The sequence below is a fragment of the Capricornis sumatraensis genome, chromosome 1 (genome assembly GCF_032405125.1).
Source record: "Capricornis sumatraensis isolate serow.1 chromosome 1, serow.2, whole genome shotgun sequence".
Lineage (NCBI taxonomy): Eukaryota > Metazoa > Chordata > Mammalia > Artiodactyla > Bovidae > Capricornis > Capricornis sumatraensis.
The window spans coordinates 258479391-258585987 of record NC_091069.1 but is presented as its reverse complement, the minus strand read 5'-3'; the positions used below and the strand labels follow the sequence as shown (position 1 = coordinate 258585987).

The 106597-nt window shown below is 44.9% G+C and overlaps 2 protein-coding genes across 7 annotated transcripts; one reads left to right on the top strand and one right to left on the bottom strand.

The window, feature by feature from the left end:
* Positions 1-1450: 1450 nt before the first annotated feature.
* BTD (biotinidase) lies at positions 1451-61300 on the bottom strand. Of its 3 annotated transcripts, none has more exons than XM_068971187.1 (4): positions 61165-61300; positions 22433-22703; positions 16661-16810; positions 1451-2882 (listed from the first exon to the last, which is right to left on the bottom strand). In XM_068971187.1, exons 2-4 carry the CDS (start codon positions 22685-22687, stop codon positions 1710-1712), a joined length of 1578 nt encoding a protein of 525 aa, XP_068827288.1. In that variant the 5' UTR covers positions 22688-22703; positions 61165-61300; the 3' UTR covers positions 1451-1709. The 3 variants fall into 3 exon arrangements, with proteins under 3 accessions (XP_068827288.1, XP_068827378.1, XP_068827202.1); XM_068971277.1 differs by lacking the exon at positions 61165-61300 and adding an exon at positions 60965-61062; XM_068971101.1 differs by lacking the exon at positions 61165-61300 and adding an exon at positions 57955-58016.
* On the top strand, positions 61172-106381 carry HACL1 (2-hydroxyacyl-CoA lyase 1). Of its 4 annotated transcripts, XR_011144824.1 has the most exons (18): positions 61172-61323; positions 61512-61616; positions 63807-63847; positions 68902-68982; positions 70386-70458; positions 72388-72465; positions 73279-73373; positions 75203-75315; positions 76685-76820; positions 82001-82106; positions 83843-83926; positions 84855-84956; positions 89241-89395; positions 90392-90550; positions 91623-91730; positions 92633-92819; positions 102460-102594; positions 105434-106381. XR_011144824.1 is itself a non-coding variant. In XM_068970941.1 (17 exons), the coding sequence occupies exons 1-17, from the start codon at positions 61234-61236 to the stop codon at positions 105464-105466; spliced, it is 1746 nt and encodes a 581-aa protein (XP_068827042.1). In that variant the 5' UTR covers positions 61172-61233; the 3' UTR covers positions 105467-106381. The 4 variants fall into 4 exon arrangements, 2 of the variants coding, with proteins under 2 accessions (XP_068827042.1, XP_068826958.1); XR_011144827.1 differs by lacking the exon at positions 72388-72465; XM_068970941.1 differs by lacking the exon at positions 102460-102594.
* The last annotated feature ends 216 nt before the right edge of the window (positions 106382-106597 follow it).

Genomic DNA, 106597 nt, shown 5'->3' with positions numbered 1-106597 from the left:
GCTGGTCTGAATCATCTCGGCAGGAAGCAAGATGTGCATTTCTGAGATGATTTCTACTTCCCTGGGGCGGCGGCCGTGGCCACATCCGGAGCTGCGTGGCGCCGCCAGCTCACCCTTCCCGGGTCTGCGCCAGCATCTGGTGGGAGAGGTCCCCGTTCCGTTCCAGGGGGACCTCCCGGGTTTCCTCGGGAATCCTGATTTGTGTCTGCAAATTCCCTGAAGGCCGGCCTGATTCATTCCAGGCCTTTGCAGGCAGGCAGTGAGTCAGTGGGTCTTCGCTTCTTTCCCACGTGAATGATTCAACACACATTCCATGCATAAGAAAATGGGCACAACAAGGTCAAATAAACAGGCGAGGTCTGTGTGGGGAAGTGTAAGCCAGGAGGCCAAGAAAGCAACGGCCAGTCTGACTCTAGGATCTGTGCTCTTTCTTATCCTGCCTGAGAGCCAGAGAAGGGTCCGGAAGGCCACACTGGGAGATGGGCAAAGAATCTCATTTTTTACTTTGTGTAATTCTAATAACAATTAATTATATATTATATATATATATGCACATACTGCTTTAAAACACCTAATTTATAATGGAGATGAAACTAGCTATACCTTGAAAAGGCAAATCACAGAAAGCTAACTATCCATTTTCTTTAAAAAAAAAAAAAAAACCTATCCATTCTCCACTTTAAAAATGATCTGAGATAATTACTAGGCAGAGAGTCAAAACAACTTGGAAATGTTGGACACAAGAAGTACCGAAACCAGCGGCCTGAAAACGGCCTTCACACACTGAATACGATCCTGCTTCCGCAGTTCACTCTGTGGGAGGTCCTGCTCTGTCTGTGGTGGGCTCTCCAAAGACACCTGTCCAGTGACTGGATGAAGTCTGTGTGCGCCAGCCCCAGGCCGCTCCGACCACCTGTCTGCAAGGAGAAGGCCCTAAACTCACAGCATCGCTCCATCCCTCACAGCTGGGCAGCCAGAAGGCGCTTGCCCAGAGCCAGCGTGATTTATTGACGTGCCTGGAATCCCTAGATGAGACACGCTGTGCCCAGGAACCCTATTACTCATCTGTTCCCGTCGCTGCCCTCTCCTCGGCACTTTTTCCAGCCTCTCTCTCTCCGGGGCACAGCCCTCTTTCTTTCCAGTTATGCTGAGTCCTGCCTGACACATTCCGATCACTGGCAGAAAGGCAAGTTTGAGAAAAGCTTCCCCTCTGGTTTTAAAAGCTGCCTCAGGCTCCACATTGCTGAGGCTGCTGGTGGCCGTGGCGTGATTGGTCCGAATTCTGGTCCCCACGGCAGCCATTCTGAGATGGCTTTTGCTTTGAGTGTTCTTACCCTCGATAAGGTCTGAGGCTTGTGAAATACCCATGTATCCTGGGTGTCACTTGATCAACAACAAGGAAAAACACACACAACACACAGCACTAGCCGTCCTGTGGACATGTGAAATATAAACTGACGTTTATTTTTGTTTGAGCTCTTAAAACAGCTGTGTGGCGAGAGATCTGCTGCAGGAAGAAATGGCTTGAAAAATAGAAACGAGAGCACAAAATACCAGAAAATATCTCACTAATTTCCACCTAAGAGGGAAAGACCCTGGCACAGCCTGTCTCCCTGCCTCCTCCCATGCCTCCCAGATGGGCTCTCGGGCAGAGGTGGTCCCACTGCTGTGAGCTTCAGCCTGTGCCAGTGTGTGTATGAGAAGGACCCCTAGTCCTTCTCATACAAACGCCCGTAGAGAGCTGCTGTCACCAGCCCAGAGGACAGTCCCCTCTTCTTCAGGAAATAGTGATCACTCTCCCAGCCCAGCTGGTCAGGGGTTTCCAGCGTCATCCCCGAGGTCAGAAGCATTGGAAAGATATAAGAAGTACTGAAGTTCCCCCACAGGTGAAACTCAAACATCCCCGTGGCCTCTGTGATCTCCTGCCCACACGTGTCAAAGCCAAGACCCCCACACTTGACCAGGGCACAGACTTGGACATAGTAGGTGCCGTGCACGGTGTGAAGACCATCGAAGACCCCCAACGCATACAGCTCCTGCGACACCCTGGGCCTCTGGTAAAGCAAATGACAGCAGAGGCCGTTTGCACAGACGTGGAGGTGGCCTTCCCTCCCCCACACGGGAACCAGGGTGAAATTGTCATACATCATCTCAGAGTTAAACGTGGGAGAGGCATTCGTGGTTGATTTGGGGGCTCCGTCACAATGGACGTCCTGGGCATCCTTCTCTGAGTAGGGATCCCCTGCCAAGAGTTCTAAAAACTTCCTATGGGATGGGTCCATTTTCCCTGTGGCGTTCCCTGTACTGACGAGACCCGGTGGATTTTTGGCTACCTCGGCAATTATGAGGTGACCTTCAGGGCTTTCCATGTTGTGGTGCCAAAAGGACTTCAGAGGGGCATGTATGCCACTTCCCGTCATCCCCAGAGATGGGTGGTGGATGTTCGCAGCCAGAAGGTTGATGCCAAAGGCGATGGCGAAACCTCTCTGAATCTGAATGGCTGCCAAGAGTGGGAGCTGGTTCATCCAGGCAGTCGGATACACAACGTGCTTCACCTCAGAGTCTCTGAGGAGCCTGACAGCAGGGTCAAAGAACAATATGTCAAAGCAAGTGAAGATGCCGAACTTGCCAGCAAAGGGGGTGTCGAAGACTACGTGGTCCACCTCCAGAGGGGTATCGAACGCGGCCTCAAAATAGAGGTTATGTTTGCGGTAGCGGTCAACCAGGGTTCCGTTACTGCTGAACACAATGTTTGTGTTAAACTGGTATCTGCCGTCACTCGGGCACCCTGGGTCACTGCTATGACAAGGCTGCTTTGTCCCAAGATTGGCCACCAGGAACATCTCTCCCTTCATAGCCATACAGCTCAGGCGCTGGAGGACCTGGGGGGAAATAAAAGTGTGAACAAAGGAAGGTTAAGCCCTGCCTCCTTCTTGTAATTTTAGAATAGTACCTGTATTATGTCCATAATATATAAACAGCTGTCATAAATCAATAAGAAAAAAGTAACCACCACTGAAAGCACGCAGAGAATACGAACAAGCGGCTTACAGACAAGCAAATGAACAAACGGCCGACGAACGCCTGAGGAGACGCTCAGTCTCTTTAGTAGGAAGGACACACAAATTAATACGATAATGAGGTGTCATTTCTCACCTCCATAAGACTGGCAAAAATTAAAAAGACTGTTCTATCTCTCACTGACCAAAGGATGGGCAAACAGGTACTTGTGTGCTATTCCTGGGGATACAAAGTGCAACAAAGTCCTTTAAAGGGAAAACAGTGTTCTTGAAAAAATTATTTTAAAAGTGTTTATCCTGGGGGGGGTCCAATCAATGTGGCAGAATAGGGGGATGTGGAGCTCACCTCCTCCCACAAACACATCAAAATACACCTCCATCTGGAATAATTCTCACAAAATACCTGCTGAATGCTGGCAGACCATCTCAAACACCCAAAATCGTAAGAGAAATCTCCACATACCAGGTAGAACAAAAGAAAAAAAAGCGGGGGTGGGGGTGGATTGGGATGGGACTTGCACCCCTGAGAAGTAGCTGTGAAAGAGGAAAGGGTCCCGCACTCTGAGAAGCCCCTTCACCAACGGGGAGCTCAGTCCAAGACAGAAAGGGAGCTTCAGGGGCTCAGAGGCGAGCCGAGCCACCAGCCCGGGGCAGACAGAGCAGAGAGGCCTGCACGGACGGTCCAGCCACCAGCCTGGGGCAGACAGAGCAGAGAGCCCTACACGGACAGTCCAGCCACCAGCCTGGGAAGACAGAGCAAAGAGCCCTACACGGACAGTCCAGCCACCAGCCTGCGCTAGAGACATACATCCACCGATGTCTGCAGTGGGGCTGGGTGCTGAAACTCAGGCTTCAGAGGACAGCCCGAGGGGCAGGACTGTGGTGGGCTGCACGCAGACAGCCTGAGGGGGCTGGAGCATGGTGAAGGGGCAGGGGTGCATGCGGAAGAAGGCTGGGCCTGCCACAGAAGTGAAGAGCCTTTGTTAACAAGCATGCAAGGCAAGGGTGGGCCTGCCACAGGAGCCTCAGTCTTGGCACGCTCATGGAGGGCCTGCACTGCCATCAAAACCCTGCTGTTCATGCACACAGCCCAAACAGAGGGGTGGGTCCACCACAGCAGCCTCTGTCTCCATGAGTGCTGATGACAGCGCTGCCTCTGTGGTTCTGCGGGAGCACCCGTGGGTTGCCCGTGTGCAGAGACAGGAATCCGAGCCCTCCACCCGCCACTGTGCGGGGTCACCCCACCACTGCTGGCTCTGTGAGCTCAGTGCCCCTGGGACATCCCAGTGGGCAGCTCCCGGGCCTGGGACAGGTCCGGCCTTAGCGGCCGTACGCTTGTGGGGACACGCACACGGGGGCCGGGCAGGGTGCGGCTTGCTTCCACAGGTCCACAGCAGGTCCAGGTGTGTGACCACTGTGCTCGGGATGCCCGACTTCAGCGAAGCTGCGCTGGCCTTGTGAGAATGCCACCCGAGGGACACCAGGGCAGGCTGCCTGTGTTCCCGTGGTTGAGAAGTGGCCAAGAGCAGAAGGCTTTGTACGCCTGCGTGACAGGTGACGGGTGACACCACAGAGCACACTCAGGGAGGACGGCGCTGGCAGAGGACACTTAGTGGCTCTCTCCCAGCAGGAGTGCTCCACCCCCACCTCAGCTCCCCGGCTCCCTCGCACCCCAGCTCAGAAATGGGTCTGGGGGCTTCTGCTCCAACAGTTCGGGAGCAGATCTGGCCCCCAGTGGGCAGTGACAACCACTGAGCAAAGAGGAGGCCCTGCTCCACGTCCAGCGCAGGCTCTGGCCACCACGACGCCTGTCATACCTCCTATCCAGGGGATAATGACCAATATAGACCGAGGGAAGAACAGCAGACGTCTATACCAAAGACAGCCCTCGCACCAAAAATACCAAACCCGCACAGGCTACCCAGGGAGGCTGCCCCATAAAGCTAGACTAGACCTCCAAGACCACAGCAGATCACTGTTTCTCCTAAACTCACAAAGCAAGAGAATTATAAGTCAAATACAGCAGAGGAACCATTCCCAATTAAAAGATCAAGAGAATTCCTCTGAAAGAACAAACAATGAACAGCCCTCATTAGCCTAATATCCACTGGATTCAGGAAGGAGATAATGAAAACACTGAAGGAATTAAGAAGAGCGACTGATAAAAATGCAGATTACCATAAAAAGGAGCTAGAAGCTATAAAGAGGAGCCAAGAAAAATTAGGAAACTCACTTGTCCAGACAAAAGCTGAGCTAAAGGCAATGAATAGCAGATTAAATAACGCAGAAGAATGAATGAGTACCTGGAAGACAGAATAATGGAAATCACCCAATCAGAAGGGCAGACAGAAAGTCAAATAAAAAGAAAAAAAAATGAAAGCAATGTAAGGGTCTAGGGGATAATACGGGCTTCCTAGGCAGTGCTAGTGGTAAAGAGCAATGTAGGAGACACAAGAACCATGGGTCTGATCCCTGGTTGAGAGGATCCCCTGGAGGAGGGCATGGCAACCCACCCCAGTATTCCTGCCTGGAGGCGCCCATGGATGGAGGAGCCTGGTGGGCTACAGTCCACAGCGTTGCAAAGAGTGGGACACGCCTGAGCGACTGAGCACACGTGTACACATGGGATAATATAATGTGTGCCAATCTAAGCATGATAGAGACTCCAGAGGGAGGAGAAAGACAAAATGGGACCAAAAGTTTCTTTGAAGAAATTATGGCTGAAAACTTCCCAAAACAAAAGAAAGAAACGAATGCCAGATATAGGAAGCAGAGAGAGTCCCAAACAAGGTGAACGGAAACAGACCTGCACCAAGACATTCTATAATTAAAATGACAAAAGTCAAAGTCAAAGAGAGGATTCTAAAGGCAGCAAAAGAAAAACAGAATCAACTACAAGGGAACCTCCTAAGGCTATCAGCTGATTTCTCTACAGAAATGGGCTTCCCTGGTGGCTCAGAGGGTAAAGCGTCTGCCTGCCATGCTGGAGGCCTGGGTTCAATCCCTGGGTCAGGAAGACCCCCTGGAGAAGAAAATGGCAACCCACTCCAGTATTCTTGCCTGGAAAATCTGATAGATGGAGAAGCCTGGTGGGCTACAGTCCGTGGGGTTGCAAAGAGTCTGACACAAGTGAGCAACTTCCGTTTCTTTCTTTCTTTCTCTACAAAAAAGTTGCAGGCCAGAAGGGAGCAGTAAGATACACTCATAGAAGAGTCTTAAGAGTTTTTAAAAGTCTTAAAAGGGAAAAATCTGCACTTCCCTGGTGGCTCAGCTGGTAAAAAATGTGCCTGCAATGTGGGAGACCTGGGTTTGATCTCTGGGTTGGGAAGATCGCCTGGAAAAGGGAACGTTTACCCACTCCAGTATTCTGGCCTGGAGAATTCCACGGACTTCAGTCCACGGGGTCGCAAAGAGTCAGATACAACTGGGCTACTTTCACTTTCACTTTTCACAGGATAGTCTACCCAGCAAGATTATCATTTAGAATAGAAGGAGAGAGAAATAATTTCTCAGACAAGCAAAAAACTAAGAGAATACAGCAATACTAAACCTACCCTAAAGGAAATATTGAAAGGTCTTCTCTAGATAGAAAAGAAGCAAGAATCTACGGAAAAGACAAAATCACAACTGGAAAGTAAATCACTTCAATAAACTATCATACAGGTTTTTTTTTAAAAAAATCAAAAATTTTGTGAAGGCAATGAACAGCAAAAGAATAAACATGAAGATGTAAAAGAGGACATGAAAATCATAAAATGTTGGGGAGGAGAGTAAGAAAAAGTAGATATTTTTTCTCTGAATGTGCTTCAGCCCATGTGACTATAAGTCTAATGCAAGCAGATGTAGGGAGGGGTTAACATACTTGAAAAACAGGGTGACCACAAATCAAAAACACACAACAGATTCACAGGAAAACAAAAGGAGAACGTAAGTATAGCACAAAAAGAAAATCATCAAATCACAAAAGAAGGAGAAAAAGGAACAAAAAGGAAATTAAAAGGTCAACTAGAAAACGAAGTCTACGATGGCAATGAATACATATCTCTCAATAATTACCTTAAACGTCAATGGACTGAATGCTCCAATCAAAAGAAAGGGTTGCAGATTGAGTTAAACAAAAATAGTGCTTACAATATGCTGCCTACTAGAGACTCATTTTGGGCTTCCCTGGTGGCTCAGAGGTTAAAGCATCTGCCTCCAATGTGGGAGACCTGGGTTTGATCCCTGGGTCAGGAAGATCCCCTGGAGAAGGAAATGGCAACCCACTCCAGTATTCTTGCCTGGAGAATCCCATGGACGGAGGAGCCTGGTGGGCGACAGCCCACAGGGTCACAAAGAGTCGGACACGACTGAGCGACTTCACTTCACTAGGGACTCATTTTAGGAGGAAGGACATATACAGATTGAAAGTGGGGGGTGGGGACTTGCCTGGTGGTCCAGTGGCTAAGACTCCTCGCTCCCAATGCAGGAGCCCCAGGTTCCATCCCTGGTCAGGGAACTAGATCCTGCATGCTGTAACTAAGACCCAGCACAGCCAAATAAAGATAAGTTTAAAAAAAAAAAACAACTGAGGGGATGGCAAAATATATTTTATGCGTATGGAAATGACAAGAAAATGAGGGTCACAATATTCTTAGCAGACAAAATAGATTTTAAAACAAGGACCATAAAGAAAGATAAAGAAGGACACTATATAATGAGAAAACAATCAGTGCAAGAAGAGGATATTGCACTCGTCAACATGCACGCACCCAATATAGGATCACCCAAATGCATAAAACAAATGCAGACGTAACGGGAGAGACTGACAGGAACGCAATAGTAGCGGCATACTAACATCCCCCTCACATCAGTGACAGGTCTTCCAGACAGAAAATCAAGGCACAGAGATCCTAAATGATACAATAGAACAGTTAAACTTAATTGATATTTTTAGGACCTTACATTAAAAAAAAATTCTTTTCAAGTGCACATTGAACATTCTCTAGGATTGACCACATACTAGGGCACAAAATAAGCCTTAAGAAATGTAAGAAGACATAAATTATTTCAAGCGTCTTTTCTGACCACAACGGCATGAGATTAGAAATCAACCACAGAAAAAGAAACGAGAAAAAAAATGGTTACGTGGAGACTAAACAACATGCTATCAAAAACCAAAGGGTCAATCAATTATGAAATCAAAGAAGAATCTTAAAAATACCTTGAAGCAAATGACAATGAAAACACAGCCATACAAAACCTGCAGGATGCAGAAAAGCAGTCCTTAGAGGGACGCTCACAGTGATACTGGCCTTCCTCAGAAACCAAGAACAAGCTCAAATAAACAATCTGACTCATTACCTAAAAGAATGAGAAAAAGAACAAACAACACCTAAAGTCAGAGGCCCCCCTGGTGGCTCAGGGATAGAGAGGTCACCTGCCAGTGCAGGAGACACGGGTTCCAGCCCTGGTTCACAGAGGACCCCACATCCGTGGAGCAACTGGGCCTGTGGGCCACAACGATTAACCTGCACTCCAGAGCCCAGGAACTGCAACTACTGAGCCACGTGCCACAGCTGCTGAAGGCTGCACGCCCTAGAGCCCAGGCTCCGCAGTCAGAGCCGCTGCAGGGAGGATCCTGCACACTGCGGTCAGAGAGGAGCCCCTGTTCACTATGGCCAGAGAAAACCCACAGCAGCGGGACCCAGCACAGCCAGAAACAAAGAAATAGGATGCTATATATATGCCCTAAAGGCATTAGAAGGAAGGAAGTAATAAAGATGAGACAGGAAATAAATAAAGATTAAAACAACAACAGAAAAAAATCAATAATACCAAGAGCTGGTCTTTTGAAAGGCTGAACAAAATCAACAAATCTCTAGCCAACCTCAACAAAAACAAGAGAGAGAGAAAGAGAGAGAGGACCCCAAATAAACAAAAGAAGGGAAAAGAAGAGATAACAACTGATACCACAGAAATAGACCGGGAGAAAATACTATGAGCAATTATGTGCTAACAATCTAGACAACTTAGATGAAACGGAAAAGTTTCTAGAAACACACAGCCCACCACAACTGAAGCTAGAAGAAAAAGACAGTTTGAACAGACCGATGACAACGAGTGAAATATAATCTATAATTTAAAAAAATAACCTTTCTACAAACAAAAGTCCAGGACCAGACGGTTTCACTGGAGAATTCTACCAAACGCGCAAAGAATAACTTATACTGACTCTCCCCAAGTTATTCTGAAAGACCAAAGAGGAGGGGCCACTCCCGAAGACACTCTAGGAAGCCAGCATCACCCTGATACTAAAACCAAAGACGCTGCCAAAAAAGAAAAGTACAGGCCAATGTCTCTGATGAATATAGATGGAAAAATTCTCAACAAAGTATTAGAAGCTGAATCCAGCAGCACATAAAAAAGATCATATGCCACAACTGGGCTATTCATCCTAGGGTCACAACCCAGGGTCACAAGGATGGTTCAGTGTACGCAAATCAACATGTGATACGTCACACCACCCAGAAGCAAAAACCACACGATCATCTTGACAGACGCAGAAAGAGCTTTTTGATAAAATTCAACATCTGTTCATGAAAAAAAAAAAAAAACAACCTCTCACCCAAGTAGAGATGAGAGAGAGGGAACATATCTCAACATAATAGAAGCTACTTATGACAAACCCACAGCCGATAGAACACTCAATGGTGACAAGCTGAAAGCCTTCCTGCTAAAATCTGGAACAAGACAAAAATGCCCACTCTCACCACTTGAATTCAACATAGTATTGGAAAGCCCTAGTCACAGCAATGACAAGGGAAAAAAAAAAAAAAAGGCATCCAAACTGGAAGGTAAGAGGTAAAACTGTCATTATACGCAGATGACATGATACTGTATACTGGAGTGGGCAGCCATTCTCTTCTCCCAGGGATCTCTCTGACCCAGGAATCCAACCCAGGTCTCTTGCATTGCAGGCAGATTCTTTACCTCTGAGCCACCAGGGAAGCCCAATACCATATTTTTAAAAAACCCCTAAAGATCCACACAAAAGCTACTAGAACTGATAAACAACTTCAGTCTGGAGCAGGATACAAGATTAATGTGCAGAAATCAGTTGCATTTCTCTACACTGAAAATAAATTATCAAAAAGGAAATGTAAAAAAAAAAATCTTAAAATTGTTTCAATAAAATAAAAATACTTAGGGATAAACCTGACCAAGGAGGTCAGGAAAGACTTATATATTGAGAATTACAAAACATTAAGAAAGAAAACTAGAGATGATTTAAAGAAATGGAAAGATATTCCATGCTCTTAGACTGGAAGAATTAATTTTGTTAAAATGGCCATACTACCCAAAGCAATCTACAGATTTAATGTGATCCCTATCAAACTATTCACATTTTTCACAGAACTTGGACAGATAACCCTAAAACTTATATAGAACCATAAAAGACCCAGAATTGCCAAAGTGATACTGAAGAAAAAGAATAAAGCAGGAGGCATAACCCTCCCACACTTTAGACAAGACTACAAAGCTACAGTAATTAAAACAGTGTGGTCTTAGCACAAAAATAAACATGGATCAGCGGAACAGAAGAGAGAGCCCAGAAATAAACCCACATACCTATTGTCAACTAACCTTCGAAAGAGGAGGCAAGAATATACAACAGAGAAAAGCCAGTCTCTTTAGGAAGCAGTGTTGGGGAAGTCAAACAGCCACATGTAAGTAAATCAATGACCTTCACACCATATACAAAGTAAACTCAAAATGGCTTAAAGACTTAAATATAAGTCATGACACCATAACCTCCTAACGTAGGCAGAACATTTCCTGACATGAATTGTACCAATGCTTCTTAGGTCAGTCTCCCAGGCTGAGGGAAAAAAACGCAAAGTCAAACAAATGGGACCTAATCAAACAGCTTTTCTACAGCCAAGGACACAATACACAAAGTCAGCCTATGGACCAGGAAAAAATATCGCAAATGATGTGACAGCCGATGGTTCAATTTCCAAAATATACAAACAGCTCATACAATGGAACGGCAACAAAAACACCATTGAAAAATGGCCAGAAGACCTAAATAGACGTTTCTCCAAAGAACACACATACAGATGGCCAACAGGCACAGGAAAAGACGTTCAACATTGCTAGTTATTAGAGAAAGGCAAATCAAAACTACAATGAAGCGATGCCTCGCTCCAGTCAGAATGGTCATCATTAAAAAGTCTACAAATAACAATTGCTGGAGAGGGTATGGAGAAAGGAGAACGCTCCGACACTGGGTGGGAATGTAAATTGGTGTGGCCACTGTGGGAAACGTATGGTGTTCATTTCAGTTCAGTTCAGTCACTCAGTCGTGTCCGACTCTTTGTGACCCCATGAATCGCAGCACGCCAGGCCTCCCTGTCCATCACCAACTCCTGGAATTCACTCAGACTCACGTCCATTGAGTCCGTGATGCCATCCAGCCATCTCATCCTGGGTCGTCCCCTTCTCCTCCTGCCCTCAATCCCTCCCAGCATCAGAGTCTTTTCCAATGAGTCAACTCTTCGCATGAGGTGGCCAAAGTACTGGAGTTTCAGCTTTAGCATCATCCCTTCCAAAGAAATCCCAGGGCTGATCTCCTTCAGAATGGACTGGTTGGATCTCCTTGCGGTCCAAGGGACTCTCAAGAGTCTTCTCCAACACCACAGTTCAAAAGCATCAATTCTTCGGTGCTCAGCCTTCTTCACAGTCCAACTCTCACATCCATACATGACCACAGGAAAAACCATAGCCTTGACTAGACAGACCTTAGTCAGCAAAGGAATGTCTCTGCTTTTGATATGCTACCTAGGTTGGTCATAACTTTTCTTCCAAGGAGTAAGCATCTTTTAATTTCATGGCAGCAGTCACCATCTGCAGTGATTTTGGAGCCCAAAAAAATAAAGTCTGACAGTTTCCACTGTTTCCCCATCTATTTCCCATGAAGTGATGGGACTGGATGCCATGATCTTCGTTTTCTGAATGTTGAGCTTTAAGCCAACTTTTTCACTCTCCTCTTTCACTTTCATCAAGAGGCTTTTTAGCTCCTCTTCACTTTCTGCCATAAGGGTGGTGTCATCTGCATATCTGAGGTGTTTGATATTTCTCCCAGCAATCTTGATTCCAGCTTGTGTTTCTTCCAGTCCAGCGTTTCTCATGATGTACTCTGCATAGAAGTTAAATAAGCAGGGTGACAATATACAGCCTTGATGGACTCCTTTTCCTATTTGGAACCAGTCTGTTGTTCCATGTCCAGTTCTAACTGTTCCTTCCTGACCTGCATACAGATTTCTCAAGAGGCAGGTTAGGTGGTCTGGTATTCCCATCTCTTTCAGAATTTTCCACAGGTTATTGTGATCCACACAGTCAAAGGCTTTGGCATAGTCAATAAAGCAGAAATAGATGTTTTTCTGGAACTCTCTTGCTTTTTCAATGATCCAGTGGATGTTGGCAATTTGATCTCTGGTTCCTCTGCCTTTTCTAAAACCAGCTTGAACATCAGGGAGTTCATGGTTCACATATTGCTGAAGCCTGGCTTGGAGAACTTTGAGCATTACTTTACTAGCATGTGAGGTGAGTGCAATTGTGCGGTAGTTTGAGCATTCTTTGGCATTGCCTTTCTTTGGGATTGGAATGAAAACTGACCTTTTCCAGTCCTGTGGCCACTGCTGAGTTTCCAAATTTGCTGGCATATTGAGTGCACCACTTTCACAGCATCATCTTTCAGGATTTGAAACAGCTCAACTGGAACGCCATCACCTCTACTAGCTTTGTTTGTAGTGATGCTTTCTAAGGCCCACTTGACTTCACATTCCAAGATGTCTGGCTCTAGCTGAGTGATCACATCATCATGATTATCTGGGTCGTGAAGATCTTTTTTGTACAGTTCTTCCATGTATTCTTGCCACCTCTTCTTAATATCTTCTGCTTCTGTTAGGTCCGTACCATTTCTGTTCTTTATCGAGCCCATCTTTGCATGAAATGTTCCCTTGGTATCTCTGATTTTCTTAAAGAGATCTCTAGTCTTTCCCATTCTGTTCTTTTCCTCTATTTCTTTGCATTGATTGCTGAAGAAGGCTTTCTTATCTCTTCTTGCTATTCTTTGGAACTCTGCATTCAGATGCTTATATCTTTCCTTTTCTCCTTTGCTTTTTGCCTCTCTTCTTTTCACAGCTATTTGTAAGGCCTCCCCAGACAGCCATTTTGCTTTTTTGCATGACAGAATGTGGTCCATTGGAGAAGGGAATGGCAAGCCACTTCAGTATTCTTACCTTGAGAACCCCATGACCAGTAGGAAAAGGCAGAATGATAGGATACTGAAAGAGGAACTCCCCAGGTCAGTAGGTGCCCAATATGCTGTTGGAGATCAGTGGAGAAATAACTCCAGAAAGAATGAAGGCATGGAGCCAAAGCAAAAGCAATACCCAGTTGTGGATGTAACTGGTGATAGAAGCAAGATCCGATGATGTAAAGAGCAATATTGCACTGGAACCTGGAATGTCAGGTCCATGAATCAAGGCAAATTGGAAGTGGTCAAACAAGAGATGGTAAGGGTGAACGTCGACATTTTCGGAATCAGCGAACTAAAATGGACTGGAATGGGTGAATTTAACTCAGATGACCATTGTATCTACTACTGCAGGCAGGAATCCCTCAGAAGAAATGGAGTAGCCATCATGGTCAACAAAAGAGTCCGAAATGCAGTACTTGGATGCAATCTCAAAAACGACAGAATGATCTCTGTTCGTCTCGAAGGCAAACCATTCAGTATCACAGTTATCCAAGTCTATGCCCCAATCAGTAACACTGAAGAAACTGAAGTTGAATGGTTTTATGAAGACCTACAAGACCTTTTAGAACTAACACCCCAAAAAGATGTCCTTTTCATTATAGGGGACTGGAATGCAAAAGTAGGAAGTCAAGAAACACCTGGAGTAACAGGCAGATTTGGCCTTGGAATGCAGAATGAAGCAGGGCAAAGACTAATAGAGTTTTGCCAAGAAAATGCACTGATCATAGCAAACACCCTCTTCCAACAACACAAGAGAAGACTCTACACATGGACATCACCAGATGGTCAACACCGAAATCAGATTGATTATATTCTTTGCAGCCAAAGATGGAGACGCTCTATACAGTCAACAAAAAGACCGGGAGCTGACTGTGGCTCAGATCATGAACTCCTTATTACCAAATTCAGGCTTAAATTGAAGAAAATAGGGAAAACCGCTAGACCATTCAGATATGACCTAAATCAAATCCCTTATCATTATACAGTAGAAGCGAGAAATAGACTTAAGGGCCTAGATCTGATAGATAGAGTGCCTGATGAACTATGGAATGAGGTTCGTGACATTGTACAGGAGACAGGGATCAAGACCATCCCCATGGAAAAAAACGTATGGAGGTTCCTCAAAAAACCAAAGGGATTTCCCTGGTGGCCCAGTGGTTAAGACTCTGCCTTGCAATGCAGGGAATGTGGGTGTGATCGCTGGTTGAGGCACTAGGATTCCACAGGCCACAGAGCAACTAAGCCCGCGAATAGTGTGCCATGACTAGTGAGCCCGCGAGCGGCAGCTAGAGAGTCTCTGTGCTGCAAGGAAAGGTCCCGCCGGACACAACAAAGATCCCACATGTGGCAACCAAGACCCAGCACAGCCGGATGACCCAGCAAGCCCACTCCTGGGCATGTACCTGGAGAAGACTAATCCCGAAAGATACACGCTCCCCGACGTTCACAGCAGCACTACTCACAGTAGCCAAGACACGGAAGCAACCTAAGCGCCCATTGACTGACAACAGGATAAAGAAGATGTGGGACGCATACCCAGTGGGATGTTACTCAGCCATGAGAATGGAGTAACGCCGTGTAACACGGCAGGGACGGACACAAGAGACGATCAGAGGAAATGAGGTGAGTCAGAAAGAGAAAGACAAGTGCCACGCGCTATCACTTTGATGTGGAATGTAAAATAGGACACAAACGAACTTATCTCTGAAACAGGGCTTCTCGGGTGGCTCAGAGGGAAAAGCGGGAGACCTGGGTTCAATCCCCAGGTCGGGAAGGTCCCCTGGAGAAGGAAATGGCAACACACTTCAGTGTTCTTGCCTGGAAAATCCCACGGATGGAGGAGCCTGGTAGGCTACAGTCCATGGGGTCACAAAGAGTCGGACACGACTGAGCAACTTCACTGGACGAAACAGAAACAGACTCGCGGATACAAAGGACGGACTTGCAGCGGCCGGGGCGGTGGGGTGCGGGCTGCGGGAAAGGTGGACTGGGAGTGTGAGGGTAGCAGGTGCAAACTGCTGTCTATAAAACAGACAGACGAGATCCTACTGTATAGCTCCGGGAACCATACTCGATATCCTGTGATAAACCGAAATGAGGAAGAACATAAAAGACAGTGTATGTGTAAATGAACGACTTTGCTGTACAGCAGAAATTAGCACATGGTTTTCCGGTGGTCATGTATGGATGTGAGAGTTGGACTGTGAAGAAAGCTGAGCGCCGAAGAATTGATGCTTTTGAACTGTGGTGTTGGAGAAGACTCTTGAGAGTTCCTTGGACTGCAAGGAGATCCAGCCAGTCCATTCTGCAGGAGATCAGTCCTGGGTGTTCTTTGGAAGGAATGATGCTAAAGCTGAAACTCCAGTACTTTGGCCACCTCATGCGAAGAGTTGACTCACTGGAAAAGACTCTGATGCTGGGAGGGACTGCGGGCAGGAGGAGAAGGGGACGACAGAGGATGAGATGGCTGGATGGCATCACCGACTCGATGGACGTGAGTTTGAGTGAACTCTGGGAGTTGGTGATGGACAGGGAGGCCTGGCGTCCTGCGATTCATGGGGTTGCAAAGAGTCGGACACTGAGCGACTGAACTGAACTGAACTCAACTGTACATCAATGAAAAAACTTTTTAAAATAAAAATGACATCAGTATCTGCTGGATGCATAGACAAGAATATATTAATAGTTGGAGGTGCATCCAATCATTTATAGTTTTCTCTAGAAATCAGGGTAGGATGGGGGATAGGGTGTGCTGAAGTGGACTTTAATTTTTTTCATTTTTACAATAATTTTATTTATTGACTTTTGGTTGTGCCGGGTCTTTGTCCCTGGGAGGCCTTCTCTCCAGCCGCAGTGAGTGGGGGCTACTCTCTCTCTCTGGCGGCAGTGTCAGGCTTCTCGTTGCAGGGGCTTGGGGGCTTGGCCTTCGGTAGCCACGGTCCCCAGGCTCCGGAGTGTAGGCTCGGGAGCGCTGGCTCACAGGCGGAGCCGCTCCACAGCACATGGGGTCTTTCTGGACTGAGATGGAGCCTGCGTCTCCTGCAGCTGGATCCTTCACCACTGAGCCACCGGGGAAGCCCCGCTTTTTAAACTTCTGTTTGATCTGTTGTCCCAGCATATATTCATGCATTCCTTGGTGATTGAAAACCAGAATGAGCCTCAGGTGAGTAAAGGCCTCGTAGTGGCGGACGTTCTCTAACTGTGGGGCACAGGGAGCTTGGGCTTGGTTTTCAGGATCCGGAGGGCTCTGCACGTCCTGGCTCCTGGCCCCTGGCCTGGCCCAGCTCTGTGTGCCTCCTGCCCCCTTAGGAGGGAAGCCAGGCCCCTCACTTACCTCCGTGTCATTGAAGCGGTGGGGCTCCAGGCACGGGTTCCACCTGACTGAGTGGGGAGACGGCATGAAGTCCAAGAACGGGTAAATGGATGTCCTTGTAAAGTTGAATCCGTGGATACCGTCTTCTGGAAACACTATGATCTGTGCACCCTGTAAGTCAAAACATCACAGGACAGTCTGTCAGCAGATGCTGGGAAGCAGCCCGCATTGTCCGACAGCCGTCCCACAGCTGCTCGGAACCGGGACCGGAGGGCCGGGGATCTGAGCCTTGAGGGGAACGGCTCCCTGGGTCTGACTCTGAGGGAACCAGGGACGAGCCTGGGGCTGGTCGGGGCGGAGGGGACGGGTGAGCCTGGCTGGAGGGGGCGGGGTTAGGAGCCGGGGGCGGTGCCCTGGGGGCTGCCGTGGGAACTACAGCAGGCCCTGAACGCCGAGCTCGACACACGCGCCACCGGCAGTCCAGTGGCTTTCGGCCTTCACTGCGCTTCTCCGTCAGGCAGGGGAGCTTCTGAAAACACACTGGCTGTTCCGGGGTGATCCGGCGGCCCGTGCCCAGAGTCTGCTTCTGTCGGCTGTGAGCGGGGTCCCAGGGACAGAGCTTGTCTACAGGGCCCCGCGTGACTCTAACGTGCAGCAGAGGTGGGGCCGCCCTGGGCTGGGGGGTCAGGGTCGAGCTGATTTCAGCATAGGAACCAGGACTGGGCTCTAACTTGCGTGTCTCTCCCTGGGAGTTAGGAGACTCCGCTTAGAGCCCTGGGCCCCTTACAGGCCTCTTCACACCTAGGGCAGCCCGGGTAGGGGATGGCAGCCACCTGAGACAGCCCGAACGGACAGGGCCGGGCCTTTCGCAGCCGCTCTCTGCTTACTAGGCTGAAGGTGCCAAGCCTGGAGCCTCAGCCATGGCGGGTGGTGGCAGAGGGCAGCCGGGAGGCACGAGTCATCAAGAATAACAGGCGATCTGAGTCACTGGTTTCCGGAACACACTGCACACCCTTATAACTTTTTCCTGGCTATATAAAACCCATGAAAGCTTATTTGTAGAACATTTGGAAAACAGAAATTATAAAGGAAGAATGAAGATAGGAATTGCTAACATCCTAACTGATTTCATTTTCCCCCCTCTCCGTCTATATGTGTGTGTGTGTGTATAATTGAGACAATAATAAACACACAGTTTCTATCTTGATGCTCTCACTACAGAACCATCAAGACTACAAAGATGCCGGGACTTTCCTGGAGGTACAGTGGGTAAGAATCCGCCTGCCAACGCAGGGGACGGGTTCAGTCCTTGGTCTGGGAAGGGCCCCCGTGCTGCAGAGCAGCTGAGCCCCGGCACCACGACGACTGGGCCCATGCTCTCTGGAGCCTGCAAGCGCCGAGTACCCAGCTCGAGTGCTGCAGTTACTGAAACGTGAGTGCCCACAGCCCACGCTCCGCAACCAGAGAAGCCACCTCAATGAGAAGCCCGCACACCCGCAACGAAGAGTGGGCCCTGCTCACCGCAGTTAGAGACAGTCTGTGTGCAGCAGTGAGAGTCCAGAGCAGCCAGAAGTAAATAAACAAAATTATTATTTAAAAAAAAAAAACTGCAAAGACGCCTTCAGAAACATCACTTGTATTAGACGCTGGATGATATTTAAGAAGACACCACAGTTTATCCTCTGTTGCTGGACATTTGAGTTGCTCCCAACTTTTTGTAATAAAGAGAAAACTGTGGTGCCCATCTGCCTACAGGGTACGCAAAACACTTTCTGGATGAGCACTGTACACAAGTCTTTGATTGGAGCTCTGGTTATTTCTTCATAAATAAAAGCTTTATAAGCATAAAGCTTTATAAGTGAAAATACTGAGTGTCAAACTTAGGAAAAAAATTTAAATTCTTAACATACATTCCCAAATAGCCTTCCAGAAAGATCATAGCAAAATTCAGTCCTTCCAGCAGAAAATGCATTCGGCCATCTTTACTGCACATTCGAAAGGAAAATTATCGCAAACTTAGAAATAAACAAGATGAAGAATGTCTGCCTACATCCTTTGTGTCTGTACATGTTTCCACAGTACAGCAGAGTACTGACTGACAAGCACCTTTGAGGACCACTTATCTAGTGAATGTGCCACTGTTTGCCTTTGCTATTTAACAAAACATCACCCTAAAGATGATGTCTTACTGCCCTGTAGGACTAAAGAATCCGGCTGCAATGCGAGAAACCTGGGTTAAATCCCTAGGTCGGGAAGATCCCCTAGAGGAGGGCATGGCAACCCACTCCAGTATCCTTGCCTAGAGAATCCCACGGGCAGAGGAGCCTGGCGGGCTACAGTCCACGGGGTTGCAGAGAGTCGGACGCGACTGAGCACAGCACAGCACGGGACAGCATTAGCCAGTTTTGCATCTATTAGCAGATTCATTTCCACATTCATCTGACTGATGGATACACTCACATCTCTTCCTCGAATTCAAGTGGACGGTGAGCCCTGGGCCCTGGAGGCGTACAGGGCTGGGCATCAGGTTGGGAACAGAGGAGGAGGGTCACCCATCAGAAGCAGGACGCGGCCTGCAAGTTAAATCAAAGCTCTGACACATGCCCGTTCTTCTCTATGTGTAAGAGTCACGTTTCTAACTGTTTGCAAATTATACTTGGACAAATGCTTTCCTTTATTAAAAACTAACGCTTTGGAAGCACTGAATGGTTACCTGTGGAAAGTAACACTTATGTTTATCTATTGATATTAAATTGCATTTCCTAACTACACGCCTGCCAGGAGTGAGGACTCAGACTGGAGCAGAGGCAGAACTCGGGGTCTGATGCCTTCTAGGAAGCGCTCTGCACACCTGACAAAGGGCTTGAGCAGTTTCCTGATAGACCAGTGAGCCTAAGAACTCCTGAGGAATTCCGAGTGGCAACTCCCAGCCTGATGTCTTTAGCATGACTCCTTTTCTTCACTGTAAATGCCTTTGTCAAGAGAGAACTCTTTCAGTTGGCCTGCCCTTGTAGCTTGTTTTAATACAAAACTTTGACACACACTTGGCATCAACCTGTCTTAGAGGTGACTTTAACACATATAGCCACGTAGGGGAGCTAAGATGTCTGTAAATCCTAAAAATGACCAGATCGACGGCTTTATCCTTGATCCTGGACCACAAGTAGAGATGGAGTGATGTCTGCAGCCAGTGTACATTTAATAAAAACATGTTACATGTTTCATTCAGGTGCAGGTGATGAAAAGGCAGGGATACTGCAGTCACGGTCTCTGGGTTTCAGTAAGGCATCTGCCAAATGTCTCAGTGTGGTTTTGTGGACAGGATGGAGGGAAAGGGGGTGACATTTCAGCACGGTGCAAGCCAACGCCCCCCGTGCAGAGAATGGATCTGTGTCAGGAGAAGGCCTGGGGGCATGGCCTGGGATGTTTTCACACCAACTTCAGGGAAGACTGAGACAAGGTGTGTCCAGGAGGCGTGAATGACACGAGTGATGGTGACTGACATGCAGGAGGCCCGTGTGCATCCCCAAGTAGCCCCAGGCTGGAGCGATGAAACTTAATGGCATAGATGGGAGGCTTTGCTATCAGGTTAAATCAATTAACCTTACACGGATGGCACGGCCTTGGCAGTGTGTATGCCTGTGCAAAAAGGGCTCGGGGGCTGCAACTGACAGCAAGTGCCTGGCGAGCCCACAGCGAGATGTAACTGTGAAGAGCTTCTCATCTGGGGACAACACTGCGAATGGAGTCAGGTCTGCTCCGTCCTGCCCTCAACAGAGCTGTGTGCAGTTCAGGGTATGGGGCAGCCCAGGAAACCCGGGGGGAAGGGCTGGAACCGCCTCTCTCCAGGAGCTCTGGATGGGCCTGGGGACAGATCCCGATGGGCCTGGGGAGAGACTCCCAATGGGCCTGGGGAGAGATCCCCGATGGGCCTGGAGGAGATCCCGATGGGCCTGGGGACAGACCCCGCTGGGCCTGGGGGAAGATCCTGACAGGCCTGGAGAGAGACCCCCAGTGGGCCTGGGGGAAATCCCGATGGGCCTGGGGGAGATCCCGACGGGCCTGAGGGAGATCCCGACGGGCCTGGGGAGAGACTCCCAATGGGCCTGGGGAGAGGCCCCCTGATGGGCCTAGAGGAGATCCCGATGGGCCTGGGGACAGACCCCGCTGGGCCTGGGGGAAGATCCTGACAGGCCTGGAGAGAGACCCCCAGTGGGCCTGGGGGAGATCCCGATGGGCCTGGGGGAGATCCCGACGGGCCTGGGGGAGATCCCGACGGGCCTGGGGAGAGACTCCCAATGGGCCTGGGGAGAGACCCCCAGTGGGCCTGGGGGAGATCCCGACGGGCCTGGGGGAGATCCCGGCCGTGCCGGCCAGGCTGCAATCTGGGGGAGGCAGGTGGGTGGGTGGGTGGGGTTCAGTCTGTCCTGTTGGGTTCGGAGGACAGGGCGATGGGCACCAGTGGCAGGGAGGCTGACTGTCGCTCATGGAAAGAAAGCTCTTTCCCAGGAGTTTCCACTGTCTCAAGTGGACGGTGAGCGCTGGGCCCTGGAGGCGTACAGGGCTGGGCATCGGGTTGGGAACAGAGGAGGAGGGTCACCCATCAGAAGCAGGACGCGGCCTTTAGGCGCCCTTCCAACATCAGTGTGCTGTGCTACAGGCCGCATGTCAGAACGTGGCCACGCAGGGCTGGCCACCCTGCGCAGGGGCGGGCGGCTGCTTGGGCAGGTGGTCTGCCCCCGACCTCACAGGCACGGGGCTCTGCCCCCAGGGGGTCCCCGCCTGTCCCCAAGAGTGGGGCGTCCTTCAGCAGCCCCGCTGGTCCTACCCGGCCCTCCCTCCAGTCAGTACCCCCCTCCTTCCCCGGGACAGAGGTGGCACCAGTCCACTCTGTCCGCTGGGCTCAGTTCTGTCTGGACCGGGCCCTCGGGCTGCTTGGGGTCTGGCACGGGGACCAGCAATAAGCCCCCCGTGTCGTCAGGAGGCAGCAAACCCGCTCCGGGGTGGCTCCCTGCTTCAGTTAGACTCTGAAAGCCTCTGAGAGCAGGAGAGGCCAGCGGGCGGGCAGCTTTGTGGTGTTTCTGCACTGTCTTCCTTCTGGGGGCACCTTTAGGAGAGCCAAGGCCCCCGCCTGCACCCCGGCCCACTCTGTGCGCGTGGGAGCCGCCAGACACCCAGTTGGTTTAGCAGCCCCCACGTGTGATAACCAGGGGCCTGGCCTGCAAGTCCCCCAGGCCGGAGGGGAAGCATCACCTTGGGATCTTACAAAATTATAGATTCTGACTCTGCAGGTCTAGGACGGGCCCCGCGTTCTGCATTGCTCACGGGCTTTGGCGGGCAGGCTGATGCTGCTGGTCTGCAGACCGCCCTCTGAGTAGTGGGCCTCTAGCTCCCTGATACAGCTCAGTCCTGAGTATTCTTTGGAAGGACTGATGCTGAAGCTGAAACTCCAATACTTTGGCCACCTGATGTGAAGAACTGACTCACTGAAAAAGACTGTGATGCTAGGAAAGATTGAAGGCAGGAGGAGAAGGGGATGACAGCGGATGAGATAGTTGGATGGCATCACCGACTCAATGGACATGAGTTTGGGTGGACTCCAGGAGTTGGTGATGGACAGGGAGGCCTGGTGTGCTGCAGTCCATGGGGTCACAAAGAGTTGGACACGACTGAGCGACTGGACTGAACTGAGCCACCTAATTCCTTCAGCTCAGCGCTCTGGGTCTGATTTCCCAGAGGGGCTGCGGGGGACCACCGACCCGGGGCCAGCCCGCCCTGTTGAGCACGCCTTGCCTTTTGGGCGGCGGTCGTCACTTGCTGCTCGTAGACGTCAAGGTTCCGATGCATGAGCTCCAAGGCCTGCTTGCGGCTGGTGAGGGCCAGCGGGTCGGGACTCAGGAAGGATCGGTGCTCGTACACGGCGGCCACGTAGTGGGCAGCCTGGCGGGGCTCGGCCGGACAGCCCTCCTCGGCCGGGCCGCCTGGGACGGCCACAGCCAGGCAGCAGCTACACAGGAGAAGGGCCAGCTGCCGGCCGGCTCTGGACATGGCGCCGCTGGTCAGTCTAGAAGGGGAAGGGGTGAGGAGAGAACAGCTGAGGCCAGGATCCTGCCAGGACCGGGGCTTCCACAGATTCATTATTCCTGGCAACTAGACGTACCCGCCAGGTTGCTGCAGCTCAAAGGGTTTGCTTCACGTTCCTAGTAAAAGGGTGTGTGTTTCTCTCCAAACATGGAGCGAGGGCCCTTTAACAAAATGGCTCACTGTGTTAACCGTCTGGTTCAGAACATTTCCAAAACAGACCCGGTGTTCGCCGCGATTGTTTCCCCAGCAGGACTCTTCTAGCTGCAGGCTTCAGATTTAGGCAATAATAACTAGTCTAACAGTTTTACATCATGCTGTGACGTAGCCCCACGCCCCACAGCCTGCCCTCCATGTGCACAGTCACACTGCAGGTCAACCGTCCATACCGGCTGTGATGGCCGTGGCCCTCAAAGTACACCTCGGCTAAAGCCATAAAGCCTGACGCATCACAACTCTCCCTGCCTTTCTTGGGTTGGTAGTGAATATTTATACACTTCTATAAAGGCTTATATATAAGCCTCCCCTCAGCCAGCACAACAGTCTTGAACTTGGTGCAGAGAAACTGCCGACTTCTACTTAAATGTCAGTTTACAGATGGGCTAAAAGAAGTCTGCCATCACAGCACAACTTCCCTCACCTCGCCTTGAACTTGAGAACTGCCATCATACGCTGTGACTTTTTCTACTTCTGTCTCTGGGATTTCCAAAACTCTTGTTTTTGTTTTTTTTTTTAAAGCATACTCACTTGGAAATTAAAATCCTTCAGCAGTAATAAAATGAAACTTTTTGAAAATAAATGAGAATTTTCTGGAAAGGAAACTCAGCTTTCTAGCTCTTACTGTAAGAGATTAGAAGTAAATCATATCACTTACAATGACACTTCTGTGTTTTGTGCCTTTTTCCCCCAAGAACAGGAATTGTAATTTTTAATAGTTATGTGTCACTGGGCATTTTTACACACAGTTCTGCCTTGAAAATCGACCTGGCCTGGCAGCCAAAGCCCCTCCTCTGGCACACAGACTTGCTGGCTGGTGCCAAGGCTGGGCCCCGTGCTCGGCGGAGATGTGCCCAGGCTGACCAACCACCCAGGAATCCAGCTAGACATCAAGACAGCAAAAACGGATCAAGAAACCATGTTCTGCTCCTTAATGAGAAAATGACGTCCCGCCCAAGTCTGACTCAGAGCCCCGGTGCTTGCATTCCAAAACCAGACTCTCCAGGCGCCGCAAATTTCCTTTTCTTGCAAAAGTTCCAAAAACAAAAGCAACCGTAACTATTTTCAGCAGCGGCCCGGGCCCCGGGTGCTCCGTCAGAACCCTGGACTCAGAGACTGCTCTGGCCAGGCGGCACGCCTTTCCCCCCCTGCCCTGGCCCCTCGCAAACTGCTCCTCCTTCCCTGGGGAATAAAGGGTCCACCCAAATGCCAGGCCCCGGCGCGCTGCCGCGTAGGGAGGTCAGAACAAGGGGCCTTTGAGCCCGAGGTCAGGAGCTTTTGAGCAGAAACAGAAGTGCAATTGATAAGCTTTCTTACTTGAGTTTTGTTTCTGAAGATCGGCAAGGAATAATTTTTAAAGTCTCGGAATCTGTTTAACATTCCAGCTCTGGTTTCAGAATGATGATAATGGAGAGTGGTTTGTGGGGAGATACGTTCACCTTCAAAGTCACATTCACAATGTAAGGCCCTGGCCTCCCTGAGTGAGTGAGCGAGTGAAAGTTGCTCAGTCGTGTCCGACTCTTTGCGACCCCATGGACTGTAGGGTCCATGGAATTCTCTAGGCCAGAATGCTGGAGTGGGTAGCTGTTCCCTTCTCCAGGGGATCTTCCCAACCCAGGGATCGAACCCAGGTCTCTCCCTAAGAGGGAGGAAAATGAGGCCCGTGATGGGGGCGCGTGGGGGGCAGATGACCCGGGGCCGGGTGGGGGCAGGTCAGGAGGCCCTGGAGCAAGGGTGCTGTTGCAGGGCCCTCCTTTTTCAGCTAAGGGCTGCCCACCACTGATGGGGGACACAGAACCTTTGTTTGCATCTCAGGGACTGCAATCCGGCAAAGCAAGGAACTCGCAGAACTGGCACGGTATCACCTTCCTTTCTATTTTGAGAAAATAAATTTAGATTCTTTACAAAAGGAGCCATCATTTCTGCGAGAACAGAGGTCAGTCAGGAATGCACAGTTAGGCAGATTTAGCCAGGCAGTCACGTTCCAAAGGAAGTAAGCCTACTGAGGCGGCAGAGAATGAGTGATTCGAGTAAAAATAGGCACCACAGTGTCCCTGCTGCAGAGGGTGCCACCGCAGACATTTTAACCGAATCCTTCATGTGGCAGGAGCTCTGAAAGGCAGGGCTGGGGGACGGCCAGGATGCGAGGGCCCCAGAGTTGGCTTGGGAGCCATGCCCGTGGCTGAGGGGCGGGGGGCTCCCCGGGAATACCAGGCCCTAGAGTCAGGAGGTTTCTGGCGGCCCAGCAACTGACCCCTGTGCAGAGCTGGGCAGGGCCTGGACCGTGAACACAGAGGTGGCTGGAGGCCTGTGTTCAGTCTGAAGAGCGAGCTACGAGCCTCCTTCCATTTGATGTGAGGCGAGACTCCAGGAAGGGCCCGGCGTGGAGGCATCACTGGAGCGACACCTGACTCCAACCCCCTGCTTCCCATGCCCCCTGAGCCGGCGGGGAGATGGCAGGGCCGGCGGACACTCACTTCAATGCCCGCGTGACGCCTGCCCATGCCAGATGCGGGCACTGGCCTCAAGGACCCAGTGGTGAAGGTGCCCAGCCCTTCCGAGTGGACCACCCCCCACCACGTGTCTGCCACAATCCACACAGAGGGTCCCTCACTCGCAACGTTATGATGCTGCGAAAGCCGTATGCTTTCAGCAGAGACCGTGCTCGGGGTTCAGAATGGGGGCCTGCCTAGCGACCCTCTCTCTCAGCCTGCGCGGGGCAGACTGGACCCTAAGATCACGAGGCTGAACGACCCCCACACCTCGTGCTGTTTCTCCATTCCAGTAGGTGCTCCAGAAATCCCGTGAGATGTTCCACCCTTTATGACAAACCAGGCCTGGGGTTAGAGGGCTCTGCCCACCTGCAGACTACTGTGAGTGCTCCAGGCACAGCAGGTGGGCTGGGCGGGAGTGTACTCTCTCCCTTCAGATCTTTCAACTGATGGCAAGTTTATTGGGACATTAATCCCACCACTATTGCCCTGCTGACTGCACTTCATGCAACAGCTGGCAATAAGTAGGAAGGGAAGATAGAGACGGGGAGAGGGCAGGGAGGGCCGGGGGTGGGGGTGGGGAAGGTTCTAGACCAGGAAGGGCTCAAAGAGACCCTGGTATCTGAAGAAGGTGCGAGAGGAGGGCTGTGGACCCCTGGTGGGGAGAGGGCTCCAGGCAGAGGCTGCTTGGGTAAAAGGGCCAAGTGGGGGCTTCGGGGGTGGCTCGGGAAACAGCCAGAAGAGCAGAGGGCTGGGAGGCGGCGGAAAATGAAGTCAGAGGGCACCAACGGGCAGTGGTGCCCCTCCTCTGGCCCCTTCTCCACGGAGATCCAGGTAGAGCCTGAGCCGCTCAGAGCCGCTCCTCTGCTCAGAATCTCCCGGTGACCTCCCGGCGCCCCCACAGGGAGAGCTAGAGTGCTCGCAGACCCGACAGGAAACGGCGGCCGGGGTGGCAGGACTCCTTCATGCCAGCGTCCTCACCTGCCCACTGCCTACAGAAGCCTCTGCTTCTCATTTCATAAGGAAGCATGCTCCCCGGATGCTCATTCTGCTCGGGAAAGTTCCTGCGATCCATGAGGGAAGGCAATCAAAGCCTTCAATCATGACGTGGAAATCAATTTTGTGGAAATTTGGTAACACGTCAATCACGAGATATTTTTACACACAAAGGAACTTGGATTTTCCATCTTGCTACATGAGTCACTTTGATAATTAGCTGTGTTTCCTTCCTAGCCTTGCTATCACAGTAGTGTCTTTTGCAAAAAAATGAAAGGATTATTATGAAGGTATTCTTAATAAGATAATTTCAGAGGCGGGTATATCCCTTTAACATTTTATATATAGATGTTCTGATTGTTTTAATAAAAGAGCTTGTCACTTTTCACTTGCCGGGGAGAGTGACAGGCCCGTCTTTGGGAAAGAGGCGGGAAGAGTTGGCAGAGGAAATGTTACATCCCGTGGAACAAAGCAGGACCAGCTAAGTCATTAGGAACGAGCAGAATACACCTCTGCATGTGTCCGACAGGACTCCAAGAAAAACACTGTGAAGCTCTAAATAGTTTTAAACCCGTTCTCACGAATTTTGTGATTTCCCTAAGTCCTTTCACATAAGTAAGTACGAGCATCTCGTAAGTCAGACAGAGGAGAAATATGATATCTCTTATATGCAAAATCTAAAAAGAAACGATACAAATGAATTTATTCACAAAACAGAAACATACTCACAAACTATGAGAACTCATGGTTGCCGGGGATGGGAGTGGGAGGATGGAGGGAAGGGACAGTTAGGGAGTTTGGGATGGACATGGACACGCTGCTGTATTTTAAATGGAGAACTAACAAGGACCTACTATAGAGCACAGGGAACTCTGCTCCTTGTTAGGTGGCAGCCTGGATGGGAGGGGAGTTTGGGGGAGAAGGCATACATGTATGTGTACGGCTGAGTCCCTTTGCTGTCCACCTGAAACCATCACAACATTGCTAATGAGCTATACTCCAATAGAAAATTTTAAAAATAATTTTTTAAAAAGAAATAATGCCTAGGGTTGATTCATGTTGAGGTTTGACAGAAAACAGCAAAATTCTGTAAAGTAATTATCCTTCCATTAAAAGAAGAAAAAAAGAAAGAATGCCCATCTCCACCTAATTTATATAATCTGAATTTAAAGAAACCCCAAGGAGAACTTCATTATCCTATCCGGAAAGCCTCCTCTTCTCAGTCTGGCCCCTGACAGGCCCTGGAGCAATGTAAAGCCCCACAGCGTTGGGGCTCAGGTTCCTGCCAATTTCCACCACCGAGACTCCAGTGCCTCAGGGGGCCGCTGAGGGTGGTGCTGGGGTTCAAGGCTGAATTCACATGGGACAGTGAGTAAATTACCAGGAACCTCAGGCTGAACTGGTAGGTCGTGATTTCCCTTAAAAAACGGTCCAGCTGTTCTCACCAAACAAGAGAAGGACACACAGAAGTGTAACCACGGGCCAGGCCTTGGACTGGCATCTCTTTCTGTTCACTGCAGTCGTTCCTCGTGGAACACCCAATGGGCAATCACAGACCACCTGAACTGAAATAGGGCCACCTTTCTTCTCCTCAAATGGGATATTATCTCTATAACTGAAGACAAAACCGCCCCCTGAAACGCGCGGGTGTTGAATGAATGGAAGAAGGCTCTTTTTTTTTTTCACTCTTGTGCAGAGAAGACAGCCGTGAGGCTGAGCCTCCGGGTGTGCAGCTGCCACCCTGTGGGCAAACTGGGTACCACCGTCAGCGCGAATGCCACGATAGTGGGTCCTTCTTAAGAAGCAAAAGGGTGTTTTCCCCCCTCCTTTCCTTCTCCCTTTCATTTCTAACATTTCATCTTACAGTGAAGAAACTAGAAAGCATTTGATTTTCCAAGATTGGGGTCTCATGAAAGCTAGTTGTTTTTTTTTTTTTTTTCTCTGTCATGTTCCTAGGACCTATTGCCTCTTCTGTATTCACAGGTGCTAAGTTAGCTGTGACTTCTAACAGCTGTGAGTGGGTGTGCACAGAAACACAGCCCACTGCAGACGCACAGGACTGTTCACAGGGAAATCTGGTCACGGTAAAGCTCTTCAGGGACTCTTTTATACGGACGCCGCCTTGCATTTCACATTGCATGCTAACATTTTCAAACCACTTTAACATCCACTGTTTCATTTTATCATCCTGTCACACAAAGCAAGAAAAGCAGATGGTAAAACTCCACTTTCCTGGTGAGGGAGTCCTCCAGGACCAGTTAGTGGTGACGACAGAGAAAGCAGCTCTCCTGGCTCCTGGTCCAGCCCTCCCAGCGCACATTCAAGACAAGGGTAGTTTACCAGAACTTCAAAGACCGCGGTAGTGTCTTCAATGCAGTTGCAGCAGAATTCGACAGAAATTCACAGCACCCTCCCACGAGACAGTATGGGTTGTCAGACCAGAGCAGGGGTTCTCAGATGTGGGTCTGATGCTGGGACACCCGCAGGGCTTGAACACAGAGCTCTGGGGGCCCTGTTGCTGGGAGTTTTAACTCAGCAGCTCTGGGGTAGGGCCCGAGAATATGCATTTTTCTAACAAGTTCCCGGGTGATGGTGGTGCTGATGCTCCTAGCCTCGGTCACCTGGAGAACCACTGGGCTGGAGGGTAAAGGCAGGTCCATTCTGTCTCTGTCTTCTGCTCACGTCAATGAAAAGTGTGAGCCAGAACCATCACCTTTATTTCTCAGGTGCCTCTCCAACCGGGCTGAGACAATGTGGGCAGATTTCAGAGTGTTTCCACCATATTACTGAAAATGAGCAGCAAAGTAAGCAATCTAATTGGAGGTGGGGGGGGGTCCCCAAAACAATCTGATCCAGGTCAGTGAAAGGATTCAGTGCTTGTCTTTGCCTCAACAGGAACATCACAGTAGAACCAGAGTGTTGCTGATTTTCACATGTTTAAAGTTCTTGATTTTAAAAGAATAAAACAGGGGTAATAGATACTCCATTCGGTAATTTCATAAGATGAATAAAGAAATATGTAGAAATATAATAAAATAAATGATATATTTATAAATTTAAATAAATTTTAATTTTTAATTTTAAAAATTTATAAACAGTATACATTCATAAATAAATAGATAATCTGAAAAATCTTCCAGCTATATTCTGCAAAAATGTACCAGATTTCTTTTCAAAACCTTATCTGAAATCTTTGGAAGCCAAAAATGAATTGCTGAGACCTCAGCTGTGGTTCACAGACCTCGGCCAAGGGAGCAGGGCGAGCTCGGAGCAGCTGCGCGCCCTCACTCTCCCCCTGCGCGCCCTCACTCTCCCCCTGCGCGCCCTCACTCTCCCCCTGCGCGCCCTCACTCTCCCCCTGCGCGCCCTCACTCTCCCCCTGCGCGCCCTCTCTCTCCCCCTGCGCGCCCTCACTCTCCCCCTGCGCGCCCTCACTCTCCCCCTGCGCGCCCTCTCTCTCCACCTGCGCGTCCTCACTCTCTCTCCACCCGCGCGCCCTCTCTCTCCACCTGCGCGTCCTCACTCTCTCTCCACCCGCGCGCCCTCACTCTCCCCCTGCGCGCCCTCACTCTCCCCCTGCACGCCCTCTCTCTCCACCTGCGCGCCCTCACTCTCCACCTGCGCGCCCTCACTCTCCCCCTGCGCGCCCTCTCTCTCCACCTGCGCGTCCTCACTCTCTCTCCACCCGCGCGCCCTCACTCTCCCCCTGCACGCCCTCTCTCTCCACCTGCGCGCCCTCACTCTCCACCTGCGCGCCCTCACTCTCCCCCTGCGCGCCCTCTCTCTCCACCTGCGCGTCCTCACTCTCTCTCCACCCGCGCGCCCTCACTCTCCACCTGCGCGCCCTCTCTCTCCACCTGCGAGCCCTCACTCTCTCTCCCCCTGCGCGCCCTCTCTCTCCACCCGCGCGCCCTCACTCTCCCTCCCCCTGCGCGCCCTCTCTCTCCACCTGCGCGCCCTCATTCTCTCTCCACCCGCGCGCCCTCACTCTCCACCTGTGCGTCCTCACTCTCCACCTGCGAGCCCTCACTCTCTCTCCCCCTGCGCGCCCTCTCTCTCCACCTGCGCGCCCTCATTCTCTCTCCACCCGCGCGCCCTCACTCTCCACCCGCGCGCCCTCACTCTCCACCTGCGCGCCCTCACTCTCCACCTGCGCGCTCTCACTCTCCCCCTGCGTGCCCTCACTCTCCCCCTGCGCGCCCTCACTCTCTCTCCACCTGCGCGTCCTCACTCTCTCTCCACCTGCGCGCCCTCACTCTCTCTCCACCCGCGCGCCCTCACTCTCCCCCTGCGCGCCCTCACTCTCCCCCTGCGCGCCCTCACTCTCCCCCTGCGCGCCCTCACTCTCCACCTGCGCGCCCTCACTCTCCACTGGTCTTGGGCCAGAGGAACAGCGTGGGCGCTTGTGGCAACCCTGCTCTCCTGGGACATCTATGACTTCCGGCTGGGCTTCACCTTCCCAGCCCTCTGGAACTGTCATCAAGGTCCCTGAAATAAGCCTCTGTGGTATCAGCAAAGAACTGTCTTTCAAAGCCCTTGAGAAACGCCACCCCCCACCTCCCATTTCTGTGTTGGACTACCTTCAATCAGAGTGGTCAGAAGAAGCACCTTTTAGAGAATGAGGCCCTGAAGGCTGGACACAAGCCGCGGACAGAAAGCATGATGCTCTAGAACCGCAGGTCAAGTATTCAGGGAAGACGTGCTCAGAAGTGGGCACAATGGAACGGCTCTTTGTGAATTAGGCGTATGGTGGACATGCTATCCCTAAGGGCAAGATAGGCCAAAGACCAGGACATCAGGGCTTGTCACTCCCGTGCTGGCGAGGGAGACACCCACAGCCCAGGACCCACGGGATGGTGAGGATGCCCCGGATGCAGACAGCGGAGAACAGGGGAAGCCATGGTCCCCAAGCCAAAAGAACAATCCCTAACAGCGCAGTCCAGAAACACTGAGAATGAACGACAGTAGGGAGAGCAAATGGAACAACAAAAAAGGCTAAAGCAAAACAAAGCACCAGAGAAAACCTGCCAAAGGCCATCTTCTCCTACGGAGGGTGCGTGAAGCATATACGGGAGAGGCACAGCTAAGCTCCCCAAGAGAGGAGCAGCGAAAAGCAGGCAAGTGGGTCCTGATGCTGTCAGTCCTGAGTGCTGGTGGGTGATGCTCTCGGCACAAGCGTGGTGGCGTGATGTAGGTGACCCACCGCCAAACAGAGCGCAGCACGCAATCCTGGGTGAGAGTGACCGTCTCACGTGCGTGGCAGAGAACTGGTTACCATCTCTGCTTTTGTTCTCCTGGAGGCGCTGAACATGGTGTGCTTTGGATAGACTGGGAATTTTTTGTGTGCCTTTTTCCCGCTGGCAAGGGTCCCAGCTCAGCCGTGACTACATTCTGGTACTAACGCAAGTCCCACTGCCCTGGGCCATGCAGAGCGTCTGAGGCCAGACATCTGACTGACTGTTGCAGCTTTCCCAGTTGGGGAACTTTGGCCCAAGTTCCCCACGCTCGTTGGTGCACCACTCCTCAGCACTCAGGGTGGAGCAGTGTAAAACAGTCTGGCTCTTTTGGGAAAGAGGCTACTCCTAAACTTGAAAGGGACCATTATCTAGAACCAGGATTCAATGCAAATTCATCCTGTCCAAAGGCCTACATTCTTTTTATGCCACCACACTCAGAATAACAAGAGGAAAAGTTTGACTGAATAAGTGATACTGGGATGACTGAATAACAATATGGAGAAGGCAACGGCACCCCACTCCAGTGCTCTTGCCTGGAAAATCCCACGGATGGAGGAGCCTGGTGGGCTGCAGTCCATGGGGTCGCTAAGAGTCGGACATGACTGAGCGACTTCACTTTCACTTTTCACTTCCATGCACTGGAGAAGGAAATGGCAACCCACACCAGTGTTCTTGCCTGGAGAATCCCAGGGACGGGGGAGCCTGGTGGGCTGCCGTCTATGGGGTCGCACAGAGTCGGACACGACTGAAGCGACTTGGCAGCAGCAGCAGCGGCAGAATAACAATATGGAAATACATTTAAACACCTTACACTATACACAAAAACAAACTCAAAATCAGGAGTTAAATAGTAAATGTTAGGAAAACTAAAATAAATTATACTTGGGTATCAGGGATTTGATGAAACAACTGTCTAAAACCTGAAGCAGTTAAAACAATAAAAGAAACAGATCAATAAATTAAAGTTTACATGCAAAATTAAACCTCAAGTCAACATTTACAAATAGGCAAGGAACAAGAACAGATTTAAAGAAGAAAACAAGTCATAAACAAACACTCTGAAAGACTCTGAACTTATGTACAAAATAAACATTAACTTGTACAATTTTAAAATACTAAATTTGGACAAATAAACTAGTAAACTGATAATAGTAATTTCTTATTGGGGAAAAAAAGTTTGACACTTTGTATTATAAATCACAAACAGTATACTTCTGAGATTTAATCTTAGGAAGTCATTTAAATAAGAAGAAAGTCAGTTGAAATGACAGCATACCATGGAAGTAAAGAATATGGGCTTTTGAGTTTTAAAATATCTGATCTGAAATCCTGGCTCTGGGACCTCCCTAGTGGTCCATTGGCTAGGACTTTGTGCTTTCACTGCTGAGGGGCCCAGGTTTGACCCCTGGTGGGAGCATTAAGATTCCACAAGTCATGCAAAGCAGCCATGCCGGGAGCCAGTGTGAGGAATCCCGCCCGTGACAAGGTCATGAGGAAGGAAGCTGACATACGCAAGGCGTGCTCAGACTTCAGGGGCCCCTCTGGAAATTCCTAAGCATGTACCCCAACAAAAATTTGCCGGTTTTTGTGCTCTGCTGTTCCACTCTTCTGACATCCTCTGGAAAAAGTCAATTCAGGGCTTTAGTCTTCTGCATTTGAAAGAGTGTTTCAATCCAGAAACCCCTCGGATGGCTTTCTAGCCTGCCTGCAGGACTCCTACAGCTGGGCGTGTGATTGTTTGAGGCCTCCTGACCGCAGGAGGCACAGGAAGCTTAAAACATCCTAGGAATGTAGGGGCTTCCGAGGAGTCAAAATCTTTAGAACAGGACTGATTAAAAGTTTCATTTGTTGAGTCAATACTTGCTACTAAATTTTCATATCCTTTATTTTTAGATATAGTTGGTACATAGAAAAAACGAGTAGTAGACCTGGTGTTAGCAACATTAGATCTTTGAGTTAAGTACCTTCTTTGTTATAACCCACTGCGCCTTTGTTCTATAGAGATGTAACTTTAATGCCTTAAGGAGATGCAGATTAAAGAAAAACACTTCAGGGGAAACGAAATTAACATTCATTAAGGAAGAGAGCCAAAAAGTGTTATCTTGGCCAGAAGATAATGTAAATCACCTGAGACCTTTTGTATACAAAAAGATATACAGAAAGAGCCTGGGCTGCGAAGGCTACATAATTTTGTGTTGCCCATTGATCTCCATGTTTTATCAAAAGTATAAAAGGCCTTCTGAACAATAAAGGATGGGACCAGCTTCTCGGACCAGTTTCTCGGACTAGTCTCTTGGCCTGGTTTCTTGGGAATCTGGCTTCCCCCGTGTCTCTCTCTCTCTTCTTCTCTCCCTTTCCCTCCCTCCGCTCTTTACTTTAATTTCAGGCTGAATCTCCACCTGGGGCGCGGAGGCCCGCCAAGTCTACTTGCTTGCCCTGGCTGTTAAGACCCGCGCGAAAGGGAGCCTAAGGTGAGGCACCCTTAGATATTCAAGCGAGTGCCGGTGACCCAACGTAGATGGTGCAAATTCCTTGTCTGGAATTTTATTGGTCTTCCGTGCAAACCAAGGTATTCAGCCCTCTTCCTCCACTTAATCTTCCTACCACACTATAGTTTCTTAATCTAATCTTATATTAATAAATAAACAAGTCTTTCCATGCCAATGCCGTCTACCCTTCGAATTCCCTGGATCCACCGGGGCTGGACCCCAGCACAGCCAAAATAAATAAACAGAGTAATTAAATTCTTCAAAAAGGATCCTATAAGAAACGCAAACCAAGATTATTTGCTAGCAAGTTGCCACAAAGCACATAAATACTGTGACCAAAATGAAGAAAACCCCAAACAATTGGTTTATAAGACAAAAACACACAAAAAAAGACCAAACACAAAATCATTTTTAAAAGGAAGAAAAAAGAGAGGCGGGGCAGGGGTAGAGGGGTAGAGAAAGGGGAAGAGAGAGGAGGGGGAAAAGGAGAAGGCAGAGCGGGGGAAATAAAAGGTTATTTGGTAGAACTTAAGAGAGAAGCAGGAAAAAAAAACACCATCAAATAAACTAAGGCACACTTCCAGTTACAAAATAAGTCCTGGGATGTAATGTACAGCTTGGTGACTATAGTTAATAATACTGTATTGCATATCTGAATGTTGCTAAGAAAGTAAATCTTAAAAAAATTCTCATCATAAAAAATACTTTCAACTATGTGTGGTGACAAGGTTGACTAGAGTTACTGTGGTGATCATTTAGTAATGTACACAGATATCAAGTCGTGATGCTGTACATCTGAAACTAACATAATTTTACATGTCAATTACATCTCAATTTTAAAAATGAACTTAAATTTTTGGAAAAAAAGAAAGAAAGCAAGTACAGAACAGCCGAAAAGAATCTGATGATGCTGTAAATAATATATGTGACAAGGGGTCAAGAATGAGGAGCTGGGCAACATGAACGGAAACGCAGAATTGAAAAGGAGTCTAGAGGAGACGACAGATAGGGAGGGTTGGTGAATCAGAGCCAACACATACACAATTGGGAAATCCATAACAGAAAAGGGAAATAAATGTGCGGTGGAGACACCCTTCCCTGAATGCAGGTAGAAACTATGCTTTGCTTCCAGCCAACAGAACGTGGCGAAGGTGAACGGATTTCACGTGTAACTAAAATCTCGAATCAGCTAATTCTGAGTTATTTAAGAGATTATCCTGGGTGGGCCTGACCTAATCAGGTAAAGGACTTTAAAAAAGGAACTGGTGTCTTCCCTGGAATCAGACACTTTCTCTTCTCCTGTCCTTGGAGAAGAAAGCTACCAGGACTTCTACCATTGCAAGGAAATTATTCTAAACACCAGTTGAGCTCGGAAGAGGACTCAGCCTTGGATGAGACTGTGAACCCAGCTGACATCTTCACTGTAGCCTTGGGAGGTCCTGCTCAAAGGGTGCAGTTAAGCTTGCTCAGACGCCTTGACCACTGAAACTGTGAGATGATAAATACGCTGTGTTTTAAGTTACTAAATGTGTGGTAACTTGTTACACATAGATAATAAATAACGATACAATAATAGATAATGGAAGAGGAACGTCATTTGAAGATGTAACTGAAGAAAACTTTCCAGAAAGAAAAGCAGATTTGAACTTACATATTGAAAGAAGTGAAAGTGAAGTCGCTCAGTTGTGTCCGACTCTTTGCGACCCCATAGACTGTAGCCTATCAGGCTCCTCCGTCCATGGGGTTTTCCAGGCAAGAGTGCTGGAGTGGATTGCCATTTCCTTCTCCAGGGGATCTTCCCGACCCAGGAAAGGACACACCAAAACTCAGGAAAGAAAGAAACAGAATCTCAACACCAGTATATCGTCTAGTAAGATTGCTGACCTTCAAAGACAAAGTGGGAGTCACTTGGAAAGCCAAGTAAAATGATCAAGGGCATTTATAAGGGCACAAAATCAGGTGCTCCTCAGACTTCGCCACACACAGCAACATCAATGCTAGTACACCCTACATAGAGTCCTTTTGAAGAAGAGAATATGAACCAGGAGTTTCCTTCTATGCCAAACTGTGTTTGCAGTATAGAAATAAGAGGTAATAGACTGGACAATGCAAGAACTCAGGGAATATTATTTTTATCAGTCTTTCTTGAAAAAAACACATATAGGATAAACTGCCAACCAAGAGGTGATTTTAAAAATATGGCAAATAAACGGACAATAATCCTTTAATATGACACCTGGATCCAGAGACTGGATTGAACTCAGGTTCTATCCTTTGGGGATGACTATGCATGGTAGTGGAGAAGGAAATGGCAACCCACTCCAGTGTTCTTGCCTGGAGAATCCCAGGGATGGCTGAGCCTGGTGGGCTGCTGTCTATGGGGTCGCACAGAGTTGGACACGACTGAAGCGACTTTGCATGCATGCATGCATTGGAGAAGGAAATGGCAGCCCACTCCAGGGCTCTTGCCTGGAGAATCCCAGGGATGGCTGAGCCTGGTGGGCTGCCATCTATGGGGTCACGCAGAGTCAGACACGACTGAAGCGACTCAGCAGCAGCAGCAGCCGCAGGCATGGTATGTTCTTTCAGCATGAGACGTGTGTCTGACTCTCTTTTCATGATCTTAGAACAAACCATCAATCCTTCTTCTATCTATTTAGAATTGCAATGCTGGTAGTCTATCATTTCATTTTCCTTCATTAATCATAGTGCTTTGTATAAAGAGACATTTTATCTATTACTTGGTTATCTAATGGTACAGTTCATATAGCAAAGACAGGATAAACGCTAGATTCTCTCTCTCAGTCTTTTTAAAATCAGTTTTCAGGATAAGTAACTTATTATCTGAAGGTGACCAATTTTTAAAAAATATTATAAATTCAAGGATTTAAACATATTTCATGGGTTTTTTTCCATTGCAATTATTATCATTATAGAAACTCATTGTTGACTCACAGCAGCCTTTTCAAGCCAGCCCTTGATTCCTCTTGACATCACTCTAATACTTTTTGATACCTTCTTTGTAATTTAACACTAAAAGATGTCCCAAGCTTATTGTATACATTTTCTGGCTCAGAGTTGGAAGTGGCCATTTCTCCAAGAAGTCTCGGGTACAAAACCTGATTCTTTGAAAGGACTAATAAAATAAACAAGACTCCATCAAGGTTGATCAAGGAGAAAAGTAACAAATACACATATGTACATGTACATGAAAAAACTAAAAGGGAACATACTTGTGATTACAACGAAGATTTTAGAACCGATTACTGGATGCTCTGGTACAAATATATGTTAAAAGGATATCTGGATGAAAATGCAAATTTTTTAGGAAAATAAAGCTTGCCAAAACCAAGCTCAAAAAGTATAGGAAAATGAAGCAGACCAATTTCCCAAGAAAAATTAAATTATCAAAGACTCTCTCTAAAAGCACCAATCTCGGTATATTTTTCAGTAGAATTCTCCCAAACATCCAAGTAAAGATACATACTGTATCTTTTTTATACAAACATATTTAAACATACATATTGTATACAAACTATTCTAAAACTTTTCAAAGGACAGTATAAGTATAACCTTGATACCCAAGCTAGATAAGGATAGTTCAAGAAAGGAAAATAATGGTTGACTCTCATTCTTAAACATAAATGCAGGAAGCCTAAATAAAAATAATAGCAAACTTAATTAAGCAATGTTTATATCATGACCAAGTAGGATTTATCAAAGAATGATGAATCATTTAATACGAGAAAGCATATCAACTCAATTCACCATATTAATACATTAAAGGAAATTAAAATGTCACATATCAGTGCTTCTTATCTATACTGTACTGGAGGTCTTAGCCTGTGCAATAAGATAAGAAAAAGAAGAAGTATATATGCAAAGGAGAAATGCAGATGGTCAACAAGCACCTGAAAAGATGTTCAACATCACTAAACATCAGGAAAATGCAAGTCAAAACCACAATAAGATATCACCTCATACCTATCAGAATGGCTAGCATCGAAAAGAATACAAATAACAAACGTTGGTGAGAATGGAGAAAGGGAACCCTTGCACATTGTTGATGGGGATGTAAACTGGTGCAGCTACTGAGGAAAACAGTAAGGAAGTTCCTCAAAAGATAAAAATAAAGCCAGCGAGTGATCCAGCAATTTCACTCCTGGGTATGGACATAATGCCAATTCGAAAGGACATGTGCTCCCCAACATTTACAGCAGCACTACTTACAACTGCTAAGATTTGGAACCAACCTAAGTATCCGTCAATGGATGAATGGATAGAGAAGATACACACACAGGAATCCTACTCAGCCATATAAAAGAATGAAACACCTTACACGTGCAATCTAAAAAACATAAAAAATAGCAAAGATAACAAAAAAGCAGCAGGCTCACAGAGACAGAGAACAAACTAGTGGTTACCGGTGGAGAGAGCGAAGAGGGAGGGGGCATTAAGTGGAACAAACGATTATGTACAAAGTAAGTTACAAGGATATATTGTACAGCAGAGGGAAGATAGCTAATATGTAATAATAACTATAAGTGGAGTACAACCTTTAAAAAATATTTTTAAATAATTTAGGAATGTTTAAAAAATACAAAATATAAAAGATATAAGAACAAAAAAGAAAGACACAGAACTTTCATGAATATGACATGCTTATCAACAAAGACACCGAAGAGAATCTATACGCTAATTATAATTAATAAGAAAATACAGTAAAGTAGTTAGATTTGAGACCAGCCCATGAAAATTAATTGCATTCTAATACATTGACCCCCCAAAAAACTAGAAAATGCAAATAACCAAATAGTAAGATACTTAGAAATAAACATGATGCAAGATTTTTATTAAAGATTAAGGAAAAATAAAATAAATGGGAGAGATATATATCATGCTTATGTCAAAACAGACTTACTATAAAGATACTGTTCTATCCAAGTTAATTTATGAACAATGTAATTCCAATTAGAATCTCAAAGTATTTCACGGAACTCGATAAACTGATTTTATAATTTACACAAAAGAGAAAAAGGCCAAGAATAAACCTAGTGGCAGGATAATGGCCCCACAAAGACGTTCACATCCCAATCCCTAGAACTTGTGACTATGTGGAAAGGGGGGATTAAGTCTGCTGATAAACTGACTCTGAAATAGGGAGATTGTCCTGGACTGTCCAGGTAAACTCAGCATAGTCACGCAGCCCTTAGGAACAGAGAAGCAGGAGAACCAGAGAGAGCAGGACTTGGCCTGATTCTGCTCACTTTGAAGATGGACCCAAGAATGTGAGAGGCCTCCTGAGGCTGGAAGGAGAAAGGCATGGATTCTCTCCTAGAGCCTCCAGAAAGGAATGCGGTCCTGCCAACGCCTTGATGTTGTCCCAGTGAAGCCCGTGTCAGGTTTCTTAACTACAGAACTGTTAAAATAATGAATTTATGTTGTTTTAAGCCACTCAGTTTGTTACGGCAGTGATAGGAAACTAATTACAATAGGTGAGATGGTTTGAAAATAACAAAGTAGAAGAACTTATCCTACCAACATAAAGGCTTATTTCAAAAATGTAGAAATTAAGATAGGATTGGACTGGCATTGGGGTAGGAAAAGGACAAACAGTCTAGAGACAGGCCACACATGCGTGGCAACTTGATAAACAACCTTATGGATCACTGTGGAGAGAATGAAGTACACTTTCAAAGATGCTTGGACAACAGGTATTTTAGTAAACTGACTACAAAAACGGCTAGAAATTCCTCTCTGTGTTCATGTTCCCTTATCATGAAACACTAATGCCATCCCACTCAGAGACTTAGCTCCACCTATAACGCAATTTGGCTAATGAGATGTTAGCAAACATAGGCACACAAAGGCTTTCTCCATGGGATTTGTCCCCTTTTGCAAACTGCTGCCAAACAAAGAAGCTCAGGGAAGCTTACTGAATGATGAAGGATACATGTGCAGTGAGGATAAGCCTGCCACCCCTGGGAATATGCAGTCAACCTCTCGCTAACTAGCAACTGACCACAGACAATGAAGAAGCCCAGCTGAGCCCAGCCTCACAGGATTACAAATTAAATAAGTGGTGGTTGTTTTAAGTCACTGAGTTTTAGAATCATTAATTACACAGCAAAATCTAATTGATATAGACATATTATGAATCATTTGGGGAAAAAATACTGAATTGCTACTTGTCATCATATATAAAAATCAATTTCGGGTAGACCATGAAGCTTAACTACATATATATATATATAACATATATATATATTTATATTTGTAAAACATATATATAAATACATTTTATATATATAAAACCTAGACTTTTAAATAAAAATACAAAAAAAAAATTCCTTACAACTTCAGTTTAGGGAAAGTCTTTCTCAAGCAAGATACGAAGAGTATAAAACATAAAGGAAAGGAATTGTCAGTTGTGGGAATTCCCTGGTGGCCCAGTGGTTAGGAGGTCACACTTCCACTGCAGGGGACGTGGGTTCAATCCCTCGTTAGGGAACTAAGACCCCATAAGCAGTGCAACTCGGCCAAAAACAAAGGAAAAAAAAAAAACAGAATAATTATCAGTTGTGACCACACACCAAAAAACCCACAAAATTCTGTACATCAAAAGTAACTATGTGCTATGTGCTAAGTTGCTTCAGTCCTGTCTGACTCTTTGCAAACCCATGGAATGTAGCCTGCTTTCTCTGTCCATGGGATGCTCCAGGCAAGAATACCGGAGTGGGCTGCCATATCCTTATCCAAAAGGAACTATAAACAAAGTTAAAAGACAAAGAATAAATATCCAGAATATATTTTTAAAAATCTATAAACTAAGAAAAAGATAAACAATAAAGAACAGGACAAAAACCCAAGGATAAATCCAAATACATAAGTGTGTTAGGTAGTTAGAATAGGAAAAAGGAGTCCAGAATGGCGGTGGCTAGAAGACAAGGACGGGAAAAGCCCTCAAAAATAGAACAGAGGAAGGTCCGAGGACCGGAGTGAGGGCCTCAGGTAGAACAGCCGCACTCCTGGCTCGCCCAGTTTACATAGGGCAGGCCCGGGGGAGGGAGAGACACATAAACAGAGGAGCCAAGGGGCCGGGGGCCTCTCTCTTGCTCTCTCTCTCTTCTCTCTGCGTCCTTTGGGTCGGCATGCCCTCACGCCTCGAGGATGTATTTTCCCTTATTTTCTAAATAAAACTGAGCTGTAACAAGGAGCTGTAACACTGGTCTGTCCGACAGCTGAAACACGGTCTGTCTGAGGGCTTTAATGTCCGTTGCTTCAAATTTTTGTTGTGACAAGACAGAACCGAGGAAATTACACACTCCCCTGACATCGATGGTGCTGTGACTCGGATGTAACCTGGCTGAAACAACCTTGGCGCGGCCCCTGCAAGGAAGAGGCCAAGCACAGCATGAGCCCAACTCGGCAAAAGCCTCGGTGGAAGCTGAACACAAAAAAAAACCAGCACGGGCAAAGTGACAAGAGGCCCATCATGCTGGAAACCAGGACAGTGAAAAACGAACTCAGCAGAAAGCTCACGTGGCTCAGTCTCAGGTTCCAGAAGACCTCTGGTTGAGGTAGAAGACCCTCGCTCCTATGGCTGGAGGAACATATGCCTAACAAAATCTTAACTCCTTTACAATCTCTCGTTTCTTGTTTCCTCGAACCTCCTGCAAACAGGCGGGTAGCAGTGGGCGCAACTGAGGGACTCTGGAGAGGCTACTCCTCAGCGTGTCCCAAAGGCTCCACTATCTGCTGAGCCCCAGTAGCTGTTACCCAAGCTGGTGGGGGTTCTTCTGTCCTTAATCTTCTTTGTGCCAAGGTCAGGCCCATGAAAACTGTGAGCACAGGTTAGGTATTTGGCAGATTTTCAGGCAGGCTATGAAGGGGATTCCTCGGCACGTTTATCCCACTGCTTTTCCCTCCTGTCCTTCAGCTCCCTCCCAGGACTTGAGCCCATTCAAAACCCATGATGCCTGGCTTTAAGACCTAATGAAGCTCGGGCTCTGATGTCTCACTGAAAAAATTCAGGGAGAGACACAGCGATAGGTAAGAGGTGGATTTGTTAGGATTCAGAGAGAAGCACTCTTCAGGGTGTGGGCCATTGCAGAGGGCAAATGTTCCTGCCATGGAATGTGGTGTGGCTAGGTTTTGCTGGGTGGATTCATGTCCTAATGAGTGGGAGGATCATCCCAACCACTGGGGAGCCACCCACTCTTCTGTCTTTTGAGTGTGCCTTGGAGCTGTCCTGCCACCTCTGGGTGTGTCATTTGGCTTACAGATTGGGGATTAAGGTTCACTTGAATTTGACTTGTCCCCTTGGACCCGATTAATTTTAATTGGTTTATGTTATGCCCTTAAGCTATGTCATCCTTTCAAAAGTTGTGCCTGCCCCCTTCCCCCTGTTTCCTACTCTTCCTGAGCCCTGTCTAGGCCCACAATGTTGTCTCTACAATCTTCTGGAGGGACAACCAGAAAATAGCAGGCTCTTGGGAGGGAAATACTGTATAATAATCCATTCCTCTAGATATTCAGGCCTTCATCTTCCATGTTTCCTACAACTTATGCAACATCACCATCTCTCAGTGAACCTGCTAGGGTGGGCGACAGGCACACAATGCCTGCTAGAAGTCCATCGGTTAGCCTCCCTTCAAAGGCAACTGGGCTTCCAGGGATAATGTTTGCCACTTTGCGAGTTAGCCCTGCAGGCCGTTTGGGCCCAAACCCTTACCACCCTTCTCCTAAAGTTACAAACATGCTGGTGCTGCTGCTAAGTTGCTTCAGTCGTGCCCGACTCTGTACGACCCCACAGACAGCAGCCCACCAGGCTCCCCCATCCCTGGGATTCTCCAGGCAAGAACACTGGAGTGGGTTGCCATTTCCTTCTCTAATGCATGAAAGTGAAAAGTGAAAGTGAAGTCGCTCAGTTGTGTCTGACTCTTAGCAACCCTATGGACTGCAACCCACCAGTCTCCTCCATCCATGGGATTTTCCAGGCAAGAGTACTGGAGTGGGTTGCCATTTGCCTTCCAAACCACAACAAGTCTCCTGAAACAGCTTGCTACAAATGCCATCAACTGGGACATTGGGCAGCACTCTGCCCTTGGGACCCAAGAGCTGCAAGGTCAAGCACCATGCCTTCCCTCACGATGGTTCAACAGGACTGAAGCAGTCCGCTCCAGCTAGCCCACCTATCACAGATAACCATCATGGGGCTGGAGTCAAGGGTGCAACTGGATGTGGCAGGTAGGCCCGAGAATTTCTTGCTTGACCCAGGGGCTACCTACTCTGTCCTGGCCTCCTACTCCAGAGCCCTTCTTCCAAACTTGTACCATTTTCGGTGCTACAGGAAAAATAATTACAAAAAGATTCACCTGAGCACTTTGTTGCTAGAATGGACAAATATTTTCCCATCAGTTTCTAGTGGTCCCTGACTGTCCTCCTCTCTTATTGGGAAGAAATCTCTCCCTGCCTTCAAAACCTTGCAGCTACTGCAGTTCTAATAGAAGAAGCTTTAAAACTCTTGTTCGGGGGCAAACTAACTATTTTTACCAGCCACCAAGTGAAACAACTCCTAAATGGGAGAGGCCACTTATGGATGTCTGATCAAAGAATCCTCAGATATCAAGTAATGCTGATGGAAAATCCAGGCCTCACTATATCCCCTTGTGAGATTCTTAACCCAGCCACCCTCCTGCCTACCCTCGAGGGCTCTCTCCCCTTTCACTCTTGTCTAGAAACCTTGGACCACTGGACAAAACCCTGAGAGGGATTTTCACAAGATCCTGTGACCAATCCTGAGGAAATCTGATAAACTGATGGAAGCAGCTTTGTCTTGGATGGAAAAAGAAGAGCCGCGTATGCAGTAGTCTCCAATTTTGAGACCATAGAGGCTAAGCCTCTGCCACCAGGTACTTCAGCCCAATTAGCTGAGCCCATAGCCCTGACTTGAGCTTTTGAGCTGGGAAAAGGAAAAAGAATAGCCATTTACACTGATTCCAAGTATGCCTTTCTGGTGCTACATGCGCAGGCTGCTACTTGGAAAGAAAGGGGCCACTTGACCACCCGAGGGTCCCCAATCAGATATGGTGATCAAATTGTTAGGCTCTTGGAGGCAGTCCATCTGCCCCCTGAGGTTTCAGTCTCCCACTGTAAAGGACACCACAAAGGGAGCAAGAAGTGGCACGAGGGAACCAAGCAGCCGATCAGGCAGCTAAGAGAGCAGCATTACAGAACCATGACCTAATAGGGGTTTCCACCTTAGGTCCACAGACTAATTTGCCAGAAACTCCTTCATACACTGAAAGTGAGACTCTTAAAGCTAAGAGTGAGGGCTTTCAAGAAAATCATATGGGGTGGTTCCAAAAGAAGGGGCTCCTTTTTCTGCCTGGGAACCTCCTGTGGAGGTTGGTTAACTCCTTACATGTCACCACACATATAGGGGAGAAGGCCCTCCAAAGATGACTAGAAAAGTTTTTCAGAGGAACAGACCTCCAAATGACTGTTAGAAAAGTGGTCCCCTCTTGTCCCACTTGCCAATCAAACAGCCCAAAGGAGCTCGAAGACCCCAGCTGGCCCAGCCTGTCCAACGACGTGGGACCTACCCAGGAGAGGACTGGCAGATGGACTGCACCCAGATGCCAGTTTCTCAAGGGTATAAATACCTATTAGTCATGATAGATACATTCACAGGATGGATTGAAGGCTTTCCCACTCAGACTGAGAAGGCTGAGGAGGTGGTAAAAACTACTCCATGAAATCATTCCTAGATTTGGTCTGCTCGGGTCATTACAAAGTGACAGTTCAGTTCAGTAGCTCAGTCATGTCCGACTCTTTGTGACCCCATGAACCACAGCATGCCAGGTCTCCCTGTCCCTCACCAACTCCTGGAGCCCACCCAAACCCATGTCCATTGAGTCGGTGATGCCATCCAACCATCTCACCCTCTGTTACCCGCTTCTCCTCCCGCCTTCAATCTTTCCCATCATCAGGATCTTTTCAAATGAGTCAGCTCTTTACATCAGGCGGCCAATGTACTGGAGTTTCAGCTTCAACATCAGTCCTTCCAATGAACACCCAGGACTGATCTCCTTTAGGATGGACTGCTTGGATCTCCTTGTAGTCCAAGGGACTCTCAAGAGTCTTCTCCAACACCCCAGTTCAAAACCATCACTTCTTTGGCGCTCAGCTTTCTTCACAGTCCAACTCTCGCATCCATACATGACAAAGTGACAATGGGACGTCAGTTACTTCAAAGGTCACCCAAGAGGTCTCTAAAGCATTGGGCAGTACGTGTTATCTCTATTGTGCCTGAAGGCCTCAGTCTTCAGGAAAAGTAGAAAAAGCCAACCAATTCTTAAAATCAATGATAAAAAAGATAACCCAGGAGACGTCCCTGGGATGGAAGGAGGCTTTACCAATAGCTCTCCTCCACAGCCGTATTGCCCCTAAGGAACAAGCTGGTCTTAGTCCTTACGAGATGCTATATGGGAGACCTTTTGTTTATGTCAATGACCTCTTCCTTGATCTATAGGCTCAGACCTTCCAGTCTTATACCATGGCCATTGGGCAATTCCAACAGGATATACGCTTGTAGGGTGTCAACCAGGACCCAAAAGATTCCAAGGAGTCACCACTATATGCTCCAGGGACTCAAGTCCTAATTAAAGTCTGGAAAGATGGGTCCCCAAAGGCTCAACTCCAGCCCACATGGAAGGGCCCCTACCCTGTAATACTTTCTACCCCCACAGCAGTCAAGGTAGCAGGACACGACTCCTGAATTCACTACTCACGAGTCAAGCCGTGGAAGAAGACAGAACAGGACACTCAATACACCTCTGAGCCCCTGGGAGATCTCGGATACCTATTTAGGACTACAGATGAGTGCCATTCTAATGAACACCCCCAAATCAATACACCTGTGAGCCCCTGGGAGTGCTCAGACATCTATTCAGGACTGCAAATGAGTGCCATTCTAATGAGCATCCCCAAAATCAATACACTTGTGAGCTCCTGGGAGAGCTCAGATGCCTATTCAGGACTGCAAATGAGCGCCATTCTAATGAACACCCCCAAAATCTGGTTTCTGGGGATAACATTTCTCAGGACAGCTCTAAAGAGCCAACATAGCTTGGCAGCGGTTGTACTCCGAAACAAACAGGAGCTAGATCTTCTGATCCCTGAACAAGGAGGGACTTGAGCCACCCTGGCGATGGGAATTTGGAGTTGGCTAATGCTCCTGCTAGTCCTTGTTATGCCATATTGATGCTGCTTATGATTGCTCCATGTATTATCAATCGTCTAACCCATTTCGTCTCTGCCCAGGTCAACAAGCTACATATGCAGTGCCAGCTCAACAAGTATATATAAACCCACAGCCGACCATGGAAAATATCACCCTCCCTTAGATGGACACTGCTGTAAGGACTCTCAGGCCTGACACTAGCAAGCGGGGGAGGCCCAAGGCCCCTCACTGTCCCAGTTCAACAGGAAGTAGCCAGAAAGACCTTGACGCCCCTATTTCCAAAGAATTGGGCCTCCCATCTCTTGAGGGGGGACTGTTAGGCAGTTAGAATAGGAAAAAGGAGTCCAGAATGGTGGTGGCTAAAAGACAAGGAAAGGAAAAGCCTGCGAAAATAGAACGAAGGAAGGTCCGACGACCAGAGTGAGGACCTCGGGAGAAGAAATAGCACCCCTGGCTCGCCCAGTTTACATAGGGCAGGCCCGGGGGAGGAGAAAACATGGAAAGAGGAGCCAAAGGGCCGGGGGTCTCTCTCCCGTGGGCGGGCTCTCTCTCTCTCTCTTCTCTTCACGTCTTTTAGGTCGGCATACCCTCACACCTCGAGGATGTATTTCCCTTTATTTTCTAAATAAAACTGAGCTGTAACACGGAGCTGTAACACTGTACGAGAGCTGTGACACGCTGAGGGCTTTAACATCCATTGCTTCAAATTTCTGTTGTGATGAGACAGAACCGAGGAAATCACACACTCCCTTGACAGGATGCTCCAGGCAAGAATACTGGAGTGGGTTGCCATATCCTTATCCAAAAGTAACTATAAGCAAAGTTAAAAGACAAAGAATAAGTATCCAGAATATATAAAAACATCTATAAATAATAAGAAAAAGATAATCAATAAAGAACAGGACAAAAGATATAAAAAGGTAAATCACAGAAGAAAACCCAAGGATAAATCCAAATATATAACTATGTAATCTATATCTGTGTGTGTGTGTGTGTGTGTGTGTGTGTTTTGGTTGCTTAGTTGTGTCCGACTCTATGCAACCCCATAGACTGTGGCCCACCAGGCCCCTCCGTCCATGGGATTCTCCAGGCAAGAGTGGGTTGCCATTTCCTTTTCCAAAAGGAACTATAGAAAAAAAGAAACTGAAGTCGCTCAGTCGTGTCCGACTCTTTACGACCGCATGGACTAGCCTACCAGGCTCCTCCATCCATGGAATTTTCCAGGCAAGAGTACTGGAGTGGGAATCTATATCTAGGTATCTTCATTAGCAGTCAGGGGAATGGAAACGAAAATCCATTTCACAACTATAAAATTGGAAGGAAAATTTTTAATTCCACAATTGAGGATGCAGAGAAAGGGAAGCTCTTATTTATAGAAGTCAAGGGTATAAATTGGTACAGGAAGTTTAGAGACCAATTTTTCTAGTAAAACTGATGATGACCTGCCCAAGTTAAAGCAGTCATCTAGCTAGATGCTGAGCAGAGAGTGGGGACCACGGGTCACATGGCAGGAAACCACACATCTCGTAAACAATGGGGAGTCCTTGGGCAGACACAGAAAGACAGGAACCTCCAGACTAACAGGAAACCACACATGTTGGGGGTGATGAGCGGCCTGGAGGCAGACAGAGAAAGGTGGGAAAAGGCAAGAATCACCAGTGTCTGGATGTAACCTTCTGTTCACTATGCCCTCATTACAGTAAAACTGGCCTTGCAAATAAGATATTCCCATCATGCACCAATGCCATGACATTTCTGACTAAGGCTAAATAAGGACAGAAATCCCTCCTCCCTAGGGAAGGCAGAGCTAGGAAGAAAATCAGGGAATACGACGATCCCCAAACCCCTGTCTCCCCAATGAATATTCTACCCCTTCATTTCTACACTCCACAAACCAGCCTGCCAAAGAATCTCAGTGCAGTTACTCACCTGAGACTGCCTGCTCTTGCCTTGAGAGCATCCTTTCCCTTAAATAAATCCTCACTTTGCTTTCATGACCTCCCTAGCTCATCTCTGAATTCCTTCTGCAATGAAACAAGAACCTACCTTCTGATAACACCGCTAGATACATACGCATAAAAGTTCACTCATACGCACAAGGAGACATGCAAGAATGTTCAGGGAAAAATGCTTATAACACCAAAAAGCTTAAAACGACCCAAATGCCGCTGCCGAAAGAATGGACATGTGGGAATGAAAAACACTGAAGTCAAGGTGGTGGCCACCACTACGGCACAGGGTGGCAGAGGTGATGGGGGAGGGAAACACAGGGGACTTTGTTCTGTTTGTAATGTATTTCTTAAACTAGCGCTGGGTACCTGGGTGTCTACTAATCTCTGTTCTTATTCATGCGTCTGAAAGATGTCACAAATGACATTAAGTATATATATATATATATAAAAGATATAAAATAAAAAATATAAATTATAAATGTATAAAAAAGAAAGTGAATAAAACAATACATCACAGCTAAGCTCTAAACAGAAACTCAAAGGTCATGAGGCAGAAAAAACTTTAAAGGCTTGCGTTCCTCATCATGAAGATGTCCCTCACCTCGGGTTATACCTCAGTTCAACTCCAAACCCTGGGAATCATTCAGAGTTTACCCTGGAGCTGACACAGACTAGATTAGAACAAAAGAATACAATACAGGGGCTTCCCTGGTGGTCCGGGGGCTAAGACTCTATGCTCCCAGTGCAGAGCGCCTGGGTTCCACCCCTGGTCAGGGAACGAGACCCCACGTGCCGCAGGAAGATTAAAGATCCCATGCAGCACAACTAAGACCTGGCACAGTCAAATGAGTGAATAAAATAAAAGTTTTAAAAAATACAATACAATATCAAAAGCTCAAGGAAGGGGCTCAAATGAAGGCTGGTGGTAAAACAGAAGAAACAAATGAAAACAGAAAACATTTAAACACTGATAACCATGTTTCATAGGTGATGGCTGCTGAACCCCTAGCCCACTGACCACTCCCAACTGTGGAGTTCTAGCTGTAAGGCCGGACCCCGGGGGCCATGATGGGCCACCCCTCCTCTCCTTCCCGCCGGCAGGGTAAGTCCCTAACGGAAGGAGCCTCCCAGATCCCGGGAACCAATGACAGCACACTTCACCAGCTAAAGCCGCGCCCCCGCCAGCCACGTAGAAGGACCTGTCAGCCCGCGATGCCTCGGCCTGGCGACCTATCTAAACCCCCGTCCATCTAGCCTGACCATCCCTCGCAACGAACGTGTAAAAACCACCCCCAACAAGGTCCGGGCGCAGACTTCCCCGACCTGCCTCGTTTGGGTCCGGGAATCCCGCCCGGGAGCACTTTGCCATTAAAAAGCCTGTTCGCCACTTTTTTGGTGTCTTGGTCATCTTTTTACCTAACATTTGGCACCCAACGTGGGGCTCGAGGCGAGGGCCCATCCCGCGATGAGCGGGATTTGCAGCCCCCTCGGGTCTGGCCCGCACTGGACCAGGTCACCCCGTCACCCCTCCAGGACCATTCAACCGTCTGGCAGGATAAGGGGTAAGTTCCATAAGTCGAGCTCTGGTGGGCATTGCTCCTGTGGCAATTATGCCTAGGGTGTCTCAGTCCTTTTAAATCACGGCCGCGTCTGGACCCCTCCTCTGCAGGCCAGGCCTGCTATCCCTCGGCACCAGTCAACTCGGAGACGTCCGTCTTGGCTGAGTGGCCCTCTCCTCGCTGGGTTGACGGCCCGTTCGGGGACGCCTGGCTGGACCACTCCCAGCCTCACCAACGACTGGTCCAGGACCTTCGTTTCACAGTCACCATGGGGACATCTGCCTCCAAGGCCGATCAACCTTGGTCTACACCACTAAAATGTTTACTCGCCAACCTCAGAACTCTACATATCTCCGGAGAAATTCGTTCCAAATGCTTAACCTTCCTTTGTTCTGAGGCATGGCCCCAATATTCTTTAGGTAACGGCTCACAATGGCCGCCAACCGGAACTTTCGATTTTAACATCCTCTGTGACTTAGATAATTACTGCCGGAGGACGGGACAATGGTCTGAGGTACCCTAAAAACAGGCTTTCTGGCTGTTGCGCTCCCGTCCCACCCTATATACCCACTGTTCCCCTTCTGAAATTCTTCTAACTATCGCCCTTGCCAACTTCTCCCATGTCTTCCCCTCCCCCACCGTCCTCACAGCCCAGCCCTCCTGTGACAAAGCCGCCTCTATATCCACCCCTCCCTTCATGCCCGGCTTCACCGACCTCTCCCACACCAAGCCCCCCTCTATCGCCCTTGCCAACTTCTCCCATGTCTTCCCCTCCCCCACCGTCCTCACAGCCCAGCCCTCCTGTGACTGCGCCTCTCGCCGTTCCCTTGGCTCCACCTCAATATCCACCCCTTCCTCCATGCCCACCCCTTTCTGGCTCACCAGTCAGCTCACACACAAGGTCGCAGACCGCTCCCAATCTGCCGCCAGCTCCCCTGCTTCCTCTCTGCCAGGCAGCCGGCCCGGAGGGTCTCGCCCATGTCCACATACCCTCTTCACTCCAAGACCTTGCCCATATCGAACAGTGGCTAGGCTCCTACTCGGCCAACCCCTCCAACTACATCAAAAACTTTACCCAGCTGTCTCGGTCTTACGCCCTCACCTGGCAAGACGTATTTGTCATCCTGGGGTCCACTACCACCCCAGAGAAAAGAAAGGCCATTTGGGCGGCAGCAAGAGTGGTAGCAGACCGGAGACACCTAGCCAACCCAGCAGACCCAGCCCGGCCACCCGGAGCGGCTGCTATTCCAGACGCAGACCCAGACTGGGACTATTAGGAGGGACAGAGAGGAAGAGCCAACACTCAGTACATGGTAAAATGCCTATTGGAGGAAATAGAAACCACCTCCCTCAAGGTGGTAAACTTACTTAAGCTAGATGAAATAACCCAGGGCCCCGATGAAAACCCAACAGCCTTTCTTAACAGGCCAACAGAGGCTCTCACCACCTATACCCGAATTGCCCCAGATTCTCCGGTGGGGGTTACTACCCTAGCCAACCGTTTTATATCCCAATCAGCTTCAGACATTAAAAAAAAAAAAAAAAAACTCTCCAAGGCTGAGGATGGGCCTCAGACCCCCCTCCGAGACCTGGTAAAAATGGCCTTTAAGGTTTATAACGCCCGAGAGGAAGCCACTGAAGCCAGCCGCAAGGCAAGGCTTAAACAAAAAGCCGAACTCCAGGCCGACCTCCTTGAGAGACACACCCAGGCACTGGCAGCAGCCCTGCGGCCGGCCACGGGACAGAAGTTTGGTCCCCAGAAGCCACCGCCAGCAGCCTGCTTCAGATGCGGTCATGAGGGCCACTGGGCCCACCAATGCCCAAACCCCGGGTCCTGACAAAGCCCTGCCCTCATTACAAACAGCCGGGACATTGGGCGACTGATTGTCCCCGGGCAACTCAGGCCCCGGCCTTACCGGGCCGAGGTGTGGGCTCCCAAAAGGACATTTCCTCCCCACACCCCACCTTGGAACTTCTCTCCTTTGATGAAGATTGATGGCGCCCAGACTCGGGGACCCCCATAACCCAAGCCAAGCCCAGGGTAATGCTTCAAGTGGTGGGTGAGTCTATCAATTTCTTGATGGATACGGGGGCTATTTACTCGGTCCTTCCCTCCTTCAGGGACACCTTGCATCCTTCCCAGGTCTCGGTGGTAGGTATAGATGGCACATCTTCACGACCCTTGCAGACTGGGCCACAGCCCTGTCAGCTTGACCACTTCCTGTTCGCACACTCTTTTCTGATAATCCCTTCATGCCCCCCTCCCCTGCTGGGGCGGGACATTTTAGCTAAGCTTAGGGCCTCCATTCGCCTACCGCTCTCACTTTCCCAATCTCTCCCCTTGCCCCTACTCTTCCTCTGCTCCCCTGAGGCTCCAGTTGTCGACCCTACCATCTGGGACACTGAAATCCCTCTGGTAGCAACCCATCACACCCCCGTCCTGATTAAACTACATGATCCTTCCCACTTCCCAAGCCGCCCTCAATTCCCCATCTCTCAGACTCACCTACGCGGTCTTAAGTCAATCATAGACCGTCTCTTAGGCCAGGGCCTCCTGGTCCCCACGGCCTCGCCCTGCAATACCCCCATTGTCCCAGTATGGAAAGCTTCTGGCGGCTATTGACTGGTCCAGGACCTTCGACTGATAAATGAGGCCGCAATCCCTGCCCATCCGATTGTCCGCAATCCCTATGCCTTGCTTTCTGACATCTCTAGCAGGACGACTTACTTTACTATCATAGACCTCAAAGATGCCTTTTTCACTGTTCCCTTCCACCCAGACTGCCAGTTCCTCTTTGCTTTTACATGGACCGACCCAGAAACCCGACAGTCCTCCCAGCTAACATGGACAGTCCTCCCCCAAGGGTTTCAAGACAGCCCCCATTTTTTTGGGGGGAGGTGCCAGGCTCTGGCCCAGGATCTGGCTACGTGCCCTTTGGCCCCTAGTGTCCTCTTACAGTATGTGGATGACCTTCTGCTCTGCAGCCCCTCACAAGCTCTCTCTCAGACACATACCACTATTCTTCTTAACTTCCTTAGCTCTAAAGGATACCGAACATCTCAACAAAAGGCCCAACTCACCCAGACTTCTGTGACTTACCTAGGTCTAAAGATTACTCCAACAACCAAGGCTCTAACTACTGACAGACTCAGCCTTCTCCGAGACCTCTGCCCCCCTTTCACTGGAGAACAAATCTTGTCCTTTTGGGGGTTAACAGGATTCTTCCGGCACTGGGTCCCCAACTATGCTTCACTGGCTACACCCCTCTACACAGCCGCAAAAGACACCCCTACTGGACCGCTCTCTTCAGAAACAGAGGTCCAAAAGGCTTTCTATAACCTCTGCTCAGCTTTGCTGTCCTCTTCCCTGCTCTTCCTGCCCAATCCCAACCTCCCCTATCACCTGTACAGTGATGGAAAAGGGGGCATAGCCTTTTGAGCCCTCACACAGCCTGCGGGCCCTAAAATGCTGCCAGTGGCATTTATCTCCAAACAGTTAGACCCCACCACCCGGGGATGGTTCCCCTGCCTACGTGCCCTGGCAGCAGCAGCTTCTCTGGCTCCAGCAATTCACCATTACTAAGACACCTGTGCCTCCCGCCAGTGAGTGACACGCCCTGTCCAATGCTTGACTGGCCTCATCCGCTGTGGCTGTTGCCAGTCACAACTTTGGCTATACTCTTCGCCATTGGACTGGCTGTCACGGCCCCCCCCAGGACTGGCCGCCCACACTCCGACTTTCACTGGCCCTTACTTACCTTATCATCTGTTCACTACTCCTGGGGTGCTATTCCTTTGGAATGGCCTGACCTGGCCATATGTCTCTAGCCTGCCTTGACGACTTTATCTTGACCCTACTACAAGACTTCTGGCTGGCTACCCCAATTATTGACTGTGACTCTTTCATCCAGGCAATTTCTGATCTGCAGTTACAGGAGAACTTCCTCCTTTTCACAAAAGCTCAAATTGATTGTTTCTCCTTTATCACTCTCCTCCTAATATCATAGCTAAACATGCTCTTGTCACTATTCCTCCAGGCCGAGATAACACAGGTGTGACAACCTACACCCTGTCCCCGGGGGCTACACCAAACGAGACCACACACACAGACAAAAAAAAAAAAAACTGGGTTCACAGCCTACACTTATGTCCACCGAGACTGTTATGTCTCACCTGCCCAGCCATGCTCCCGTGGGGGTAAATGGTATTGGACGGCCAAGAGCCTTGGGGCTGCCAAATCAAACTCAGCCTCTAACTGCTATAAAGCTAGAGACAAAGACCTCTGTTTCACCATACAAACCCACTACGGAATGACAGACGGAAAGGGGGCCCAAGATCAGAGACAAAAACAAATCCAACATAAGCTCCAACAGGACCTCATAAAGTTGACAGCTAAAGCCTCTAATCCACACCATGAGCCCAATAAACTCCTACCCTGAGTTGTACATACAGCAAGGTGAAAAATGCAGAGTCGACTCAACATCCATCTGTATTAACTTTTATCAATATCAGGTTCCTTCCTGCAAGAGTCTTATTTTTTGCACATTATCTTCTGGCCCAGAAGCCTGTTGACATTTTATGACCCCTTTTTGATAAAGGTTGGTCAGCCAGAACAATAATTTTCCCTTAAAGTGTTTCTTCTTAAATTCCTAGCCTGCGTCACCCTTAAAGTACAGAGTTACATTCTTATGGAGCAAAAATTCAGTAGGTTACAGCAAAGAAAGAACTTATTAACTCAAAGTCTAATGTTGCTAATGCTAAAGCTGCTGCTTGTGTTTTCTACATCCTGACTATATGCACTCCCAGGAACACAATGGTTAAGGGATGTGAGAACTTGGCAGCAAGCATTGGCTCAACAATGTTGCAAGAGTCTGGATAAACCTGCCAAGTAAGCTAGAATGCTAACAGGGGGTTTGAAACACTCTTCATGCCCAGGAGATTTATCAACTAGAGGCCTAAGTTAACTCTTTCCAGAGAAAGGTAGTCGGGGACAGCCCCCTGTTAATGTCAGAAGAGTTGATGAAAGGCATAAAATAGTAAGACAGATTCTGGTTTTGGGGTAGATGCTCGAGCAGGTCCAGGGGGTCCATCGAGTCCTGAGGCCTTGCTTATCAGGACTCTTCTTGCATGACCTTGTCATGGGTGGGATCTCCCGTGCTGGCTCCCGGCATCTCCCCCTTTTTTATTTTTTAAGACAGCCAGATGTAATTCAGTCGCGAGCTTCTGAGTGCTCTGTCAAAGAGTTCTAATAATACAAGGAAGAATAATTACGAAAAGCAGAATTAGAGCGGCCACAGCAGCATAGCTAAAAATAGTAGAATGTTTTTTCCTAAAATAAAGTTAGAGAATGTATGGAAAAAAATCACTTGCGGCAGCAAAATCTAATCGGGAGTGTTCCATGGGCTCTGTCTTCCCTTGAGACCCCAACCATTCCTCGCCCAACTGATCCCCCTAAAAACAGATAGAGGCCCAAAATCTCACTCAAAATGCCACTGAAATAACCTGGCCAATGGGGCCCTTGACCACCGAGGTTACTGTACCTCCCAGCCAACGCCTCTTGTGTCCTAGCCAACGACACCTCATTAACCACAGTGGCCTGTGACGGCTCGAACAAGACCCCCTATCCCTAAACCCTCCGGTATGCAGAAAACCTGGGATAGTCTTTCTCTGCAATCAAACCACGTTATTACAATGCTTCCTGCCCAACTGGACTCAGCCTTACACCCCAATCTTCCTTACCCCCTACCTGACCATTCTGACACCCCAGGCAATGGAGGATCAAACCCAGTCAACCCACCGCCGGAGGGTACTAGCTGCAGCTCCCCGGCTCCTCGGGGGAGGTTTATTCACGGCCTTAGGACTGGGGGTGGGAAGATTGGGATCAGCCACGCACTTCTACTAAAGCTGTCCGCGGACCTCAGTCGAGACCTGGCCAAGGTGGCAGATTCCCTAATGGCATTACAAACCCAGATAACCTCTCTGGCAGCAGTGGCTCCCCAAAATTGGAGGGCCCTAGACCTGCTAACGGCTGAAAAAAGGGGAACCTGTCAATTCCTAAGGGAAGACTGTTGTTTTTTTTTCGTTAGCGCCTCGGGTATAGTTCAGAACAAGGTCCGAGAGCTGAGAGAGAGCATCAGACTTGGACAGGCTGAGTCAGACGGTTTTGATTTCTCGGGATGGTGGAGGTCGTCTTGGGCAAAATGGCTTCTCCCACTTCTCAGACCCCTCGCAGCCTTGCTCCTCATCCTGTCGATAAGACCTTGTGTTTTTCAAATCATCCTCAGGAGGGTCACAGAGCTGACCCAGACAGCTACTGGACAGATGTTGACGGTAGCCGCATACTCCAAGCTCCCGTCCAGAGACCCTGAGGCCCCCTAAAGGTCACGGGGATCCGGCCATGACCCTCAGCCCCAGCAATGCCCCAGTTCAGCAGGAAGTAGCCAGAAGTGATAACAGCACGCCTTATCCTATCAAAAGGGTCAAAATGTAAGGCCGGACCCCGGGGGCCATGATGGGCTGCCCCTCCTCTCCCTCCCACTGGCGGGGGAAGTCCCTAACAGAAGAAGCCTCCCAGATCCCAGGGACCAATGACAGCACACTTCACCAGCTAAAGCCGCCCCACCCCAGCCACGTAGAAGGACCTGTCAGCCCGCGACGCCTCGGCCTGGCGACCTATCCAAACCCCCATCCATCTAGCCTGACCATCCCTCGCAACGAACGTATAAAAACCACCCCCAACATGGTCCAGGCACGGACTTCCTCGACCTGCCTCGTTTGGGTCTGGGAGCCCCGCCTGGGAGCGCTTCGCCATTAACAAGCCTGTTAGCCACTTTTTTGGTGGCTAATACTAGCATATGGACACATTCTACATTATGACTTCTAGGCCATTTGAAATAAATCACTTATGCCCTCACAGCATGACCTATAGTTGTCACCATTTCTGGTGCATTTTCCAAAAAACAGACACCTTATCAGTGATCTAATAATTGCTGATGTCAAACCCCCTATTTGTTTAAAAAACAAAACAAAAAAAAGCACACAGCAGATGAAAACAAAGCTAAAACAGAAACAAAGCTCCCTCAGTTTCTGTCCCCAGAGTGCTTCCACTCCAGTTCTGGGTCTTACTGAGTCTCATGGGCAATAAAAAGCAAAGCAAAGATGAAGAGCCTGCAGACCAAGGGCAGGGATCCAACCACTCTCTAGGTCACACAGTAACTGGGAAAAACTCCCAGTCCCTGTCTGCCAGTAACAGCCATTAAATCTGGCCCTGCTGGTTCAATAATGAAGTTGCTTCTTACTGGCTTCACTTCAGACCTATTCTGAGATTCGGAACAGTTCAGAAGCTAAATGAGAAGCAAACAAAATTAATTTAACCTGCTTTATTCAAAGAACCATTTGCTGTACAGTTTTCAAGTTTGGTTTAAAAAATAGTGTTCTACATAGACTTCCTTTTGGGCTCTTATTGCTTTTGTTTGTATTTAAGATACTCAGTTCCAGTTTTCTCCTCTGTTTCAGTCAATTTTATTTTATTTTCAGCCATTCTATAATGCATCATAAATAATCCCAATTCATTTCTTCACACAATAACCAAACACTTCACATTTTGATAAAATATGCCTACGAGAATATTTCTTACAGGTTCAGTTAGTGTTATGCTTTCAAATAATCACATGGATTTTCAGTGTCCTTGTTAGTTTACTGAAGTTAAAACACAATATCATAATTCTGGGGCCTAAGAAGTTACTGGGCTTCCCTGGTGGTTAGGTGGTAAAGAAGCCACCTGCAATGTAGGATCTCAGGTCTAGAACTCACAAATCAGAGTAACCAATATGAAAACTCTTTGATGACTGACCCTCCTCTTTGCAGAGCATGTTATCATTACTCCAGCCTTTTCTTTTAAAACACAAACAAACTAGACGTACTCCTCCTTTGGCCTCATTCCACCAATAAACAAGGCAAAACAAACAAAATGTCAATAAAATATCCAACCAATAAAATTCGATGTCTACCACCAATTTAAATAATAAAAACGTGGTTAATGCTTACAGTGTCTGCATAAAGGCCTTGGATAAGTTACTAAAGAATCCTGTAATCCACTCACTGCCATTGGATTGAAGGCAGTTGCTCCAAGTGCCTGCAAATCTTGGAGGGAGAATCTCAGCACTTCTGCTGAATCATCAGACCCAAGTTCACCATGGAATGTTACGCCCTGTACTCAAAGGTGTAAAGGTGAAACAAGTTTCAACAGTCTCATCGACTTCTCCCCCAGCTAAAGGGCAGAGTCTAGTCAGTTGAGAATTTATCCTTTTGCACAATGTTAATCTGAATTCAGGGGATTTGTTCCAATTCATAGCTCAGTTTTCACACCATATACTGAGTGATTCTGTCAGTGATTCTTTTGGGACACCAGTGAACCCAAGTGCCCATGAACTGACTAACCACCACCTACACATTCTGTGCTATTAATGTCAAACTAGCCTTGAACCCATAAATCCAAGTTAAGCATCAGTATTTGATAACAGGCAAGCACACATTTAATTATTAACTCATGCGTCCAGCATGAGTATGGAGCTGGTGCTTCTCAAGTCAGGCTGCAAATCAAATTTAGATAGCAGCTTTTAAAACAACACAGGTGCCTAATTTGTCCTAAGATGCTGATTCAGAAGATGTGGGGTAGGCCCAAGCAACTGTATATTTAAAAAACTTTCCAGGAACTTCCCTGGTGGTCCAGTGATTAAGACTACTTCCTGGTTGGTGAACTAAGATGCCACATGCTTGACTGTGTGCTATGTCACTTCAGTTGTGTCCGACTCTTTGTGACCCCGTGGACTATAGCCTGCCAGACTCCTCTGTCCATGGGATTCTCCAGTCATGAATACTGGAGTGAGTTTCCATGCCCTCCTCCAGGGGATCTTCCTGACCCAGGGAAGATCCGAACCCAGATCTCTTACATTCCCTTATTGGCAGTCAGGTTCTTTACCACTAGCCCCACCTGGGAAGCCCAAGATTCCACATGCTGCTGGGCAACTAAGCCCTCAAGCCACAATTACTGAGCCCTCCTGCTGTAACTAGAGAGAAGCCCACACGCCCAACAAGGAGACTTCATGGGGGCAACTAAGACCCGACGCAGCCAAAAATAAATGTTTTTATTTTTTTAATAAAATTAAAAATAAAAGGCTTTCCATGCAATCCTGATGCTTGGGGGTAGAAACTGTCACATAGGTACTGACAGAAACAATCCCACATGATAGAGAGATGAAGGGTCTATGCCTCTCTAACAGGACCAGGGGACACTGTGCCAAGGATTATTCAAAGACACACAAAGAACATTTTGTGTTCAAAGTTGGCATCTTTCCGAATGCCAACTTTCATAGGTATTTTAAAACGCCATTTGTATTTTGGTGGCTACAAGTGTCAAAATTCACTTAAGATCTGTACATTTAAGTGTATGTTTACCTCAATTTAAAAGATCACTTTTATATTAAAATATGGGCAGATTCTGGAATACAATGCAAGATCTGCTTTTATTTTTTAGCTGAACTCTAAAACTTTAAAGAAATCTCCCTCTTAGATGGGCTACATTAGGCTGGGTCCCCATACCCAAAGAGGCAGCCATTCTCATTCCTTTGCTTAGAGTGGGAGTTAGGACTTGAAATGCGAGGGGAAACCTTTCTGGAAGGGCTCAATGAGTTTAGGAATTCTTTCATTTCCAAAGTTTCTCATTCATTTCACTACCCAGGACCCACTCTCCTTGCTTCTGGCTTCTTTGCCTGTTTTAAGTCGCTCAGTTGTGCCTGACTCTTTGCGACTCCACGGACTGTAGCCCACCAGGCTCCTCTGTCCACGGGGATTCTCCAGGTAAGAACACTGGAGTGTATTGTGCTGCCCTCCTCCAGGGGATCTTCCCCACCCAGGGATCAAACCCCTCTCTTGTCTCCTGCATGGGCAGGTGGTTCTTTACCACTAGTGCCACCTGGGAAGCTGCTCTGGTTTCGTTCCTTCCCACATATTATACTAGTTTTCTGCTTTAAAACACTTCAAATCCTCAAAAACTTCACTCTTCCTCATGATGTGAGAAGTTCTGTTTGCTACTAATCAGGTAGTCTAATGCTCCTGAGGCCCTGGCATCATGAACCACACACTGTAAAGACATTTTCACTCACAAATGCATTTTAAAAGGTTCTCTTCCTGTGATAAACCATGATAGAAAAGAGTATGAAAAAGTGTGTACATAGAGGCAGAACTGAATCACTTCGTTGTACAGCAGAAATTAACACTGTAAATCAATAAATACTTCAACACATTTTTTTTTTTTACAGAAAGGTTCTCAGCTGCAGCAGCTGGTTATGATGAGAGGCTAACTCAAGACTCACAACTCTCCCCACCATTTCCTGACTTCACTGTAAAGGCAGGGTGAAGGGTTATTAGCAACGATTACAGAAAATAACTGTCAGAAGTAACTAGGCTCAAGGGGCCCTTCTTATCTCCTGTGGCCAAAGAGCGGAAGGGTGAAGGGCGCACAAGCCTTCCTCTGGGCAAGTTACTTCCTCTGTCACTGGGAGATTCGGTGTCCTCATCTAAGGTAAAGAGTACACATCCGCTTACGGATTTAATTAGTTGGCATTTATCTTCACGGATTGCAAAGTTACGAACGTATCCATCAAATAAGCGTGTACGTCAAAGCCTAGAATACAAGGGGACGCGGGGACATAACCACACAACGCAAGAAAAAAGAGCGTCCTCGACCAACTTCCGGCGCCATCCCACCCCTCGCGTCCCAGCAAAACCCGCGCTCAGCCCCCGGAGCCACTCCCCTTTCTGCCGCGGCCCCGCCCAGGCCCCACTTCCGCCCAGCTCTGCGCAGGCGCCACCCGCCCTGCCGCGTTACGAAAAGGCTGTGGGGCGGGGCCGCGAGCGCGTGCCACGCCCCGTTCTGCCGCGGCCCCGCCCCTGCCCCCCCCTCCGCTCAGACTCTGCGCAGGCGCCACCCGCCCTTCCCCGTTTCGAAAAGGCTCTAGGTGGTGGGCTGAGGCCCCAGACCCCACTGCCCACCCACCTCTCACGCGCTCGGTGGAGGCCTCCGCCTCCTCTGACGCTCCCCGGGTTCGTGAGGGGCGGGCTGGGGAGAAGGGCCTGCCCTGACAGGAGAGAGTGTTTACCCGGCGCCTCAGCGCCAGTGGGCTGGCTGCAGCCCCGCCCCTCCCCCTCTTTAAAGGTGCCGATCGCTCCCCTCCTCCCTCAGAGGAGCGGCCTCACGGGTGGTGTCCTCAGGGGCTGGCTTGACAGGGTGATTCCGCGCTAGCCTGCTGTCCGCTGCGGTGGGAGATGTCGGAAAGTAACCTGGCGGCGCGCAGTGACGGGCTCGAGGGGCAGGTGTCCGGGGCGCGAGTCATCGCCCAGGCCCTGAAAACCCAGGTGTGAGGCCTGCCCACTGCAGGGAGCCCTACGGAAGCCGACGGGGCCGCCGCGTTGTCTTGGAAACGGGAAAGCGGCGGGATGGGGAGGTGGGCAGAAGGGAGGTTTGCGGGAGGTTTTCTTTTTACCGCCTCGGAAGGGCGGGCAGGGGTCCCGGCCTCATTCCTCTGCTTTTGGCCACCCCCCAGGACGTGAATTACATGTTCGGCATCGTAGGCATCCCGGTGACCGAAATAGCCCTTGCTGCGCAGGAGGTGGGCATCAGATACATCGGGATGAGGAATGAGCAGGCAGTAAGTATGGAGTCAGAGCCCCGCGCGTTCTCGGGAATGAGTAACAGTGATGACAGATAGTTCACTGCAGACTGTAGCTGCTTACCGCTCACTCCTGTAATACCTTACGCTTATCAATCACAACGCTCCTGGGAGGCAAGACCGATTGTTAATCCTCACTGCAGATGAGAACAGTGAGGCTCCAATTAAAAATAAATAAATGTAAAGTAAAATTATTAAAAGAGAGACCCACCCCCCCATCCCCCCCCTCCCCACTACACACACAGAGAAGTGAAGAAACTTGCTCAAGGAGACAGCTGGTATGGGCGGAACCAGGATTTGAACCCAGGTGTTCTCGCTCTGGAGTCCTTGCTCTTACAACTACCAAGTATGGAACTCTGCCAAGTCTACAGAGTGTCAGAATCGGAAGGGACAGTTACCTGGTCTGAATCGTGGCCCCCTGTGCTTCATTCCTATAACTAGCTATTGTTATGTGTCTGTTTCTGTGTATTATTTGCCTCGTCTGACTTCCCTATCAGGCTGTACATATTTCTTCTTCGCACATCTGTATCCCCAGTTTATCCGTGGGGCCTGCCTATGATAGTACCTGCAACATGATTGGGGAAAGGTCACGTCTCAGGTTGTGTAGTAGGTGGCTCTGCAAGGTGACAGGCATCACAAATGATAAAGCCGCGACTGAACTCCAGAGATGTCCCAAGACCCAGGCCAGTGCTCATTCAACCTCATCATATTGCCACCCTTCTTAGAGGCTTATTTGGAAGCCCAAGAAAGGAAGTTAGGATGTTTTGTCAACCCGTCTCATTTCTTCCTAAAGAGAGTTTAGCATTTTCCCAGGTTATCTTGTGTTTAGCACCTTCTGCCTCTTTCTGTAATGAGCTGAAGTGCAGTTTAAAAATAAAAACATGCTGCTGTTGCTGCTAAGTCACTTCAGTCGTGTCCAACTCTGTGCGACCCCATAGACGGCAGCCCACTAGGCCCCTCTGTCCCTGGGATTCTCCAGGCAAGAGTACTGGAGTGGGTTGCCATTGCCTTCTCCAAGACTAACCATATGAAAGGCCATAAAGGAAATTTCAGTCCATCTCCAAGCAAGGATTGAAAATATATAGTATGTGTGACCGGACCATGTGGAAATAAACTGGAATTTAACAACAGGAAGATGGAAAATCCCCAGACATTTGAAAATTAAATGCATTGTAAATATTTGAAAAGATTAATTAAAATCAATAAACTTCACAACAGATTGATTAAGAATAAAAGACAAAAAAATATAAATTACCAGTATCAGGGATGAAGAGGGAGATGTCACCATGAACCCTAACTAACCAGTGGAATGAAGAAGAAATCCCAATGGAAAATAGAAAACATTTTGAATTGAATGATGATGAGAAAATGAGATCTCAAACATGTGAACTACAGCTAAGCAGTTCTTAGAGAAAATAGTTTTAAATGAATCTCTTAGTAAAGGAGATAAAAAATCAGTGCTCTGAACATGCATTTTAAGAAGCTAGAAAAAGGATACCAAAGTAAATCCAGACTGAAAGTAGTAAAATGATAAACACGAGAGTGGAAATCAGTGGAGGAGAGAACAAAGGAACAGTAGAGAAAAAGCCGCAGATCCAAAAATTGTGTCTTTGAAAAGAACAATAAATGTGGTAAATCTCTAGCAAGACTGATAAAGAATAAAACATAAAAAGCACAAATTATCAATGTTAGGAATAAAAAAGAGGGCATTCTATTGATCCTGCAGATGTTTAAGCAATTATAAGATGATATTTATCTTTCACTTTTCACTTTCATGCATTGGAGAAGGAAATGGCAACCCACTCCAGTATTCTTGCCTGGAGAATTCCAGGGATGGCGGAGCCTGGTGGGCTGCCGTCTCTGGGGTCGCACAGAGTCGGACACAACTGAAGCAACTTAGCAGCAGTAGCAGCAAGATGGCATTATGAATAAACTAGATGATATGGACAAATTCCTTGAAAAACTAAATATCAGCTTTAGATTCTTAACTGATTATCTGAAATGTACAGATAGAAGATTAGTTGTTAAAACGAAAAGTATTCCATTTTCCCCTTATTGAGAGTAAATTATTACATATATACTTTATACATATATAATACTTATTACTTAATATGATTTAATACTATAAAAGTTCCAGAATGCTTAAGTCCCAGTGTTTTTTCTTTGTAGGCTTGCTATGCTGCCTCTGCAGTTGGATATCTGACAGGCAGGTAAGCTCAAGTCTATGTTTTATTTTAGCTTCTTTATTAAACTTGAGTTGTAATTAGCATATAGTATTAAATGAGTTTTAGGTGTCCAACATAGTGATTTGATATTTTTATACATTATGAAATGGTAACCACAGTAAAACCAGCTCCCATCTGTTACCAAGAAACTTGTTACATACAGTGTTATTGACTGTGTTCCCTATGCTGTACATCTCATCCCAATGACTTACTTATTATATAGCTGGCAGTTTGTACCTCTAATCCCCTTCACCAATTTTATCCATTTCTCTACCCACCTGCCCTGTAGCAGCCACCAGTTTTTCCTCTGTGTCTATGAGTCTGTTTTGTTTGTTCATGGCTTTGTTTTTGAGAGTCCACATATAACTAAATTATATGGTCTTTGATTTTCTCTGACTTATTTCACTAAGCATAATATCCTCCAAGTTTATCCATGTTGCCACAAAGATTTCATTCATAAGATTTCCTTCTTTTTTATTGCTAATATTTCATTGTGTGTGTGTGTGTGACACACACACATCTTCTTTATTCATTCATCCATGGATGGACAGTGATGTTGCTTCTGTATAATGACTATTGTAAATAGTGCTGCATGAACCTAGGTACATGTATCTTTTGGAATTAGTGTTTGTGTTTTCTTTTGATAAATACCCAGGATGGAATTGCTGGATTGTTTATAGTTATATTTTTAGTTTTTTGAGGAGCCTCCACGTTGTTTTTCATAGTGGCTGCACCAATTTAAAGGCTGTCTTAAATGGAGGTTCCTAAGAAGTTACTTTGTAAATTGAAACTGGTAAGCTGAATTGTATGGAGATACCATTTTGTTCAGTGCTTTAAGCTTAGAAAGTCATCTAGGGTGAAGCATTCAAATTCAACTTAAAAAATTTGAGCAGAACACTTCATTTCAGCATTACTTTCTGTCAAAGACCAATTTACGTTATATATTTACTTAAGAAATTTTTAAAAACCACTTTTTTTTACAACAAAAGTACACTGAGTAGTCAAAAATTTGCTTCTGAATTAATCACCTTGATTTAGCCCAAATATCAGTTCAGTTCAGTTCAGTCGCTCAGTCGTGCCCAACTCTTTGAGAACCCATGAATCGCAGCACGCCAGGCCTCCCTGTCCATCACCAACTCCTGGACTTCACTCAGATTCACATCCATCGAGTCAGTGATGCCATCCAGCCATCTCATCCTCTGTCGTTCCCTTCTGCTCCTGCCCCCAATCCCTCCCAGCATCAGAGTCTTTTCCAATGAGTCAACTCTTTGCATGAGGTGGCCAAAGTACTGGAGTTTCAGCTTTAGCATCATTCCTTCCAAAGAAATCCTAGGGCTGATCTCCTTCAGAAAGGACTGGTTGGATCTCCTTGCAGCCCAAGGGACTCTCAAGAGTCTTCTCCAACACCACAGTTCAAAAGCATTGATTCTTTGGTGCTCAGCCTTCTTCACAGTCCAACTCTCACATCCATACATGACCACTGGAAAAAACATAGCCTTGACTAGACGGACCTTTGTTGGCAAAGTAATGTCTCTGCTTTTGAATATGCTATCTAGGTTGGTCATAACTTTTCTTCCAAGGAGTCAGCGTCTTTTAATTTCCTGGCTGTAGTCACCATCTGCAGTGATTTTGGAGCCCAAAAAGATAAAGTCTGACACTGTTTCCACAGCTTCCCCATCTATTTCCCATGAAGTGCTGGGACCGGATGCCATGAACTTCGTTTTCTGAATGTTGAGCTTTAAGCCAACTTTTTCACTCTCCTCTTTCACTTTCATCAAGAGGCTTTTTAGTTCCTCTTCACTTTCTGCCAGAAGGGTGGTGTCATCTGCATATTTGAGGTTATTGATATTTCTCCCAGCAATCTTGATTCCAGCTTCTGTTTCTTCCAGTCCAGCATTTCTCATGTTGTACTCTGCATACCAGTTAAATAAGCAGGGTGACAATATACAGCTTTGACGTACTCCTTTTCCTATTTGGAACCAGTCTGTTGTTCCATGTCCAGTTCTAACTGTTGCTTCCTGACCTGCATACAGATTTCTCAAGAGGCAGGTCAGGTGGTCTGGTATTCCCATCTCTTTCAGAATTTTCCACAGTTTATTGTGATCCACACAGTCAAAGGCTTTGGCATAGTCAATAAAGCAGAAATAGATGTTTTTCTGGAACTCTCTTGCTTTTTCCATGATCCAGTGGATGTTGGCAATTTGATCTCTGGTTCCTCTGCCTTTTCTAAAACCAGCTTGAACATCAGGAGGTTCACGGTTCATGTATTGCTGAAGCCTGGCTTGGAGAATTAAAAGTTGCCTTAAAGCTCAATATTCAGAAAACGAAGATCATGGCATCTGGTCCCATCACTTCATGGGAAATAGATGGGGAAACAGCAGAAACAGTGTCAGACTTTATCTTTTTGGGCTCCAAAATCACTGCAGATGGTGACTGCAGCCATGAAATTAAAAGACGCTTACTCCTTGGAAGAAAAGTTATGACCAACCTAGATAGCATATTCAAAAGCAGAGACGTTACTTTGCCGACTAAGGTCCATCTAGTCAAGGCTATGGTTTTTCCGGTGGTCATATATGGATGTGAGAGTTGGACTGTGAAGAAGGCTGAGTGCCAAAGAATTGATGCTTTTGAACTGTGGTGTTGGAGAAGACTCTTGAGAGTCCCCTGGACTGCAGGAAGATCCAACCAGTCCATTCTGAAGGAGATCAGCCCTGGGATTTCTTTGGAAGGAATGATGCTAAAGCTGAAGCTCCAGTCGTTTGGCCACCTCATGCGAAGAGTTGACTCATTGGAAAAGACTCTGATGCTGGGAGGGATTGGGGGCAGGAGGAGAAAAGAACGACAGAGGATGAGATGGCTGGATGGCACCACGGACTCGATGGACATGAGTCTGAGTGAACTCCGGGAGATGGTGATGGACAGGGAGGCCTGGCGTGCTGCGATTCATGGGTTCGCAAAGAGTTGGGCATGACTGAGCGCCTGAACTGTACTGAACTTACTAGCATGTGAGATGAGTGCAATTGTGCGGTAGTTTGAGCATTCTTTGGCATTGCCTTTCTTTGGAATTGGAATGAAAACTGACCTTTTCCAGTCCTGTGGCCACTGCTAAGTTTTCCAAATTTGCTGGCATATTGAGTGCAGCACTTTCACAGCATCGTCTTTCAGAATTTGAAATAGCTCAACTGGAATGCCATCACCTCCACTAGCTTTGTTCATAGTGATGCTTTCTAAGGCCCACTTGAGTTCACGTTCCAGGATGTCTGGCTCTAGATGAGTGATCACACCATCGTGATTATCCGGGTCGTGAAGATCTTTTTTGTACAGTTCTTCTGTGTATTCTTGTCACCTCTTCTTAATATCTTCTGCTTCTGTTAGGTCCATACCATTTCTGTCCTTTATTGAGCCCATCTTTGCATGAAATGTTCCCTTGGTGTCTCTAATTTTCTTGAAGAGATCTAGTCTTTCCCATTCTGTTGTTTTCTTCTATTTCTTTGCATTGATAGCTGAAGAAGGCTTTCTTATCTCTTCTTGCTATTCTTTGGAACTCTGCATTCAGATACTTATATCTTTCCTTGTCTCCTTTGCTTTTCGCTTCTCTTCTTTTCACAGCTATTTGTAAGGCCTCCCCAGACAGCCATTTTGCTTTTTTGCATTTCTTTTCCATGGGGATGGTCTTCATCCCTGTCTCCTGTACAATGTCATGAACCTCATTCCATAGTTCATCAGGCCCTTAAATCTATTTCTCACTTCCACTGTATAATCATAAGGGATTTGATTTAGGTCATACCTGAATGGTCTAGCAGTTTTCCCTACTTTCTTCAATTTGAGTCTGAATTTGGTAATAAGGAGTTCATGATCTGAGCCACAGTCAGCTCCTGGTCTTGTTTTTGTTGACTGTATAGAGCTTCTCCATCTTTAGCTGCAAAGAATATAATCAATCTGATTTCGGTGTTGACCATCTGGTGATGTCCATGTGTAGAGTCTTCTCTTGTGTTATTGGAAGAGGGTGTTTGCTATGACCAGTGCATTTTCTTGGCAAAACTCTATTAGTCTTTGCCCTGCTTCATTCCACATTCCAAGGCCAAATTTGCCTGTTACTCCAGGTGTTTCTTGACTTCCTACTTTTGCATTCCAGTCCCCTATAATGAAAAGGACATCTTTTGGGGGTGTTAGCTCTAAAAGGTCTTGTAGGTCTTCATAGAACCATTCAACTTCAGTTTCTTCAGCGTTACGGGTTGGGGCATAAGCTTGGATTACCGTGATATTGAATGGTTTGCCTTGGAGACAAACAGAGATCATTCTGTCATTTTTGAGATTGCATCCAAGTACTGCATTTCGGACTCTTTTGTTGACCGTGATGGCTACTCCATTTCTTCTGAGGGATTCCTGCCTGCAGCAGTAGATATAATGGTCATCTGAGTTAAATTCACCCATTCCAGTCTATTTTAGTTCGCTGATTCCTAGAATATCGACGTTCACTCTTGCCATCTCTTGTTTGACCACTTCCAATTTGCCTTGATTCATGGACCTGACATTCCAGGTTCCTATGCAATATTGCTCTTTACAGCATCAGATCTTGCTTCTATCACCAGTCACATCCACAGCTGGGTATTGCTTTTGCTTTGGCTCCATCCTTTCATTCTTTCTGGAGTTATTTCTCCACTGATCTCCAGTAGCATATTGGGCACCTACTGACCTGGGGAGTTCCTCTTTCAGTATCCTATCATTTTGCCTTTTCATACTGTTCATGGGTTCTCAAGGCAAGAATATTGAAGTGGTTTGCCATTCCCTTCTCCAGTGGACCACATTCTGTCCAAATATAGTAGGAGCAAAATATGAAAAGTTTAGTGAAATACAGTGTGAGGATGGTAAATACCTTATATCTTGCATGAAGGCTGATATAATTTTTTTTAAAAAACTAATTCAAAAAGTTTGAAGACCTTTGAAGCCCCGGAAGATTACATTCCACCCTAAAGCGGCGTGAATCAAGTAGTGCACCTGACCTGCTTTTAATGTAATCAATTCTGTTTTGCTTTCAGGCCAGGAGTCTGCCTTGTTGTTTCCGGCCCCGGTCTCATCCATGGTTTGGGCGGTATGGCAAATGCAAACATGAACTGTTGGTAATTAGATTATTATTACTGAGAACACGTTCTTGAAAATATCAACACATGATTTTATCTAGTGGAGAACTGGTGCTCTGTGGTGGGAAAACGGGGGGGGTCATATGCTTGAGAAAATGACTTAGTGAAAAACTAAGAAGAGTGTTAGGAAGAAAATTTAAAAAACATCGATAATTCTTTTACCTAAAGAAAAACACTTAATATTTTGGGATGAATATGTGTATATTCCATATCTATATATGTACGTGAATGTTTATATAAGTCTCTTTAAGTGAAGAATTATTTATTAAAGATCCCAGCTCAGTATGCAAGAATGTATTTAATTTCACCTTGTCTTGCATAACCAGCAAGACAGTTGAAATCATATTTATTGAGTTGGTTTTATAAACAGATTAGTTGCTCTTGCCCTTAATCCTGGTTCTTAATCTCTGATTCTTTACCAGTACAGTCATGTTAAAGGGGGCTGTGTCTTTTTCCTTTCTAATAGTTTAATTTATATTGATTTGCTTGTGGCCGTGTTGGGTCTTTGTTTCTGAGTGGGCTTCTCTCTAGTGGTGGCGAGCAGGGGCTACTCTAGTTGCGGTGGGTGGGTTCTCATTGCGCTGGCTTCCCTTGTTGGGGGGTACAGGCTCTAGGGCACGTGGATTCAGTAGGTGCAGCACATCTGCTTAGTAGTTGGGGCTCCCGGGCTCTAGCACACAGGCTCGGTGGTTGTGACACACAGGCTTAGCTGCTCTGTAGCATGCAGGATCTCCCTAGATCAGGGGTCACACCTGCGTCTCCTGCATTGGCAGGAGGATTCTTTACTACTGAGCCACCAGGGAAGCCCAAGGGGACTATATTCTGTTCAATTCATACATGTTTAAATTTCCCATGGGAAGGGGATTATTTTCTTTCTTGCCATGTGTTTCTTCAGGTCCTTCTTTGCTTTCTTCCTACACTTTCTTATCAACTTCAGTGTCTCATAATTTTTAAGTAACTTTAGCTTTGCTATCTTTTATTTCTCCCTGAGAATTTTATTGCTGAGGAATTTTTCTCATCATTCTGCCATTTCCAAATAGACTTAGTTAGGAAGTATGGGAAAAAAATGTTTCCTTCTCTTAATCTCAAGAATAATAGGAACAGCATAACAATTCATTACATCATCGCCACCCAGAGGTTTTAGCATCAGTATCCAGAAGAGGCAGAGGAGAGAGGGGTATGGAGAAAAAATATTTACTATAAATTTCAGATTTTTCTGAAGTTGAGGAAGTGTTTTCTCAGACCAAGATGTTTCCTAAATCTTTTTAAATTGACAGTTTTTTAAGAGAAAATGTAATTCTTTCCTTTTTTTAACATTCACTGAGTGTTTTCTATTCTCTGGGCACTTGTTGTAATTCTCTTTTAAAAAATTAATATTTCAGGCCCTTGATTGTGATTGGTGGTTCCTCTGAAAGAAGTCAGGAAACAATGGGAGCCTTCCAGGAGTTTCCTCAGGTACCCGTCTCTAAGATCTTCCCTCTAGCAGTCAGTTCAGTTCAGTCGCTCAGTGGTGTCTGACTCTTTGTGACCCCATGAATCGCAACACGCCAGGCCACCCTGTCCATCACTAACTCCCGGATTGTCCATCACCAACTCCCAGAGTTCACTCAGACTCACATCCATCGAGTCCGTGATGCCGTCCAGCCATCTCATCCTCTGTCATCCCCTTCTCCTCATGCCCCCAATCCCTCCCAGCATCAGAGTCTTTTCCAATGAGTCAACTCTTCGCATGAGGTGGCCAAAGGACTGGACTTTCAGCTTTAGCATCAGTCCTTCCAAAGAACACCCAGGGCTGATCTCCTTCAGAATGGATTGGTTGGATCTCCTTGCAGTCCAGGGGACTCTCAAGAGTCTTCTCCAACACCACACTTCAAAAGCATCAATTCTTCGGCGCTCAGCCTTCTTCACAGTGCAACTCTCACATCCATACATGGCCACAAGAAAAACCATAGCCTTGACTAGACGGACCTTAGTCGGCAAAGTAATGTCTCTGCTTTTGAATATGCTATCAAGGTTGGTCATAACTTTTCTTCCAAGGAGTAAGCGTCTTTTAATTTCATGGCTGCAGTCACCATCTGCAGTGATTTTGGAGCCCAAAAAAATAAAGTCTGACACTGTTTCCACTGTTTCCCCGTCTATTTCCCATGAAGTGATGGGACTGGATGCCATGATCTTCGTTTTCTGAATGTTGAGCTTTAAGCCAACTTTTTCACTTAGTATAATTATACTCCATTAAGATTTATGGAGAAGAAATTAAAACTCCTATCTGCAAAATAAAAACATAAAATAAAACTACCTGAGATAACTTAAAGGTGATTTTCCTCAACTACAGGAAACTCTCCATGTGAGTGTTAAGAAAGCTTAGGCTCTACTTAGCAATCTTCCAAGAAAGATAACCTTTTTGACAGAAATTTAAACTCTGAAAATAAGTTCTTTAAAGAATCAAGAAAATGCAGAAATAAAAATGATTTGGGACTGTCAGACTTTGAGGAAGAGAAAAGTTGAAAGGAAAAATCCTGCTCACACCTGCGGGACTAAAACTACCAACAGTTCTATAGATTTTATACCAAAAAGTACTAAGAGAGACAGTTTCTATACAGTGCTTCGAAGTACACTAAACAGTGAAAAATTAGCAACTCTGAATCTATGACAAACAGCATAGCACAAAACATACAAATGGAAACTGGCAGAAATGTAAAAATAGATTATCATTATTATAATGAGATAGAACAGATAAAGTTGTGTATCCCTGGATGTAGAATTTCTGGGTCCAAGGATATTCTTACTTACATTTTTAGGAGATATTGTCAACTTCTCTCCCCATTTACTTTCTCACCACAGTTTATGACTGTTATTACCTAACTTTTTCATTTTTGCCAATCTGAGAAATGAAAATGGTGTCTTGTTTTGATTTTCTTCCTGAATTGTACCAAGGCAGATGTTTGGTTGTACTTTGCAGAGGCTTTTAAGAAACAATCCAGATAATGCATTTTTCTCCATCTTGCCTCTAAACATAATAGAATGTAGTGTCTTAACACGGAGAAGGCAGTGGCACCCCACTCCAGTACTCTTGCCTGGAAAATCCCATTGACGGAGGAGCCTGGTAGGCTGCAGTCCATGGGGTCGCAAAGAGTCGGCCCCGACTGAGCGACTTCCCTTTCACTTTCATGCACTGGAGAAGGAAATGGCAACCCACTGCAGTGTTCTTGCCTGGAGAATCCCAGGGACAGGGGAGCCTGGTAGGCTACCGTCTATGGGGTCGCACAGAGTCGGACACGACTGAAGTGATTTAGCAGCAGCAGCAGTGACTTAACATTTCGTCTTCTTTCAGAAGAGTAATATGATACATGCACTTATTTTAAGTGACTTTTTTTCCACGTATAGGTTGAAGCTTGTAGACTATATAGCAAGTTCTCTGCCCGGCCAAGTAGCATAGAAGCTATTCCCTCTATTATCGAAAAGGTAAAGTATTTAATTACAAGCTCTCCAGGTCCACTGGCTTTTCTCAGTTGCTTACACATGTGTTACTTTTATTCTCAATAGAGAGAGTAAAAATTTGGACTATATCAGGCAGTTAACAATGATATTGATAAATAGCTACATACATTTTAATGTTCACTGTCCTTAATTTAATTAAAGAACCAGATAAAAGAAATTTTTTGGAAGAATTTTTTCCTATACTTTAGTTTTTAATTTTTTAAAATTATGGAAAAGTAAAAAGAAAGATAAAATGAAACCCTGAGCGCCCTTTCTCTTATACTTCTGTAAGATTATTTTTGAAAATTAGTACTAATGCATATAAGACCATTTCTTAGTTGATTAAGCAGTGTATTAATAAATTGTGTGATTTTACATTTAAGCTGTTTCAAAAGCCATGTGTTAACAGAAACCATTTGACACAGGTTACAGCATCATAGTTTCTGAAATCTTTGGCAAATCATTAAGATTAGAAAGCAGGTGAAAGTACATGTTACAAAAACTTGGCAGGCAGAACCTAGTGGATAATTTCTAGGACTAAAGCGTAGTGAAAAATGAATTTTAAAGCCCTAAGTGAGTACTTTCTTATCTCTCCCCTTTGAAACAAAAATATGGAATCAATACAGTGCATTTCAATTTTAATTAAAATTGCTTATTTCTAAGGACGTTGCATCAACTAAGGATGTCGAGAAAAATTAAAATAGTCTTCATTTCACAATTTTAAATTATCTTTGAGTAGGATGTGATAATGAGGATTGAGATTTTTAAAATGTTTTCTTCCATTTGTGATGAACTTAGGCAGTGAGAAGCAGTATTTATGGTCGTCCAGGTGCTTGCTATGTCGACATACCTGCAGATTTCGTGAGCCTCCAGGTGAATGTGAATTCTATAAAGTGAGTAATAGTTAATTGGAGTTCTTTCTCAATTATGTTACCATAAGCTTACTTTTTTCGGAGCAGGCACTGGCACCCCACTCCAGTCCTCTTGCCTGGAAAATCCCATGGATGGAGGAGCCTGGTAGGCTGCAGTCCATGGGGTCGCTAAGAGTCAGACACGACTGAGTGACTTCCCTTTCACTTTCCAGTTTCATTCATTGGAGAAGGAAATGGCAACCCACTCCAGTACTCTTGCCTGGAGAATCCCAGGGACGGGAGGAGCCTGATGGGCTGCCGTCTATGGGGTCACAGGGTCGGACACGACTGAAGCGACTTAGCAGCAGCAGCAGCAGCAAGCTTACCTTTTAAAAAGAATTTACCTAGCAGCTTATAAATTACAATTTTCACTTGTCTTAACTTTTGCAGATTTGGTGATTAAAATGAATCCTGGCCAAAGGGCTTAATTCTCTTAATTAAAATTGTATTATTTAAGAATTACCTTGGAGTTTAAATAGTAAGTCAGTTATTTGGAGCTTCCCAAACTCCTCATTTGAAATTATTCTTCCAGTAGCCATAAAAATTTAATCCTCATGTAGTATGGTTATTTAGAGTCTTATGGTTGGTGTAAATCAAGGGTTGAAGTGACTGTTGAAAAATTACTATAACTCAGCATAAAAAATTTTAATCTGTCTCTGTGATTTAAAAATAGTTCAGCACCAGATGTTACTATGATTTGCCAAGTCCCCTTATTCCATAAATAAACACTGAGTGAACAATAAGTACAACAAACTGGTAAATAAGTCACCCCTGGTAAGGTTGGCTACTTGGGTTAATGCATCACCCTGAGTACCATTTAGCACATTTCTGCTGTCAAGGACTGGATGGTCCTCCAGTGACTGCTGAGAGACAGCGGGCATTTCTGTTCACTCAGGATACCAAGTCTGGCTTCCATTTGGGAGAGTCAGACAGAAAGGGTGTTAATTTCTTGTAATTCCTGAACATGAAGATCAAAATAAGATTATTGGGTTTGCAATTTTTGTAAAGACTTGAATGTCCTTTTTGGGTATTATATGCCCAAGTTTTGTACAGTATGATGTTTATTGATTAGGGTAAATGAAATAAAACACTGAGGATTTGGTGTCTAGAAATAACTATGACCATTTTAATATTTATTTTACTAATGCATATTGTGGTACTAAAATTTGGACTTAATGAGTGGTTACCTTACCTGTAGTGAGGTAGGTAAAGCATGGACTTTGGAAACAGAACAACTCACTTCAGCCTAGTTGCCATATGCCATCCAGGGACCCTGGGCAAGTTACTTACTTTCTGAGAAGTTGTTTTTTTCCGTGAAATGGATGTAATGATAATACCTAATCTTATTATTTTGAAAATTAAATGAAAATACATGGCACATAGTATTAAATATTAAATTAGTATGTTTTTTTTTAATTATTTCAACCACAATAACTACCACTTCATTGTGAAGTCATTAGCTCTGTTTTCCTGTTAATGAATTGCTTATTTGGCTATTAGACGATCTTAGGGAATAAATTTTGATTTATTAGAATTTATAGATATAATGGTTATGTAGGAAAAAGTGTTTATCTTTTAGTTTTTAAATCTTGCTGCTATAATCTACTTTAAAATGGCTTAGGAAGAAATGTATATGGGTGTTTATGTGTATACATGAAACAAATGTAAAATATTAGTAGTGGCCTCTACAGGGTGGGTATGTGCAGTTTATTATACTATTTTTTTCTACCTTTTTTTGTATTTTATATTTTCACAATAAAAAAAAGTTTAAAAATTGGCATCCTTTAGTTAACAGAGCTCTTTATTTCCAGGTATGTGGAGTGCTGTATGCCACCTCCTATCAGTATGGCAGAAACCTCTGCTGTACGCATGGCAGCATCTGTAATCAGGAATGCCAAGCAGCCCCTCGTCATCATTGGGAAAGGTAGCATTGAATGGAACTCTAAATCTTGCCAGGCTTTCAAAAGAATGCCGGTCCTGTTTAGAGCTTGTCTTCATTGTTTGCTTCCCTGACGTCTCGGACAATAAAGAGTCTGCCTGCAATGCAGGTTTGATCCCTGGGTTGGGGAGGTTCCCTGGAGAAGGAAATGGCAACCCACTCCAGTATTCTTGCCTGGAGAATCCCATGACAGAGGAGCCTGGTGGGTTACAGTCCATGGGGTCACAAGAGTCAGACACAACTCAGTGACAACAGCTGGTAGACAGACCTGATCATCAGTAAGTGTGGTGTGTGTAGAGAACTGAATTGGGTTCTCGGGAGATAGCAACAAGGTTCTTGTGTGGTGATGTGGAAAAACAATTCAGAAGAGATGATGCTGTAGCTGCCCAGTGGAAAAAGACATGGGTCACTGGTCACGGAATGAACACAGAGAACCCAGGCAGTCCAGGAAGAGGGAACCTAATGGACCAAGATATTGAGGCAAGAAGGAGAATGCAAGGAAGTGTTCTGGATTTTAAAAAAAGGAAATATTTTTCATCCTGCATGGGTGAGAAAAGATTGTAAGGTATTTTTATAGGGGTGAGCATTACATTGAATCTGAATGTACGACACTATTTGCTTGGATTCAGCAGAGAATTATAAACACTGGAATAGAGTGATATTTACTAGCTCTGAGAAAGAGCATAAAGTTAAACAGCTAAAATGGCAGCCTTGGTGACGTGAGAAACGAGATCATTTCTGTAGCCAAACAGTGAGTTGTTTCCAGTGCCATTGAGGGTGTAAGAGATGGTTATTACTACAGGCGCATAATTGTAAATAAACAAATGATGTGACCGCCTCGGGTTTAGTCCTGTCGCAGTCACTGGATTATGGAACCTACGAAGTGATCTACAGAGCTTTAGAAACTTAGGCTCCTTGTTAGAATTTCCATACGTAGACTAGACAATGTGCAGTCCTGGTTGGCTGGTGGTGGGGAGCAAAGTCTTTGCTTTCCCACCTGCACCTCCCAGTCTGTGTGTGTTCAGGTAATTGTTAGTAGCAGTAATTCAGTAGGAACATAGCACAGAACCGACAATTAAGAACAACAAGAGTGGAAGGTGCAACTTTTATTTGTGGGTAGACATACTTCAGAATAATTGATACTATTACTTGGCCAGGGGGAGGGAGGAATTAGAACTATTGCCTTCATAAATATTTTAAAATACCAAAGATAAAAAACCGTAAGTCACCATTTGTTTTGAGTTTAAGCCCTGAGCAGGAGAATCTTTGAGAAGTTCTAAAAGCAGTCTCACATGAACTCTTGTAAGTGTCTGGAGCTTAACTGCCTTGTCCAATACATTTGGATTTGTTGTAGGTGCTGCTTATGCGCATGCAGAGGAGAGCATCAGGAAGTTGGTGGAGCAGTGTAAATTGCCGTTTCTGCCCACCCCCATGGGAAAAGGTGTTATCCGTGACAACCATCCAAACTGCGTAGCTGCTGCCAGATCCAGGTATGGGACAACTCTAGATTTTAAATACGATAGCTTGGTGCCGGGGTCCAGCCCCCGCAGGATCCAGGGGAACCCGAAGGAGAAACAGCGTCAGCAAAGAAAATGATTTAGAGAGAGATAAGGAAAGAATGTTGTAGATAAGAAAATAGAGGAAAGAAAAAGGCTGATATTCCTTGGTTTACACAGAAAGCTAATAAAGTCTTAGAAGCCCAGGCAGGAAAGTGAACGCAGAGAGCCTCTGTGTTCCAAGGGATCAGCCTGAAAAAGAGAGGGAGGGAGAGGGAGAGAGAAAAAAAGAAAAACACAGGGTGACCAAGCTTCTTCGGTGAGCGAGGCCCATTAGTTTATTTTCAAAAGGGACTTTTATACCTTAACTTGTGCATAGAGGGAAATGAAAGATGCAAAGTCATACAGAGTCAGCCCAAAGATTACATCTGTTTTGTCTATATTGAAACCAGGATTTTTTCTGCAAACCTTTCCCATAAGCAATGTTGTGTACATTATCTTTTGGCCTTGGAGGCCTGTGAACATTTTATGACCCTCTTGATAAAGGCTGCTCAACCAGAAAACTTATTTTCCCTTGAAATGTTTTTTCTTATATTTCTAATCTATGTCAGCCTCAGAAAATGCTAAACAGAGTTACATTTCTCACAGAGCAAAGGTGCAGTGAGTTACAACAAAGAAAGAACCAGTTAGCTCAAAGGTCCGATGTGGTTAATTTCAAGGCTACACTTGTTTTTCTTACATTCCAACTGTGTTAACTAATGCACTCCCAGGTGCATAGTGGATAAGAGATATGGGAACTTAGCAACAAGCATTGCCGCAATAATGAAATCCTACACCAGGACTACTCTAATAACTTTTAACTCTTTGAAAGGCTCTATGTTTCAGGCTTCCCGTGCCTCTCACAGCTGGGAGGCCGTGAACAACGATCATATGCGTAGCTGCAAGAGTCTGGATAAACCTGCCAAGCAAGCTAGAATGCTAACAGAGGGGGTTTGAATTGAAATATTCTTCTCATGTCCAGGAGACTTATTAGCTAGAGCCCTAAGTTGATTTTCTCCAGAGAAAGGTGGTTGGGGATAGCCCTCTGTTAATGTCAGAGGAGTTGGTGAAAGGCATGAAATAATAAAACAGACAGATTCTGGTTTTAGGGTAGATGCTTGAGAAGGGGGGCCCCTCGAGGCCTGATCTCCCCTTTGCCCATCAGGCCTCTTCCTCATGACCTTCGCCATGGGCGGGATTCCCCACGCTGGCTGCTGGCAGCTTGGCACATTTCAGGCTCATTTAAATTAGTTTGTGACTTGAATGAATCTAGTAGAAGTTCTGAAAGAATCATGTATTTTTAAGCGTACCCGTTTCTTTTTACTTTTCAGCACTTTTAACACTGTTCTCTATCTTCTGACCCTCATGATTTCAGATGAGAAATCTGTAGTCATTTGAATCTCTGATCCCCTATATGTGACATTATCTTGTTTTTCTGTGGCTGCATTCAGAATCTTTTTTTTTTATCTTTAGTTCTCAGCAGTTTGATTATGATGTATTTGGACACTTTTTTTTTTAATTTATCTTGTTTGAGATTTTCTAATCTTCTTAAATCTATACATTGATGTCTTCACCAAATTTGAAAAGTTTTGACCATTATTTCTTCAAATATGTTTTTCTGCACCAGTCTTGTTCCCTGGAGTAACACAAATATCATTGATATTGTCCCAGAGGTCCCTGAATAAGTGCTTCATTCTTTTTAATCCTTTTATCTTTTTTATATTTCCTCTTTCGCTGCTGAGAACTTTAAAAAGTTATTTATTTATTTATTTATTCATTCATTCACTGGTTTGTTTTTGGCTGTTCTGGGTCTTTGTTGCTGCACACAGGCTTTTCTCTAGTTGCAAACCAGCCGGGGCTATGTGGAGCCCAGGCAGTGTGGCTTGCAGGCTCCAGGAGGTGAGGTGTTTGGGCTGAGCAGTTGTGGGCATGGCTTAGTTCCATGGCCTGTGGGATCTTCCCAGACCAGGGATTGAACCCGTGTCTCCTGCATTGGCACATGGGTTCCTAACCACGGGACCTCCAGGAAAGTCCTCTTTGCAGAGAACTTTTATCTTCCCACTTATTTGAAAAGTATTTTTGTTTACCTTATAAAATATAGTCATAATAGCTGATTCAAAATACGTTTACTAATGGGTCATCAGTACAATTGGTATCTATTCCTTATATTTTCTTCTGAAATTGATTATCTTTTGTGTGTGCGTGTTGAGTAATTTTTGATTGTATCCTAGAATTTTGAATACTATGTTGTGAGATTCTAGATCGTATAGAAATCCTCTGTAGAAGGCTGATATTGTTTGTTTGTTTAACAGGCAGTTCGCTCGGTTGGGTTCAGACTGCAGGTCCTGTCTCACTCACTGTGGGCATAGTCCCAGGGTCGGGTAATCTCCAGGCCTCTGCTGTTCTCCTTTGAGGCTGCCCATTTGTGCCCAGCCCAGGGGTGAGCTGCAGCCCGCATTCTGGATGTGAACGTGCTAGTTCCTATCCAGAACAAGGGATTTCCTTTCTCTCTTAGGACACAGCCCAAACCCTACTCCCATTTCCCAGAATCCCTGTTCCTTCCCCTTGCTGATACCTTATAGTACCATACAACAGGTGCTGCCTTTGAGGCAAAGTAGCAGAAAAAAAAAAAAGATGTAAAAAAAAGGGACATGCCCCCATGCTTTCCACACCACAGGGGCCTCTTTTCCCAGTTCCTCTTGCCTAAAAAACGAAGTTTCTCTTGGGAATTTAGCTGCTTAGGACTGTGGTCCAGTGGTTAATAAGACTGGGTACTTCCAAGCAGGAGGCATGGGTTCGATCCCTGATGAGGGAAGGCTGCACATGCTGTGCAGTGTGGCTGAAGAAAAAAAGCAAAAAGACTGACCACAGTGCTACTATGCTGCCCGCAGAGCACAGCTGGGAGAGACACAGAGAAAAAGGAAATTACAGAGTTTTTCCTCCATGCTTTCAGGCATTGCGGGTCCCTTTTCCTGATTTTCTGGCCAAAACACACTTTCTGATAAACCACTTTTTTTTCTTTTAATTTCTTTATTTTGAAATATTATACAAATGAAAGAGTAATTTAGTGAATACGATGTAACCACCACTCCACTTCATCTAATACTAACTATGTTGTTGCTTAAGGTTGTTCTGAGAAACAGAATATGATAAAATATGACAGATTTGTTTGTAGTCCCTGCGTGTCTCACCTGATCCCATACATTTCTTCCTCCCTCTGCACAGTCCACCGTTGCGCTACACTTGGTAATTTTCATGTTGTCATGCACACACTCAGGTAGCTTTGAGGATTTTTAAAATGTAATGTTTGCTGTTCAGCCTTTAATTTTACTCATTTAATGCTATTTTAATAGGCTCATAACTGTCCTTTTTTTCATAATAGTATACATTGTGTGGGCTTCCCTGGTTGCTCAGACGGTAAAGAATCTGCCTGTAATGCAGGAGACCCGGGTTGGATCCCTGGGTTGGGAAGATCCCCTGGAGAAGGGAATGGCAATCCATTTCAGTATTCTTGACTGGAAAATTCCATGCACAGAGAGCCTGGTGGGCTACAGTCCATGAAGTCACAAAGAGTACAACATGACTGAGTGACACACACTCAGTCAAATTAATTATTACACTGTTTTCTTAAAATATGCTTTAACTTGGGTTGAACTGAAGTTTATCTTCATTCTTGTTGAATTTTAAGAAGGTAATATTGATGATATTAATAATGTAAAAAAGATTGTAAGAGGCTATAAATAATTGTATCAACAATTTTAAGGGTTTTGGAGTATCTATAAGCAAATCTATCTCTCCATTTCCAGTTTTTATGTGTTTGTTAAATTGGACCACAGGACTAAAACAGTATATATAAGGATAGCTTTTTTGACCGTATAGTTAAAATGATAGCTGAATTTCTGTGAAAAATAGCATAAACCACTACAGAAGGCAAAAGCAAAAGATTCTCTTTGGGCAAAAGATAAGAAAAAAGGGAAACAAACAGTCAAGAAGTAGAAAGAACAAAACCTATGGCAATTATGATAATAAAAATTATCCTGCAAAAAAATGGAGACTTTCAGTTGGATCAATAATAATGATGGTTATATGTATCACTAGAGCCACATCTAAAAATGATACAATGTAAAAACAAGCAAAGATGTATGGGGTAAACAAAAGGGAAGCAAGAGTTGATAGCTGTGTTACTATCAAGAGTGGATATCAAAGTAAAAATAAAAAACTGAAGTTATATTGACAAAAATATTAAGATATTAATATGTAAAACTATTACAAATACACTTGGTGTAATATTTTTTGAAAGCAGTTTGGGAAAGTGAATCAATCATCATAAAAATACCTGCTTCTAGGAATCAGTGTGAAGTGGTCAAATAAAGATATGCAACCCAGACTATTAATAACAAAGAAAATATTCAGCAGTTGAGAAGAGATGAAATAAATTTGTGTCCAACAAAATGTGTAGCTTTTAAAATTTGTATTTAAGAATAACAATAAGAAGGGAAAGCATACGGTAAGCAAAAGTGCATGAGACAGTATTTAGTATATAAGCTCAACTATATAAAAATATACATGCATAGGAAAAAAAGTGAAAGTAAAAGTCGCTCAGTCGAGTCCTACTTTTTGTGACCCCAAGGACTGTACGCTCCACGGGATTCTCCAGGCCAGAACACTGGAGTGGGGAGCCTTTCCCTTCTCCAGGGGATCTTCCCAACCCAGGGGTGGAACCCAGGTCTCCTGCATTGCAGGCAGATTAATGAAAATATGCCAGGATATTAATAATAGTTTATAAGTTGATAGTAATAGTGGGTAATTTTGGCTTTTTCCTTATGCTTTCCTGTTTTTTCTTGATTGTCTACAGTAGACTTGTAAAATTTTTCTAATGATGAAAAAGTAATAAATGCTATATAGTATGGTAGTATTTTCTGCTTATGTCAACTTTTATATTACCATTTAAATAGGATGACTTCATAAATTATTTCAGTTTGAAAGATCAAATTTACCATTTAAACCCATTCTGAGGAGCAGGGCAAACTCCAAATTATTTAGACTTTTCCAGATACTTTAGAAGTTAATTTTAGAATAATTCAAATAAGAATGTAAATATACTTTTTGTTATATCAGATTTTTCTTTTTAATAGGGCTTTGCAATTTGCTGATGTAATTGTATTACTTGGTGCCAGATTAAATTGGATTTTGCATTTTGGACTGCCTCCAAGGTATCAGCCAGATGTGAAGTTTATCCAGGTACTCAAAGAGGAGAGATTTAAAGTCAAAGCTATGTGTCCTTTATTGTTCTCTCAGCATTACCAGCTCTGCTTTCTTCTTGACTTTCATAAAGAACCGTTTCTCTTTTTACTTAGGTAGAATTTTATAAATTGTCTAGCATAATCGCAGGTACCAAAGTGAGCTGCCTTTTCAAGCCTGTGAAATATAATGTTTCACTTTGCTTCTAACCAGAAAACCTTTGAAAATCAAGTTTTAAATAGTTTGAAAAGCACAATTTACCTCTTCTTCAGAGTTAAAGGTAGACAAAAGAGTTTCAAGTAGGAGGTAAATTAGAACAAAACATTCAGCACTATTAGGAATTGAGTTGTTTCTTTAGATTCCCAAACTTTCAAACACCCTTTGGTTAGAAACCTCTAAACAGTGGTGCAACTATGTCATTAAACAATGTTTGGAATAAGCTTTTGTATCTTTGACTTCCCTGGTGGCTCAGACAGTAGAGCCTCTGTCTACAATGTGGGAGACCTGGGTTCAAGCCCTGGGTCGGGAAGATCCCCTGGAGAAGGAAATGGCAATCCACTCCAGTACTATTGCCTGCAAAATCCCATGGACAGAGGAGCCTAGTAGGCTACAGTCTATGGGGTCGCAAAGAGTCGCACACGACTGAGTGACTTCACTTTCACTTTCTTTGTATCTTTATGACCTTTATAAACTGGTTTCCCTACTGGTAGAAAAACCAGTACTGGTGTGCGTACAAACCTGTTTGCCCTACATAGATTGTATAAAGACCTTGCTACAGTGCTGTCTTCTCCCTGTTTACCTTTTACTTCCTAAGTCAGCTTCTAGCAGGAACCATTGAAAACTAAAGCCACAGACAAGCAAAACTCGGGTTGTATTGGAAGATGCTGCCACCTCTTGATTACAGAATAGAGTCCATCCTGAGTTACTTCTCAGGAAGCTGTCTTCCCTGACCCATGGCCATCCAGAAATGGAGCAGGATTCCGACTAAATAGGGCATAGTCGTGCTTTTCCTGGATTGTTGTTCAGCCACTCAGTCGTGTCTGACTCTTTGTGACTCCACTGGACTGCAGCACGCCAGGCTTCCCTGTGCTTCACTGTCTCCTGGAATCTGCTCAAACTCATGTGCATTGAGTTGCTAACGCCATCCAACCATCTCATCCTCTGTCACCCCTTCTCCTCCTGCGCTCAGCCTTTCCCAACCTTTTCCAATGAGTGGCTCTCAAAATGTGGTTCCCGGACCAGCAATTTCAGCACCACTGGGAAGTCTGTTAGGAATGCACATTTTGGGGCCCCACCCTAAACCTCTTGAGAAAAGAAACTCTGAGGTGGATTCTTGCAGTCTCTGGTTTAACAAGCCTACCAGGTGGTTCTGATACATGTTCAAATTTGAGAACTCCTGCTCTGAATAGGAATTCTAGTGTAATTAAGTATTCAAAACTATTATTAAGTATTCAAAACTATAATTGATCAACTCAAATGTATTCCTGTGAGTATAGTGGAATAATACTGAAGTTCTACAGAGTAGATTTTAAGATGAGGGAAGTTAGTGAGGTTTCTATACTAGCCATGATACTCATATAGTTCATGGATTTTTACTTTTATTAAGGAACTTCTTGAAAATCAAATCTTAATCATATGCTTATGTGTCACATGCACAGTCCGTTTATTCAGTCTTGATTCTTTAATTATTTTTAAGAATAAACATGGCTTGTTCTTTATCCTTGTCTCTTTTTTAGGTTGATATCTGTGCAGAAGAATTGGGGAATAATGTAAGGCCTGCTGTGACCTTGCTTGGAGACATAAATGCTGTCACTAAACAGGTGAGAGCTTTCGCCCAGGTTCTAGTTTATGTGGCTTGGTCTTAACTGAAGTCAGTTCTTGAAAATGTTTCACTTGGTAACAGGTCTTTTAATATCTTAAATAAAATATATGATAGAAAGCTATTCTTAAATATAACTATAGAACTTGGTAAATCCAACTCCTTATATATAGACCATTTGTATGTGAGTAAGTTAAGCATTTTTTAAATGAGTGACAATTTAAAGGCATTTGTTTGGCAAACTGATCCAGCTATCTGAAAGATTATTATACAGCTTCCAGAGGAACTGAACTTAAGAGTCAAGAAATGGCTTTACCTACTGGAAAAAATTCTAGCTTAGCGTTTCTTTTGGCAATAAAGATATTTTTACTCTTCAAGCTGTTACTAGTGACTTATCCAGATTCTTATTATTTGTATATAATTTATACATTTCACTGTGACAGGAGATAAAATATAGCATATTTTTCACTTGGCTTTGGATATAAATTAGTGTCATAGTCATCGTTACACAAAATTAGGGTGTGATCCCCAACCACATATTAAAACACTCGAGAATTTGATCTGTATCATGGGAATCCCTAGGTATTAGGGCTCTGAACCTTCTTGCCCAGGTTCTTTGACTTTCCTTCTAGTGTCAAACGTAGAGGAGGACTTATGAACGCCCCTGCCTGTGATGTGTGCTTGGGGTATCACTTCTGTTTTGTTATGGGATCCCAGCTTCTGGCAGAGATTGTCACTGAACTAAGCAGAGGCTTTCTGTGGTACCTGTCTATCTTCTATCGGCCGTTTACTGCCAAGAGGAAAAACAGAATGTGAGTGATGTGAACGGTAGGCTAGTGTAGCTATGTTGTCTTCTTTAGAAGAGATTTTTATGCTAATATGATTTAAGCTTATTTTTAAAAAGGAAAGAAAAAGTTTCTTTTTCTTAGCTTTTAGAACAATTTGATAAAACACCATGGCAGTATCCTCCTGAGAGCGAGTGGTGGAAAGTTCTGAGAGAAAAAATGAAGAGCAATGAAGCTTTATCCAAGGTAATACGGGACCCACTGAAATTCAAGAACGCTGCAGGTCCAGGGTTGTTAGTTCTGTCATAGCATGCATACATACGCATCCCTAAAATCACCGTGCATAAGATACACACACACACACATTCATGTATGTATTATGATAAATACAGCACCTGAGTTTCTTGTGAAACTGCGCACTGGAAGGGTTACCGGTTGTGAGCTACCACGAAGCAGTGGAAAGTGGGGATCTGACCCTGGACAGAGCGGTGAGAGTCAGTGTGGGTGGCTGTGGCTCCTTATCCTCAGTTTGACCTTGGTACCAAATCACAGGAAATCTTTTGGAAGCTTAAATCCTGGGGCATGTTGGGGCATGTTTTTCTGCCTTTAAGTTCTTTAAGGCATTCATTTAAATAAGTGTTTCATCAAAATTGAAAATTTGATCTAATGTATAGCCACCTTTTTCTTATTTTTAATTTCAATTTGATTAAGGTATAAAATTATAAGGTAAAGTATATCATGGTACTTTGGTATACATACACACTGTGAAAGAATTCTCCCTATCTAGTTAATTAACACGTCCATCCCCTCACTTTTATGTTACCTTGCAGTATGTTATGCTGCTGTGTTCTGTTCTGTTATGTCATTGAGACCATTTGCAGCCTTCTTTTTCAGTTGAAATTTTTGTATCACTGCTGGAAATTCTTTCGCAACTTCCTCATCTGTGCTCAAGGCTTTACCTGGTAGCTGAACGCTTTGGAAATTGTAGTAATGTATGAAATTACCAAACCATCCAGTTAGTCCAAAAATGCACCACTTCTGCAGGATTCTTCAGTTTCTCTTTAAAGGCTTTACTTATGGATAGTGTTTTCCCTTTGACTGTGGGAAAAGCTGTTTCTGATTTTTCCCCCCACTGTTCTGTGTATCCTCTGCAGCTTGGTTCAGCTGGGTGCAGTTCTCTGTGTTTGTGTAGTGTTTCTAACTGATAGAATCATGCATAAGCGAGTATGAAATTCCAGCTATACTCATTGTTCCCTAATATATCAATTGTCTTGGAATAAATTGCATCTTCCAAACAGAGTTGATTGTATATGATTCTTTCTTTCTTTGGAATTTTAATCAGTGTCTGTTTCTTCTATCAAGAGCCAGTCATACGTCTTTTTCCCAAATGATATTGTGATTAATTCCTTCTTTTCTGTAGGAATCACCTTGGTTTAAGATGGAAGGATCTTCCCTGTCTTCTCTGGTGCAGGAGTATAGGAGGATCCCTCACCCGTCTTGGGTATAATCTCCAGCAAATGAAAGTGGTCCAGGTGAAGAAGCAGCGCTGGGACCAGATGGGGCTCTGCTGCTGATGCTCTTAAATGCATTTGGCCAGACAAGGCCCTTGGCCTTGCTGTCTCCCCCTCCATTCAGAGGCCCCCCAGAGTAGTGGGTGAAGCACAGCCCCTTCTTAGTGCTGTGTGTAGGGAAGGACTAGACTTTCAGGTTTTCAAAAACCCCAACTTCATTTTTTATTTTTAGTGTAAGGCCATATTTTATATGAAAATCTTCTAGAATAAAATTTTCACTTTTTTTCTAAGGCAGTGTTTTCCTGAAAGTGCTCAAATAAGACTGTTTAGTTTTGCTTAACCTGGTGTTTTTAGCTGTCTTTACTACGGGACATCTTGGTCTTTAATATGCTACTGTGCATTGTGGATCTTCAGGATGAGAGGTATTTCCTGGCTTATTTGATTGTGTCCCAAATTGGAACTGGGACCTGTTTTGTGTGGCCTATTCTCTAGGACTGTATACAAGTCAGATAGCTTCTCAGAGTGGTCATCTGATGGCCATTTGGGAATTTCATAGCTTACATTAGGTTGGTGAAAAAGTAATTGCGATTTTGGACTGTTAAATTTTAAATTATTATCAGTTCAGTTCAGTTCAGTTCAGTCGCTCAGTCGTGTCCGACTCTTTGTGACCCCATGAATCGCAGCACACCAGGCCTCCCTGTCCATCACCAACTCCCGGAGTTCACTCAGACTCACGTCCATCGAGTCAGTGATGCCATCCAGCCGTCTCATCCTCTGTCGTCCCCTTCTCCTCCTGCCCCCAATCCCTCCCAGCATCAGAGTCTTTTCCAATGAGTCAACTCTTCGCATCAGGTGGCCAAAGTACTGGAGTTTCAGCTTTAGTATCATTCCTTCCAAAGAAATCCCAGGGTTGATCTCCTTCAGAATGGACTGGTTGAATCTCCTTGCAGTCCAGGGGACTCTCAAGAGTCTTCTCCAACACCACACTTCAAAAGCATCAATTCTTTGGCACTCAGCCTTCTTCACAGTCCAACTCTCACATCCATACATGACCACAGGAAAAACCATAGCCTTGACTAGACGGACCTTAGTCGGCAATGTCTCTGCTTTTGAATATGCTATCTAGGTTGGTCATAACTTTTCTTCCAAAGAGTTAGAGTCTTAATTTCATGGCTGCAGTCACCATCTGCAGTGATTCTGGAGCCCCCAAAAATAAAGTCTGACACTGTTTCCGCTGTTTCCCCATCTATTTCCCATAGGGTGCTGGGACCGGATGCCATGATCTTCGTTTTCTGAATGTTGAGCTTTAAGCCAACTTTTTCACTCTCCTCTTTCACTTTCATCAAGAGGCTTTTTAGTTCCTCTTCACTTTCTGCCATAAGGGTGGTGTCATCTGCGTATCTGAGGTTATTGATATTTCTCCCGCCAATCTTGATTCTAGCTTGTGTTTCTTCCAGTCCAGTGTTTCTCATGATGTACTCTGCATATAAGTTAAATAAGCAGGGTGACAATATACAGCCTTGACGGACTCCTTTTCCTATTTGGAGCCAATCTGTTGTTTCATGTCCAGTTCTAACTGTTGCTTCCTGACCTGCATACAGATTTCTCAAGAGGCAGGTTAGGTGGTCTGGTATTCCCATCTCTTCCAGAATTTTCCAGTTTATTGTGATCCACACAGTCAAAGGCTTTGGCGTAGTCAATAAAGCAGAAATAACTAGGCTCAAACACATCTTTATTAATCAAAATAAAACCTGTTACAATTAACACATTTTTGCCAACAAGAAATAAGTTTGTTGATGCCTGTAGCATAAAAATCCATGCTTTGGGATTCAGTGAACTCTTGGAAAGCATTTTCTACCTCCTGTTGGTTATGGAAGCATTTTCCCTGTGAAAAGTTGTCAAGATGCTTGAAGATGTGGTAGTCAGTTGGCAAGAAGTCAGATGAACATGGCGGGTGAAGCAAAACTTCATCGCCCGATTTGTTCAACTTTGGACATGGGGTTGTGTGGCATGTGGTCGGGCGTTGTCGTGGAGAAGAATTAGGCCCATTCTGTTCATCAGTACCAGTTGCAGATGTTGCGATTTCAGTGCATCTCACCGATTTGCTGAGCACTCCTCAGATGTGATGGTTTCACTGGGATTCAGAAAGCTGTAGTGGATCGGATGGGCAGCAGACCACCAGACAGTGACCATGGCCTTTTTTGTTGGAAGTTTGGCTTTGGGAAGAGTTTTGGAGCTTCTTCTCGGTCCAGCCACTGAGCTGGTCATCGCCAGTTGTCATGTAAAATCTACTTTTTGTCTTACGTCACAGTCCAATCGAAAAATGGTTCGTTGTTGTTGCATAGAATAAGAAAGGACAACACTTCAAAATGACAATTTTTTTGATTTCTGGTCACCTCATGAGGCACCCACTTACTAAGGTTTTTCGCCTTTCCATTTTGCTTCGAATGCCAAACGACTGTAGAATGGTCAACACTGAGGTTTTGGACAACTTCTCAGGTAAGGGATCAGCTTACAGTCAGCTTCAATGATTGCTCTCCATGGGTCATTGTCAACTTCTGATGGCTGGCTACTGTACTTCCCATCTTCAAGGCTCTTGTCTCCTTTGCAAAACTTCTTGTACCACCACCGCAGTGTACATTTGTTAGCAGCTTAACGTGTTGACGTTGTGAGTTTTCTCTGCTGCTTTATGACCCATTTTGAACTCGAATAAGAAAATTGCTCGGATTTGCTTTTTGTCTTAACATCATTTGCCTAGTCTAAAATAAATATAAACAGAAAATAATGTCATAAGCAAAAAAACACAAAGTGAGAAATGCAGGTAAAAATGATGTATAACATAACCACATTTATTTAAGAATGTATTCCAATATTGAACAACAAAGTTCAACAGTGCAAAACCGCAGTTATTTTTGCACCAACCTGAATAGTTGTTGCAAATCAGTTCAAAAGTAGCTTATTATTTTTATTCTCATTGTATCCTAATCTAATTTGATTATATTTCCTTCTAATATTTTAGGAATTAGCTTCCAAAAAATCTCTGCCTATGAACTATTACACAGTCTTCTACCATGTTCAAGAGCAGCTACCCAGAGACTGCTTTGTGGTGAGTGAAGGAGCAAATACTATGGATATTGGACGCACTGTGCTTCAGAACTACCTTCCTCGCCACAGGTAAGGTTTCCAAAAAAGGAATTATAATGAAATAATGTGTTCAATTAGAAACGACAAAAAGCAAACTAATAAAAACATTTGAAAATTCTATGTGGCCATAAGGACATACTTCATAAATGTATTTTTAGGAAAGGTTTTGGAGCACTTCTGTGCTTGGTATGAGACTGATGAGCTGCCTGTTGCCCTAAAGAGGCAACTTAAAAAACACTTGCTCCTTAGAAGTAAAGCTATGACAAACCTATAGCATATTAAAAAGCAGAGACATCACTTTGTCAGCAAAGGTGTGTGTAGTCAAAGCTGTGGTTTTCCCAGCAGTTATGTATGGATGTGAGAGTTGGACCATAAAGAAGGCGGAGTGCCAAAAGATTGATGCTTTCAAATTGTGGTGCTGGAGAAGACTCTGAGAGTCCCTTGAACTACAAGGAGATAAAACCAGTCAATCTTAGGGGAATTCAACCCTGCATATTCATTGGAAGGACTGATGCTGAAGCTGAAGCTCTAATACTTTGGCCACCTGATGGAAGAACCAACACACTGGAAAAGACACTGCTGCTGGGAAAGATTGAAGACAAAAGGAAAAGGGACTGGCAGAGGATAAGATGGTTAGATAGCATCACTGACTCGATGGACATGAATTTGAGCAAACTCTGGAAAATAGTAGAAAATAGAGGAGCCTGGCATTCTGCAGTCCATAGGGTCAAACACGACTTAGCAACTGAACAGCAATGCTTGGTGTGTCCTGAGGTCATGTGATAATTTGTGTACTCAGTGTTCTGAGGATATATTCACAGTCTTCCAAGCAATCATAGGTGATTTTTCCCATTCATTCTGCTTATCCGTAACAAATTAGTTTCTCACAGTCTTAAAACTTAATAATAAGGAGAATGTTTTTATTGTTCTTTATTGTTCCATGAGCCATGTGGATATGACTAGATCTGTGCCAACCCACCATCTGTGATATGCCCAGAGAGTTTCATTTTAGCTGTTCCCCAACAGACTTGATGCTGGTACTTTTGGAACAATGGGAGTCGGTTTGGGATTTGCCATTGCAGCTGCTATAGTGGCTAAAGATAGAAACCCAGGGAAGCGCGTCATCTGTGTGGAAGGAGACAGTGCATTTGGATTTTCTGGCATGGAAGTAGAAACCATCTGCAGGTAAAAAAGCATCCTGAATCAGGGCATTTCTTTCTCTGAAATATGAAAAATTATACCCAAGACCTACTTGCCTAATGCAAAACAAGGGAGTAGATTTTAGGTCACTGAAAAAAAGTTCTGGTCTGAAAAACTCTTAATTTCTTTGGGGAGATAGCAGAGCTTGGTGGTTAAGAGCACAGCCTCTGGGTCAGATGGCCTGGATTATTTAAATGCTGGCTGTTCCACCAAGACCCAAAAATAAGTCTCTTAACCAAACTTCAGTCTCCTCTAAAGCAAGAATAGGAATCGTACTGGTTCCTACGTTAAAGGACAGTTGTGAGGAATAGTTGAAGCAATCTAGGTGAGCGACTTCACTTTCGCTTTTCACTCTCATGCATTGGAGAAGGAAATGGCAACCCACTCCAGTGTTCTTGCCTGGAGAATCCCAAGGACAGGGGAGCCTGGTGGGCTGCCATCTCTGGGGTCGCACAGGGTCGGACATGACTGAAGCGACTTAGCAGCAGCAGCAGGTGCTTCAGTGGGGGATTAAATATGGAAAGTGTCGTTCTAGTTAGCGCCCAGATCTGTGAAAACCAAGGTTCAGAAAAACTCAGTGATTTGCCCAAGGTACACAGCTGCACAGTGGTAGGATCAGTCTGCCAGCCACTAACCTTTCACTCTTTCTACCACTCCATGATATTTCTGTTAATAATTTGATAATCTTTATTAGGGTTTTCCTGATAGCTCAGAGGGTAAAGAGTCTGCCTGCAGTGCAGGAGACTGGGGTTTCACCCCCGAGTCAGAAAGATCCCCTGGAAAAGGGCATAGCAGCCCACTCCAGTCTTCTTGCCTGGAGAATCCCATGGACAGAGGAGCCCGGCAGGCTACAGTCCATGGAGTCGCAAAGAGTCAGACACAACTGAGCGACTTTCACTTTCACTGGGATATCAAATGCTCAACTTTTAGTCTTACCCTAATACTACAAAAAAGCCTATGGAAAACTATCCATTTTCAAGTTAAAATTTTAATCCAATGAAAAGAAATTGCTTTCGAACGGAAAATGATTTCCTTTATATTTTGCTCTCAATTTTAGGTACAACTTGCCAATTGTACTTTTGGTGGTGAATAATAATGGAATTTATCAAGGTTTTGATACAGATAGTTGGAAGGAAATGTTGAAATTTGGAGATGCTACTACAGTGTAAGTAACCCGGAATAACATATATTTACTTTTCTCATCTAGTTTAATCTCTGTTTAAAAAGTGTGCTGTACCGGAGTGTGCCTGTGTGGTATAAGTATTGCTTCTTTCCATGGCCGGCTGCTCTACAGGGCAGAAGCTCTGTCTGCATGGTTCCTTTTTGCACAACCATCCTTGAATGGCACTTCAATGAGCACTTAATGATCAGGGAGCCACTGAAGTCTCAGGTGAATGAGTTTGATGTCTAAGCCTTATTAACAAAAAAGCTTATTGCAAAATGCTTCTAGTCCTACTATTCCTACTGCACAATATAGGAATATAGATGTTTAGATATTATTTATGATACGGAGGTCTTCCTTCCTTTTACCATGCTAAATTTTGGTCATCTGATGCCAGAGTCACACTGAGACAGTGCTGTGGCTGGCCATGGGATGTGAGAGATGGAATCGGGCAGCAGGGCATGGTATGTTTCTTAAGCCTTGCTGACTTTGTTTTGTTGTGACTTGCTGCTTTGTAGTAATCACTCCTTTTTTCTGCATTTTTATGAGGAGAGGGATTCATAATAGTTGATGGTATAGCTTACACTGTCCAGCAAGGTAGCTACTAGCCACATTTGGCTGTTTAAGTTTAAATTAAAAATTCAGTTCCTCTTTCTAACCAGTTACGTTTAAAGTGCTCAGAGCAGCAGGTCACTAGTAGCCACTGTATTGGGCAGAACAGATATAAAAATTTCCATCATCATGGAAAGTTCATTAGACATTGTCACATAGACAATAAAAAATGTATGGAAAGTTTAATGTAGAGGCATCTCAGTTTACATATGCCTTTCAATTTAGCTGAAAATTTCCCACAAGTTATTTCAGACAATCTTTTCTGTTGACTATGAATGACCTTCTTTTTTTAGGGCCCCTCCAATGTCTCTTCTGCCCCACTCACATTATGAGCACGTCATGACTGCATTTGGAGGCAAAGGGTATTTTGTACAAACACCAGAAGAACTGCAGAAATCCCTGAGGCAGAGCCTGGCAGACACAACTAATCCTTCCCTTATCAACATCATGATTGAGCCACAAGCCACACGGAAAGCTCAGGTAAAGGCAATTGCTAAGCAGAAAGCAGAAATGCATCTCTCAGCCTACCCGCAAAAGTATCTACCAAATAGGACACCCTCTTATGTACAGAGTTCTGTGTAAACCATTTCTGAGTTGGTCACTGTCATCTGCTTGTTCAATGAGTATTTTGTTAAGATAGGTATTAGATGTGCTATGCCAGGTGCTAAGAATAGCTTAGTGAGCAAAACTAGGCTCAGTTCTCACCTCGTGGAGTTTATTGTCCAGTCAGAAAGTACAGTCCGTCACCTCTCAACTAGAATGTATCACGGTAGGGTGAGGCAATTCCTCTGAAGGAAAGAAACCCAGTTCTGAATAAGCATAAAGGAATCCAAGAAGTTGTGGAGGAAAGGGAACCTTCCTACACTGTTGATGGGAGTGTGAAGTGGTGCAGCCACTGTGGAAAACTATGGAAGTTCCTCAAAAAAGTAAAAATAGAGTTGCCGTATGATCCGGCAATCCTGCTCCTGGACGTATATCTGATGAAAACCATAATTTGAAAAGATACATGCACCCCGGTGTTCACTGCAGCATTATTTGGAATAATGAAGACATGGAAGCAACCTAAATGTCTATCAGGAGATGAATAGATAAAAATGTAGTACCTGTATACAATGAAATATTACTCAGCTGTAAAAGGAACAAAATTTTGCCATTTACAGCAACATGGGTGGACCTGGAGATTATCGTATTGAGTGAAGTAAGTCAGAAAGACAAATACTGTCTGGTATCATTTGTAGGTGGAATCTAAAATTTGACACAAATGAACTTACCTGTGAAACAGAAGCTGACTGATACAGAGAGCAGATTTGGGATTGCCGTGGGGGAGGGCGAGAGGGAAGGGATGGATTGGGAGTTTAGGATCAGCAGGTGCAAACTATGATCTATAAAATGGGTAGGCAACAGAGTCCTACTGTATAACACAGGGAACTATGTTCAAAAATCTATTATAAGCCATAATGGAAAAGAACATGAAAAAGGATATCTATATACATGTATAATGGAATCACTTTGCTATTTAGCAGAAATTAACACAACATTGTAAATCAACTAAGTATACTTCAGTAAAATAAATTTGGAAACAAACAAAAAAACCCACAAAGGAATTCAGTTTATACTGGAGTCACCAGGAAGTCTTCTCAGAAGTGATGCTTAAACTGAGAGCTGAAGGATAAGTAGGGAAGTAGGACATGCTCAGCAAAGAAGCAAGAAGAACGCCGTGCACAGGCTGTTTAGCAGGACAGAGCATGGCAAGTCCAGAAAACTGAGAGAAGGCCAAAGTGGCTGGAAGGCAGAGAGTGGATATAGTCTCAATAGGATATGAGATTATATAATAGGGTAATTTGGGCAATTATATTCAAAGGTACTTTGGCCTCTAAAGCAAAACTGCAGTATAGACTATAGCAGTACAATAAATGATAAATTTTATAGTCTCTTCCTCTTCCATTCCAGATTAAGTTGCTTTCATACTTAACTTTGTACTTTGATCCTGGTCCAGCTACTTTTGATTTTGCTTATATACCTGGCCTTCAAGCTTACACCTTGCATATCAGCTGTTGTTTTCAATGTTTTGTATATTTTTTCAAGGAGTTTTTGTCTTGGTTCTTTATACATCTGCTGTTAGGTTTTTTTCTGTTTTGAACAAGGCAGTAGACAAATGGGCAAAACGGACACCTGATAGTAAATGAAATGTAAATTAACTTACTTAGAGTCTATGAAATATATAGAATTATACTAAAATTCTGTTTTTATAAAACAGATAACAACGACTTTGGTAAAAGGAATAAAGGGGAACTACAAAACAGCCAGAAAAGAACAAAATGGCAATAAGTACATACTTATCAGTAATTCTTTAAATATTAATGTATTAAGTTCTTGAATCAAAATAAATAGAGTGGCTGAATGGATAAAAGATACGTCTATATCTTATGCCTATAAGAGACTCACTTCAGTTATAAGAACACACACAGACTGAAAATAAAGAGATGGAAAAAAATAATTCATGCAAATAGAAACCAAATGAAAGCTAGAGTGGGTGTACTTATATCAGATAAAATAGACTTCAAAACAAAAGACTGTAATAAGAGAAAAAGAGGCGCTTTATTTAATGATAAAGGAGTCAATCCAACAAAAAGACATAACATTTATAAGTATGCATGCAAGATAGGAAAATACACACATACACATGGATAGAAAGCAAATATTTACAGACCTAAAGAGAAAGAGACATCAATATCATAATATTCAGGAACTTTAACATCCACTTACATCAGTGATAGCTTATCCAGACACAAAATCAGTTAGGAAACATCAACCTTAGATGACGCATTTGAACAGATGGACTTAACTTACTGACTGAAAACATTTCAATATACACTTACATGACAAATCATTGGCCACAGGCGTTGCTGCTGCTGCTGCTGCTGAGTCACTTCAGTCGTGTCTGACTCTGTGCGACCACATAGACGGCAGCCCACCAGGCTCCCCCGTCCCTGGGATTCTCCAGGCAAGAACACTGAGTCGGTTGCCATTTCCTTCTCCAATGCAGGAAAGTGAAAAGTGAAAGTGAAGTCGCTCAGTCGTGTCCGACCCTCAGCGACCCCATGGACTGCAGCCTTCCAGGCTTCTCCGTCCATGGGATTTTCCAGGCCACAGGCGTTAGTTTCTGCAAAAACTCCCCAGTCAATAATATATGTATTCAGAACATTCCTTTCAAAAACAGCAGTATACACATTTCTTTTCAAGTGCACATGAAACATTCTCCAGGATAGGTCATATGTTAGGACACAAAACAAATCTTCATAAATTTAAGAATAAAATCATACAAAGCATCTTTTTCAGCCACCATAGTGTGAAACTTGAAATCGATTACAAAAGAAAAGTAGAAAACGTGGAGCTGAAACAACATGTTACTGAGCAGCAAAGAGGTCGAAGAAGAAATTTTAAAAAAAAATTTTTATAATGTCTGAGACAAATGAAAATGGAAATAAAATGTATCAAAATTTATGGGATGCAGCAAAAGCAGGTCTCAGAAGTTCATAGCAATAAAAGCCTACCTCAAAAAACAAGAAAATTTTCAAACAACCTGACTTTACACTTGAAGAAACTAGGGGAGGAAAAAAGCCCAAAGTTGTTAGAAGGAAGGAAATAACAAAGATCAGAGAACATATAAATGAAATAGAGTCTAAAAACCCAGTAGGAAAGATTGATGTAACTTAACGCTGGCTCTTTGAAGAGTTAAAATTGACACAACTTTAGCTAGAATCAGCAAGAATAAAGGGAGAGGACTCAAAATCAGAAATGAAAGATGAGCCATTACGACTGATACTGTGGAAATATAAAAATTCATAGAGACTGCTATGAACAAATATATACCAATAAATTTGACAACCTAAAATATATGGATAAATTCCTAGAAACATGTAAAGTACCAAGACTGAATCATGAAGAAATAAAAAATTTGAACAAACTGATTAGTAGTTAGAAGATTGAATTAGTAATCAAAACCTCTGAAACAAAAGTCCAGGACAAGGTGGCTTCATTGGTGAATTCTACCAAACATTCAAAGCAGAATTAATATCAGTTCTTCTCAAATTCTTTCAGAAAATAAAGGAGAAAGGAACACTTGTGAAGTCATTTTTCTAAGGCCAAAATTACCTCGATAACCAAGACCAGACAAGGATACCACAAGAAAAGAAAATTTTCCTTGATGAACATAGATATAAAAACCTTAATAAAATCTTAGCAAATCAAATTCAATAATACATGAAAAAATTATATTGTATGATGAACTAGGGTTTATTCCAGGTATTTAAAAACAGTTGGTATCTACAAATCAGTCATTGTGGTACACTACATTAACAAAATGAAGGATAAAAATAATATGATCATCTTCATAGATGCTGTTGTAGTTTAGTCGCTCAGTCCTGTTCACCTCTTGCAACCCCATGGACTTCCCTGTCCTTCACCTTCTCCTGGAGCTTGATCACACTCATGTCCATTAAGTCAGTGATGCCATCCAACCATTTCATCTTCTGTCACCCTCTTCTCCTCCTACCTTCAGTCTTTTCCAGCTTCGTGATCTTTTCTACTAAGTCAGCTCTTTGCATCAGGTGGCCAAAATATTGGAGCTTCAGCATCAGTCCTTCCAATGAATATTCAGGATTGATTTCCTTTAGGATTGACTTGTTTGATCTTGCAGTCCAAGGGACTTTCAAGAGTCTTCTGTAGCACCACATTTCAAAAACATCAATTCTCTGGCACTCAGCTTTCTTTATGATCCAATTCTCACATCCATACACGACTAGTGGAAAAACTGTAGCTTTGATGTAGATGAGCCTTTGTCAGCAAAGTAATGTCTCTGCTTTTTAATATGCTGGCTAGGTTTATCATAGCATTTCTTTCAAGGAGCAAGCCTTATTCAATTTCATGGCTGTTGTCACCATCTGCAGTGATTTTGGAGCCCAAGAAAATAAGGTCTGTCACTGTTTCTATTGTTTCCCCATCTATTTGCCATGAACTGCTGGGAAAGATTGAGGGCAGGAGGAGAAGGGGACGACAGAGGATGAGATGGTTGGATGACATCACTGACTCAATGGACATGGGTTTGGGTGGACTCCAGGAGTTTGTGATGGACAGGGAAGCCTGGCGTGCTGCGGTTCATGGAGTTGCAAAGAGTCAGACATGACTGAGAGACTGAATTGAACTGATGGGACTGGATGCCATGATCTTAGTTTTTTGAATGTTGAGTTTTAAGCCAGCTTTTTCTCTCGCCCCTTCACCTTCATCAAGAGGCTCTTTAATTCCTCTTCGCTTTCTACCATAAGGGTGGTGTCATCTACATATCTGAGGTTATTGATATTTCTCCTGGCAATCTTGATTCCAGCTTGTGCTTCATCCAGCCTGGTATTTCACATGATGTTCTCTGCATATAAGTTGAATAAGCAGGGTGACAGAATACAGCCTTGATATACTCCTTTCCCAATTTGGAACCAGTATTCCGTTTTTCCATGTCCAATTCTAACTGTTATTCATTGACCTGAATACAGATTTCTCAGGAGGTAGGTAAGCTGGTCTGGTATCTCATCTCCTTAAGGATGTTTAACAGTTGTTGTGATCCACACAGTCAAAGCCTTTAGCATAGTCAATAAGACAGAAGTAGATGATTTTCTGAAATTTGCTTGCTTTTTCTATGATCCAGCAGATGTTGGCAATTCGATCTGGTTCCTCTGCCTTTTGTAAATCCAGCTTGAACATCTGGAAGGTCTCGATTCACATACTGTTGAAGCCTGGTTTGGAGAATTTTGAGCGTGATTTTTCTAGCATATGAAATGAATGCAACTGTGTGATAGTTTGAACATTTCTTGGTATTTCCCTTCTTTGGTACTAGAATGAAAACTGACCTTTTCTACTCCTGTGGCTGCTGCTGAATTTTCCAAATTTGCTGGACTTTTGAGTGCAGCACTTTCACAGCGTCATCTTTTAGGATTTGAAATAGCTCAACTGGAATTCCATCACCTCCAGTAGCTTTGTTTGTAGTGATGTTTCCTAAGGCCTACTTGACTTCACACTCCAAGATGTCTGGCTCTAGGTCACACCTTCGTGGTTATCTGGATCATGAAAATCTTTTTTGTATAGTTCTGTGTAGTCTTGCCACCTCTTCTTAATATCTTCTGCTTCTGTTAGGTCCATACCGTTTCTGTCTTTTATTGTGCCTATCTTTGCATGAAATGTTTCATTGGTATCTCTAATTTTCTTGAAGAGATCTCTAGTCTTTCTCATTCTGTTGTTTTCCTCTATTTCTTTGCACTGATCACTTAGGAAGCTTTTCTTATCTCTCCTTGCTATTCTTTGGAACTCTGCATTCAGATGATTTTATCTTTCCTTTTCTCCTTTGCCTTTCACTTTCCTTCTTTTCTCAGCTATTTGTAAGGCATCCTCAGACAACTATTTTGCCTTCTTGCATTTCTTTTTCTTGGGGATGATTTTGATCACCACCTCTTGTACAGTGTTATGAACCTCCATCCATAGTTCTTCAGGCACTCTATCAGATCTAATTCCTTGAATCTATTTGTCACTTCCACTGTATAATCATAATGGGTTTGATTTAGGTCATTACCTGAATGGCCTAGTGGTTTTCCCTACTTCAATTTAAGTCTGAATTTTGCAATAAGGAATTCATGATCTGAGTCACAGCTCCTGGTCTTGTTTTTGCTGACTGTATAGAGCTTCTCCATCTTTGGCTCCAAAGAATGTAATCATCCTAATTTTGGTATTGACCATCTGGTGATGTCCATGTGTAGAGTCTTCTCTTGTGTTGTTGGAAGAGGGTGTTTGCTATGACCAGTGCATTCTCTTGGCAAAACTCTGTTAGCCTTTTCCCTGCTTCATTTCGTACTCGAGGCCAAACTTGCCTGTTACACCAGGTATCTCTTGACTTCCTACTTTTGCCTTCCAGTACCCTATAATGAAAACGACATCTTTTGGGGGTGTTAGTTCTAGAAGGTCTTCTAGGTCTTCATATCTCGGTTCAGACTTCAGCTTCTTTAGCATTAGTGGTTGGGGCATAGACTTGGATTATTATGATATTGCAGGTTTGCCTTGAAAACGAACAGAGATCATTCTGTCATTTTTGAGATCGCACGCAAGTACTGCATTTCAGACTCTTTTGTTGCCTATGAGGACTACTCCATTTCTTCTAAGGGATTCTTGCCCGCAGTAGTAGATATATTGGTTATCTGAGTTAAGTTCACCCATTCCAGTCCATGTTAGCTCAGTGATTCCTAAAATGGTTTGTAAATACACACAGAATTATGTGTGTATTTTTATGGCCTATTATTTAGCCATAAAAAGGATGGAGTCTTAGCACTGCAACAACGTGGGTTGGCCTTGAATGCGTTGTGCTGAGTGACTCAAGTCAGAGAGAGATGTGTCATATGACTTCACATATGGAGCCCCAAACAAACAAAAACCCCAGCTCATAGGTGCAGAAAACCGGTTGTTGGTCACCAGAGTTGGTGGGTGGGGAGTGGGCAAAATGGCCTATGGGGGTCAAAAGGTACAAATTTCCAGTTATAAGTCTTCAGAGATGTAATGAACAGCATGATAACTGTAGTTAATAATGCTGTGTTGCACATTTGAAAGTTGCTAACTGAACAGCTATTAAAAGTTCTCTCATTACAGTAACATTTTTGTGACTATATATAGTGATGGGTGTTAGCTAGATTTGTTGTGATCATTTTTTGATGTGTACAAATATCCGGTCATTATGTTGTATACCTGAAATGAGTATAGTGTGTGTGTGTGTGTGTGTGTGTGTGTGTGTGTGTGTTGCTCAGTTGTGTCACACTCTGCAATCCCATGGACGTAGCCTTCCAGGCTCCTCTGTCTATGGAATTCTCCAGACACAAATACTGGAGTGGGTTGCCATTTTCTCTTCCAGGGGATCTTCCTGATCCAGGGATCGAACCCACGTCTCTTATGTCTCCTGCATTGGCAGGCAGGTTGTTTATCGCTGATGCCACCTGGGAGGCCCCTGAAATGAATGTAATGTTATAAGTCAAATATAGGGCCTTCCCAGTGGCTCAGCAGTAAAGAATCTGACTGCAGTTCAGGGGCCACGGGAGGTGCAGGTTCAGTCCCTGCATCAGGAAGATCCCCTGGAGGAATGTATGGCATCCCACTCCAGTATTTCTATCCAGAGAATTCCATGGACTGAGGAACCCCATGGGCCACAGTCCATAGGGTCATAGAGAGTGGAGCATGACTGAAGCAACTTAGCATGCACACGTGTCAATTATACTTCAATTAAAATTTAAAAACAGGGAGAGAAAGGCTTTGGCATAGCCTCTCGTTGGCTGTTCTCATAGCAGAGAGAAGAGATACTTAAGAAGAAGCATGGTAATGGGGATGGTGAGCACAGAAAGACCAGGCCAGAAAGATGATGAGGTAGGTGGGGTTAGCACAGTTCACACGGAGCAAGCAGCCAGACTGTTTTAAGGTAGGGTTTTCAACTTTAAGAATCTGCTCGGTACCTTTGTGGGTTTATTGATTACCTTAGAAAGAAACTCTTTGTTCAAATAATTCCTACTAGCTAGAGACATTACTTTGCCAGCAAAGGTCCATCTAGTCAAGGCTATGGTTTTTCCAGTGGTCATATATGGATGTGAGAGTTGGACTGTGAAGAAAGCTGAGCGCCGAAGAATTGATGCTTTTGAAGTGTGGTGTTGGAGAAGACTCTTGAGGGTCCCTTGGACTGCAAGGAGATCCAACCAGTCCATTCTGAAGGAGATCAACCCTGGGTATTCTTTGGAAGGAATGATGCTGAAGCTGAAACTCCAGTATTTTGGCCACCTCATGCGAAGAGTTGACTCATTGGAAAAGACTCTGATGCTGGGAGGGATTGGGGGCATGAAGAGAAGGGGATGACAGAGGATGAAGATGGCTGGATGGCATCACCAACTCAATGGACGTGAGTCTGAGTGAAGTCCGGGAGTTGGTGATGGACAGGGAGGCCTGGCGTGCTGTGATTCATGGGGTCGCAAAGAGTCGGACACGACTGAGCAACTGAACTGAACTGAACCGAGACACCCAATAGAGAGGTTTTAAAATCCCGTGTCCTTTTGTCTAGCTGAGCACCTACTTTCCAGTAGCTGGGGTGTTAGTGTTGCAGCCAAGAGCCCCTCCTCCTGGCATCAGAGCATCAGAGCACTAAGGGCTAAAGCCCTGGTAAGCATGGTCAGAGCAGACAGACAAAGCAGGCTGGTGTTAGTCACAGGAGGGCCCTGACTGAGCGTCCTTTCTCTGCCACTGGGTTCACCTTTCTAAATGGTCTGCTCTAGTGGTCTCTTCTGGGTTCTCTACGAACTTGGAGGGTATTGCTGGAGAAATATAGCCTCCTACTTCCTCTTTTATAATTCCATGAGGATTATCCTTGTATTTTTTTCCGTCTACTACTTCAACATATTTATCTTCATTCCAGTAGAATTCCACCTATATTACAGTTTCTAAGCTGTTTACTTTTCATTGATTAATTATGTGTCCATTGCCATTTGTCGTTTTTTAAAAGTAAAGTACAGTTGATTTGCAGTACCATGTTAGTTTTAGGTATACAACATAGTGATTTTTATAGACTGCACTCCATTTAAAGTTATTATAAAATATTGGCTATATTCCCTATGCTGTGCAGTATATCCTTGTAGCTTAATTACTTTATACAGAGCAATTTGTGTCTCTGAATCTCATACCCCATCTCATCCCTCCGCCTGTCCTTCTCCCCAGTGGTGACCACTAGTTTTTTTCTATATGTTTAAGTCTGAAAAGATAGCATGCACCCCAATGTTCAGAGCAACATTATTTACAAAGCTAAAATATGGAAGTAACCTAGTGTTCCTCAACCAATGAATGGCTGAAGCAGATTGTGGTATGGGCTTCGCCAGTGATTCAGTGGTAAAGAACCTGCCTGCCAATGCAGGAGACATGGGTTCAGTCCCTGATCTGGGAAGACTGGACATGCCACGGAGCAACAGCCCATGAGGCACAACCACTGAGTCTGTGCTCTAGAGCCTGGGAGCTGCAACTGCTGAGCCTGCAGGCTGTGACTAATGAAGCCCGTGCGCTGCAGAGCCTGTGCTCCACAGCGAGAGGAGCCACCGTAACGAGAAGCCCGCCCTCTGCAACCAGAGAGGAGCCCTGATTTGCTGCATCTAGAGAAAGGCTTGTGCAGCAGTGAAGACCCAGCACTGCCAGAAATAAATAAGTAAGTAAATCTTTTTAAAGATGTGATATACATGAGCAATAGAATACTATTCAGCCATAAAAAAGGAGATCCCATGATCTGCAACAAGGTGGATGGACCTAGAGGATGTCATTCTCGTGACATAAGTCAGATAGAGAAAGGAAAACACTGTATTGTCACTTGTTAATGTGGAATCTAAAATAAGACGAATGAACGTAACAGAAGAGAAGCAGACTCAGATACAGAGAACAGACTGGCGGCCACCACTCATCACTGGTTAGCGGTGTAGCGGGCTGCTTGCTGTGCGGGGAGGACCTAACCTCTGCCGTTGCCAGTGTCCAGGCTCTGTGGGTAGGATAGTTTCTGTCCTGGGAAAGGCTTCCGTGCACTGCTCTTTCTACCGAAGTTCTGCTCAGATTGCTTAGACATGGAGCTTGGCCCTCTTTCCTCCTTCATCTCCTCTCCTTCTTTGAAAAACTTAATTTTTATTGGCATATAGTTGGTTTGCCTGGTGGCTCAGACGGTAAAGCGTCTGCCTGCAATGCGGGAGACCCGGGTTTGATTCCTGGGTCGGGAAGATCCCCTGGAGAAGGAAATGGCAGTCCACTCCAGCACTGTTGCCTGGAGAATCCCATGGACGGAGGAGCCTGATAGGCTATGGTCCGTGGGGTCGCAAAGAGTCGGACACGACTAAGCGACTTCACTTCACTTCATAGTTGGTTTTCAGTGTTGTGTTGGTTTCTGCTGTTCAGCAAAACTAATCAATTATACATATATCCATTCTTTTTTAGATTCTCTTCCCATGTAGGTCACTACATAATATGACTAGAGTCCCCTATGCGATACAATAGGTTCTCATTAGTTACCTGTTTTATATATAGTGGTATTTATATGTCAGTCCCTATCTCCCAGCTTCTCCCCTCCCCCTCCCCTCCTTTTTCCCCTTGGTAACCGTAAGTTGGCAAGAATACACAGAAGAACTATACAAAAAAAGGCCTTAATGACCTGGATAACCACGGTAGTGTGATCACTGTCCTAGAGCCAGACATCCTGGAGTGTGAAGTCAAGTGGGCCTTAGGAAGCATTACCATGAACAGAGCTAGTGGAGGTGATGGAATTCTACCTGAGCTATTTCAGATCTTAAAAGATGATGCTGTTAAAGTGCTGCACTCAGTATGCTAGCAAATTTGGAAAACTCAGCAGTGGCCACAGGACTGGAAAAGGTCAGTTTTCATTCTAAACCCAAAGAAGGGTAATGCCAAAGAATGTTCAAACTATAGCACAGTTGCACTCATTTCACAAGCTAGCAAGGTAATGCTCAAAATCCTTCCAGCTATGCTTAAACAGTATGTGAACTGGAAACTTCCACGTGTACTAGCTGGATTTGGAAAACACAGATAATCAAATTGCCAACATCCATTGGGTGATAGAAAAAGCAAGGGAATTCCAAAAAAAAATCTACCCCTGCTTCATTGACTATGCTAAAGCCTTTGACTATGGATCACAACAAACTGTGGAAAATTCTTAAAGAGATGAGAATACCAGACCACCTAACCTACCTCCTGAGAAACATGTATGCAAGTCAAGAAGCAACAGTTCCAGACATGGAATAAAAAACTGGTTCAAAATTGGGAAGGGAGTGTGTCAAGGCTTGTCACCCTGTTTATTTAACTTATATGCAGAGTACATCATGCGAAATGCTGGGCTGGATGAAGCACAAGCTGGGAGTCAAGATTGCTAGGAGAAATATCAATAACCTCAGATATACAGATAACACCACCTTCATGACAGAAAGGGAACAGGAGCTAAAGAACCTCTTGATTAAGTTGAAAGAGGAGAGTGAAAAAGCTGGCTTAAAACTCAGCATTCAAAAAACTAAGATCATGGCATCCAGTCCCATCACTTTATGGCAAATAGATGGGAAACAATGGAAACAGTGACAGACTATTTTCTTGGTCTCCAAAATCACTGTGGATGGTGACTGCAGCTATTAAATTAAAAGACGCTTGCTCCTTGGAACAATAGCTATGACAAAGCATATTAAAAATCAGAGACATTACTTTGTTGAGAAAGGTCCATCTAGTCAAAGCTATGGTTTTTCCAGTAATCATGTGCAGATGTGAGAGTTGAACCTTAAAGAAAGCTGAGCGCCAAAGAATTTATGCTTTCAAACTGTGGTGTTGGAGAAGACTCTTGAGAGTCCCTTAGACTGCAAGGAGATCCAACCAGTCCATCATAAAGGAAATCAGTCTTGAGTGTTCATTGGAAGGACTGATGCTGAAGCTCAAGCTCCAATACTTTGGCCACCTGATGCAAAGAGCTGATTCACTGGAAAAGACCCTGACGCTGGGAAAGGTTGAAGGTGGGAGGAGAAGGGGACGACAGGATGAGATGGTTGGATAGCGTCACCGACTCAATGGATGTGAGTGTGAGCAGGCTCCAGGAGATGGTGATGGACAGGGAAGCCTGGCATGCTGCAGTCCATGGGGTGACAAAGTTGGACATAACTGAGCGACTGAACAACGATAAACCATAAGTTTGTTTTCCACATATTTCTGTTCTGTAGTATTTCTGCTTCTTTCATACTCTATAGTTTTTTGTATGTGTGCCCTGATTACTATTAATGGGGCAAGATTCAGAAAGTGATACTAGATTGTTTTGTAGGAAGAGACAGAAGATTCACTAACAGATTTTTAGCTCCTTTTTAGGAAAAGCTGTAGATCAAAGACCAGCTTCATTTACCCCCACTGTGGCTAGTGTCGTTAAAATGGGACTTTCGGATTTTAGAGCAAGCGAAATAGGATATAGTTTGACGTAGTTATTTCTTTCGACTGAATATTTGTTTCTTTTCTTTTTCTAGGATTTTCACTGGCTGACCCAGTCTAATCTGTAAATAAAGATGCCAATGAGTGACTTGAAGAGTTTTCGCTTTCCTATAAGATTGAATTTTATTTTTCACAACAAAAGCACTATAATGTTAAAATTGTCATGCAAAAATTAAATAAAATACTTCTAAGTGACATTTTTTAGTGTAGGAATTGATTAAAAATATAAAAAGTTACCAGAATCCTACCACAGAAATAACCATTTACAGATGGAAGAAGGGGTTAGTTACATTGTATTGGGACTACCTAACTGTTGAACTACACGTCAGTATTCTTTTAAATAAATCCCTTCTTAACGTTACATATCTTTTAGAAACCTCTTCAGGCAAAAAAATCTTCAAGAACTGTATACTGAGAGGCATGTTCAGTGAGTTGGAGTACCTGGACTATTTCTGCCTCGTGGTTTATCCACTGAGCACTTCGTACATGAGTCTGCCCAGTGTTTGATGGGGCTTGTTCTACACTAGAAGTTGTGTGTGTGTTTTCTTTTTCTGGAAAGAACTTACCAAGCCAGAGGAGAAGTCATGTCACAGCCAAACTAATAATTTCAGGGGATATTTGGATTATCAGCCTCAGTTTATGTGTACCACACTGAGAGCAACAATCAGCAGCCTTAATATATAAGAAAACTGTTAATGTACTAGTCAAAAAAATGGGCAAAGGGCATGAATGTATAATTAATAGAAAAAAGCAAATGATCAGTCAGAGTATGAGAATGAATACAAATGAGTATGTAAGTTAAACTTAAAAACCTCTTTTTATACCCCAGCTCCTTGGCAAAGCACTTTTTAAGTTATAGTTTTCAGCATTTGGTGAGGGTGAAATGAAGAGCAGAGTGCTGTGCTGAAATTGGTACAAATCTCACTGAGGGTTTCTAGCAGTGTTCGTATTCACAATCATGAAATGTTCATACCCCATAACTTTTGACCCAGTGGGCATATTTCAAGAATGTGTTTTAAAGAAATAATAAAATATTTGGTCAAATATTTATTTGTAAGCTCATTCAGCATGGTTTTATTTAGGAACAACCCCAGTGGTTAATGATAAGACATCGGTTATATAAGTTATGGTTTTTCAACATCATAAAATAAAAATTGTGTTGAAGAGAATGTTTATTAATGGAGAAATAAATGGCAACC

Coding starts and splice junctions, on each gene's coding strand:
- HACL1 (XM_068970857.1), top strand. CDS start 61,234: ATGTCGGAAAGTAACCTGGCGGCGCGCAGTGACGGGCTCGAGGGGCAG. Junction 61,617..63,806: donor GGATGAGGAATGAGCAGGCA/GTAAGTATGGAG, acceptor TTTTCTTTGTAG/GCTTGCTATGCTGCCTCTGC. Junction 83,927..84,854: donor TAAATGCTGTCACTAAACAG/GTGAGAGCTTTC, acceptor TCTTTTTCTTAG/CTTTTAGAACAATTTGATAA.
- BTD (XM_068971101.1), bottom strand. Junction 16,811..22,432: donor TGACGACCGCCGCCCAAAAG/GCAAGGCGTGCT, acceptor TTTGACTTACAG/GGTGCACAGATCATAGTGTT. Junction 2,883..16,660: donor ACCGCTTCAATGACACGGAG/GTAAGTGAGGGG, acceptor ATTTCCCCCCAG/GTCCTCCAGCGCCTGAGCTG.